The 144,179-nt window shown below is 48.0% G+C and overlaps 1 protein-coding gene across 5 annotated transcripts; it reads left to right on the forward strand.

Annotated features, from left to right (window-relative positions):
• The first annotated feature begins 46,524 nt into the window (after positions 1-46,524).
• LOC125551410 (1-phosphatidylinositol-3-phosphate 5-kinase FAB1B-like) lies at positions 46,525-84,074 on the forward strand. Of its 5 annotated transcripts, XM_048714638.1 has the most exons (13): positions 46,525-46,964; positions 47,059-47,145; positions 52,683-53,345; positions 53,618-54,358; positions 54,587-54,740; positions 54,821-55,165; positions 55,542-56,510; positions 56,611-56,942; positions 57,070-57,193; positions 57,355-57,510; positions 75,654-77,138; positions 77,766-78,026; positions 83,413-84,074. In XM_048714638.1, the coding sequence occupies exons 3-13, from the start codon at positions 52,738-52,740 to the stop codon at positions 83,755-83,757; spliced, it is 5,520 nt and encodes a 1,839-aa protein (XP_048570595.1). In that variant the 5' UTR covers positions 46,525-46,964; positions 47,059-47,145; positions 52,683-52,737; the 3' UTR covers positions 83,758-84,074. The 5 variants fall into 5 exon arrangements, with proteins under 5 accessions (XP_048570595.1, XP_048570593.1, XP_048570594.1 ...); XM_048714636.1 differs by lacking the exon at positions 47,059-47,145; XM_048714637.1 differs by lacking the exon at positions 47,059-47,145 and having other exon boundaries at positions 52,686-53,345.
• The last annotated feature ends 60,105 nt before the right edge of the window (positions 84,075-144,179 follow it).

Here is a 144,179-nt window from a genome sequence, read left to right on the forward strand (position 1 = left end):
AGGGGGTGCAGTTGTGAGAATCGGCTTTAGCAGTTAGTTCGGCACTTCTTCATCATCATGGCGCCCAAGAAGAAGACGACGGTGGCGGTTGGCCAGTCGGAAGCCGGACAGCCCGTCCCGACGCGGGCGAGCAGTGGACCGGTCGCAGAAAGGACCCGGGGCGCTGCTCGCGAACACCAACACCATCCCAGCAGCCGGAGTTTGGGAGGCGGCGATGTTTGTGCGCCTGGTAACAGGCCACACGTCGCCAAATCCAAAGGCGGAGCCAAGCCTGTAACGCCCTCGATGCGGCTATAGCTCCCATGTGTCGAGGCACGACTTAGAGACATAACCGCATTGAAAGCAATGTCGCAAGTCAGGCAATCATTACAACATCCCATGTAATACATAATAAAAGGGGGAGATAACATAGTTGGCTTACACTCGCCACGTCACATCAGAGTACATAAATAACATCCATCAAGCAAACACTCATGGCCCGACTATGGCGCCAAAATGGAAAAGGACCCAACATGCGACAAGGCCCTGAATCGAACCCCAACTAGGCACCACTACTGATCATCGAGAAAGGAAACATAATAACGCTGAGAGTCCTCGTCGAACTCCCACTTGAGCTCGTACTCGTCACCTGGAGCGGAATCACCTGGACCTGCATCTGGAATTATAGTATTTGTGAGCCACAAGGACTCAGCAATCTCGCACCCACGCGATCAAGACTATTTAAGCTTATAGGACAGGATAAGGCAAGTATATGTGGAGCTGCAGCAAGCGACTAGCATATATGGTGGCTAACTTATTCGCAAAGGAGAGCGAGAAGAGGAGGCAAAGCGCGAGCGAGAAACTAGAAGGAACAACCTGCGCAAGCATTACTCCAACACCGTGTCCACTTCCCGGACTCCGCCGAAAAGAGGCCATCACGGTAACACACTCAGTTGATGCATTTTAATTAATTAAGGTTTACGTTGTCTACAACCGGATATTAACAAATTCCCATCTGCCCATAACCGCGGGCACGGCTTTCGAAAGTTCAATCCCTGCAGGGGAGTCCCAACTTAGCCCATGACAAGCTCTCACGGTCAACGAAGGAATAGACCTCCACCCGAGACACACCGATCAGACTCGGTAACCCGGTACAACAAGACAATTCGACAGGTTAAAACAAGTACAGCAACACCGCCCGAATGTGCCGACAAATCCTGATAGGAGCTGCACATATCTCTTTCTCAGCGCACACTCAGATGAGCAAGACGACGGGTAGGCCAGCCCAGAGTTGCCCCTGGTAGCCCCGGACATCGCTCGGTTGGACCAACACTCAGAGGAGTACTGGCCCGGGGGGGTTAAAAATAAGATGACCCTTGAGTTTGCAGAACCCAAGGGAAAGAAAAGGCTAGGTGGAAAATGGTAAAACCAAGGTTGGGCATTGCTGGACAGGCTTTAATCAAGGCGAAATATCAAGGGGTTCCCATTATAACCCAACCGCGTAAGGAACGCAAAATCCGGGAACATAACACCGATATGACGGAAACTAGGGCGGCAAGAGTGGAACAAAACACTAGGCGAGAGGCCGAGCCTTCCACTCTTTACCAAGTATATAGATGCTTTAAGATAACATGGCAATATAATGATATCCCCAACAAGTAAATGAATGGTGTTCCAACAAGGAACGGCCTCCAAACTTCACCTGCAACTAACAACGCTATAAAAGGGGCTGAGCAAAGCGGTAACATAGCCAATCAACGGTTTGCTAGGACAAGGTGGGTTAGAGGTTGACATGGCAATTAGGAGGCTGACAAGCAAAAGGTAGGCATCGTAGCATTGGCATAGCAAGAGCGAGCAAACTAGCATAGCAAAGATAGTAGTGATTTCGAGGGTATGATCATCTTGCCTGCACAGTTGTCAGAGTTGACTGGATCCTCACAAGCAAACTCAACGGGCTCCTCGGTAGCAAACTCGTCTCCCGGCTCTACCCAAACAAGACAAACAATCAATAAGGACACAATCAACCACGTGCAAGGCCAAGCAATATGATGAAAAGATGATATGCTATGCGGGATGCGATACGGGATGCAAAATGCAAGATATGACAGGAAATGCATGAACCTGGCCTCAACTTGGAATTCCAAGGGTGACACTGGATAGAGGGGATGAAATCGCTTGAAAACAATATAAAGATCATTGGAATCGGAGTTACGGTTTGGAAATGGCAAGCGTTTTAAGATATGACACCGGTCTGCGATATACAGCAAGTAGGCTCCTAAATGCAACGAAATGAACATGCTACAGCCATCAAACATAAAAACAAAATACATGGCAGTGATGTACACAAGATGCTTAACAAAACACTAGCACTGAGACATAGGCAAATTCATCCATTAAGAGGTTCAAACAAGCATGGCAAAAATGAATATGCAAAACAGATTCCAGACTTAGTGAAATTAACACTAGCCTGAAATTTCAGATCACGAAGCCCTCTTCGGAGCAGCAAAACAACATGATAAATGACCTGAACATGACAAGTAAGAATATGGCATGGAGATACTCAAGAAGCTTAACAAAACACCCAAAGTGACGTGGGGCCAAAAGGGTTCACAAAATACTCTACCGAGCTCACGAACATAGCTCGAACACAATCAGTTTTCAGACTTAGTGAAAACTGAGACATGCAGAAATTTAACTCACGAAGGCATGTAAACGAGCTCGATGCACTCACCATGGTGCAAGTCATAGCAAGGAAAGCATATAACCAGCAAGAAGGCACAATATGCTAGCTACACATGGCAAGAACAAAGGCATAGCATGCATGGAACACTAACGGTAGCATCGGCAAAATCGCAAACAAGTTGACGATCTGCCCAGATTAACAACGAAGCAAAAGTTGAGCTCGATTGAGTCAACCTAGAGCACTCCATATATGCAAACAAAGACATGGATGGATAGAGCATAACATAAATATCAAAACTCCCTTATTGGTCATCCTCAAAAGAGGCACGGATCACTAGGAAACAAGCTGAACATATGGTATCATGAACTAAAATGTCCCAGACTTGGTGAAAACAACTAAGTCTCTGAAAACAGATTTCCCGGGTGCCTCTCTTTGCGAGCTTGCACAAGTCACCACACTCATCCTAAAAATGCATGGGTTGCACCTCTGGAAATAAGACAAAATGCTTAACAAAACACATGAAGGACTCACAGGCATAGCGTGCACACAATAATCATGACAAAAATGACAAAAGTCTAAGATGAACTAGCAGATCTGACAATTAACTCACGAAGCCTCCTTCTAACAGCATTTTGGGCATCAAGATGAACTCAAATGAAAATGATGCAATGGAATGAAATGATGTACTCATCGAGGCGAATATTTTGATATATTATATGCCCAAATCGGAACTACGGATGCAAAGCTACGGGGCCTCGAACAGGGCATCATGGACTGAAAAAGTTTAGGGACTTAGTGAAAAAAAACTACCCAGATCTAGGGTTTGACCGGCGGGCACGCGAACCGAGGCGAGGAGATCCGAGCTCGCCGGAGCCTTGCCGGACTTGACGCGGCACGCCGGCCGGAGGAGGAGGAGACGGCCGGGGCGGTGAGGGGCGCGGCCGGCCGGCGGGGGAGGCGGCGCGGGCGAGTGCGGCGGTGGCCGTGGCGGGCTCGCCCGCCGGAGTTGGAGCGGGGCGGCGGTGAGGCGCGTCGGCGGCGGGCGGCGATGGCAGCGTCGGCGCCGGAGTTGAGCGAGGCGGCGGCGGAAGGAGGCGCGGGGCACCAGGCGGCGGGGCGAGGCGGCTGGGCCGCGGGGGCTTCCCGCGGGCCTGGCGGGCCGGTCGGCGGCGATGTGGGCGCGAGGCGGCGGCGGCGAATGGGCGCGTGCCACGTGGCGGCGGCGGGTGCAGCGGACACGTCCGTCGGTGGACGAAATGTCCGGCGGCGCGCGGGATCCGATCTTTTTTTTTAGAGCTAGGGTTCGAGGGGGAAGACGAGATCCGAAAATGGAGGGGGTATATATAGGCATAAGTAGGGCTAGGAGAGTCCAAATGAGGTGCGGTTTTCGCCCACGCGATCGTGATCGAACGCTCTAGGACATGGAGCAGAGTTTGGTGGGTTTTGGGCCAAATTTGGGTGTTGGGCTGCAACACACATGAGGCCTTTTCGGTCCCTCGGTTAACCGTTGGAGTATCAAACGAAGTCCAAAAGTCCAAATGATACGAAACTTGACAGGCGGTCTACCGGTAGTAAACCAAGGCCGCATGGAAAGTCTCGGTCCAATCCGGAAATGTTTAATCCCCACACACGAAAGAAAGCTAGAAATGACCACCGGAGGAGAACGAAGCGCCGGAATGCAAAACGGACAACGGAGAAAATGCTCAAATGCATGAGATGAACATGTATGCAAATGCAATGCACGAGATGACATGATATGCGATGCACGAAAAACGAAAACAACACACGGAGACGAAGACCCGAACCCGAGAAATAAATATAAGTTAACGCCGGAAACGGCAAGAGTTGGATACAAATATGGAAAGTATATCTGGGGCGTTACAAGACTCCACCACTATGAAAAGATCTCGTCCCGAGATCTAGGACTGAAAGAACTCCAGGTACTCAGAACGGAGGTGATCCTCGCGTTCCCAGGTAGCTTCACGGTCGGAATGGTGAGACCACTTGACTTTGACAAATTTGATTGACTTGTTGCGAGTCTTGCGTTCAGTCTCTTCAAGAATAGCAACTGGGTGCTCACGATAGGAGAGATCTTCTTGGAGCTCAATGTCCTCGAAGTTGATGGTGCGTTCAGGCGTCTTGAAGCACTTTCGGAGTTGAGAGACGTGGAACACATCATGAACATTTGCAAAGTTTGAAGGAAGCTCAAGTTGATAGGCGAGGTCGCCTCTCTTGCTGACAATCTTGAAAGGTCCCACGTATCTAGGGGCAAGCTTCCCTTTGATACCGAAGCGACGAGTACCTTTCATGGGAGAGACGCGGAGGTAAACATGATCTCCGATCTCGAAAGCCAAATCACGGTGCTTACTATCATAGTAGCTCTTCTGGCGGGATTGGGCTGCTTTGAGGTTATCACGAATGACTTTGCACATTTCTTCTGCTTCTGTGATTAAGTCATTACCCAGCAGCTGACGTTCACCGGTTTCAGACCAGTTGAGAGGGGTACGGCACTTCCTGCCATACAGAATTTCAAATGGGGCCTTGCCCGAACTTGCTTGAAAACTGTTGTTGTATGAGAATTCAGCATAAGGAAGGCAGTCCTCCCACTTCATGCCGAAAGAAATTACGCAAGCCCTGAGCATATCTTCAAGAATCTGGTTGACACGCTCGACTTGACCGCTTGTTTGAGGATGGAAAGCAGTGCTGAAGCGGATGTTTGTGCCCATGGCCTTCTGAAAAGAATCCCAAAACTTGGAGGTAAAGATGCTTCCACGGTCTGAAGATATCACTTGAGGAATACCGTGCAGAGAGACAATGCGAGAGGTATAGAGTTCCGCCAATTGAGCTGCAGTGATTGACTCTTTGATAGGCAGAAAGTGAGCCACTTTGGTGAGCTTGTCGATGACAACGAATATAGCATCATTGCCACGCTTGGACTTTGGAAACCCAGTCACGAAGTCCATTTCAATGTGGTCAAACTTCCATTCTGGAATGGCAAGAGGTTGTAGGAGACCAGCTGGCCTTTGGTGTTCTGCCTTCACTCTTCTGCAGACATCACATTCATTCACGAATTGAGCGATCTCGCGCTTCATTCGAGTCCACCAATAAGCTTGCTTGAGGTCCTGATACATCTTCGTACTACCAGGGTGGATGGAGAGAAGAGAATTGTGAGCCTCGTTCATGATCACCTTACGAAGTTCACCTTTGGGCACAACAATTCGATCCTCGAAGAAGAGAGTGTCCTTGTCATCAAGTCGGTAACACTTGTACTTGGACTGACTCTTGTGAATCCCAATCTTCACCTTTTTCACCATAGCATCAAGAAGTTGGGCTTGGCGAATCTGGTCTTCCAAGGTAGGAGAAACTTGGAGGTTGGCGAGGAAACCTTGAGGAACAACTTGAAGATTCAGCTTGCGGAAAGCTTCACAAAGCTCGGGTTGATAAGGCTTGAGAATCAGACTGTTGCAATAGGCCTTTCTGCTCAAAGCGTCAGCAATCACATTGGCCTTGCCTGGAGTATACTCAATGCTCGGATTATACTCTTGAATCATTTCGACCCATCGAGTTTGCCTTAGGTTGAGATTAGGCTGAGTGAAGATGTACTTGAGACTCTTGTGATCAGTGAAAATGTCCACTTTTCTTCCCAATAGAAGATGTCTCCAAGTCAACAGAGCATGCACAACTGCCGCCAACTCGAGATCATGAGTGGGGTAGTTCTTCTCATTAGGCTTCAACTGGCGAGATGTATAAGCGACAACTTTCTTCTCTTGCATCAATACTGCGCCAAGACCTTGGAGAGAGGCATCACAAAAGACCTCGTACGGCTTGGATTCATCAGGCGGAGTCAGAACTGGAGCAGTGATCAATTTCTCTTTCAAAGTGTTGAAAGCAATATCACACTCCGGAGACCAAACATACTTGACATGCTTCTGAAGAAGATTTGAGAGAGGCTTCGTGATCTTGGAAAAGTTTTCAACGAATCTTCGGCAATAGCTTGCGAGACCGAGAAAACTGCGGAGTTGCTTCACGTTCTGAGGAGGTTCCCAATTCACAATTGCGGAAACCTTCTCGGGATTCACGGAAATGCCCTTGGCAGAGATGATATGGCCAAGATAAAGAACCTCATCGAGCCAAAATTCGCACTTGGAGAACTTGGCGTAGAACTGATGTTCCCTGAGCTTATCGAGAACCAAACGCAAGTGCTTGGCATGATCTTCCTTGTTCTTGGAGAAAACCAGAATGTCATCGAGATAGACCAAAACAAAGTCATTGGTGTAGGCGTTGAAGATGAAATTCATCATGCGAGAGAACGTCGGAGGAGCGTTGGCGAGGCCAAAAGACATGACAGTGTATTCATATGAACCAAAGCTTGTTCTGAATGCTGTCTTGGGAATATCTTCTTCACGAATGCGAATCTGGTGATAACCCATACGGAGATCAAGCTTGGAGAATACTTGAGCACCTTTGAGTTGTTCGAACAGCTCATTGATGTTGGGAAGTGGGTATTTGTTCTTGATGGTCTTCTTGTTCACTGGACGGTAATCAACACAAAGTCGGTCCGTTCCATCCTTCTTCTTCACAAAAAGAACACCACAACCCCACGGAGAGGTACTAGGCCGGATGAGACCCAATCTTTCTTACTCATCGAGTTGCTTCTTCAACTCCTTCAACTCTTCAGGGCCGAGCTTGTAGGGACGTTTGCACACAGGTTCCGTACCGGGCTCAAGTTCAATAACAAATTCAACTGGCCGGTGCTGAGGCATTCCTGGGAGCTCTTCTGGAAAGACGTCTTGATATTCGCAAACGACTGGAATTTGCGAGATGGTATCCAATTCACCCTTCTCATTGAGAGAAAACAGACGAATGGTATTATCCCGAGCGGCAAAGATAATTGCATCCTCAGACGAATGAGTCAATAGAATCTGCCTGGCTGCACAATCAAGATGTGCCTTGTGCTTAGAAAGCCAATCCATCCCGAGAATAAGATCAATATCCGAGTTACCAAGCACCATAGGATAAGAAAGAAACTTGTAGTCACCCAATGTGATAGAAACATCCGGAGCCATCATTTTGGTGTTCATGAACAAACCCGGAGAAGAAACCGCTATCGGCTTAGGCAAATCAATAGTATGAACATCATGCATGGATGCAAAAGGCTTCGACAAAAATGATAAAGATGCACCAGTATCAAAAGAACTCTTGCGGGAATGTCATTAACAGGAAGGTTACCCATGATCACATCTGGTGATTCCTCTGCCTGAGCTGCATTCAGCAAGTTGACCTTGGCGGACTTGGGGTTATGCTTGACCACAGCTGTACTTGCCGACCTGACAGGAGGAGGAGGAGGAAGACGCCTCTGGTTGAAACACTTGTTGGCATAGTGACCCTTCTGTTGGCACTTGTTGCACCTGACCTCTGAAAGCGGACGGTGATACGGAGCACTCGATCTTGGAGCTTGAGACGAAGTCTTGTTCTGAAAGCCTGGGTTGGGTGGGTGGGAAGAACCACTGCCACCTTTGCTCTTCTGCTGATACGGCTGACGGAACGGAGGAGGAGGAAGCCAGAACTTCTGCTCTTGGCCACTTGAGTAGAGGAAGAAGGAGTAACATCTCTGACTCGCTTCCTGGAAGCATCACACCTCAACTGAGCAGCCTCTTGCTTCAGTGCCATGTTGTAGAACTCATCGTACCTCAAGGGCTCGAAGAGGACAAGAGCGAGCTGAATATCTTCTCTGAGACCACCCCTGAACTGATATATCATGCTCTTCTCATCAGGCACGTCTTGCTTGGCAAAGCGGGCAAGTTTCTGGAACAATTTGTTGTAGTCATAGACAGACAAAGAGCCTTACTTCAGATTGCGGAATTCCTCACGCTTGCTTTCAACCATGCTCTGCGGAATGTGATGAGCTCGGAAATCTCGACGTAAATCATCCCAAGTGATAACACGTCCACCTCTGGAATCCTTGTACTGCTGGAACCATTCTGCAGCTTGATCTTTGAGTTGGAAGGAAGCAAACTTCACAAAGTCCTCAGGCCTGACGTTGCTGCACTAGAAATGCTTACACAGATCCACAAGCCAATCGTCAGCATCGGTTGCCTCAACACAATTACTGAAAGTCTTTGGCCCATTAGCAAGGAACTGGTTGAGTGTAGCAAAGTGACTCTGATTGCTGCCTTGATTCCCTTGACTGCCTTGATTGCGCTCTTGGATAATTTGCATGATCAGCTGAGTGTTTGCATTGGTTGCGGCCATCACAGCTTGCCATGCCTCTGGAGGAGGTGGAGGCGGTGGCGGATCTTGATTCTGGTTCTGACTGGTGCTCTTAGCGGGAGCCATCCTGAAGAGGTTGACCACCGTTAGCACATAGACAGATAACTGAAGCTGAAACCATGGAATGAAAATTTCAACATAAAGTCTTCACATCCGAACAAAATGAACGAATGCATTTCTCTTGAAGTGGTCACATATTCCTAAATTGCGAAGCCACGAAGAATCAGGTAGAAGGGGGTACAACAACGAGGGATGGAATCAACATATGACGTCGAAGCAAAACGAATGCCACAACTCGAAATAAAACCAAGGGTTGGCTTGCGGAATAAGCCGGAACAAATACATGATAGAAATTTCGTCCGAAGTTTTCGTGGTGGGACCTACACGGGCTCGATCGTACAGCACCATCATGTACAAGGCAGTGCACATGACATACGAAGCGTCCCCGAGTCAGCATAGCCAAGGACTCTTTAAGACACAACGAGACCACTGTAAAATCGACCGTGAATAGGCGAACCACTAGACGTCGAACCCCAATTTCATATCATACATCTGTCGGAAAGATATCCTAAGGCTACTTGAATTCCCACCTATGAAATTCCCGAAATTTTCCCGGTTATGCAATCAGGTGTTGGGGATACAGGGGAGCATAATATCTCACTCAAGCTAGCAAATCCTACATCCAGCTGTATCCATCCTTCAACACATAACCAAGAAACCTTCGGAACCCATCTATCTCAACCTGCGAAAAGCATCCGTTATACAAGTTATGGCGATACTCCTGAACTCCCGCCCCAGTACTGGGTGGCGTCGACGTTATCTCACCAACGAACTGCATAAAAGAGATTTTCGATGTCGCGCACATATCTCAAGTATACCGGAATTGCAACGATAAAATTGTGATGACAACACCTCGGAGCTCAACTCCCCGGGACACTGCCACAACCCCTAAAGACAGGAGGCACCAAGAACAATGTTCTCGTCACAAAACCATTGGAACAAAACAAAGATACTCGCGTGATCCTAAAAAAAATTTAGTGAAATTTGAGAAGAGAAGAGTCAAAACTCTACGTCAGGATGCCTTACCAGAGCGATGAGGAGACTGGGAAGTAAAAAGAATTCCTAAACTCTACGATATATGATTCCTAAATGACTCAAAACATTTTTTTCTAGACACAACTCGGCTGCTAAGACGATCAAGCAATGGGGCTCCTAAGGTCAGGGAAGGCTCTGATTACCAACTTGTAACGCCCTCGATGCGGCTATAGCTCCCACGTGTCGAGGCACGACTTAGAGACATAACCGCATTGAAAGCAATGTCGCAAGTCAGGCAATCATTACAACATCCCATGTAATACATAATAAAAGGGGGAGATAACATAGTTGGCTTACACTCGCCACGTCACATCAGAGTACATAAATAACATCCATCAAGCAAACACTCATGGCCCGACTACGGCGCCAAAATGGAAAAGGACCCAACATGCGACAAGGCCCTGAATCGAACCCCAACTAGGCACCACTACTGATCATCGGGAAAGGAAACATAATAACGCTGAGAGTCCTCGTCGAACTCCCACTTGAGCTCGTACTCATCACCTGGAGCGGAATCACCTGGACCTGCATCTGGAATTATAGTATTTGTGAGCCACAAGGACTCAGCAATCTCGCACCCACGCGATCAAGACTATTTAAGCTTATAGGACAGGATAAGGCAAGTATATGTGGAGCTGCAGCAAGCGACTAGCATATATGGTGGCTAACTTATTCGCAAAGGAGAGCGAGAAGAGGAGGCAAAGCGCGAGCGAGAAACTAGAAGGAACAACCTGCGCAAGCATTACTCCAACACCGTGTCCACTTCCCGGACTCCGCCGAAAAGAGGCCATCACGGTAACACACTCAGTTGATGCATTTTAATTAATTAAGGTTTACGTTGTCTACAACCGGATATTAACAAATTCCCATCTGCCCATAACCGCGGGCCACGGCTTTCGAAAGTTCAATCCCTGCAGGGGAGTCCCAACTTAGCCCATGACAAGCTCTCACGGTCAACGAAGGAATAGACCTCCACCCGAGACACACCGATCAGACTCGGTAACCCGGTACAACAAGACAGTTCGACAGGTTAAAACAAGACCAGCAACACCGCCCGAATGTGCCAACAAATCCCGATAGGAGCTGCACATATCTCTTTCTCAGGGCACACTCAGATGAGCAAGACGACGGGTAGGCCAGCCCAGAGTTGCCCCTGGTAGCCCCGGACATCGCTCGGTTGGACCAACACTCAGAGGAGCACTGGCCCGGGGGGGTTAAAATAAGATGACCCTTGAGTCTGCAGAACCCAAGGGAAAGAAAAGGCTAGGTGGAAAATGGTAAAACCAAGGTTGGGCATTGCTGGAAAGCTTTAATCAAGGCGAAATATCAAGGGGTTCCCATTATAACCCAACCGCGTAAGGAACGCAAAATCCGGGAACATAACACCGATATGACGGAAACTAGGGCGGCAAGAGTGGAACAAAACACTAGGCGAGAGGCCGAGCCTTCCACTCTTTACCAAGTATATAGATGCATTAAGATAACATGGCAATATAATGATATCCCAACAAGTAAATAATGTGTTCCAACAAGGAACGGCCTCCAAACTTCACCTGCAACTAGCAACGCTATAAGAGGGGCTGAGCAAAGCGGTAACATAGCCAATCAACGGTTTGCTAGGACAAGGTGGGTTAGAGGTTGACATGGCAATTAGGGAGGCTGACAAGCAAAAGGTAGGCATCGTAGCATTGGCATAGCAAGAGCGAGCAAACTAGCATAGCAAAGATAGTAGTGATTTCGAGGGTATGATCATCTTGCCTGCACAGTTGTCAGAGTTGACTGGATCCTCACAAGCAAACTCAACGGGCTCCTCGGTAGCGAACTCGTCTCCCGGCTCTACCCAAAAGACAAACAAGCAACAAGGATACAATCAACCACGTGCAAGACCAAGCAATATGATGAAAAGATGATATGCTATGCGGGATGCGATGCGGGATGCAAAATGCAAGATATGACAGGAAATGCATGAACCTGGCCTCAACTTGGAATTCCAAGGGTGCCACTGGATAGAGGGGATGAAATCGCTTGAAAACGATATAAAGATCATTGGAATCGGAGTTACGGTTTGGAAATGGCAAGCGTTTTAAGATATGACACCGGTCTGCGATTTACAGCAAGTAGGCTCTAAATGCAACGAAATGAACATGCTACAGACCAAACATGAAAAACAAAATACATGGCAGTGATGTACACAAGATGCTTAACAAAACACTAGCACTGAGCCATAGGCAAATTCATCCATTAAGAGGTTCAAACAAGCATGGCAAAAATGAATATGCAAAACAGATTCCAGACTTAGTGAAATTAACACTAGCCTGAAATTTCAGATCACGAAGCCCTCTTCGGAGCAGCAAAACAACATGATAAATGACCTGAACATGACAAGTAAGAAATTGGCATGGAGCTACTCAACAAGCTTAACAAAACACCCAAAGTGACCTGGGGCCAAAAGGGTTCACAAAATACTCTACCGAGCTCACGAACATAGCTCGAACACAATCAGTTTTCAGACTTAGTGAAAACTGAGACATGCAGAAATTTAACTCACGAAGGCATGTAAACGAGCTCGATGCACTCACCATGGTGCAAGTCATAGCAAGGAAAGCATATAACCAGCAAGAAGGCACAATATGCTAGCTACACATGGCAAGAACAAAGGCATAGCATGCATGGAACACTAACGGTAGCATCGGCAAAATCGCAAACAAGTTGACGATCTGCCCAGATTAACAACGAAGCAAAAGTTGAGCTCGATTGAGTCAACCTAGAGCACTCCACATATGCAAACAAAGACATGGATGGATAGAGCATAACATAAATATCAAAACTCCCTTATTGGTCATCCTCAAAAGAGGCACGGATCACTAGGAAACAAGCTGAACATATGGTATCATGAACTAAAATGTCCCAGACTTGGTGAAAACAACTAAGTCTCTGAAAACAGATTTCCCGGGTGCCTCTCTTTGCGAGCTTGCACAAGTCACCACACTCATCCTAAAAATGCATGGGTTGCACCTCTGGAAAGAAGACAAAATTCTTAACAAAACACATGAAGGACTCACAGGCATAGCGTGCACACAATAATCATGACAAAAATGACAAAAGTCTAAGATGAACTAGCAGATCTGACAATTAACTCACGAAGCCTCCTTCTAACAGCATTTTGGGCATCAAGATGAACTCAAATGAAAATGATGCAATGGAATGAAATGATGTACTCATCGAGGCGAAGATTTTTTTTTAGAGCTAGGGTTCGAGGGGGAAGACGAGATCCGAAAATGGAGGGGGTATATATAGGCATAAGTAGGGCTAGGAGAGTCCAAATGAGGTGCGGTTTTCGCCCACGCGATCGTGATCGAACGCTCTAGGACATGGAGCAGAGTTTGGTGGGTTTTGGGCCAAATTTGGGGGGTGTTGGGCTGCAACACACATGAGGCCTTTTCGGTCCCTCGGTTAACCGTTGGAGTATCAAACGAAGTCCAAATGATACGAAACTTGACAGGCGGTCTACCGGTAGTAAACCAAGGCCGCATGGAAAGTCTCGGTCCAATCCGGAAATGTTTAATCGCCACACACGAAAGAAAGCTAGAAATGACCACCGGAGGAGAACGAAGTGCCGGAATGCAAAACGGACAACGGAGAAAATGCTCAAATGCATGAGATGAACATGTATGCAAATGCAATGCACGAGATGACATGATATGCGATGCACGAAAAACGAAAACAACACACGGAGACGAAGACCCGAACTCGAGAAATAAATATAAGTTAACGCCGGAAATGGCAAGAGTTGGATACAAATATGGAAAGTATATCTGGGGCGTTACAAAGCCCTTCACGGGTGGAGCGGGGCCTTCCAGGGTCATCGCCACCCCGCCCGAAGGCGACGCAAGGGCCTCCAAGACTCCCGCGCCGGCGCCAACAGCGCGCTCCTCCCAGGCAGCGCGCGACGAACGGCGTAATCACACCGAAGATCCCGGGCGTCGCCGCGGGAAGAGCCCCGAGCGCCACTCCCGGGACGTAGAAGACCTGCCCACTCGCCGAGGCGCTGGTGAAAATGGCATGCGAACGCGGGGTCGTGATAGAGCTCCTTCTGACATGGTCAGAAGTCGAAGCGCGTCACGATCCGTGCGGGTTTCGCTGCCACCGACGCCAGTAGAGGCCCTGGCGCGCGCAGTTGCTCCTCGACTTTCCTCCCACTACGGGGAAACTCAACGAATGGAGAGACACTATCCGAAGCCTTGTTGCGGTGGCCAACAAAGACGAACCAAGTCTGGTGGGGCCCTCGGGTCGACGCTCTGATGGAGTCCCGCGGACCAGTGGCGGAAAAGCCGGCGGCGCCGCGACCATGGTGCATTCACCTCTTCCCCATCCAGTACCGCGGACGCCGGCTCGTCGCAACGTCGCGGGAGACGGCATCTCCATAGCATCGTCTGACCCGCAGACCCACTGTGACCAGCGCCAAGTTCTTCGGGAACGAGCCCATGAAGACGCTCGAACCACTATCAGACAGGCGAGCAGGGCTTGCTGTGAACCACCCGGCCCCGGAGAGCCCTGGAGGCCTACCTTACGAGGTAGGCTATCCGGCTTTTACCCGTGAGCTGCGGCAGTTCCAGTGGCCCACTCACCGCACTTTCAAACCTGACGTTGGCGAAAAGTACAATGGCAAGACTCACCCGTCTGAGTTCCTCAGCATCTACACCATCGCGATGCAAGCCGCCGGAGCCCGCGATGATAAGGTGCTTGCGAATTACTTTCCATTGGCTCTTAAACCCAACGCCATGTCGTGGTTGATGCACTTGCCGGTAGACTCTATTTCCTCCTGGTCGGATTTGTGCCATGAGTTTGTGGGCGCCTTTACTGGAGGTCACCAAGCCCATGGCCAAGCAAGCGACCTGCACGTCATTCCCCAGAAGGGAGGCGAGAGTCTGCGCAAGTATATACAGAGGTTCAGCCAGGTACAGTACAATATCCCTGATGTTCACCCCGCCGCCATCATCAGCGCGTTCCATCAGAACGTGTGTAACCGCAAGATGCGCGAAGAACTGGCAATGAACAAGGTGAAAGATGTGGCAGAACTCTATGTTCTTGCTGACGGATGTGCACGAGCTGAAGAGGGAAGGAAGTACCCCGGAGAAGATGCCAGCATGGAAACCGACTCCTCAGATGAGGATACTGCCGCCCCGGCGAAGAAAGGCCGGCGCCGCAACAGGAAGCGCAAAGGTAAAGTTGTGCTTGCCGTCGAGGGATCTGACGACGCCGGCTCCGCCAAGAAAACCAAGGTAGATGACCCCAGCAAGGAAATTGTCGGATGTGTCGCCTGCCGGGCCTTGGCGGCTGCAGAGAAGCCAGGAAACTCCAACAAGCAATACTGCAAGATCCATCGCACCAAAGGCCATGATCTCTAGAACTGCCGACGGGTTGAGCTCCTTGCTGAGAAGCAGAGGGCTGAATATGAGAGGCGGGACAAGGAGAAAGGCCAGGACGGTGCTGAGGGGTTCGGCAAGAAGCGTGACGACCAGGCGGGCCGTCGCGGCAAAGATAAACAGCAGGAGAGGCCTGCCCGGGGCTGTGACAAAAAGCCAGAAGACGATGATCATGAAGAGGACGATGAGTCTGGTGACCAAGAATTTCAGAAAGCTACAAAGGCCACGTGCGTCGATGGCGGCGCCTCGCTGCATACCTCTCACCGCTAGCTTAAACAGTGGGCGCATGAGATTATAGCGGCGGAACCGTCGTTTGATGCCCAAAGGCCGCTGAAGTGGTCCAGCACACCTATCATTTTTGACACTGAGGATCACCCTGATCGCACTACTGCAGTCGGGTGCTTTCCCTTGTTGGTTTCACCAACAATACGCAACCTGAAGGTGACAAAGATGCTAGTCGATGGCGGGGCCGGTCTGAACTTAATCTCGCCTGCCGTGATCGAGAAATTGCAGATTCCTGATGAAGACCTCGAAGAGACGGGCACGTTTCAGGGGGGTCAACCCGGGAAGAAGTCAACCAAAGGGAAAGGTCACGTTGCCCGTGACTTTTGGGAGTGATCTGAACTACAGGACAGAAAGGATTGTGTTCGACGTTGCCAACATCCCCTTGCCTTACAACGGGATCCTTGGCCACCCAGCGCTGTCCAAGTTCATGGCGGTGTCACATTACGCCTACAACACCCTGAAGATGCCGGGGCCTGTGACGATCATCACCGTCCCATCAGACAAGAAGGATGCGCTAATTTGCGCTGACCAACTCTACCAACAAGCAGTTGCAGCAGCCGCCACTGCTAAGGCGCTTGCTCCTGCCGCTGGAGCCCCGGGAAGGCAAAAGAAGAAGACCGGTGAGACCTCAGGCACCCACTCCGGCAAGCGCACCTCTTCGGAGTGTAGCGCTCCCGTCGAGGACGTGCCCGAGAGCTCCGCCGACAGAAACAAGAAGTCCAGGGCCACACCGCCAGGAACCAGGAAGGTTTCTGTCAAGGAGGGCGGCACGGGAGGAGCTTTTACCATAAGCTCCACCCTTGACGACAAATAGGAAGACGCGCTCGTCACCTTCCTGCGAGCGAATGTCGATGTGTTTGCATGGCAAGCATCCGACATCCCCGGCGTTCCCAGGGATGTGATTGAGCACCACCTTGTTGTCTGTCCTCATGCGTGGCCCGTCAAGCAGAAGGTCAGAAAGCAAGCTTTGGAACGACAAGAGTTCATCACAGAGGAGATCCGGAAACTGGAAGCAGCGGGTTTGGTAAGAGGAGTGCTCCATCCAACGTGGTTGGCCAATCCGGTGGTAGTGCGCAAGGCAAATGGGAAGTGGAGGCTGTGTATTGATTACACAGATATTAATAAGGCTTGTCCCAAAGACCCCTTCCCGTTGCCGCGCATCGACCAGATTGTTGACTCCACAGCTGGGTGTGATCTGTTGTCATTCCTCGATGCCTACTCCGGCTACCACCAGATCTTCATGACAAGGGAAGATGAAGAGAAAACGGCATTCATCACCCCATGTGGTACGTATTGCTTTATACGGATGCCTTTCGGGTTGAAGAGTGCTGGTTCAACGTTTGCAAGGGCGGTCCAGATTGGTTTTGAACCCCAGCTCCATAGAAATATGGAAGCTTATATGGATGATATAGTGGTCAAAACCAAGAACAGGGCGCCGGGGCTGGCGTACTGCTTGTCGCGCCCACCGGATAGCACCTCAAGTACGTGATCCAGATGCACTTCCCCAGGGAGGTGTCAACAAACAATACAGCTGAGTACGAAGGGCTGCTTGCCGGTCTTAGGATCGCGGCATACCTCGGAATCAAGAAACTCGTCGTCAGAGGCGACTCGCAACTTGTCATCAAGCAAGTCAACAAGGATTATCAGAGCCCGTTGATGAAGGCCTACGTCAATGAAGTGAGAAAGCTGGAAGAGCGTTTTGACGGTATACAGGCAGAATACATTCCCCAAGCGGAGAATGATATCGCCGATTACCTGTCAAAACGCGCTGCCCTCAAGCTACCTATGGAACCAGGTACCTTTGTGCTTCGGCTAACTCAGCCATCCGTTGATCCATCAACAGAGCAGAACAAGAGGAGAAAATCAGGGCCCGGCAAGTACTTTCCCGCCGAGCTCCCCGTAGCCGCCGGCAAGGATGTTGCCGGAGACACTGAGCCCGCCACGGGATGGCTAGCTCCGACAGAGCATCAAGCTCTTGCCATGGAGACAGCCGCTCCGATAGCGGAGGAAATGCCTTTAGTCCTTGCCGTCGAGCCCCAGGCTCCAGCGTGGGCACAGCATACTGTCCGATTCCTCCAAACAGGGGAACTTCCTGAGGAGCAGGAAGAAGTGGAAAAAGTAGCCCGTCGCTCTACTATGTACCAGTTCGTCGATGACGTCCTGTACAGAAAGTGTATCCCTCGAGAGGAAGGACTGGGGCTGTTGGCGGAGATACATGGAGGAATATGTGGATCCTACATCGGGTCAAGGGCCCTTGCCGGCAAAGCGTTTCGGCAAGGCTTCTTCTGGCCCACCGCCCTCCAGGATGCGACGACACTAGTCACCAGGTGTGAAGCATGTCAGTTCCATTCAAAGAAGCTTCATCAGCCAGCTCAAGCCCTTCAAACCATTCCTCTCTCCTGGCCTTTCTCGGTCTGGGGGCTCGACATACTGGGCCCTTTCCCCCGCACTGTCGGGGGCTTTGAGTACTTGTACATTGCAATCGACAAGTTCACAAAGTGGCCAGAAGTGGAAGCAGTGAGGAAGGTCACAGCACAGTCGGCCGTCAAGTTCTTCAAAGGACTGGTGTGCCGTTTTGGTGTACCCAATAGGGTTATCACCGACAACGGCACGCAGTTCACAAGCCACACCTTCATGCAATATATTCAAGACCTCGACAGCAAGGTCTGTTTCGCTTCCGTTGCTCACCCACGAAGCAATGGTCAAGCTGAGAGGGCAAATGCTGAAGTACTGCGAGGCCTGAGGACAAAGACCTTTGACAGACTGCACAAGAGTGGAAGGCGCTGGATTGATGAATTGCCGGCGGTTCTTTGGTCAATCAGAACGACACCAAATCGAGCCACCGGCCAGACACCCTTTGCCCTGGCATACGGGGCAGAAGCAGTTCTCCCCATGGAACTCATATATGGGTCACCTTGAGTACTCGCTTATGACGAGCTTGAGCAAGAGCAATTGCGGCAACATGACGCAACGCTCCTTGAGGAAGATCGTCTTCGAGCAGCTGTGAGAGCAGCGCGCTACCAGCAAGCCTTGCGCCGCTACCATAGCCGCAAGGTTCATGCCCGAAGCTTTGAGGAAGGCAACCTTGTTCTTCGGTGCGTTCAATCGGCCAAGAATTCCAACAAGTTGACGCCAAAGTGGGAAGGCCCTTATTGGGTAATCCGAGTCACCAGGCCCGGCGCAGTCCGCCTGGAGACCGAAGATGCCGTTCCGGTGAGTAACTCCTGGAACATTGAGCATCTTCGCAAGTTTTACCCGTGAGGCACGGCTTGCCGGGCCCCCCGGCAAGCCACCTTTTGTACGAGCCTTGCCGATGACGCATGTAACCCTTTGTACAAAGCCAGGCACAGACCCTGAGCATAAGTAAATGAAGCGCTGGCGCCCTAAGTTATAGCATGCATGCTAGGTCGAGTCTCGTCCTTGGTTAGGGTTGATAGTGCTTAGCGGCGACTAACCCCTAGCTTAGAGGTCGAGTGTGCGTCTCTTTGTCTTTCTTTTGTCTTCTTTGGTTCACAGGACACACAGATATCCGTGCCGAACCACTTGGGGAGAAAAAAAAGAGGAACAGACCAACATCTAGCCCCCGGCAAGCCAGTATTGTCGGGGGCTGCAAGAGCAAAGATTCACCCACGGCGAACCAGGGTTGCCGGGGACTGCAGCTTCAGATAAGTTCTTCATCCCTTATCATGCATTCCGTTATGGACTGAGGTATGTGAAACCTCATTTTCCCCTAAGCTACTGTGCTCCCATAACTCTAGGCCCTAGGGCTCGTTCCTGGGGCCAAGTTTGGTCGTAGTCGCGGCAGCGAAAGGATGAAACAAGGAGCCTGAACCCGCCTCATCCCTGCCTCCGCCAAAGGCGTGAGGAAGGTCGAGCGAAGTGGGGAGACGGCAAGGCCTGTTGCCGGGCAAGGAAATGTTTATCTTGAAGATATCAAGGATTTATTCCTTGTCGTGGGTTCCACCCGCAAACAAATGACCCGGCAAGCATCCCTTTTTCATTAAAAAAACATTCCACTCAGGTACAGTCCATAGGGAATGAAAAACATGAATGATGGGATTACAAGTTTTAAATTCAACAAAGGCCCAAAGGCTTACAAACTAAAAAGAGATAAGGTGCCCGTAATCCCTTTCTTGTCCCTCTCCTCAGGAGGCAGGTCAAGGAGGCAAAAGGGACAAAAGGAGCGCCTAGGCGAGCTACGGGTGGCAGAAGACACCAAGAGAACATCTTGGTGGCCGTCCAAAGGCTGGATGGTGATGGCGGCGCCGAAAGCAGAGCTCGAAGACGAGGCGGCAGGACGTCAGCACGCATCGAAGGCGTCGGTACCCGCGTACTCCGACTTGACGGCCTTGCCGCCCGCCCTCTTCCTCTTCCGCAGCCTCCCAACGCCAGCCGCCCAAGGAGACGACCCCGAGAAGTTCAAGGAGCCGGCGACACGGATGATGGGGTCGCTGGTGCCGCACGGAGCGGCACCCGACACCTAGTCAGACCCGTCATCCTGCTGCCTACTACCCTCGTCGTCGCTGCCGCTGTCCTCCTCGTCACTCCCGCCCGAGGAGGAGTCTTCACTATCAGAAGATCTCTCCACGCAGCACCTTGCACGGGTCCCAAAGCACCCGAAGACCTTGACGGAGAGAAGGCCACCCTCCATCAGCTTAAAATGGAGAGTGAGCCCCTCCGTCAAGCGGTGGATATGAGCAAACGTCTTCCATCCTTGATGAAGATACATCACGTGAGGGGCGGGGAAGTCGACGCGGACCCGCGTGCCACTGATCCCGCAGCCCCTCATGTGCAACCGCAATGATTCTGGCGAATCCAGCTCCATCTCCCGCACAAATAGAGTCGGGAGACGAAGGCGACAGCGCGGCGGCCGGCGTAGCCTGATGAAGAACTCACAAGGGTCATCCCCAACATGGCCCTCCATTGGAGGAGGAGCTGCTGGCGGAGGCGAGGCCAGCGCGCCGCCCCGTCCTCCCCTTCCCCGAGCGCCCCGGCCTCGCCCACGGCCTCGCCCCCTCCCCCTTCCCCTTGCGGCTGGCTCTGCCACCGCAGGCGCAGGAGAAGGAGGGACGCGTTGTCGAGCGGCGACCCTCGCCGCCACTGTTGAAGGACCGGGATTCCCTCTCTCCATGACAGATGGAAGGGAGGAGCAGAAGCTGAAGGAAGAAGAAGATGAAAGAATGCGGGACACCATCCCCCCCCCTCCCGCTCTTTATAAAGGATCGGGGTTGGGGCTCGGCCACCCCGCTCGGCCAATCAAGATAGGAAGGCGCAGGGAGCCAGGACCGACCCGCCGCCCCAACCAGCGACGGCCCAGTTTCCCGCCCCCACCGTTTGCCACCCCAGGCGCATGGGAGACACATGGCGGACGTGCAGAACCGAGGGGACGGGTGAGACGACCACTCCCCACCCCGTGATCGTGGGGAGTGGACGCCTTGAAGACCGCGCCTCAGCCCCATTCAGTAAATGGGACGTGCCTCCACGCCTCCCTCCGTTTATGCGGAAGGCGCGAACCGCCCCTTTACTACGATGTGACGCATGCCTACGGGAACCAACACCATGCATGCCGCCCACATCACACGCGCCTCCCCACGCCGCGCCACGCGCGGGAATCGTGGGAAGCACAGCGCGCGAAGAATCTTACCGCGGTAAAAACCGCCCCGCCTGCCCGCGCACCGTTTTTGGGCCTAGCACAACAACGCGTTGCGCTTATGTGTGGCCCAGGCCCGGGGGCTCCTGTCGGTGTACAAAAAGAGGGGTACACTTTTTGTACCCCTATAACTGTGCACGGGCAGTCTGAGCCACGGATACCACCACACCAAGCAAGGCAAGGGAGGTGAGCCAGGGTAAGACCGAAGCTCAAGAGAACTAGAACGACGCCAAGGCCAAGACCATGAAGAGCAAAGGGGACGAAGCGGACTCCCCCGCCAAGATCCTTGCCGGGAGACAGTTCTAGCAGCCCCGGCAAGACCCTTGCCGCGGCGACTCGTCCCGCGCCTACGGAGCAAATCACCCTTGAGTCCACTGCCCCCAAAGGGCAAGGATTCGGGAGACATCCCCGTGGCAGCATGCAGATCTTTGTGAAGACATCCAAGATCAGATACGCGCTAAGGAGATGACAACCCTTGGCAGGATCCCAGCCGAGGAAGACCACAAGGCCCCCGGCAAGCGCCTTGCCGGGGATGACAGCAGGCGCCTCGGCAAGACCCTTGCCGGGGCCCCGGCAAGGCCCTTGCCAAGGACATCCGCAGGACCACCACCAGGCCCGCGCCGACTAAACCTCCACCGCCGTTCACATGCAGCTGCCGACCCAAACAGCTGGGCAGGCACCTACGTGGCGGCATGCAGATCTTCGTGAAGACCCACCATTCCGCCACCTCAGCTCCCTGCCTACCTGCATGGCATCTCAGGCATCGCTGGCCAGGGTGCGTGTCGCCACAAGAAGGAGCAGTGACGGACGAGACAGATCTCTCCCCCGTCCCCGATAAAGCAAGGACACCTAAGCAAGACGCATTAAATGCGCCTTGTCATGTAATGCGAGGGATAACCTCGCATCACTGTATCCTTTCCGCCTCCTGTGTGCCACTGTGGCAACCTCTTTTTCTATAAATGGAGGCCCGAGGCGACCAGAGGAGGGATTCGGCTTTTTGGAGCTCTTCACGCCCCCATAGCTAGCTCAAGAACACAGATATACAATCCACCAAAGCAGGGGTAGGGTTTTACGCATCCTCGCGGCCCGAACCTGGATAAACGAACCATGTGCTATCTGTTTGATCCGCTCTTCTCACGACCCCGCGCCCCGCTAACCACAGTAGGGATTCTTGTGATCCCATATGTGTCGTTCCCACCGACACCTAGTTGCCCAGGGGGCGCCGGACATCGCTCAGGTTGGACCAACACTTAGAGAAGCACTGGCCCGGGGGTTAAAATAAAGATGACCCTCGGGCTCCGGAAACCCAAGGGAAAAAAGGCTAGGTGAGGCAAATGTAAAACCAAGGTTGGGCCTTGCTGGAGGAGTTTTATTCAAAGCGAACTGTCAAGGGGGTCCCATTCCCCCAACCGCGTAAGGAACGCAAAATCAAGGAACATAACACCGGTATGACGGAAACTAGGGCGGCAAGAGTGGAACAAAACACCAGGCAGAAGACCGAGCCTTCCACCCTTTACCAAGTATATAGATGCATTAAAGTAAATAAGATATATTGTGATATCCCAACAAAACCATGTTCCAACATGGAACAAACTTCATCTTCACCTGCAACTAGCAACGCTATAAGAGGGGCTGAGCAAAAGCGGTAACATAGCCAAACAACGGTTTGCTAGGAAAGGTGGGTTAAAGGCTTGACATGGCAATATGGAGGCATGATATAGCAAGTGGTAGGTATCGCGGCATAGCAAATAGAGCGAGCAACTAGCAAAGCAAAGATAGAAGTGATTTCGAAGGTATGGTCATCTTGCATGAGATCTCGCAAGGAAGAAGAACGAGTCCATGAAGAAGACAAGCGGACAAAGTCGAACGAATCCTCACAAACGCGACGTTATCGAAACCAACCCGAAGAAGCAACACCGGAAAGAAGCACACAACATAGTAATCAACCATCACATAAGCATGGCATGATGCACAACCAAGTATGATGCATGTCCGGTTTAATGAGGCATGGCATGGCAAAGTGCACAAACAACACTATAAATTAAGTGGAGCTCAATATGCAACTCCGTTGCATATTGACGAAACACCACGTGACTTATTTAGTTCTCTCTTGTTTTATGTACTCAACAATATTAAATGTTGATTAACATGGCAAGGGGTGAAGCACAACAAAACTACCTATCTAGGCAAGTTTAAATGAGGCTGGAAACAACAAGCAACAAGTCCGGAAAATCCTCATGTGCATATTTAAGGATTTGGTACTGTTCTGCCCTAAACCATATTTTAGAGTAGTTAAACATGCAAATTAAAGCCACCATGTTAAACTAGGCATTTTTCTAGCCCATTTACATATAAAATTTGTTAAGTTTGGAGCTACGGTTATTTAGTTATGAATTTAATCATTTTAGCATGGCAATAGGCAAAATAAAGCAAACAACAAGTTTAAACATTTTTAACATGCATGAAAGTTGCATATTAATAATCTAGACACAATTTTAGACATTTTTCATATATAAAACATTTTAATCCGATGCACCATTTGTGAGTTATATTATGCATGAACTAGGAGGACTTTTCTGAAAAACTGCACACTCTAGAAAAATATCTAAAATCGTCCCGAGGAAAAGAAATGCTAAATGGGGCGGATCTTTCTAGCCCAACAGTGGGAGGGGGCGCAGCGGTGAGGCTCACCATGGGCCTGGCCCAGCTCAGTGGAAGGACGTGAGCAGCTGGGCCTTGGGAGGCACCGGCCCACGATGGCGCTGGAGTGGGCGCTCGAGGTCAACGGTTCGAGGAGCTCGCTGGAGCGAGGTCATGGCAGGGACGCCGGCGGCGGTCCACGATGAGGCAGCGGCGTAGGCGAGCAGGGGAGGCCAGGGGCCGACGAGGATGGATGGATCCGAGGGCGGGGTTTCCAGATACGGCGACAGTTCATGGCAAGGAGGCCGGCAACGACCTCGACGGCGGTGGAATGGGCGACTCCGGCGACGGGGATCTCTCCTGCGCGAGAGAGAGCGAGGTCTGAGAGAGGCGGCGAAAAAAAACGAAGGAGGAGGAGGAAGACGGGGTCGGCGAGGGAGGACCTGAGGACGGCGTTCTCGGCGGTCTTGGTCGCCGGCGGCGGACGGCGGGGCGTGAGGGAGATGAGATCGGGGCTCTCCCGATCTGAAACGAAGGTGGTGGCGTGCAGGTTCGGGGACGGATTCGTCCAGGCCCAGATTTGGCCCAGCGGCGGGCTCCGCGGGCCGCGGTGAAGTGGGGCGCGGGGAGGCGACATGGCGGCTTGCCACTGGCCACAGGTGGCGCTGGGTGGCAGCGCAGCCAATGGCTACGCGCCAAGTGGCAGGGACAAGGTGGAGGGCGCTGGGAAACAAGGAGGATGGCAACGGCGGCTGGTTAGGATGGCACGGGAAACAAACGAGGAGATGGATGACCAGATTTGTAAGGGGGAGGTGGTTTAAATAGGCATGTTTAGGGTTAGGGGAATTTAGGGGCTTCCGGAGTCCTCCAATCGTGATCCGACGGCTCCGGTCGGAGGGGAGGGGTTAGATGGGCTGCAGGTGGGCTGTGGATAGACCATGGGCTGAGAAGAGAGAGAAGCAGAGCGGTCCGGCGACTGTTCCGGAGACCGAAACGTCCGACGTTAAGACCATCTATACTGCCGTTATAGTTATCCGTTGGGGCATCAAACAGACTCCAAATGCGATGAAACTTGACAGGCAGTCTATCTACACTATAATAAGACCACACGCCAACTTTCATCCCATTCCGAGAATATTTTCCGGACACTTATAAAATAATATTTCGGAGGTGTCGCGGGCGCGTGCAAGTGTGTCTGGGCTCAGAACGGACAACGAAAAGAACGAGGAGACTGGGACGGATGCAAGTTTTGAAAACATGATGATGCAATGCACATGATGACATGCTAATATGCAACACGCAAGCAAATGACAAGGCAACAACAACGAAATAACTGGAAGACACCTGGCGCGTCGGTCTCGGGGCATCACATGAGTAGTGTTGTAAAGGTGGGATGATTTTTAAAGTGTACTGAAGTTGTGTGCAATTTATTAGACAACATAATTATCTACCTGCAATAATCCACGTGCTTCGCAACGGGAGAAACAAACTCACGCGCACCCATAGCGAGTCATTTGTGTTGTCACTTGTAACATCCCAAATATTCAATTTGGAATGTTATACATTAGATCATCATGCATATCATATTTTATTTTGCATTTTGGTTGATCCTAGAAATTCTACGCAAACTCAATGACCGACGGAGAGAGTTGGGGATTTCATTATTTTCATATTTGGGTTTTCTCAAATTTTGAGAATAGGATCATTTGATTTTATTTATTTTATCATCAATTATTTCTATTACAAAAATATGAGAGAGGGAATAAATGACTTTCTCAAAATAAAGAAATATTGAGGATTTAATAATAAAATCAAATAAGATTTTATTTCGGAGTTTTTTTGGTGTTTTATTTGAATTTAGGAAAAATGTGTGTTATTCAAAATTGCATTTAGGTCCCAAATAAATGTTCACCTTGTGCGGGTTGATTTTAGAAGCCCGTGAAAATTTATTTCGGAATTTTTGGAGTCCGTTTAGTATTTCTTTTTATTTTTCTTCCGAGCGGAATAATTTTTAAAAAAACGAACCGACCTGGGGGCCATGTCCGACCCGGACTCCCGGCCCACTAGGCTTTATAAGCCGGGGGGAGGCCCAGCCGAAGCCAGCCACCCGCGCCCCAACCCTAGCGCCGCCCGCCGCCCAGCGCCGCCACCACCGCGCCGCGCCGCCGCCCCAGCGTCGGCGCCGCCGCCCCGCCGCCGCTGCCGCACATCGCCCGAGGTTCGCCACCGCCTCGTTTTCCATGCCGTCATAAAAAAATCGGTGTTCGTCGTTTTTTTCTTTTTCTCGGATTAAATCCGTGATTTTTCTGATCGCGATTTCTGATCCGATTTTCGTTTTAGTATAACTTTTCGCTCGTTTATCGGAATCAGGCGATTCAAGCGCCTAGAGTTTCGTCTCGAAACCCTCTATCCGTTTAACCAACTTAAACAAGATTTTTCTACTGTAAAATTTGCCCTAGGTCCAGATTACTAGAACGAAGTTGTTTTCTTTCGTCGTTTGACTTTCGTTGCTTCGTTTGATTTGATTCTTTTTGCCAACCGGAGTTCTTAAGTTGAACCTTCTGGTTAGATCTCTTATTTGAGTTTTACCTGTGCATTAGATGACTACTTATTGTATGCTTGTTTGTTTGTTTGCGATAGAATACCCGGAGTGCGCCGCCTGTTACTTCGAATCGTTAGGTTTCACGGATCATCAGCAAGGCAAGTAACACTTTGATCATACCTTTTCTACTACCCAGTTTTATTGCATTAGATCAATCCTCACACATTGCATGATTAGGATTTAATTAAATTGTGGGATGGGAAGTAGATGAGGTAGTACCTATTACCTGTTATTATCAAACCTTTGGGAGTTACTTCTACGTTTGCTTATTATGCCATTCTATGCTAGTAGACGTGGATTGGGTGAGTGATATCCATGACAGATGTCAGATTGTTAATTAATGGTTTATTTAAGGTGGCAACTTAAATACACGTCTGGGTGGATTGAGGCACCTGGGTATTCCAGGACTTGCCTGTTTTCTTTTGGACCGCCACCCAGGCTCAAAGGGATCATAAGACTATTCATACTAGAAACTTCCGTGTGCAGCCACAAGCTATTATGGGCTCTAGCATAGTTGACTAAGTCGTGCGAACTCTTACAGTGGTAGACTAGCATATGTAGGGGATGTAGGTGGTATGGTCTACCCGATCGTAAGGTGCTAGCGCTTCTGAAAGACTATGCCTCGGTCATCCGTCTTCTCAAACACCATGTAGTGCGAGAAACCAAACGGAGGCGGTCGAGTCTTGTGGGGAAAAGTGCGCAAACCTCTGCAGAGTGTAATAAACTAATCATGGTTAGCCGTGTCCCCGGTTATGGACATCTTGAGTATCTAGTACTTGGATTATCATGTGGATCTCAACATGTTACTCTAAATTAATTTTGTTGGGTTATGTTTAATGATGATGCTTAATTGGGATTGAGAATGCCGTCAACCATTCTCAATATTTAACAACCACCATGATAGTTAAATAAATTTATTCCTTTGAAGTAGGGAAAAATTGGCTTTACGCAAAACTGTAACCATAGAGCTTTCCACCAGCCAAATATGCATATATTATAGCTGTTACATTCCATTACTCTCTATGTGTTACCTTGCCAGCATATTCCATGTGCTGACCCGTTTCGGGCTGCAACGTTAATGTTGCAGACTTTTCAGACGACGATCAAGGAGTTTTTAGGTCGTGGTTCTATACTCAGTGATGCCTTTGGAGTGATGGACTCACCTATCTTCCAAGCCTTCCGCTGTTATAGTTATTAGATGGCCTTAAGCCATATTTATTGTAATAAGTTCTCTTTTGAGACACTCGATGTAATAAGTGTGTGATTGATACTCTGCTATAAATCCTCCGAGTACTGTGTGGTGTCAGCATTACTGATCCAGGGATGACACCGGAGCACAGAGATCAGACTGTTTGAGGTCTGCTTGCTACAGAGATGATATCAGAGCACACGCTGACTGTAGGACACGACCACTAAGCTAAAGACCTAGATCACTATTCACTCTCTCCTCTTCTGACCTCTCATCTTTTCTACTCTTTAGGATGGCGGATGCAAGGAACAAGTTCACACAACCGGATGAAGATACACCCTTTGGACGACACTTGAAGGAAGTCACTAGATACCTGAACATAGGGTACCAAGCTTCACGGGAACCTACAACGCCACTTTACCTGAAGAAGAGCGCTGGATGATTCAAGTTCAAGTTCCAGGAAGGACGTTCATGCCAGTCACTGAGCCCATAGAATTTTCTTTTGATGCACCAACTTGGAGTCTAGGAAAGAGCATGGCAGCTCACATCGCCATGGGACGCATTGGAGAAGTCTACCGCAAGGATCTCAAGGATACTATCTACCAGATTTGTGGGCGCCGAGATGAGCACTGGGAGATGATCAACACCCGGAAGGATAGATCAATTGCAGCTTTTATCCAGGAGTTAAACCAGCACATTCGACAACAGGAGAACCAGATGTGTGCCGACATGATAGATCTGAAGAAGTCTAAGACTAGAATCAAGGAACTGGAGGAAGAACTCAAGGCTACACGTGAAGATTATGAAGAGGAAATTGAAGTATTGGTGGATAAGAATGCCGACCTAACTATGAAGCTAGCAGTATTTATGGGAGGCCCTACGCCAGTAGATGAAGACGCAGAACCCCAGGAGATTAGCCCGGAAGACTACATCATCATCGACGGCACCGACTCGGAACCAGATAGTAGCGATGATGACTATGTTGATGAAGCTGGAGCAGATATCATGGAGTCTGCAACCGAAGAATATTTCTAGTAGACCACCTCATCAGTAGTAGTAGTCCACCATGTAAATACAGTAGTCCGAGCACTTTTGCGATAGTTAGATCGATTGTATGCCCTTGTTTGATTGATTGAAGTGAATTGTTTGCTTTTGCCTCATGTGCATATGGGTAGTGTTTTCTCTTTAGACCCACTCTATTCTTATATCTCATCTTTTCTAAACCCTCAGATGCCTCCGAGATGTGACCCTGGATTTGCCTTTCCACCGGAGCTCACCCAGTTGATCCAGCAGCAGAACACATTGATGCAGTTACTAGTCCAGAATCAGAATCAGGGGAACAACAACAACAACCCACCACCACCACCTATTGACCACTTAGCCCGTTTTCTTAGGCTGAATCCGCCGGTGTTTTCCAGTAGCACCGAGCCGATAGTAGCAGATGATTGGCTCCGCAGGACAGCTAGGGAGTTGACCACAGCAGGATGCACAGATGCGGAGAAGGTGAAGTTTGCCGCACATCAGCTAGAAGGACCCGCAGCATCATGGTGGGAGAATTTCACAGCCACTTTCCCTGTCGACACTATCACATGGGACCAGTTTCAGCAGGCTTTTCGTACTGCACATGTTTTAGCAGGAGCTATGGCCATGAAGAAGCGTGAGTTTCGCAACTTGCGCCAAGGAGGAAGGACAGTTGGCCAGTATGTGGAGGAATTTAGTAAGCTAGCACGTTATGCCCCAGATGACGTCGCTACGGATGCAGCAAAGCAGGAGAAGTTTCTGGAAGGACTGAATGATGAGTTGAGCATGCAGTTGATGGTAGAAACCTTCAACAACTACCAGGAGTTGGTAGATCATGCTCTTATGATTGAAGGGAAGCAGCAGCAAATTGAGAATCGCAAGAGGAAGTATGGACAAGGAAAGTACAATTCAGGAGCTCAGCAGAAGCCACGTTTTACCCCTAGACCGGGAGGACATTTTCAGCATACCCATGGAGGAGGTAGCTCGCACAATCACAATGGCACCAAGAATGGTAATGGCAACGGAGGAAGCAACGGCCAGAACCGCACCAACCCCTCAACCCCAGCCAAGAAGGACTTGAGCCAAGTCACTTGTTTTTAAGTGTTCGAAGACCGGACATTATGCCAATGAATGTCCTGAATTACAAAATGGAAATAGCAATGGAAGTTCTGGGAAGAAGCCGAACCCTTTTAACAGGGGACAAGTGAACCACGTTAGCGTGGAGGAGGTTGAAGCTCAGCCCGATGCAGTAATAGGTAAGTTTTTGGTTAAGTCATTTACTGCACTCGTTCTTTTTGATACTGGTGCATCGCATTCATACATCTCAAGGGGATTTGTGGATAAGTATAACCTACCAACCCAAGCCCTTAGGTCACCCATGTTAGTAACCTCGCCCGGAGCAGAGTATGTGGCTAGTCTATGGTGTGATCGGTTACCATTAAGGATTGGTAACTACGTTTTTCCCTCAGACCTAATAGTATTGGAATCTCAAGGATTGGATGTGATATTAGGCATGGATTGGTTATCAAAGTACGAAGGGAATATTGAATGTGCTAGTAAGTCAATTTTGCTTACCACCCCAGAAGGGAGAAGGAGCAAGTATGTATCCCGGCATGTGCCAAAGAGGACTCAAGTAAATTGCTTAACATGAGTTGTGCAGGAGGAAGTACCAGTGGTAAGGGATTTCCCTGATGTATTTCCAGAGGAGTTGCCAGGCATGCCACCGGATAGAGATATTGAGTTTTTGATTGAGCTATTGCCAGGCACAGGGCCAATATCAAAGAGACCATATAGGATGCCAGCAAAGGATTTGGTGGAAATTAAGAAGCAGATTAAGGAGTTACTGGATAAGGGATATATTCGCCCAAGTTCTTCGCCTTGGGGATCGCCAGTACTTCTAGTGGAGAAGAAGGATGGATCGTTAAGGATGGTTGTTGATTATCGAGGATTGAATGAAGTAACGATCAAGAACAAGTACCCACTACCAATGATCAACGATCTGTTTGATCGATTGCAAGGAGCTAAGGTATTTTCCAAGATCGATTTGCGACTAGGATACCACCAGTTGAAGATTCGAGAACAGGATATTCCGAAGACAGCTTTTACCACCAGGTATGGGCTGTATGAGTATACCGTTATGTCATTTGGTCTGACTAACGCACCTGCCTATTTTATGAACATGATGAACAAAGTGTTTATGGAGTTTTTGGATAAGTTCATCGTAGTGTTCATTGATGATATCCTGGTTTATTCAAAGAATGAAGAGGAGCATAAGGAACATTTGCGTTTGGTACTTGGAAAGCTCAGAGAACATCAATTATATGCCAAGTTTAGCAAATGTGAGTTTTGGTTGAAGGAAGTAGGATTCCTCGGACATGTTATATCTGGAGAAGGTATAGCAGTTGATCCCACTAAAGTTGAAACCGTGACCAAGTGGGAAGCCCCAACAACAGTTGGAGAGATCCGGAGTTTTCTTGGACTCGCAGGATACTACCGGAGATCTATTGAGAATTTCTCAAAGATTGCGAAGCCTATGACTGAGTTGTTGAAGAAGAATACCAAGTTCATATGGACAGAGGAATGTGAGGCTAGTTTCCAGGAGTTGAAGAAATGTTTGGTTACCTCACCAGTGTTGATTTTGCCAGACCAGACCAAGGATTATGAGGTGTATTGCGACGCTTCACGTCGAGGACTTGGAGCAGTGCTTATGCAGGAAGGGAGAGTTGTTTCATATGCCTCAAGACAACTGAAGCCTCATGAGTTGAATTATGCCACGCATGATTTGGAGTTAGCAGTCGTAGTGCATGCATTGAAGACATGGAGACATTTTCTCATTGGAAATCATTGTGAGGTGTACACGGATCATAAGAGTTTGAAGTACATTTTCACACAGAAGGAGTTGAATCTCAGACAAAGGAGATGGTTAGAGCTTATCAAGGATTATGATATGAAATTGCATTATCACCCCAGAAATGCTAATGTAGTAGCTGACGCATTAAGCCGTAAGAGCCATGTCAATACGTTAATAATGGGAGAAATACCCGAGGCGTTAGCAGAAAATCTTCGTGAACTATGTTTGGAAATAGTTCCGAGAGGCTATGTAGCAGCATTGGAGATTCAGTCAACTTTGATGGATAAAATCAGGGAAGCTCAGAAAGCTGACAAAGAGATTGCCGCTATAAAGGAGAAACTGAGCAAAGAAAAAGCTAAAGGATTTCGTGAGGATGAGCACGACACCCTATGGTTTGAAGACCGCGTTTACGTGCCCAATGACTCGGAGATCAGGAAGTTGATATTGCAAGAGGCACACGACTCACCGTATTCAATTCACCCAGGAAATACCAAGATGTATCTAGATTTGAAGGATATTTTCTGGTGGACCGGAATGAAGAAGGATATTGTGGAGTATGTAGCAGTTTGTGATGTATGTCAGAGAGTAAAGGCAGAGCATCAGAAGCCAGCAGGATTGTTACAACCATTGCCGATACCCGAATGGAAGTGGGATAAGCTAGGCATGGATTTTATCACGGGATTACCTAGGACTCGTTCAGGCTATGACTCGATTTGGGTTGTAGTTGATCGATTGGCGAAAGTAGCTCATTTCATCCCAGTAAAGACCACTTATACCAGTGCTAAGTTGGTAAAGATATACATGACCAGGATCGTATGTCTGCATGGAGTTCCGAGGAGTATCGTATCGGACAGAGGAACCCAGTTTACCTCAAAGTTCTGGAAGCAGTTGCACGAAACTTTGGGTACCAGGCTAGAATTCAGTACATCTTTTCATCCACAGACAGATGGACAGACCGAGAGAGTCAATCAGATTTTGGAGGATATGCTGAGAGCTTGTGCGCTAGATTACGGATCTAGTTGGGACGATAATTTGCCATATGCAGAGTTCTCTTACAACAACAGTTACCAAACCAGTTTGAAGATGGCCCCTTTCGAAGCTTTGTACGGAAGGAGGTGCAGGACACCGTTGTCATGGGACGAAGTTGGAGACCGCCAGTTGTTTGGACCTGACTTGATTAAAGAGTCTGAACAGAAGGTGAAGTTGATTCGCGATAGGCTCAAGGTAGCCCAGTCCAGACAGAAGAGTTATGTGGATTCTAAACGCAAGGAGACAGTTTACAAAGTTGGATATAGAGCTTATCTTCGAGTATCACCACTTCGGGGAACAAAGCGTTTTGGAGTTAAAGGGAAGTTAGCACCACGATTTGTAGGACCATATCGAGTTTTGGAACGTATGGGAGAAGTGGCCTACAAGTTGGAATTGCCCGAAGGATTGTCAGGAGTTCATGATGTATTCCACGTTTCTCAGTTAAAGAAATGTCACGCGGAGATGGCTGACATATCGTTGAGAGACACAGTGCCATTGGAGACTATTCAGTTAGATAACGATTTGACCTACGAGGAGAAACCAGTTAGGATTCTCGAGTTTGCCAGTCGAGTCACTCGCAGCAAGGTTATCAAGTTTTGCAACGTTCAGTGGAGCCACCACACAGAGGATGAAGCCACCTGGGAACGAGAGGAAGATTTGCTCAAAGACCACCCTCACCTATTTTCTAGCCAACCCGAATCTCGAGGGCGAGATTCATCTTAAGGGGGGTAGGTTTGTAACATCCCAAATTTTCAATTTGGAATGTTATACATTAGATCATCATGCATATCATATTTTATTTTGCATTTTGGTTGATCCTAGAAATTCTACGCAACTCAATGACCCACGGAGAGAGTTGGGGAATTTGTTATTTTCATATTTGAGTTTTCTCAAATTTTGAGAATAGGATCATTTGATTTTATTTATTTTATCATCAATTATTTCTATTACAAAAATATGAGAGAGGGAATAAAATGACTTTCCTAAAATAAAGAAATATTGAGGATTTAATAATAAAATCAAATAAGATTTTATTTCGGACTTTTTTTGGTGTTTTATTTGAATTTAGGAAAAATGTGCGTTTTTCAAAGTTGCATTTAGGTCCCAAATAAATGTTCACCTTGTGCAGCTTGATTTTAGAAGCCCGTGAAAATTTATTTCAGAATTTTTGGAGTCCGTTTAGTATTTCTTTTTATTTTTCTTCCGAGCGGAATAATTTTAAAAAAAACGAACCGACCTAGGGGCCGTGTCCGACCCGGACTCCCGGCCCACTAGGCTTTATAAGCCGGGGGGAGGCCCAGCCGAAGCCAGCCACCCGCGCCCCAACCCTAGCGCTGCCCGCCGCCCAGCGCCGCCGCCGCCACCGCCACCGCCGGACGCCGCCGCCGCCGCACGTCGCCCGAGATTCGCCGCCGCCTCGTTTTCCGTGCCGTCGTAAAAAAATTGGCGTTCGTCGTTTTTTCTTTTTCTCGAATTAAATCCGCAATTTTTCTGATCGCGATTTCTGATCCGATTTTCGTTTTAGTATAACTTTTCGCTCGTTTATCGGAATCAGGTGATTCAAGCGCCTAGAGTTTCGTCTCGAAACTCTCTATCCGTTTAACCAACTTAAACAAGATTTTTCTACTGTAAAATTTTCCCTAGGTCCAGATTACTAGAACGAAGTTGTTTTCTTTCGCCGTTTGACTTTCGTTGCTTCGTTTGATTTGATTCTTTTTGCCAACCGGAGTTCTTAAGTTGAACCTTCTGGTTAGATCTCTTATTTGAGTTTTACCTGTGCATTAGATGAGTACTTATTGTATGCTTGTTTGTTTGTTTGCGATAGAATACCCGGAGTGCGCCGCCTGTTACTTCGAATCGTTAGATTTCGCGGATCATCAGCAAGGCAAGTAACACTTTGATCATACCTTTTCTACTACCCAGTTTTACTGCATTAGATCAATCCTCACACATTGCATGATTAGGATCTAATTAAATTGTGGGATGGGAAGTAGATGAGGTAGTACCTATTACCTGTTATTATCAAACCTTTGGGAGTTACTTCTACGTTTGCTTATTATGCCATGCTATGCTAGTAGACGTGGATTGGGTGAGTGATATCCATGACAGATGTGAGATTGTTAATTAATGGTTTATCTAAGGTGGCAACTTAAATACACGTCTGGGTGGATTGAGGCACCTGGGTATTCCAGGACTTGCCTGTTTTCTTTTGGACCGCCACCCAGGCTCAAAGGGATCATGAGACTATTCATACTAGAAACTTCCGTGTGCAGCCACAAGCTATTATGGGCTCTAGCATAGTTGACTAAGTCGTGCGAACTCTTACAGTGGTAGACTAGCAGATGTAGGGGATGTAGGTGGTACGGTCTACCCGATCGTAAGGTGCTAGCGCTTCTGAAAGACTATGTCTCGGTCATTCGTCTTCTCAAACACCATGTAGTGCGAGAAACCAAACGGAGGCGGTCGAGTCTTGTGGGGAAAAGTGCGCAAACCTCTGCAGAGTGTAAGAAACTAATCATGGTTAGTCGTGTCCCCGGTTATGGACATCTTGAGTATCTAGTACTTGGATTATCATGTGGATCTCAACATGTTACTCTAAATTAATTTTGTTGGGTTATGTTTAATGATGATGCTTAATTGGGATTGAGAATGCTGTCAACCATTCTCAATGTTTAACAACCACCATGATAGTTAAATAAATTTATTGATAGTTAAATAATTTATTCCTTTGAAGTAGGGAAAAATTGGCTTTACGCAAAACTGTAACCATAGAGCTTTCCACCAGCCAAATATGCATATAGTATAGCTGTTACATTCCATTACTCTCTATGTGTTACCTTGCCAGCATATTCCATGTGCTGACCCGTTTCGGGCTGCAACGTTAATGTTGCAGACTTTTCAGACGACGATCAAGGAGTTATTTAGGTCGTGGTTCTATACTCAGTGATGCCGTTGGAGTGATGGACTCACCTATCTTCCAAGCCTTCCGCTGTATAGTTATTAGATGGCCTTAAGCCATACTTATTGTAATAAGTTCTCTTTTGAGACACTCGATGTAATAAGTGTGTGATTGCTACTCTGCTATAAATCCTCCGAGTACTGTGTGGTGTCAGCATTACTGATCCAGGGATGACACCGGAGCACAGAGATCAGACTGTTTGAGGTCTGGTCGCTACATCACTTCTCTTCGTCACCATCTTCCACTTGCAAATAAATTCATAACTGGGAAGTGACTGGATCACCTATAATAGTAGAAAGTAGAGTAGCATATACCTATTTTCATCTCTCACGCACATCACATGAGATTCAACAAAAACAACATCATCAGAAGATTCAAAAGTAACATGGTCATTTTTGACAATCTCCTCCATGAGTCTGTTTTTTGATGTATTAGTGTGATCTCATATATTCCTAGGTAGAGGCACAATGAATTTTTTATGCACGCACAACCAATGATATATTTAATCGGTCCACAATGGAATTTATTTTGTGTTGTTAATTCCTTAATAGTGAATTTTTTATTTCTTATTTTAGTTCCCAGCGAATTTTATTTTCTCTTTAATTCCTTCCGTTCATGCTTCATATAATTAGCAAAATCTATTCTTTCCTTCCAAAATTTATTTCTATTTTAATTCCTTTGTTCATGTCTGGTATATAATAGGGAAATTTATTTATTCATTCTTTAATTCTTTCCATTAATTCCTCCCCTTCCTGCCTTATCATAAAGGATGGATTTTTCATCTTTTATTATTTCCTTTAATTCCTTCACTTTCGGCCTCATAATAAGGATGAAATTCATTCATTTTTCTTTTCTTTCCTTCTATGCTCATAACAGCAGAAGTTACTCCTTCATTAATTCGTTTCCTTAATTGAACTTCTTAAAAAAATTGTTTAACTCGTATAAAACATATCTTCCTCATATTTGTTGAACAACATAATAGGCAGGTGGATTGGTTAGTGCGGGCAGACTATTTCCTCGTGAGCTGGGTTCGATTCCCATGTGAAGCACTTTATTTTTTGCATGTTGGCGGGGCGCGTACGAAGAAAAAAATGACGTACAAAAAAGGGGTAACGCACAAAACAATTGATTGGACCAAAAAAAGGTGGAGAAACAATCCTCCCTTTAATATTAGGTAGAGATAGAGATAAAAGAAGAAAATATTAGATTTCAATTTCCGTTAAGGAAGGGCATGGAACACTTTCCAAGAAATAAAATTAAGTTACCATATGAATCTATTATGAGGACTACTTACGGATTTAATACCAAAGATGACAATACCTAGATCTATGCAATATGCCTAGCTAGGGGCGTTAAACAATAACGCTTGTTGGGAGGTAACCCAATTTTATTTTGTGTTTTTGTTTTTGCTTCTGTTCTTGAATAAATACACAATATTACTTCTGTAGTAATTGTGTTTTAGTGTTTTAGTTATTGTTTGTGCCAAGTAAGACCTTTGGGATGGTCCATGGTGACAGTTGATTTGATTTTGCTGAAAAACAGAAACTTCTACGACCAGTAACATAATTGATCTGAGCTGCTGGAACGTGATAAATTCTTGAATTTTGTACACAAGACTGATATACAAATTTCCTAGATTGTCCTAATGTTTCAGAATTTTTGGAGTTACAGAAGTATACAAAGTTTCTAGATTACTACAGATTCTATTTTTTATGTGTTGTTTGCTTATTTTGATGAATCTATGGGTAGTACGGGGGGTATGAACCATGGATAGATATAACACCAATATAAATTTAGAATGAGTTCACAACAGTACCTAAAGTGGTGATTTATTTTATTATACTAACGGATCTCACGAGTTTTGTGTTGTGAAGTTTTCAAGTTTTGGGTAAAGATTTGATGGACTATGGAATAAGGAGTGGCAAGAGCCTAAGCTTGGGGATGACCAAGGCACCCCAAGGTAATATTCAAGGATAACCAAGCATCTAATTAAGCTTGGGGAGGCCCTGGATGGCATCCCCTCTTTCATCTTCAATCCATTAGTAAATTTACTTGAGGCTATATTTTTATTCACCACATGATATGTGTTTTGCTTGGAGTGTCTTGTATTATATGAGTCTTTGCTTTTTAGTTTTCCACAATCATCCTTGCTGTACTCACCTTTTGAGAGGTACACACATTAATTGTGAATTTATTAGAATATTCTATGCACTTTACTTATATCTTTTGAGCTAGGCAGTTGCTCAAGTACTTCACTTATATCTTTTTATATCACGGCGGTGGTTTTATTTTGTAGAAATTGATGAAATCTCATGCTTCACTTATATTATTTTGAGAGTATTAAAACAGTATGAAAATTTGCTTAGGTTATGAATTTGGTCCTAATATGATGGGCATCCAGGAGGGATATAATAAAAACTTTCATAAAGAGCATTGAATATATGAGAAGTTTGATTCCTTGCATTTTTTTTGAGATATAAAGATGGTGATACTAGAGTCATGCTAGAGAGTAATTGTGGATTGGTAGAAATACTTGTGTTAAAGTTTGTGATTCCCGAAGCATGCACGTATGGTCTATCGTTATGCGATGAAGTTAGAGCATGATTTATTATTGATTATCATCCTTTGTGTGGAGGTCGGGAGCGCGCGATGGTTAACTCCTACCAACCTCTCCCTCAGGCTAGCAATGGATGGTTAACTCCTAACAACCTCTCCCCTAAGAGCATGTGTATTAGTACTTTGTTTCGTTGGCTAATAAACTTTTGCAATAAGTATGTGAGTTCTTTATGACTAATGTTGTGTCCATGGATTATACGAACTCTCCCCCTTCCACCATTGCTATGTTGGAAATATGCCCTAGAGGCAATAATAAATTGGTTATTATTATATTTCCTTGTTCATGATAATCGTTTATTATCCATGCTAGAATTGTATTGATAGGAAACCCAGATACATGTGTGGATACATAGACAACACCATGTCCCTAGTAAGCCTCTAGTTGACTAGCTCGTTGATCAATAGATGGTTACGGTTTCCTGACCATGGACATTGGATGTCGTTGATAACGGGATCACATCATTAGGAGAATGATGTGATGGACAATACCCAATCCTAAGCCTAGCACAAGATCATGTAGTTCGTATGCTAAAGCTTTTCTAGTGTCAAGTATCATTTCCTTAGACCATGAGATTGTGCAACTCCCGGATATCGTAGGAGTGCTTTGGGTGTGCCAAACGTCACAACGTAACTGGGTGGCTATAAAGGTACACTACAGGTATCTCCGAAAGTGTCTGTTGGGTTGGCACGAATCGAGACTGGGATTTGTCACTCCGTGTAAACGGAGAGGTATCTCTAGGCCCACTCGGTAGGACATCATCATAATGTGCACAATGTGATCAAGGAGTTGATCACGGGATGATGTGTTACGGAACGAGTAAAGAGACTTGCCGGTGAGAAGATTAAACAAGGTATCGGGATACCGACGATCGAATCTCGGGCAAGTATCGTATCGCTAGACAAAGGGAATTGTATACGAGATTGATTAAGTCCTTGACATCATGGTTCATCCGATGAGATCATCGTGGAGCATGTGGGAGCCAACATGGGTATCCAGATCCCGCTGTTGGTTATTGACCGGAGAACGTCTCGGTCATGTCTACATGTTTCCCGAACCCGTAGGGTCTACACACTTAAGGTTCGATGACGCTAGGGTTATAGGGAAAGTATGTACGCGGTTACCGAATGTTGTTAGGAGTCCCGGATGAGATCCCGGACGTCACGAGGAGTTCTGGAATGGTCCGGAGGTAAAGATTTATATATGGGAAGTCCTGTTTTGGTCGCCGGAAAAGTTTCGGGTTTATCGATAATGTACCGGGACCATCGGGAGGGTCCCGGTGGTCCACCAAGTGGGGCCACCAGCCCCGAAGGGCTGCATGGGCCAAGTGTGGGAGGGGACCAGCCCCTGGTGGGCTGGTGCGCCCCGCGCAAGGGAGAGTGGAAGGGGGCAAACCCTAGGCTCAGATGGGCCTAAGGCCCACCTAGTGGTGCGCCCCCCTGTCTCCTCCCTTGGCCGCCTCCCAGATGGGATCTGGGGGCTGCCGCCACCCCTAGGGAGGGAACCCTAGGTGGGGGCGCAGCCCCTCCCCTTCCCCTATATATACTTGATGTTTTGGGCTGCCAGAGACACGGATTCTTCCCCTGTTGGCGCAGCCCTACCCCTCTCCCTTCTCGTCTCTTGCGGTGCTTGGCGAAGCCCTGCTGGAGTACCACGCTCCTCCACCACCACCACGCCGTCGTGCTGCTGCTGGATGGAGTCTTCCCCAACCTCTCCTTCTCCCCTTGCTGGATCAAGGCGTAGGAGACGTCACCGGGCTGTACGTGTGTTGAACACGGAGGTGCCGTCCGTTCGGCACTAGGATCATCGGTGATTTGGATCACGGCGAGTACGACTCCATCAACCCCGTTCACTTGAACGCTTCCGCTTAGCGATCTACAAGGGTATGTAGATGCACTCTCCTTCCCTCGTTGCTAGATTACTCCATAGATTGATCTTGGTGATGCGTAGAAAATTTTGAATTTCTGCTACGTTCCCCAACATGCTAGCCTCTCTAGTACCACGCAACTTTTGCCGGTGCATTAAACCCACCATATACCCTTCTCAAAACAGCCACCATACCTACCTATTATGGCATTTTCATAGCCATTCCGAGATATATTGCCATGCAACTTCCACCATTATGTTTTATTATGACACACACCATCATTGTCATATTGCTTTGCATGATCGTAAGATAGCTAGCATAATGTTTTCATGGCTTGTTTGTTTTTTATATCTTTGCTACGCTAGATCATTGCACTTCTTGGTACACCGCCGAGGCATTCATATAGAGTCATATCTTTGTTCTAGTATCAATTTATAATTCTTGAGTTGTAAGTAAATAGAAGTGTGATGATCATCATTATTAGAGCATTGTCCCATGTGAGGAAGGGATGATGGAAGCTATGATTCCCTCACAAGTTGGGATTAGTCTCTGGACTTAAAATAAATAAAAAGAGGCCAAAGAGCCCAACAAAAAAGAGAGGCCAAAGAGCCCGAAAGAAAATAAAAAAATGAGAGAAAAAGAGAGAAGGGATAACGTTACTATCCTTTTCCACACTTGTGCTTAAAAATAGCACCATGTTCTTCATGATAGAGAGTCTCCTATGTTATCACTTTCATATACTAGTGAGAAATTTTCATTATAGAACTTGGCTTGTATATTCCAATGATGGGCTTCCTCAAATTGCCCTAGGTCTTCGTGAGCAGGCAAGTTGGATGCACACCACTTAGTTTTCTTTTGAACTTTCATACACTTATAACTCTAATGCATCCGTTGCATGGCAATCCCTACTCACTTGCATCGATATCAACTGATGGGCATCTCCATAGCCCATTAATTTGCCTAGTTGATGTGAGACTTTCTCTTTTTTGTCTTCTCCTCACACCCTCCACCATATTTTGTTCCACCTATAGTGCTATATCCATGGCTCACGCTCATGTATTGCGTGAGAGTTGAAAAAGTTTGAGAACACCAAAAGTATGAAACGATTGCTTAGCTAACACCGGGGTTGTGCATGATAAATACTTTGTGTGATGAAGATAGAGCATGACAAGACTTTATGATTTTGTAGGGATAACTTTCTTTAGCCATGATATTTTGAGAAGACATGATTGCTTTATTAGTATGCTTCAAGTATTATTGTTTTTATGTCAATATTAAACTTTTGTTTTGAATCTTACGGATCTGAATATTCATGCCACAATAAGAGGAATTGCATTGATAAATATTTTAGGTAGCATTCCACATCAAAAAATATATATATGTTTTTATCATTTACCTACTCGAGGACGAGCAGGAATTAAGCTTGGGGATGCTTGATACGTCTCCAACGTATCTATAATTTTTGATTGTTCCATACTATTATATTATCTATTTTGGATGTTTTATATGCATTAATATGCTGTTTTATATTATTTTTGGGTCTAACTTATTAACCTAGTGCCCAGTGCCAGTTGCTGTTTTTTTCTCGTTTTTGGCTTTTAGAGAAAATCAATATCAAACGAAATCCAAATGGAATAAAACTCTACGATGATTTTTCTTGAACCAGAAGAAACCTAGGAAGCTTTGGGAGGAGGCCAAAAGACCTATGAGTAGGCCACATGACCTAGGGGCACACTCCGAGGGGGGCACGCCCCGTGGCTTGTGGGCCCCTCGGAGACCTTCCAACCTTAACTCCACCACTATAAATTCTCAAATATTCCCCTTTAAGGAAATATGCCCTAGAGGCAATAATAGAGTTGTTATTTATATTTCCTTATATCTTGATAAATGTTTATTATTCATGCTAGAATTGTATTAACCGGAAACTTGATACATGTGTGAATACATAGACAAAACAGAGTGTCCCTGGTATGCCTCTACTTGACGAGCTCGTCGATCAAAGATGGTTAACTTTTCTGACCATAGACATGTGTTGTCATTTGATGAACGGGATCACATCATTAGGAGAATGATGTGATGGACAAGACCCATCCGTTAGCTTAGCATAATGATCGATAAGTTTTATTGTTATTGCTTTCTTCATGACTTATACATATTCTTTTGACTATGAGATTATGCAACTCCCGAATACCGGAGGAACACCTTGTGTGCTATCAAACGTCACAATATAACTGGGTGATTATAAAGACGCTCTAAAAGTGCCTTCGAAGGTGTTTGGTGGGTTGGCATAGATCGAGAGTATGTTTTGTCACTCTGAGTATCGGAGAGGTATCTCTGGGCCCTCTCGGTAATGCACATCATGATAAGCCTTGCAAGCAATGTGACTAATGAGTTAGTTGCGGGATGATGCATGTTGGGTTACGTAGTAATTTCAAAAAAAATTCCTACGCACACGCAAGATCATGGTGATGCATAGCAACGAGAGGGGAGAGTGTGATCTACGTACCCTTGTAGACCGAAGCGGAAGCGTTGACGCAACGTAGAGGAAGTAGTTGTACGTCTTCCCGATCCGACCGATCCAAGCACCGTTACTCCGGCACCTCCGAGTTCTTGGAACACGTTCAGCTCGATGACGATCCCCGGGCTCCGATCCAGCAAAGCGTCGGGGAGAAGTTCCGTCAGCACGACGGCGTGGTGACGATCTTGATGTTCTACCGTCGCAGGGCTTCGCCTAAGCACCGCTACAATATGACCGATGTGGAATATGGTGGAGGGGGGCACCGCACACGGCTAAGGAACGATCACGAAGATCAACTTGTGTGTTTCTGGGGTGCCCCTACCTCCGTATATAAAGGACTAAAGGGGGGTGCGGCCGGCCTAGGAGAGGCGCGCCAGGAGAGTCCTACTCCCTCTGGGAGTAGGATTCCCCCCCCAATCCTAGTTGGAATAGGATTCGCGGAGGGGGGAAAAGAGAGAGAGGGGCCGGCCCCCTCTCCTTGTCCTATTCGGACCAAGGGAGGGGAGGGGCGCGCGGCCCATGTTGGGCTGCCTCTTCTCTTTTCCACTAAGGCCCACTATGGCCCATATAGCTCCCGGGGGGTTCCGGTAACCTCCCGGTACTCCGGTAAAATCCCGATTTCACCCGGAACACTTACGATATCCAAACATAGGCTTCCAATATATCAATCTTTATGTCTCGACCATTTCGAGACTCCTCGTCATGTCCGTGATCACATCCATGACTCCGAACAAACTTCGGTACATCAAAATGCATAAACTCATAATATAACTGTCATCGTAACCTTAAGCGTGCGGACCCTACGGGTTCGAGAACAATGTAGACATGACCGAGACATGTCTCCGGTCAATAACCAATAGCGGGACCTGGATGCCCATATTGGCTCCTACATATTCTACGAAGATCTTTATCGGTCAGACCGCATAATAACATACGTTGTTCCCTTTGTCATCGGTATGTTACTTGCCCGAGATTCGATCATCAGTATTCCAATACCTAGTTCAATCTCGTTACCAGCAAGTCTCTTTACTCGTTCTGTAATACATCATCCCGCAACTAACTCATTAGTTGCAATGCTTGCAAGGCTTAAGTGATGTGCATTACCGAGAGGGCCCAGAGATACCTCTCCGACAATCGGAGTGACAAATCCTAATCTCGAAATACGCCAACCCAACAAGTACCTTTGGAGACACCTGTAGAGCACCTTTATAATCACCCAGTTACGTTATGACGTTTGGTAGCACACAAAGTGTTCCTCCGGTAAACGGGAGTTGCATAATCTCATAGTCATAGGAACATGTATAAGTCATGAAGAAAGCAATAGCAACATACTAAACGATCGGGTGCTAAGCTAATGGAATGGGTCATGTCAATCAGATCATTCACCTAATGATGTGATCCCGTTAATCAAATAACAACTCTTTGTCCATGGTTAGGAAACATAACCATCTTTGATTAACGAGCTAGTCAAGTAGAGGCATACTAGTGACACTCTGTTTGTCTATGTATTCACACATGTATTATGTTTCCGGTTAATACAATTCTAGCATGAATAATAAACATTTATCATGAAATAAGGAAATAAATAATAACTTTATTATTGCCTCTAGGGCATATTTCCTTCAATGCATTACAGAACGGGTAAAGAGACTTGCCGGTAATGAGATTGAACTAGGTATGAAGATACCGAGGATCGAATCTCGGGCAAGTAACATACCGATGACAAAGGGAATAACGTATGTTGTCATAACGGTTTGACCGATAAAGATCTTCGTAGAATATGTAGGAACCAATACGAGCATCCAGGTTTTGTTGTTGGTTATTGACCGGAGATGTGTCTCGGTCATGTCTACATAGTTCTCGAACCCGTAGGGTCCGCACGCTTAACGTTCGATGACGATTTGCATTATGAGTTATGTGTTTTGGTGACCGGAGATTGTCCGGAGTCCCGGATGAGATCACGGACATGACGAGGAGTCTCAAAATGGTCGAGAGGTAAAGATTGATATATTGGACGATGGTATTAGGACACCGGAATGGTTTCGGAATGTTTCAGGTGTTTTTCGGAGTACCAGGAGGTTACCGGAACCCCCGGGGGAAGTAATGGGCCTACATGGGCCATAAGGGAGAGAGAGGGGAGCCCACAGGGGTGGCGCACCCCCCATGGGCTGTCCGAATTGGACAAGGGGAGGGGGCGTGGCCTCCCTTTTCCTCCCCCTCTCCCTCTCCTTCCCTTTCCCCCCTACGAAAGGAAGGAAGGGGGGGACTAAGACTAGGAGTCCTAGTCAGTTTCCCACCCCCATGGGGCGCCCCATGTGGCCGGCTTCCTCCCTCTCCTCCTTTATATACGGGGGCAGAGGGGCACCCCAAAGCACAATAGTTGTTTCTTAGCCGTGTGCGGTGCCTCCCTCCACAGTTTACTCCTCCGGTCATATTGTCGTAGTGCTTAGGCGAAGCCCTGCGCGGATCACATCACCATCACCGTCATCACGCCGTCGTGCTGACGAAACTCTCCCTCGACGCTTTGCTGGATCAAGAGTTCGAGGGGCGTCATCGAGCTGAACGTGTGCTGAACTCGGAGGTGCCGTATATTCGGTACTTGATCGGTTGGATCGCGAAGACGTTCGACTACATCAACGGCGTTAACCTAACACTTCCGCTTTCGGTCTATGAGGGTATGTGGACACACTCTCCCCCTCGTTTCTATGCATCTCCTAGATAGATCTTGGGCGATCGTAGGATTTTTTTTGAAATTGCATGCTACGTTCCCCAACACCCCTTACATCAAAGGGCACACCAAAAAATACTTTTCTGCCGCCACAAGCTTCTGTTCTCGTGCGATCCTGTCTTGGAGCCTTTTCCGGCACTCCGTCGGAGGGGGATTCGATCACGGAGGGCCTCTACACCAACCTTGCCGCCCTTCCGATGATGCGTGAGTAGTTTACCACGGACCTAAGAGTCCATAGCTAGTAGCTAGATGGCTAGCATCAACATTATTAATACTTACTAGCAAGATGCCCATGCGTTGCACGGAACATCAAGGTGCATTTATATGAGTAGTTTATCTTGTGAGAGAAAAGGATGAACAAGGAAAGACCTTATTTGCAAATATAGAGAGAGGTGTGGGTATCTTTTTGCAAAATTGCCATAGTTTCCTTTCTATCCGTCAGATATAAATCGGACGGCCTATATTGCAGGATGGCAGGCACACCATCATCACCAACTCTGTTTTTTACAAGAGTAGAGATTCACCATTTTCGAATACTCGTTCAAATTATTTTAATACTTATCCAACATTTTCTTCAAATACTCGTTCAACATTTTAATACTTATTCAACATTTTTCAAATTGTTTTTCAACAATTTTTAAATACTTGTTCAACATTTTTAAATACTCATTCAACATTTTCAAATACTTATTAAATATTTTTAATACTTATTCAACATTTTCCAAATAGTTGTTCAACATTTCTTAAATACTGTTCAACATTTTTCAATACTTATTCAACATTTTTTAAATATTTGTTCAACAATTATTTCAAATGTCTTTTGAAGAGTTTTTTAATATATATATATATAATATTTGAAGTATAAATAAAAGTACAAAAATAAATCAAAAAACGAGAACAGAAAACCGAAAAAAAAACAGGCCGTGGCTCCCGCGCGGCTGGGCCGGCCCGTCTGGGCTCCGCCAGAAGCGAGAAATAGGGGTGCCCGGGAAGGAAAGCCAGCGCTACAGATTCGCAACTCGCAAGGAGCCCCACATGCCCCACCTTCGCCCCACCTCCCCCCTCTCTCTCTCACGCCCCACATGCGAAAAACAAAACCACAAAATTGAAGAAATATTACAGAAAATATAGAAATAGAAATTAACTCTCTCCCCACCTTCTCTCTCTCTTCCCGTTCGTCTCTCTTCCTCTCCTCCGCGGATTCAACCAAAAGATCGATCTTCTGGCCCCATCCCGATCGGATTCTGGCACCGCCCTTTACACGGCACCGCAGCTAAACGGGTTCCCGTTTGCATCGCGCGGTGCGCCGTCTCGTGCCGTGTGGCCCCGGCGTCGCCGGCGCCAATGCCCGGCGCGAGCAGCGCTGCCGCCTCGGCCCCGCTGCCTCAACGCAACATGGGCGCGGGTCGCGACATATTGTGGTGATATCGTACTTTGTTTTCTCGTAGGCGGCACCTGATTGATCTTGGTTCTCTTGGAGGCCCTTCTGCGGATTCCGATGCAATTTTTGCCACGGCCCTGGTGGTGCTAGTTCTGATCAGTTTTGTAGTCTTGATGAGGTATAGCCCCCCCGGCAGTATTATTGATTCAGTATCTCACTTGCATAATTTTTTGGGTTAAATTAAGGCTGAACTTGTGGTTGCTCTAAAATAGGCAAAAGCCGGTGGGGAAACAGGATTAGGCTAATGTACCGCAATGCCAAACACAGCCTAAGTGCAGCGAGGCATGATGCCCTAGATTGTTAGTGCCATATCTGAACAAATTAGATTAAATACTGTATACTGAAACCTGTGGATTCTTTCTAGGTGCTTATACTGTTGTGCTCTGTATGTATTATTGATTCCTTGTATGCCCGTGGACTAGCGCATGTATGTTTAGACAACTTAGTAATGAATTATAAAACTGGAGGTAAAATACCATGTTAACCATACGATAACTTACAGCAGTTTTAGTTTGTCATGCTCCTGCTATTTTGTCCATTGTGAAAAAAATCTTTTTGCATTACAAATGCAATCATTTTTTGGTGGTGGGTGTCCGTACTATATTGTGGACAAGGCACACATTATAATTTAGTTTTAATAGAACATTTCTGTTAGAGCATCTACAGCCGGACTCCCCCAACCCCTTCTTTACGCCCGGGCGGACGGCCCGGTCACTGATTGGTCCAAAAACCCCATACCTGCCCCATATGGCTGGGCTGACCAGCACTCCTCATATCCAGCCCATATCTGGGGCGGATATGGGGAGGCCCGAGTGCGGCCGGGCGCGTTCGATTCGTCGGACTGACTGCAGGGACCCATGCGGAAACACCCCAAAACCCATCGGTCCGACGGGCATCTCCTTCGATTTTCGATGAGGGCGGTGAGGACACATTTATGGCGCCGCGTGGCGCGGCCCCAGCGCGCCGCCCGATGGCTCAAGTCCGGCTATTTAAGCCGGACAGCGACCCCCAACCCTAGCCGCATCCCATTTCCCTCCCCTCCGTGTCGCCACACACCCATCCGCTCGCAGCTCGCCATCCGTAGCTTTGGCCCGACAGTGGATAACCACCTACGCTTTGCTCATTCTAGAGCGCCTTCGTAGATACAAGCACGACGCGCTGCTCGGTTTGCAGCCGGCCTGCCTTTGGACTCTCTGAAGCATGAGGAGGAGGAGGAGGAGGAGGAGGAGGAGCAGGCGTTGGCGTTGGATGCGATGATGGAGGAGGAAGAGGCAGAGCTGGCGCTTTCGGTTGCCCAAGCCGGATTCGGCATGACCAAGCGAGTTTGAGGTCATCCTAGACTCCATCCGCTCGGAGGCGGAGGTGGAGGCAAACCGCCGCTACATACGCGACCAATGGGCGGAGGTGGACGCAATCTTCGTGGACATGGAGTCTGACAAGGAGCCAGAGCCGTCGCGGGAGGCGGCGATCCGCTAGGTGGCAGGTTCGTTCGGCACTGCTGGCATGGACGTCGTGTACATCTCCGACGATGAGTGGGCTAGGCTTATCTTTGTAGCATGTATTTACGTAGCTTTTGTGTGTTGCTTGATGTAGTATGCATTTGAGGAGTGAAGTTTGAGGTATGTGGTTGCAATGGACCAAAAATGAGTGCTGACCGGTCATTGTCCGCGGACGCGCCCGGGCGCATCCGTGGACGTTTGGGGGGCGGATTTTGCTAGGTTTGGCTGTAAATGCTCTTAGATAGTTCTCCCTGCAAGATCTTTCTTAGGGCAAGCCTGGATTCATTTTATTAATTTAATAGAAAATAGGCTTAGATAAAGTGTCTAGAATAAGTGTTGGCGCTACACTGAAGCAGCACAAAGGTTGTGGAGGAGTAACTCCACCATGCTGCTACAATGTGTACAACACAAGTGCTGAAGGAACAGCTTCAACGTGCTGTGTTAGATATCGCTCTAGAGATGAATGTAGGCCAATAGGGCAGCAAAAGTTCAATCCAGAACTCCTAGGGCACAAGATCTACTCCAAGATCTTAGATAAGAACAACCAGTTCTATTATAGGTAGTGGGTGCATAGTCTGGGTACAAAGTAGAGGTGAGGACCTCTATTTATAGGGCTTTGGGAAGCCTTCACATACTTCTACTTATAGCTAGAATACTCTAGAAAACATTATTTAAGTTCCACCATTCTACTCATAGCTACTCACAACTAGAAGACTCTAGAAGACAGTAGGCAGGGTAGAAAAGGAAAGAAATACTACACTGGAGTGGAAGCATCTAGAACTCTAGAAGTAGCCAAACAGATTTGGCATGTGTTTTTCATCTTTTTCTCTCATCTATTGTTCCTCATCATTCTCCCCTGGTTGTTTGGAACTCGCCCTCGAGTTATCGTCATAGAGCATTTCTCTTACCTCAGAAATGGTCTTCGGAGTTGGCCATTCTCGGATTGCTTCAACCTTAGAATCATCAACACGAATACCGTCACATGTTATGACGAATCCTAGGAAAAGAAGTTGTGTTTGCAGGAAAACACATTTCTTCAAGTTGACGTAGAGCTCATTTTCCCTTAGTACTTCTAGCACCTTCCGAATGTGATCAAAGTGTTCATCCTCATCCTTGCTGTAGATCAAGATGTCATCGAAATAGACCACAACAAAGTGGGACAAGAAGGGTCGAAGGACTTGATTCATTAAGCACATAAAGGTACTTGGTGCATTTGAGAGTCCAAATGGCATGACTAGCCATTCAAACAACCCTTCCTTTGTCTTGAAGGCGGTTTTCCATTCCTGGGTCTGATACGGATTTGATGATATCCGCTTCTTAAATCTAGCTTTGTGAACACTCTTGCTCCACTAAGCTGATCCAACATATCATCCAGACGGGGAATCGGGAATCTATACCTTGCGGTGATCTTGTTAATGGCTCTACCGTCCGTACACATGCACCAAGATCCATCTTTCTTTGGCGCGAGTAGGGCTGGTACAGCACATGGGCTAATACTTTCTCGAATGTGCCCCTTTTGCAGCAATTCCTCCACTTTCTCCTTCAGTATATCATGCTCCTTTGGGCTCATTCGATAGTCTGGAAGATTAGGAAGACTTGCTCCCGGAATTAAGTCAATTCTATGTTGAATTCCTCTCATCGGTGGCAAGCCTTGTGGCTCTCCAAGTATGTTCTAAAATTCTGCCAATAAACCACGTACCTTTGCTGGAATTTCAACAGTCGGGTGCTCTTCTCGTTGTACAACAAGTGCAACACACAAATCTGCCTCCTTCAAGCCTTCCATAAACTCATGAGAGGTATGGGAGATAGTTAACATAGTTTTCCCTTCCTCCTTAGAGGTATTACCTTCGGTTTTGTTTGGTAAGATAATGATCTTTCTCTTGTTCCAAGTGAAAGAGTTAAGAGTTTTCCTTGCCCTTGTGTGTAGTATCCACATCAAGTTGCCAAGGTCTCCCAAGAAGAACATGGCTAGCGTCCATATCAACTACGTCACACAACACATTTGAGCGATAATGCTTGCCCAAGGAAAGTGGAAGGTTGCATTGTTTGGTGATCCTCATATTCAATCCTTTCTTGATCCACCCAATAGTGTAGGGGTTTGGATGATCATGAGTATCAAGCTTTAAATGGCTCACCAACTTCTGGGAGATAAAATTCTCGCAGCTGCAACTATCAATCACTAACTTGCATACCTTGCCATTCACTGTGCATTTGCTCTCAAATATTTTCTTCCGTTGTGTGTCGTCAGGTTGTGGTGTGGAACATAGGAGACGCTGAATCACACATACCACCTCTTCACCTTCTTGACAAACCTCTTGTCCCTCTACATCTTCATATTCGTATTCTTCCTCATCGCCTTCACCATCATGGGTAGTTGTGTTAACAAATTTCCTTAGTGGGCAACTGCTGGATATGTGTCCCTCTTCGCCACATTTAAAACATTTCGGGCCTTCATTGGACTTACCCTTGCCTCTAGTTTGCTTCTGGATGGGTCGTTTTGCCTTTGGTGGAGCGGTCTTTTCTTCCACTCTATTAGGCCGACTCCTAGACAAGCCTTTGGTATGAGGATATGGAGGATATGGAGCCTTAGTTGCCTTTATTGTCCTCACAAACCTCTCGGCCCTTAAGGCTAGAGCTTGTGCTTGATCAACGGACCAGATTTGTTGCAGCATCAATTGATCTTGAATAGCATCATTGAGACCATTGATGTACCTTGCAACTTGTTGATCTTCAGTTTCAGCAAGGTTGCACCTCACTTGTAGCCTTAGAAACCCCTCCGTATAATCTGAAACAGTCCTATTTCCTTGAGCACAATTTTGAAATTGGATAAATAGGATCTGGTCATAATCAGCGGGCAAAAATCTCCCTTTCAAGAGACTTTTCATTTGCCGCCAAGTTCTCACACAAGGTTCTCCTCTCAGCCTGCGCTATTCTTGAACGCGACGACCAGGCACCGGCTCCTCCTTTCAGCTTGTATGCGACCAAAGGGACTCTACGATCTTCCGAAACCTCCATGACCTCAAAGAAAGTCTCCACTTCATATAACCAATCTAGGCACCCTTCAATATCAACATTTCCATTAAAAGTTGGGATCTCAGCTTTCACCATGTATGTATCCCTTGCATATGTAGGGCTGGGTACTCTCCGATATGCATAGTGATCAGCTTCTTCAAGGGCTTCATCATATTCTTCACCTTCAGAGGTTTCAACATAAATTGGCCTTCTTGAAGCACGTTGAACAACACGTTGTTGTGGCGGTCTTGCTCCAAGATTACCTCTCCTTCTTCTTTGATGAACATCTTCTTCTTTAGATGAATCTCCTTCATTGGTAGCAGGGGGAACACCCTTTCTTATCATCTCAACCAGCTGGTCAAATCTCCGATTAAGATCTTCACGCAGCTCTTTGATTTGTTGTTCTGCAGCACCCATCCTCTTCTCCAATTGCTCCATTGCTTGCTGCAGCTTGCTCTCGAAGAGGACAGCAAGAACTAGTATGGGTCAACGAGGCTCTAATGCCATCTGAAGCAGCACAAAGGTTGTGGAGGAGCAACTCCACCTTGCTGCTACAATGTGTACAGCACAAGTGTTGAAGGAACAGCTTCAACGTGCTGTGTTAGATATCGCTCTAGAGATGAATATAGGCCGATAGGGCAGCAAGAGTTCAATCCAGAACTCCTAGGGCACAAGATCTACTCCAAGATCTTAGATGAGAACAACCAGTTCTATTATAGGTAGTGGGTGCATAGTCTGTGTACAAAGTAGAGGTGAGGACCTCTATTTATAGGGCTTTGGGAAGTCTTCACATACTTCTACTTATAGCTAGAATACTCTAGAAAACATTATTTAAGTTCCACCATTCTACTCATAGCTACTCACAACTAGAAGACTCTAGAAGACAGTAGGTAGGGTAGAAAAGAAAAGAAAAGAAATACTACACTGGAGTGGAAGCATCTAGAACTCTAGAAGTAGCCAAACAGATTTGGCATGTGTTTTTTTCCTTTATCTCTCATCTATTGTTCCTCATCATACACTGCGTCTGGACTCCCACAATAAATAGACATTACAGCCAGACTTAACCAATACATGAATGAACTCACTCTCTACAGGATTGGATGTGTCGTTGCAGCATTATCTACATGTTATACAAAACATGACTTTTTGACGACCAATTTCTATTGCACTTTATATGCACTACCTAACAAAAATTATAATATTTTCAATTTTTTTACCACCAAGTTCAAATAGTTTGATTGCATGCGTTCTTGAGCAAAACTCTTTTCATTGTCAGGGATTATGTCATATTGAGTGCATTTCTGATTACATTTATTATTTTGCAGCAGATGAGGATGCAACTATGAGGATTTCTTCAAGGTGGTACCATTGCAGCCACCCATGGAGGCCTCGGATAAAACTTTTGCTGATGTAGTTAAGCTTTTGACATCATGGCTGCCTCGACGGTCGAAACCAGACAATGTCTCGAGGGACTTCTGGATGCCTGATCACAGTTGCCGAGTGTGTTATGACTGTGATGCACAATTCACCATATTCAACCGCAGGCACCATTGTCGTCGTTGTGGGCGCATATTCTGTGGTAAGTGCACAGGGAATTCCGTCCCAGTTCCAAGCGGCCCTGATAAAAGCGATGATGAGGGGGACAGGATTCGCGTCTGCAACTTTTGCTTTAAGCAATGGGAGCAAGAGCAAATTGCTGCTGTCAAACAGATACTGCCGGTGCTCAGTCCTTCCCTGTCTGAGGCGAGCCTGTTCAGTACAAAGTCATCTATCACCATTAATAGTGTTAGCACACCAGCTGCATCTTACTCTACTGGAAATTATCAGCATGTGGCTCGTGCTCCCAACATTGGCCCCCCCCCTCCCAAATTTTCCCAAGACAAAGTTTCCCTCAGTATGCAAGATAGCCATGTGCCTGAGATAAGTATGTCCACTATTTCAAACAGAGATGACTCTACCTTGATGCAGTTTGGCTATTACACAAACAGGTATTCTGAATAAGATCTCGTATCTTATAACATTACCCAGTTAAATTGTAGTGTAGTATTGTTTGTTTTCCTTAAATACCCTGCTATATCATATTATGCACTATGTTTTTCTTAATTACCATGAGTGTAGCTTCAGAAAAGGAATACAATTAGTTTACTTAAGATTTAAAGATGAAACTGTATTGATTTTCTTGTGTGGTACTTGACTAATTAACAAGTTATGTTGCTTGAAAAACTCCTGCCTCATCATGTGATGTCACATTCTTCTTCAGGAGTGACGACGAAGATGAAGAGTTTGGTGCTTACTTCTCTGACAGGCAGGTGCAACGTGAACAGCATAATAACCAATACTTCCGCTCAGTTGAGTTTGATGAGTTCAATGCATCGTACAATACAACAATATCAAAGACCATTGAAGTAAATGTACTTCCAAAAGAGTTATCAGCTTGTGCTGTTGACCATGGATTCCCTGGTACATTGCCAGTCACCAAAGTGGAGGATGAACAAGAACTTGATAATAGTTCAGACTGCGGGGCTGCATCGTCCATTTATGCTCTGGAAACTGCTGATACAAATTCAGTGGATTTTGAGAAGAATGATTATTTTTGGATTCCTCCAGAACCAGAAGATAAAGAAGATGAGCTAGAAACTGATTTGTTTGATGACGACGATGACGATGATGAGCCTGTATCTGATGGTGGACGGTGTTACCTTCAATCATCAAGTAGCTTCGGTAGTGGAGAATTTCGAAGTAGAGACCGCTCAACTGAAGAACACAAGAAAGTAATGAAGAATGTTGTTGACGGACATTTCAGGGCTTTGATTTCTCAGTTGTTGCAGGTGGAGAATATCACACTAGAGGAAGGTGATGACATGGGTTGGTTGGAGATTGTTACTTCGGTATCATGGGAAGCTGCAAACTTCCTCAGACCAGACACTAGCCAAGGTGGTGGCATGGATCCTGGTGGATATGTCAAAGTTAAGTGTTTAGCAAGTGGACACCGCAGTGAAAGGTGAGATATCTCTTGTTTATACATTAGACTGAACTAGCTACAATTGAGATCCTGGTTGACACTTCATGAAGCTCTATCTGTAAATATTTCCCCCCTTATGGGGTCTACATTCAATAAATGGTGATCCTGTTCATCCCGTCAATTAGCATTGGACAGTGTTGACTTTGATGCTACATCGAGACATAACAGTTTGAATATTATCTGAAACATGTCTCCATTTTCTTTCAGCACTGTTGTGAAAGGAGTAGTCTGTAAGAAGAATGTCGCACATAGGCGCATGACTTCCAGAATAGAAAAACCTCGCCTTCTTCTACTTGCTGGAGCTCTTGAGTATCATCGAGTTACGAATCAGCTGTCAAGTATTGACACATTGCTCCAGCAGGTTCATGAATCTTTTCATGCTTCTTGTTATGCAATCTTAAGCTTGCATTGGCCTTACATGTATTTTTCTATGATATACAGGAAACAGATCACCTTAAAATGGCGGTCGCGAAGATTGTAGCTCAAAAACCTAACCTACTTTTGGTCGAGAATACTGTTTCTCGCTATGCTCAAGATTTGCTTCTAGAAAAGAACATATCACTAGTTTTAAATATTAAGCAATCCCTCTTGCAGCGTATAGCTCGTTGCACAGGTGCTCAGATAGTTCCTTCCATTGATCTCTTGCCGTCTCAGAAACTTGGTTATTGTGAGTTGTTTCATGTAGACAAACATATTGAACATTCCGTGACTTCGGGTAATAAGACTAAGAAAATGCTGAAGAACATGATGTTTTTTGAAGGATGCGCAAAGCCATTAGGTTGCACTGTAAGTGATATAACTACTTCCTGTTATTTTTTCTTGGACACTTGAGCTCCAAAAGTGCATTTACTATTTTATTTACAGAAAGAGACATAGTGCTACTTAGGATTAGGGTGATCATAAGTCGTAACAATAACTTGTTTGCTTATCACCATTGCTTGTGTATTGCAAACCAAGTAGTGTCACAACATTAACATTTTTTTCTCTAAAAAAGATCATCCTATTTGAGATGGTGGCTTTCAGAGCATTTTATTTTTATTTTTCAGCAAGATACATAAAATATCTGTACATTTTTTTTCCTGTCATCCTCCAGTTTGTCTGCATGAAACATTGAAAGATAATATCTTCCTGAAAATATCATTTTACCCTATGTGACCTGCAGGTTCTGTTGAAAGGTGGTAGCATGGATGAGCTAAAGAAAATTAAGCATGTGGTCCAGTATGGCATATTTGCAGCATATCACTTGGCCTTAGAAACATCTTTCCTTGCAGATGAAGGTGCCACTCTGCCAGATCCCTTGAGGTCTCCACTGACTGTAACCTTACCACATAAGCGATCTACTGTAGACAACTCTATTTCAACGGTGCCAGGTTTCACAATTAATATTTCCAACAGCCAACAGGCAACTGATAGTTTTGAGCACCTGGACACAGACATTGTTTTATCAACTGACCCAGGTGGAGCAGCTGTGGTTGAACCACCAGTAGACAGTGATTGCCTTACTTCTCAAAAGGCCAACTCTCATTCTTTTGGACCATTGTGTACCAGTGGTTGTAGCTTTAACAGCAGTAATGGTGATAAATTAGAGAAGGTGACTGCAACTGCAGATTCTGTATCCATGTCTTCAATCACTACGCATGATGTACCCACGGATCCTTCACATATATATTCTACTGTAGAAAAAAAGTGTGTGTATTCTGGTGATTACCATGCTGATTATTCAACCAGTTCAGATGGTAAGGCAGTGAGAGCAGATTCAATCAACACAAACCATCATCAGAGCACGTCTGCAGTCAGCACAAATATTAGTAATTATTCTAATCTCAAGGAGCCATTAGAGGGTTCAAATGCTTTGCCTAATGTGAGAATCGTCAATGCTAATAATTTGTTGGTAGTGCAACCAATGTCTAGTCCTGCAATGCAAAATCAAGAAACCAGTCAAGGACATGATGTCACATCAAATAAGACGGAAATTGTGCCTTCTGACCATCAGAGCATCTTAGTCTCTTTGTCCATACGTTGTGTATGGAAAAGATCTATTTGTGAGCGTTCCCAGTTGTTACGCATCAAGTATTATGGTAACTTTGACAAGCCTCTAGGAAGGTTTTTGCGTGACTACCTGTTTGATAAGGTTTTCTCCCTTTCCTTTTCATTTCCTGTATGTGTAATTTCATTAACTTATTCGTTTCTAATCTTCACATGTCTCACAGTAGTTACAATGATTTATACAGGGCTATCAGTGCCGATCCTGTGATAAGCCACCTGAAGCTCATGTCCATTGCTACACTCATCGCCAGGGGAGTCTAACAATATCAGTTAGAAAACTTGCAGATGTTGTTTTGCCAGGAGAACGGGATGGAAAAATTTGGATGTGGCACAGGTGTCTAAAGTGCCCCTGGAGTGATGGATTTCCACCAGCTACTCATAGGATTGTCATGTCTGATGCTGCTTGGGGTTTGTCACTTGGTAAATTTTTGGAGCTTAGCTTCTCAAATCATGCAGCTGCAAGTAGGGTAGCCAGTTGTGGCCATTCTCTCCATAGGGACTGCCTTCGGTTCTATGGGTAAGCTGTGTTCAGATGATTGCCTTTCCAAACTGGATTAATCTCAGTTTACTTCCATAGTGAGTAGACACCATAAATTATAACAGATTGGATATCTTGGTTTCTGATAATCTGCTTCTCTATATAGGTTCGGAAAAATGGTGGCTTGCTTCCGATATGCACCTATTAATGTTCATTCAGTCCATGTACCACCTCATAAACTTTATTTTACTCACCAGCCTTTGGACTGGATACAGAAAGAAGTAAACGAGGTGTGTACCGTATAGCAATAGTAGGCTTGGTTTGCATAAAAAATGCGTCTGTTTCTGCCTTCGTCAAACATGTTAAAGTTATTTCTTCATTTTTAATAGTTTGCTATCATAGAACTGTTTGGTTTTCAGCTCAATGGCTAACATTTGATCAAATTTGACAGGTTATTGACCGGGCAAAGGTTCTGTTTGATGAAGTATCACGTACTTTACACCTGATCTCCGAGAAAAAGGCTCACTGCAGTTCTCTCAATGTGGAATGTACCAATTACATTGCTGAACTTGAAAGCATGTTTCGGAAGGAAAAGTTAGAATTTGAGGTGCGCTGCCTTTTTTTTTTTTAACTCAGGTGGGCTGCTTTTTGATACCACATTCTTGTAACATATCCATTAAAATAGAGCTTAATTGTAATTTCAACACATGGAAAAGTCACACCACTATAGACAGCTCCAACGGCATGGACAGATGGCTTGAACTATACCACACTAGTAAGCTTGCACATGCGACGCACGTCTCACTTGTTATCAAATAATTATCAAAATACGATTTGATATTTACATAGTTTTTCATCCATATACATGATATATCTCCAATAATAATGTTTCTCATGTGGAGGCAAAATAAATGACATGGACAAATGACGAAGGTGCAAATAAGATGAAAGATCAACCCATTTATACGTAACATACGGAGCTACTACCTAGGGATCACTTATTAGCATTCTTTTGTAGTCATGTTATAAGTTCGCTTAGTTTTTCACGTAGCTTGATGAATGTATTGTAAGTCCCGATGGAAATACAAATATCCAAATCGAAACTTCAGAGTCAAATTAGGGTGGACAGACATCCAAGTCCCCACTTTGCATGTTCAAATTAAGTCCAAATAAAATAATGTTAAGAAACATAACACATGTCTACCCAAAAAGGAAATGACTAAATATAATAGATATATCTGGTAGTATGGTAATATTTGATATGCCACATTGTTTCTTTATTTCTCAATGATTATCATAAAGAAAAATCAATAAAAAAGACATCAAACTAAAATTATACTTATAATAGACTCAGGGATCATCACTATCTTTTAGCAGTTCACGCCCCTGGTGGTCAAACAATTAATCTGAATATGGCAACTTACTACAAAGTAGGCGTACAAACATGCAAATCTTCATTGGCAAGAAAACAATATTTTTCAAATGGTCAAAACCTCCTGAACAACAAGATATTAATCGCATGCCATCATCTTACTGAACCCGTCATACAAAGCATTGACTAAGGACGAATGATTTAGAAGCTGATCTGTTGATCAGTATACTTTGGCAATGGTTGTACTGAATATTAATTCCAAACAAAAATCTGAAAAAGGCACAATAATTCAGGTTACCCACAGAACTCCATGTATCCATCACATATTTTTCATGTGATCATGAACTTACCTAAAACAAAACAATCAAGAGGAAGACTGTCATCCAATAATCCATGAGAACATCGCAACGAAATTCCTACTGGTAAGGCATTTCTAGTATTCTTCTTGAGCAACTTCTCCTTTTCCCTGTCCCTTCTCCCCTTCTTTGCTTCCCGTGTCTCCCTCTCCTCTTTCCTCAAACGCTCCTCTTCAGTTTCCTGAAAATCAAGAACTGGAACTCCTATTTCAACGCACTTCAGAAAGTGGCAAAGCTCAGCATACCCATTGCCTAGTATCAAAGTTAAACTGCTTTAGATATAAAGGTTGTAGACTTCGCTCCATACGGAATAAGGAACATCAATCAAATATTCAGTACTAAATGTAATTCTACTACCACAAATTATATATTGTAAAATTTGACGTACTCCTCATCATAGGTGCAATGTCACAGGCAAGGTTATGAGATCGTTTTTGTAGTTAGAAACTTATGCTTCAAATATTTTTGAGGTCAGTAAGCAAAAGGTTGTCTGTCGCAATGTCCTGATTTCTCTCGGGCCAATCAAAATCTTCAACAGTGCACCCTGATCCACCTTCCAGTAATGCAACTATGAGAAAAAAGAAGAGATGTTAGCTAATAATGACACGCACACATGAACACGGCCGCATAATTAGCAAGTTGCAACCTACAATCATATACTCTTCTCACTTAGTCCACTTGTACCTATACTCCATAGAGACTGGCAAGTACCAGCTACAACATCAATGGAAGGGAACCATGCAAGTGAAAGAATATATAGGATGATAATAGCTGTTATCACCGAATTGAACATGTATCACTAAATATAGGATGCTATAGCTGCAGCATTGGTTCTGTTGGATTCCATTCAGCCATGTGTTTCCAGAATCGGCGGAACCTGCACCACATCGTGCCCATCCAAATATAATCATTAAAAATATATTTCAGAATAGGATCAAATAATCCTACTTCTATGGAAATAATGCATTCTAATCTTTGGCAACATAGCTCTGTATTCAATCTGAGGCTTTCTGAGTGGAGGGTAGTTGTATGCGAGGATAATCAACTTCCCTGAACAAACATACAAAATAGACTATTTGAACAGAGGCTGATGTAGAAGATAACCACTACTATTAATTTGTAACATAGCTCACAGTATTCAATCTGAGGCTTCCATCTCATGTTTTAACTACAACAATCTTTAAAGTTAATGAAGAAAAACATAAACTCCCAATCTGCAAACTATCCCACAAAATTTCCGTGTACAACCACCTGACATCATAGGTAGGCCTCCAACCTGACATCATAGGCTGGCCTGCAAATATCTTCAACTGCACATGCATCACAGGTAGGCCTCCTTGTCGACTACAGCATAGAACAACGGAAAAGTTAAGATTACAACGGAAGATATTTATAAACAGTAATAACATGAACATAGATCGTCGAAAGCAAAGGGGAAGAACTGAGAGACAGGGGGGGGAGAAGAGGCTTACCACCAAGTTTCGTCTCCGGTGGTGTACCAGACCATGCCTCAACGGGAGTTTTCTTATTAAGTGGAATAGATTGTGACCTGTTGATGAGGTACCAGGCGGTGGAGGCGGCTTCAGCCCAAAAACGTTTGCCCATGCGAGCATTGGACAACATGCAGCGAGCCCTGGAGATGACGGTTCTGTTCATGCGCTCAGCCACACCATTCAGTTGAGTGTACAGGACGGTGTGGTGCCTGACGATGCCAAGTTTCTGCAATAACTGTTAAAAGCTTTTGAACAGAATTCCATACCATTGTCAGTACGAAGTATTTTTACCTTCCTCTCAGTTTGCCTTTCTACCATAACTTTCCAATCCATAAAGGCATCAAACACATCATATTTATTTTTCAGAAAATAAGGCCACACTTTTCGTGAGCGAGGGTTTACGGGAAGGTCCCCACAAATCAGCATGTATGCAATCTAATATACCTTCTGTTGTATGAACAACAACATTGAACTATACCCTCTTGTGCTCAACGTTTACGAGTCGAAGAGTCGACGAGTCGTTCCAAGGTTGAGACTCATGGACTAGTCTAGACTAGTGCGAGACTAGTCGACATGGTACAGTAGCACTGAACTTACAGTACATAACTAATAATACCTAGTAGTAGTATGTAGTATTACACTATATAAGTATACAAGTACAGGATACAATACAAATGAATGCATGGGAAGTGGATGAAGAACCTGAGGCTGTGCCAATTGCAATATCCAATGGCCAGGGCCTCTGCTTCTCCACAAACCAGCAACAATAGTCTACAAAAGATAAAACCAATCAAATATGCACTATCAAACAACAGTCCAGCACAACAGCACTAGCATGAAAAACAAGTTCAGAACTCCATAATCCATAGGAGAACACCTTAGTGTGACAACTTGACAAGACCAACATAAGGTTCAACAAGTAGTCCAACGTCAAAGTCTGAATTACAAAAGAAAGGTTCAACAACACCACAAGCAACAAGTCCAGTCCAGCAAAAGAAATCTTGTAGCCTTAGCCCTCAAATCAATCTAGATCTATATCCAGCTGAAAATTAGGGTCTATATCATTCGCTCGTGTAGGGCCATCATTGTCTTCACCATTGGCCTCCATGTCACTATCAATATCTTCAGCTTCCAATTCAGCCCGCAAGTCTTCATCATGGACAACCACACTTGTCCTTCGAGTGTAAAAGATATTAGAGCCAGCGGGAGAACTAGACTCACTGAAATCACCACGAGCCCTCCTTGGAAGATGGCGTCCACTTAGACCATCGGTCGCGCCAACGGCCTCATCAACATGGGACCAAAGTAGTGGATTGTCATCGTCCATAGCGTCATTTTGATGAACCAATTCAGCAGTAACATCAACCCATTCATTATTCCATTGAAATTCTTCTAGGATAAGTGCATTAGCCCTCTTTCCTTTGGAACCTTGCTCGCGTAACTTTTCAAACCTAGTTGTCATTTGCCGGTTGTATGAGACATATGCTAGCTTGTTCAATCTCTTATACTCCAAACGGTTTCTTCCTTTGGTATGGATCTGCAAGCAAATCCTTTTGTGAGAAGCTACTATAGCCTGCAATTATCTATCAAACCATCCAATTGCTAGATACTTACATGAGAAAATGCACTCCAATTGCGCTCACAGCCAGACGATGAACAACATAGACTAATGATCCGATTTGCAAAAGATTGGAGGTCATAAGCAAGGCCACCATATGCATTCCACCAAAGTACTACAAAAATCAGCAAGTAGGAGTTGAAACAAGCAAGTAGAAGTTGAAACATAGAGTCAAGAAGATAAGCTACAAGCTGCATTCTCATAGATACTTACGAGGGCTCTTTTTCTCGCGGTCTTTAATTGCCATTTGCTTGGTGAAACATTCACCCTCCGTGAGCTCATAATCATCAGCCAATTTACTTATCTTGGATTGTAGTTCATCATCCGGCACCATCTTCCATAGCACATCATTGAACATTGAACGCATCCGTGCAGCTTGTCTTCTGTTAGTCTCCTTCATTTTAAAGAACTTGCTGGGGTTCAAAAACATTGCAGCCCCATGTAGCTTTTGCTCCATCTGGTGATCCCACCTCTTGTCAACAATTGCTAGCACTTGACTTTGTAGGCTTGGCCTTTGTGACAATGCATCCTTTATGTGTGTCTTCGCAACATCCATGGCTGCCCAAATTTCGGGCATTGCTGGATTGTCATCACCATCAGCAATCCTCAAAGCAACAAGAATGGGTTGTGAAGCTCTCATGCAGTTCTCCACCGATTGCCAAAATGTCACAGAGAGCACGGTATTTTCAGCCATCTTCCCTGGTGGGGTGAGCTTCAACTTGTTTGCATGCCATTCTGTGCTAACAAATAGTGCTTTCAAATGATGGCGTTGTTTCCACATGCTGGCCAATGTGAGGAAGGAGGTTGCAAAACGAGTTGCTCCAGGCCTTACAAGATCTCTCTTGCCATTCAAGGTTCTCATTTGATCAAGAATCCTACCATGGGCATAAATAAATCTGGTTGTTTTCTTTGCTTTAACAATGCAATCACGGAACTCTCTTATCTTCCCAATGTCCTCTAGCATAAGATCCAAACAGTGAGCAGCACAAGGTGTCCAATACAAAGATGGATACTTATCCATTAGAAGTCTCCCGGCTGCCTTGTAGTTGGAGCCATTGTCGCTAACGACCTGGATTACCAATTCAGGCCCAATTGCCTCAATCTGTTCACCCAATAATTTTGCTACCAATTCAGCAGTAACAGACTCAGAAGAAACATTGGCTGTCCCTAAGAAGAATGTACCTGCAGGACTATTGGCGAGAAAATCGATCAAGTGTCGCCCACTCATGTCCATCCAACCGTCGGACATGAGAGTGCAACCATACTCCTTCCATGCCTTTTGACGCTTGGCCTTCAAAGTGTCAGTCTTGAGCTTTGCCTTCTCAAGTAATGGTACCCTCACATCATGGTAAGAAGGTGTGATATAATCTGATCCATACTGCCTTACAGACTCCAATAGGATCTCCCAACTTCTCGAATTGATAATATTGAGTGGAAGGCAATTCTCATAGAGAAAGTCAGCTACATGACCATCTACTTCATCTTTTTGTTCTTTTGTCTTTGTTCCATAGTCCTTGATTTTTAACTGCTTGCTTCCTGCTCTATGCCTCTCAGCAACCACCTCCTCTGGTGTCTTCCTAACCTCATCTGCAATTGACTTGCTTGTCCTCTTTGACGCCACCGGCGCCGTCACAATAAAAGAAGCCTTCCTTTTCGTGGAGGCTGCGGTGCTGTTCGATGCCCTTGAACTTGCTTCTACCTACTCCTCTCCTCCATCTCCATCAGTTGCTTCAACTTCATCCCCATCAAGTTGCATGGCTTTGAACTTGGTTGAGTTGGTCTTCATGTACAAATGCATCTCTTTCCTGATCTCATCGGTTGCTTTTAGACACATTTTCACCTTTGTGTAACCCCCACCAAGGTGCTTCTTTGTCCTTAGCACTCCAGAAGTGATGTTTTTGCCACACAGAACATACTGGAGTGTCAATTTGTCCTGCAGATCAGGCCAAAAGGCATATTTCCATGCTGGGTCCTTGCTCCTACGTGGCTTCCTTGCAGGATCCTTCGATGGATCGTAATGCTCATCGGCTTGAGCTGCAGCTGCTGCTGAACACACTACTTGACATATCTCCGGTGTTGTAGACATTGTACCTCAGACCTCAGGACCTGGAAATTGAAACACAGTCAGTCTAGCAGCACCAGCAACCAGCAGGAAGCAGGGCAGCACCAGCAAGCAGCAGCAAGCAGAGCAGCACCAACAGCAAGCAGAGCAGCACGAGCAGTCCTCCAGCAGCGAGGCAGAGCAACACCAGCAGCAAGCCAAGAAGAAAGAGGAGGAGAAAGGAGGCACTGAGGCTCACCTGCCTGAAGAGGAGAAGAGCACGAGGGGCCGTCGACGCGAGACGAAGGAGCAGGAGAAGAGCACGAGGGGCCGGCGACGGTGGAGCTTCAGATCCGCGACGTGGGGCTGGCGACGGTGGAGCTTTGGATCCGCGACGTGGAGCCGGCGACGGTAGAGCTTCAGATCCACGGCGGCGCGCGTCCAGGGGCCGGCGGCACGAGGAGGGCTCGACGGGCGCGTCCAGCAGCCGGCGGCGTGAGGAGGGTGAGGAGAGGAAAGAAAGGATTAGGTCTCGTCTCACACGGGATGAGCCATCGTATTTATACTCCCCCAGTTTTTTGAGTCGTTCGACTCGAACATGTTGACTAGTCCAGACTAGTCGTCGACTAGTCGATGACTGGCTCGACTCGTATTTGTAGTCTACACGAGAAACCGAGTCGACAGCCACTTTGCGACTCATAGACTAGTCGAGCGACTAGTCTAGACTAGTCGTTCGACTCGTAATCGTTGTTGTGCTTACCAAAAATGCAGTGCTCACAAAACTCCAACTCACTTATGTTGCACCCATCCAGAAGTTCTCTCCTGGTTAATTCTGCCATGCCAAGTTTACTCATATGCCCAAGGCGCAAATGCCAAATATTTTTTGACAAATATCTCCTTCTTTATTCATTGATCAAAATAGTGGCATCGCTTACAAGAAAGGGAATAACCGCACTAGGGGCAGTATCCATCCAACAACTAGGAGGAGAAAACTTAGCTAACCTAGCCAATTCGTGAGCTACTTGATTGCTCTCTCTATTACAATGTTCATAAATGACTTGATTGAAATCTAATGACATGAAATAACAATCATCGAATATAGCACTAGCAACTGAAGAGGAATTGCCCTCTTTTAAAGCTTCAACCACCTCTACACTGTCGGAGTTGTTTTCGATCTTGCTACATCCAGCAGAACGGGCTAGATTCATTCCAAATCTTACCGCAATAGATTCTGCTGTAAATGAATCAAGGTATATGTCTATTTTTTCATTTGCAGCAGCAATGAACATGCCGTTGTGATCACGAAGGACTGCTCCCACCGATCCTTCAAGTGTATCCATATCAAATCTAGCGTCCACATTCAGTCTAGCATATCCGAACCTTGGTCTACTCCACCCGCCTACCTTCTGTTTAGCTTTGGGTGTACATGAGATAATGTAGTTCGCCGCTAGTCCTCTCACAGCCACACTGATTTGTGCTGCTGTTTGGGTGGCCTCTCCATGAGTTAATTTCCGCCGTTCATACCACAGGTACCATGCTGCAGTGGCTACTGTTTCTCTCAATTTAGGTAGGCCCAGGATATGAACTTCATGATCCTTTAAACACAACAGGTGTTCAAGTATCACTTCTCCAGCCCGATCCACTCCGATGGCCTTTTTGATGATATCATCCGTGCCTAGCATTTCACACATCCATAGCTAGCTTGCATTGAAACAACAAATGTTTGATGTTGTCCGGCCCTAAGTCGCACGCAGGGCAACTTGGATTAATTTTTATATGCTTATTAGCATGGATTGATCTAAAGGGAATCGCACTATGAATCGCATATGCCAAATATTAATTTTACTGGATTTATCAGAAGTAACAGCAGCAACAGCAGTACCAGTAATTGTGCTTCCTCTAAGAATATATAACATAGCAGAATTCATGTTACCTATCATATGAACGAGGGAACCTTTTGTTACCTTCAGAACTACACTTGAACCGGAGTGCTTGTACCCTTTGACGTCAAGAGTACTCTGCGAGATGAGTTTTCTGGCCATGCCTGGTATGTGTCTCACATCTGTCAATGTGCGTATCATGCCGTCATGCATCCTGATCTGAACAGAACCAATGCCCACAATCTCATGTGGGTTGTCATCTCCCATACGCACAACATCTCCACTCTGCACAAACTCATAAGTACTGAACCAATCTTTTTTTTCTCAAACATGCACGAGTGTGCATATTATATATTAAAGAAAGGCAAGAGAATGCCTCCACCAAGTTTTAAACAAGTACCTTACACTTACTCCTCACTACTCGTCCACCTATGTAAACTATGGAAGAAGGGGTCTACATTCCCTTTAAACTTCCCAGCTACCGACCAAGTCATTCCTTCGGTCCGAACTCTACCTAGAAGCACCTCCATCGACGGTGATGCTCCGTCGAACACAAAGCGTTTCGATGTTTCCACAGCTCCCATAGTGTAAGAATAAAGATGGTATGTAGATCCTTTTGCCGTAGGTTATTGGGCCCTTGCTTATCCCGGAGCCATGTGTGCAGGGAGTCTTGTGCCGTCGGTGTCCACTTCGGCTTTCCTAGAGCCGCACATACCACCGCCCATGTTGATCTAGCAAACACACAAGTAGTACGTGGTTAATCGTTTCCTCCTCCTGGTCGCATAGGGGGCATGCATCCTGATGCGGTAGCCCTCTCCTCGCAAGTCTATCCGAGGTCCAGCACCGGTCCCGTAGAGCAAGCTAGGTGAACTTGCAAGTGGAAGGTGCTTTGGATGTCCAAGTCAGGTCCGCCATTGGCTCCATCGTATGGCCCCAAAACTTTGCCGCGTACGCCGACCTCACCGAGTATTTTCCATTAGTCTCCCAGGCCCAAGAGATCTTATCTGGCACATCCACCTCTGGCTCCCACGTGCTTACTCTTAGCCATAACGAGAAGAATTCCGTCAGTGCCTCCTCCCCCATCTTCGGGCCAACATCCAAAGCCCAGGATCCATTCTCCATTGCCGGGGCAACAAGCCTTGTCGATCTGGTGCGCGGCGGTACCATGCCATAAATATTCGGCGCAAGGTCTTGCACCCTCATGTCATCTATCCAACGGTCCTCCCAGAAGAGCGTGGTAAGCCCACAATGCACCTCGCTCATAGTCGCTGCCTGGAACAATAGTTCCGCTTCCGGCGGAACCCTAATCTTGAACTCGCTCCATGGTCTGCTCGAAACACTTTGAAGCCAAAGCCATCTAGTCTCCATGGCCACATTGAGCCATCTGAGGTTTGGCAGCCTCAATCCACCGGCCCATTTTGGTGTACATACCGAATCCCAAGCGACTGCGCAGTTACCACTGTTCGCAGTGGCCCTCCTACACCAGAGGAACCCTGTACACACCTTGTTCATTGCTGCAATAGTCTTCACCGGGAGGTCCAATGCCATCATTGCATGGATGGGCATGGCGCATAGCACAAACTGTAGCAAAGTAAACCGTCCACTCTTTGGCATAAGGGCCGCCTTCCACTTAGGTAGGCAGTTTGCCATCTGATCAACCAAGTACTGCAACTGTGCCGGTGTTTGCTTTCTCAAAGCCAGAGGTAATCCCAAGTACTTGATTGGGAAGGATCCTCGTGGACAACCCAACTCCTGACTTGCCATATTGATTTCCTGATCATTGCATCTTATTGGGAGGGCAGCTGATTTTCTCATATTTATCCGCAATCCCGACGCCTCCCCAAACATGGCGAAAATACGCTTGCTAACCTCAAGCTCCACCGGTGTAGGTTTGAGGAACACCACCACGTCATCCGCAAAGATGGACAAACGTTGCCTCAATCCTCTCCGGGCCAGGGGTTCCAGAATACCTCTACTCGTGGCCCGATCAAACAGCCTCTACAGGGGCTCCATTGTAAGAATAAAGAGCATTGGCGAAATCGGGTCACCTTGCCGCAACCCCTTGCAGTTGTATATGGTGTCCCCGGGGTCCCCATTCACCATAATCTTGGTGGTGGATGTTGCAAGTATTCCACATATCCATGATCTCCAACTTGGGCCGAAGCCAAGTTGTTACATCACCTCAACCAAGAAGGGCCATTGTACAGCGTCGAATGCCTTTGAAATATCGAGCTTGAGTAGCACCGTAGGCATTCGTAGGGCATTTAGTCTTCGAGCCATGCTTTGGGCCAACATGAAGTTATCGTACAGAGATCTACCCTTCACGAAAGCACTTTGGTGATTCCCCACAAGTTTCGAAAGTTGTGTCACCAACCTACAGGCGAGCACCTTCTCAAATATCTTTATTGCCCCATGGATGAGGTTAATCGGCCTAAAGTCAGCCACCTCCAAGGCACCGTCCTTCTTGGGCAAAAGAGTAACAAGGGATTTGTAGCCAAACCTCGGACATCCCCATTGTAAAAGCAGTTCATGGCCTTCATAAAGTCTCCCTTAATGATGTTCCAGCAAGTTGCATAGAACCGGCTCGTGAACCCATCCGGCCCCGGTGCTTTGTCCGGGGGGCATATCCTTGATTACTTTTTCCACCTCCTTAGAAGAAAATGGCTCTTCCAGCTGCGATAGATCCAGATGCGGCAAGTCTAGATCCTGGAGGTTAAGGGTGTAGTTCCTTGATTCCGTAGTGCCAAAAGCCGTGCCATAGTAGGCATCCACCGCTGACGCCACCTCCTCTTGCCCGGTGTAAATGGTCCCATTATACATCACCGATCGGAGTAGATTCTTTCTTTGCCGATGGCTTGCTTGCTGATGAAACAGCCTTGGTACTTCCATCCCCCTCCCGCAGCTGCAGCATTCGAGACTGTTGCCTCGCGATGGTTCTCTCGAGCGAATACAGCCCAAGTAGCTTTTTCTTCAAACGACTCCTCAAATCCCTCTCCGCATCCGATAGTGCTTCAGTGTCCATAGCAACATCCAGCTGTTTTATCACTTCCATGGCAATTGCAATTTGGAGTTCGACATTCCCAATCCAGCGAGCACTCCACCTCTGAAGACTAACCGCCGTGGCCCGCAACTTGTTATGAAGCGTGAGGTAATCATTCGACGCCACCGGCGTCGATTCCCAAGCCAACTGCACCGTGTCCATGAATCCCTCCGCTTTGGTCCAAAAAGCTTCAAACTTGAATCTTTTCCGCATGCTAATCTCAGTGTTCATCTCCAACATGAGCGGGCAGTGGTCAGAGATCGCCGTCCCTAGAGCGGAGAAGACAGGATGGGAATGCTTCATCCCACTCATTTGAGACAAAAACGTGATGATTCTTTCCAATGTAGCATTTTGCCTCTCGTTGGACCATGTATAGCGCCTCCCATTGAGATATAGCTCCTTGAGCTCCAACACATTTAACTTAGCTCTAAATCTCCCCAACATCCTCCGGTTAATCAACGCATTGCTCTTGTCCTCCTGCCGAGCCAAGAGGTTGAAGTCACCAGCAACCAACCAAGGCCTTGCGTGCAGGTCCCGGATATCCACCAAGTCCTGCATGAACTCTATCTTGTCTGCTTCATCTTGTGGGCCGTAAACATAAGTAAGCCACCAAACCTGCTCATCCTCTGGGCACTTAACAAGTGCGGTCAGCGTGTGATTAGTGTAATGCGGGCTAGATAGGTGGGTAACAGACTCGTCCCAAGCTACCAAAATCCCACCACGAGTACCCGCAGCCGGCAAGTAGAAGAAACTTTCATATGTATTTGCGAGACATTGCCGAATGATGTTCATCGATACATCTTGTAGCTTAGTTTCTTGAAGACAGATGATGGCCGGATTAGCCGCCACCACGACCTGTAACAGCGCATTCCTCCTCGCTCGAGCATTGAGACCACGGACGTTCCACACTAGCACTTTCAACGGTTGCATACTCATTGAGACGGTCTACACAACCACCAAGCTGCCCAAGCAGCTAGACCACACACGGTCCGTCCACCAGTGGCACCGGAGGCGACTCCCAACCGAACAGGGCCAGCACCGCTGTGATGTGCGCATCCGAGAGGGGGCGGGAGAACAAGTTCACGTACATCCGTAGCGCATCATTCGAAATTGCCTCACCCTCATGTGCTAAACATAGCTTTCTAATAAGCACTTGCTGTTGCTTGGATGCAGCATGCTTGGCGATCCTTGCGCTACGCCTTGGCGTGTATTCCAGCCTTGGTTTCTTTCTTGCCTGCCTGCTCGGGTTAGCAATAGCACGAGCAGCGGGTCTCGGCAGGACCGGGGAAAGCGGCCTGCGCAAATCGGCACAAAAAACTCCCACTTCCATGTGAAACTCGCCCGCGTCCCTAGCCTGCATGGGTGTGGACGTGCATGGCCTTGGATCTCTCGCCCGGTCCGCCCCATCGATACCTTGTGGGGCCACCAGCACCCCATGCAGAGGCGTGCATGGCCTGGGATCCGGCGCCCGGTCAGCCACCTCCACAAGTGGGGCCAGAACCGCACCCTGCAGAGGCGTGCCAGCCCTTGGAGTTGGTGGTGGGCTGCAGTCCCCACCAGATAGACTGACTTGGAAAGTATCCCAGGCCTCCACTTGCGCGTTCCCCACGGTCTCACCGCAGGACAGCGACAACAGTTCCGAATCTGCGCCAATCCCAGTGCCGGCCGAATCCACCTCGGGCAGGTCCAACAGATGGATATGCATGGAGCCAATTTGGACTGAATCACCCCGCCACTGATCCCTGCATGGCACCAGCTCCAAAGCACTGGGCCCATCCAGCCGCAAAGCAACCGGTCCTAAATCTTCCAATTGTCGCCATCAGACCAGTTGCACCGATGGAGGGGAACCAACAGTCACCTCAGCAGCATCATGGGCCCGCATACTGGAACCGCTGGCGCCACCCAGCCAATCACCGCCGCGTAGCTGATCCACAGGGCCCGCAGGGGATCCGTTGACGTTGGCCACGCAGCTGTTGCTGACCACGCGACTCCCCCGCGCGTGCCTAGTTTGAACATGCGCGCGCGTGCCCGCCGGCAGCGCCACCGCGGTCGAAGATTCCGCCGTGCTCGCCGAGCCTCCACCAGTGCCATCCGCGCGGTGACCGTGGCCTCCCCGACTCCTCCTACCAGCAGGTCCAGGGCCATGGTCATCGTCCCCCGAAGACGGGGATGGGGGAGGCGACGGGGGTGGCGCCGCCCCACCGTCGTCCAGCTCGCCGTCCGCCAGCACGGTGATGTCGATAGGATACCAGAGAGCCGTAGAGCACCGCGAAGCAGCAGTTCGCCGTCCCTCTGCCTCCGACCAGAGTGTTCGCCTGGGCTTGTCGATGAAGAGAATGCGCCGCCTTGGAATCCGGCTTGGTATGTCCATGCGTAGCCAAACCCTGAAGTCCGCCCTGCTCGCCGTGTCCTCCTCCACCCGACGACATACCCCAGGCACCGTAGGATCGTGCTCGCCGCCCGCTGGCTCCAAGCATGGGTAGGCACACCCCGCAGCGAGATTGGGACCAGGAATGGTAGGGACGCCGCCGTTGCTTGGGCTTGCCGAAGCCATGGCCGCAGGGAAAGCTCAAACCAGGACGCGCTCGCACGCCCGGCGCGCACCATGCGCTCACGGAGAGCCCCGTCGTGGTAGAGCACCAGAAAGTCCTCAGGGAAGAAGCGACGGACAGACATCTCCGCCAGCCAGACGCCAAACGCCGCGTGCAGCGCGTGCGCCGCCGAGTCGACATCCACCACCGGCCTAGTACCAATGACGGTGACCAGCACAGCCCGTGCCAGTTCCGCCTCGAGCAACCTTGTGTCCTTAGCCGCCTCCAAGAAGCACGCCCCCACCAGCTCATCGCCGCAAGGACCCGCCCGAGGGACCAGGCCCTCCGGCGAAGCGAATGGCGCCGAGAAGACCGGGCCTGCTGCGCCCCCCACTGACAGCGGCCGCGCCGCGGCGGCTCCTGCACCACTTGACTCCACAAACGCACGGGCAAGGCCGGCAACTGCACGGGCAAGCCAGCGGCCACCCCGGACCGAAGAGCAGGCGGCGGGCGGAGTGGAGGGCGGCGAGTGGGGTGGCCGCCGGCGCCAGAGTGGCGACCGGCGCGGCGCGCTAAGGGAGAGGGGTTTGCTAGTTCAAATAAATGTTTTCGTTGAACCAATCTTTGTTACAACATATATGAAACGAACAGGCAGAATCAAGTATCCATTCATCATGACATGGAAAACATCCAGCAAAAACAACTAAAGCATCATCTGTATCAGACTTATTACCCGATATAACATTGACCTTACCATCACCATCGGATTTGTTTTTAGGTTTCCACGTACCGTTCCACTTCTCCTTATTTTCCAACTTCCAATAGTCATCAATGAGGTGGCCCTCTTTCTTGCAATACCTGCAGAATTTTTCCTTCCCAGATTCTCTGGACTTCGAGCGACCTCTGCCGTTCTTGCTTTTATCTCTGTTGTTGTAGTATTTTTTCTACTCAGGCCTGCCTCGTACCTGCAAAGCTTCTCCTTGAAGATCGATAAGTGGTTTAGCACCGAACCACCTTCTTGCAACTTGTGTGTGAACGACTTATCTTCATGTGCATCTTACTGGTTAGATCCTTGGACATGCAGACCGACTCCAGTTTCAGCCAGAGAGCTGCTGCAGATTTCTCCTCCAGCACTTCTTGCAAAATATTGTTAGATAGATGAAGATGAATCAAAGATAGAGCCTTACGATCTCTGTGCTTCTCAGTTCTTTTCCACCGAAGCCATCTAGCGCCTCATCCAGATCGGGATGCGCTAGCACAACCCGCATCTTCACTTGCCACAAGGAAAACCTCGTGTCGTAGTCCAGCAGCAGAAGATCGAACTTCATCGATGCCATGTCGTCGAAACCCTAGACAGAAACAAGGCTCTGATACCACTTGTTAGAGATACGACAGGCAACACGACGAAGAATGAAAAACAAGCAGGAGACACAAGATTTAATGTGGAAAACCCCTCCAACATGAAGGAGAAAACACCATGGGCGCCAGCCAACAAATCTTCACTATATCAGGGGAGGTTACAAACGCCAGGGATTTACAAACAACTAATCCCGTGCGGCGGCTTACAAAGGATACATATATATCACACAGGTGACCTAGGCCGCTTCGGCTCAAGCCTACTAGCGACGGGCCTCGCTCCGCTCGCTCGTTATAAGTTAGCCTTTCTCTTTATACTTGAATTTGGATCACAACATAACACCTCTGGTGGCAGCTTCCTCCTCAGATCTGCAGCAACTTCCTCCTCTTTGGCAATAGCTCCTCCCCCTCCTCTCTAGCTCCAACTCCTCCCCCCTCCTCTGGTGCAACCCTCTTCCACCAGACCAGCAGCATAAGGTATGGCTCCTGCCCTCTGCATTCTCTTTGGGGAGAAGAGCAAGTGCAAAGAGGGTGGAATGGATGGATGTTATGTGGGCTTTACAACCAGCAACATATGGTATATATGTCTCACTAAATGGTTCTCTAATCTACCGCCCATTAGGTTTAGATCAGTCTAAAGCGCCGCCTCGCTTTACGCTTAAGCGGTGAGCCCCGCCCCCAACCAGCGCCTCGCTTCGCTTTACTGCTTTAAAAACATTGGCGGGCCCAACTTCTGAGGGACAGACTAAAGCGTGCTTCACCTCCGCCCACACGAGGTGCAGGCCAACCTACACCTCTGAAATTGTTAACAGTAGCTTAATTTGTGCAGCGTTCGTCAAACACCCAAGAAACAAAACACCAAGGCCCAAGAAAACAACATGAAAATAGATTGAAGCACACGTACAATTGAGGCTGCAGCGGAATTTGCCACAGATGCACGGGACCTTTGACGCAGAATAGATCGATCAAAGGACCTGAAAATTACAAAATACACAAGACCTTATTATTGATAATTGTTGCAATTACACATCATGCCTCTAAAGTATTTGCAATTATGGCATTCTCAGTAATCTGAATGTGTAGGAAAACTCTGAATTTTGTACCGTAGGAAGTTGTGCTGACTCAGACCAGCAGCATGTATTTGTACAAATTTCAAGAAAAATGACACTTCTCAAGTACTAAAAAGTGAAACTCTGAATTACATGCCATAGGATAATTGTGCTCACTCAGGGTTGCGGCTTTTGTATGCGTACAACTTTTAAGAAAGGTAGCGCTTCAGCAAGTATGAAAAGATGATCTGCAAATGCCAACTGGAAGCATCAGGACCAAACAAGTTCTGACAATTAATTTCTCTGGTTTCCTAGGGCGGGCACTTGTCCTCCACGGTTTATCAGGTAACCACAGTCGAAACTAAATGGAGGTGGAACAGAAAACAAAATCTGCTGGAACATTCACTCGTCTCTTGCAGAACGACAAGGCCGGAGAAGAATACCTTCAGATGACTTGTGCGGATCTTGAACCTTCAGATGAGGCCGACGACGGAAGGGAGGAGGCCTTTTCCCATTTGTGATAAATACCGGAACATGATTTACTGGAAAGGATATGCATGTTGTCGGCGCACCAGTTGGTGAGGGATTTATCGTAGAAAGAGCTCCCCGGGCGTCTCGTGGGAGGTGAGGGCCGTCGGCGGCGTGAGTGGGTAGGTGTGGAGCGGACGTGCACTTGCGGCGGCCGGGCGTGGAGGCGCATGAGGCGGCGGCCGAGCGCGGCATGGCTCTGGCAGAGGAGCAGCGGCGGCCCAGCGTGGAGGTGCGCTGGCGAAGGAGCAAGGGCTGTTGGGTGCGGAGGCGCACTGCTGAGGAGAGGGTGCGGACGGGCGCCGCGCTGGATGAGGAGCAGGGGCGCCCGGGCGCGTGGGAGATCTAGCGGGCAGAGGAGGGATTGAGTGGTTGGCGTGGGATCCAGCGTTTAGAAAATTTTAGTGGGATAACCGTACGCTAACCACGCGTGGTTGATGCTAAACATCAGGACGAGTTTGATTGTTAGATCCGTTGATTACAAGGACGAGGTTAGAACTGAGAAAATCTAGCATCTGTCGATGCACAACTCATCAAAATATAACTGTGACCATTAAAGCCCCAACTCATTTTGCCTTGTAGAGAATAAGACCCAACTCATTTGTTTTCAACTTTCATGTGCATAGATGCAAATATGAATCTTTTGGGTAATGGTATATTTATGACTAGTAAGTTTGTGCATATTGTTGAAGTATGTTTGGATTGCACAACCATCTCCATCAGTTTGGACTTTTGCTTCTACTGGTTGGTGCAAGGAACTTAATATGGTATCAGAGCCAAGAAATCTTGGGTCTACAAATATGAATCAGATGCAAATATGAATCTTTTTGTAATTTGAATATTAAGGTGCCCAGATATTAATATGAATCTTTCAGAGCCAAGTATATGAAACTTTCAATGTGGATTTACTCACGTGAGTGTGAGTGCTTCTGTAATTTGATTTAAAAACATTACTCACCCTCTTTCTGTCCATGTTTAAGTCTTATCCATATTAAGTTTCATATACCAAAAGTAAGAACTGATGGAGAAGGTTAGGTAAATCCACATATACTTAAAACACTCATACTCACGTGTGTCTCGATAAGGCCTGCATGTGAACAGAAAGAGAGCAAACGATTTTTATTTGAATTGTGAAAGCCGAGACTTGAACCCAAGACCTCTTGGCTTTGATATCATATTAATAACTTTTGTGCACCAACCAGTTGAACCAAAGGACCGAACTGATGGAGAAGGTTGGGCAATCCTCATATACTTCAACACATATTAAGTAGGGGACAGATCTAGTGTTAACAAACACAAAGACAAAGGTGTTACCATGTCAGCCTTCTTTGTTTGAACATGAAATCAACTAGAAATTTCCAGAACATTTGTGTAAGTGGTCATTGAAATGATTTGAGCACCATAAAAGATTCCATTCCTTTCCTCTAGTCCTGGATGTATGTACTTTTAAGAGGTCAGTTGATTGATTTCTAATTCTACTAATTAGGGATGTCTGAATAAAGTTTTGAAAAAGGAAGTGCTGAAATGTCAACCAGACATTCTCGAGATTAATAGGCTGAGGAGACAGTTACTTTTCCATTCATACTTGTGGGATCAAAGGCTGTTATTTGCTGCAAGATCAGATAGGAATCGCCATGAACTATCTAACACCAGGCAAGGCGATAAGGAGACAATCCATTCCGTGGATGGTGCTGCTGATCCAAATGTCACAGAACAGCCTCAAAGAGAAAATAGTGGCAGTGTGGCTGCTAATAAAGATGTTAAATATGCTGAAAACCTCCAGGTAAGCATTTGTGGACAGAGTTGCAGCGGAGTTGATCCAAGTAATAGTTATTGTAATCTTGACCAGCGGATACCGACAAGTGAGTCGGATTTCCTCCAAAGAAATATCCAAACACCTTTGTACAGCAGTGTCAGTGTGAATGGGGATTCAGTTCCTTTTGAGCCTGATCTTGTTGCTCGACGAACCCTTTCAGAAGGGCAGTTTCCCAGTTTATTGGATGTGTCAAATGCACTGGACGCAAAATGGACTGGTGAGAATGATCCTGTCACTAGCAAGGTAACATTGCCAGATTCTACGGCATCGTCAGAGGACTCAGAAGAACATATCAGCGATACTACACCTTCGTATGCCTCTGTATTGCTGAATAAGCTAGGGGATAGTGCAGAGGACCATTCCAATTGGATAGGAATGCCTTTTCTACAATTGTACCGTTCTCTTAACAAGAAGTGGAGTCGTTCAAAAAGGTTTGATGCGCTAATTGAATACACACCTGTTTATATTTCTTTCTTAAGGGCAGTGGAGCGACAGATTGGGCCCAAATTTCTCTTTCCTATAGGGATCAATGACACTGTTATTGGAGTATACGATGATGAACCTACTAGCATCATCTCGTATGCACTTGCCTCTCATGAATACCATCTTCAGCTGTCAGATGAGCTGGAAAGAGAGGCACCAGATACTTCACCCCCACTTTGCGATTCAAGAAGTGTATCCTTAACTGAATCAGTGGATGATACTACTTCTGAACTTCTAAGAACTGTTGTGTCAACAGACGACAATATTGTCTCCATTCCAGGAAGCAAGAACCCATCCACTTCGGATCCACTTGTATATGGTAAAGTAACTCACATAAAGGTTAATTTTGGGGATGAAGGTCCTCTAGAACAAGTGAAGTACACAGTAATTTGTTACTATGCGAAACAATTCGATGCATTGAGGAGAATATGCTGTCCATCGGAGCGTGACTTTGTCAGGTCACTAAGTCGTTGCAAGAAATGGGGTGCTCAAGGAGGCAAGAGTAATGTTTTCTTTGCAAAATCACTGGATGACAGGTTCATAATTAAACAGGTTACCAAAACGGAATTGGAGTCTTTCATGAAATTTGCTCCAGATTATTTTAAATATCTGTCCGAGTCAATTTGCACTGGCAGTCCTACTTGCATTGCAAAAATTCTTGGTATTTATCAGGTAGTTTCCATTACTGTTTTCTGCATGAATTCCTTTGCGCCTTTTCCACTGACTGAACAATAAAATTTATTTGCTCTGCCTTTCGGATATAATTTTCTGATGGTCATATTACTGTTTAGGTGACTTCATTTTGTATTTATCAGGTAGTTTCCATTACTGTTTAGGTGTATTCTTGGTATTTATCAGGTAGTTTCCATTACTGTTTAGGTGACTTCATTTTGTTGAGGATCGCTTATATTGGAAAAGCCTATATCTGATTGTTATTTTTCCGGATGGAACTGAATATTCTATTGTTATTAGTAGTCTTTTCCGGAGAACTATTAGTGAGTGAATGTATTGGAAGGTACTAGCCCTCTTTCTATACTGATGTTATTTACGTAGTCACCTGAATTCGGATGGTTAGCCATGTAGAAAATGAACCTCTACATTTTGCATTACATGTAATTTCAGATATAATGCTTTACTAACATTCTGTTCAGAAAGTAGCGGCCAAAGCTATATTTCTCTTTGCAAAGTCACAACCTCATTTTGGGTTTTTGGAGTGGGAAATTTTGATTTGTATGTGTAATCTTCAGAAGTGTTTATTTTTAGATCTCTTACTCAATATTATCCTTTGGGAATGAATAGGTTAAGAGCCTGAAAGGTGGAAAGGAGGTGAGGATGGATGTTCTGGCCATGGAAAATCTTTTATTTGAACGTCGTGTGACAAGATTATATGATTTGAAGGGCTCAACAAGATCAAGATATAACCCTGATTCAAATGGTAGTGATAAAGTACTTCTTGATGAGAACTTGCTTGAAGCGATGCCTACTTCCCCTATTTTTGTCGGGAATAAGGCAAAGCGGCTTCTGGAGAGAGCTGTTTGGAATGATACTGCATTCCTTGCTGTAAGTACAACTTATTTGCATACTTGATTGCCATATATTGTGTTCCTCTGTATAATATAGTATATAATCCAGAGAGCGGCGTTGCAAAGACCGAGCTCCATGGAACTCGTTTTTCAAAAAAATAAAAATCAAAATATATTTAGAAGTTTCAAAAAATGTCAAAATTTCTATAGATAAATATGTATATTCTTCAAGTATGTATAAAATTTCATCAACTAATTTGATTATTTGCATGCTACACAAAAAAGGCAAATACAACAACAACAACAACAACAACAAAGCCTTAGTCCCAAACAAGTTGGGGTAGGCTAGAGGTGAAACCCATAAGTTCTTGCGACCAACTCATGGCTCTGGCACATGGATAGCAAGCTTCCACGCACCTCTGTCCATAGCTAGTTCTTTGGTGATACTCCAATCCTTGAGGTCTCTCTTAACAGACTCCTCCCATGTCAAATTTGGTCTATGTCGGTGGGAAACGACACCTATGGGATCACAAGAATCCCTACTACGGTTGCCGGGGCGCGGGTCGTCAGAAGAGCAGGATTAGCAGTCAGCACGAGGATCGTTTACCCAGGTTCGGGCCGCGAGGATGCGTAAAACCCTAGTCCTGCTTTGGTGGATGTATTCAGTGTTCTTGGGCTTTCGAACTAGCTACGGTGGCTAGTTCAAAAGAGCCGAATCCCCCTCCAGTACGCCATAGGCCTCCTTTTATAGTCGAAAGGGGTTGCCACAGTGGCACACAGGAGGTGGAAAGGCCTACAGTACTGCGAGCCTATCGCCCGTATTACAGGACAAGACGCATTTAATGCATTGCTTAGGTGTCCCTTAGCTTTATCGGGGACGGGAACGAGGCCCGTCCCGTCCATCGCCGCTCCTCCTCGCTTCGACACGCGCCCAGGCTAGCGATGCATGCAGTGCCATGTAGACAGGCAGGCAGCTGAGGTGGCACGGTGGTAGGGCCTTCATGAAGGTCCGCACGCCGCCACGCAGATGCCTGCTGATTTGGCCTGGAAGCTGCATGTTGTCATGTAGGTGTCTGCCCAGCTGGTTGGGCTGGCAGCTGCATACGAACGACGGTGGTAGTCTTGGCTGGTACGGGTCTGGCAATGGCCTTGCTGATGCCCTCGGCAAATGCCTTGCCGGGGGCCCGACAAGGGTCTTGCCGTGGCGTCGCCGTCATCTCCGGCAAGGGTTTTGCTGGGGGCCTTGCTGTCATCCCCGACAAGGGTCTTGCCGGGGGCCTTGTGGACTTCCTCGGCTGGGATCCCGCCGAGGGTCGTCGTCTTCTGGTCCTCATCTAATCCTGAGTGTTTCTCTGTCTTCACAAAGATCTGCATGCCACCCTGGAGGTGTCTCCCGAGCCCTGGCCCAACGTGGTTGATGGTGTTGGAAACCGTGGGCTCAAGGGTGGTGCGCTCCGCTGGCGTTGGGCGAGCTGCCCCGGCAAGGATCTTGTCAGGGTCGATGAGGCTGCCCCGGCAAGAGTCTTGCCGGGGGAACCTGTTTCGCCCCTCTGCTCTTTGTGCTCTCGGCCTTGGCGTTGTCTTGTTTGCCTTGGTGCTTCGGCCTCTCTCCAGCTTCCCTCCTCTGCCCTGCTAAGTGTGGCCGCGGCGCGTGGCTCTGATCGCCTGCGCACAAGTAAAGGGGTCAAAAGGAGAGCCCCTACTTTTGTACACCGACAGGAGCCCCGGGCCTGGGCCATATATAAGCGTGACGCGTTGTTGGGCTAGGCCCAGAACGGTGCGCGGGCAGGTGGGGCGGATTCTACCGTAGTAGCTTCTCATCCGCTGCGCTACCCTGCCACTCTCGGCCGCTTGAGCTGTTGAGCGGACTCGAAACAGAATAAGAGCGTTGCCAATTGCGGAAGGGCCCCTTTGCGTGCAGGCTTTCATACATAGGGCAGGACCTCCGAGGACAATAACCTCATATATAAAAAGGAAATTGCTTAAGGTTTCGTATGACTAAGCTTTCCTGTCGCCGCACCGGCGTCCTTCGCGCTTGCAGGCGGCGTCGTTCCCTTGGCTGTCTTCTCCAGAAGCCATGGCCATGAGGAACTGTTAAGCCGGCCGCTAGACCAGGTTCTCACACCTGCGCCCCCTACCTAGCGCGCCAAAGATGTCGGTGAAAAACGACACCTATGGGATCACAAGAATCCCTACTACGGTTGCCGGGACGCGGGTCGTGAGAAGAGCGGGATTAGCAGTCAGCACGAGGATCGTTTACGCAGGTTCGGGCCGCGAGGATGCGTAAAACCCTAGTCCTGCTTTGGTGGATGTATTCAGTGTTCTTGGGCTTTCGAACTAGCTACGGTGGCTGTGTAGTTCAAAAGAGCCGAATCCCCCTCCAGTACGCCATAGGCCTCCTTTTATAGTCGAAAGGGGCTGCCACAGTGGCACACAGGAGGTGGAAAGGCCTACAGTACTGCGAGCCTATCACCCGGCTTTCGAACTAGCTACGGTGGCTGTGTAGTTCAAAAGAGCCGAATCCCCCTCCAGTACACCATAGGCCTCCTTTTATAGTCGAAAGGGGTTGCCACAGTGGCACACAGGAGGTGGAAAGGCCTACAGTACTGCGAGCCTATCGCCCGTATTACAGGACAAGACGCATTTAATGCATTGCTTAGGTGTCCCTTAGCTTTATCGGGGACGGGAACGAGGCCCGTCCCGTCCATCGCCGCTCCTCCTCGCTTCGACACGCGCCCAGGCTAGCGATGCATGCAGTGCCATGTAGACAGGCAGGCAGCTGAGGTGGCACGGTGGTAGGGCCTTCATGAAGGTCCGCACGCCGCCACGCAGATGCCTGCTGATTTGGCCTGGAAGCTGCATGTTGTCATGTAGGTGTCTGCCCAGCTGGTTGGGCTGGCAGCTGCATACGAACGACGGTGGTAGTCTTGGCTGGTACGGGTCTGGCAATGGCCTTGCTGATGCCCTCGGCAAATGCCTTGCCGGGGGCCCGACAAGGGTCTTGCCGTGGCGTCGCCGTCATCCCCGGCAAGGGTCTTGCCGGGGGCCTTGCTGTCATCCCCGGCAAGGGTCTTGCCGGGGGCCTTGTGAACTTCCTCGGCTGGGATCCCGCCGAGGGTCGCCGTCTTCTGGTCCTCATCTGATCCTGAGTGTTTCTCTGTCTTCACAAAGATCTGCATGCCACCCTGGAGGTGCCTCCCGAGCCCTGGCCCAACGGTGGGCTCAAAAGTGGTGCGCTCCGCTGGTGTTGGGCGAGCTGCCCCGGCAAGGGTCTAGTCGGGGCCGCTGAGGCTGCCCCGGCAAGAGTCTTGCCGGGGGAATCTGTTTCGTCCCTCTGCTCTTTGTGCTCTCGGCCTTGGCGTTGTCTTGTTTGCCTTGGTGCTTCGGCTTCTCTCCGGCTTCCCTCCTCTGCCCTGCTAAGTGTGGCCGCGACGCGTGGCTCTGACCGCCCGGCACAAGTAAAGGGGTCAAAAGGAGAGCCCCTACTTTTGTACACCGACAGTCTATCCCGACCTCTCTTGACATCTCCGAATGCTTTAGCCATCCGCTATACACTGGAGCTTCTGGAGGCTTGCGCTGCATATGCCCAAACCATCTCAGACGATGTTGGACAAGCTTCTCTTCAATTGGTGCTGCCCCAACTCTATCTCGTATATCATCATTCTAGACTCGACCCTTCCTCGTGTGGCCACACATCCATCTCAACATACACATCTCCGCCACACCTAACTGTTGAACATGTCGCCTTTTAGTTGGCCAACTTTCGGCGCCATACAACATTGCAGGTCGAACCGCCATCCTGTAGAACTTGCCTTTTAGCTTTTGTGGCACTCTCGTCACAGAGAATGCCAGAAGCTTGGCGCCACTTCATCCATCCGGCTTTGATTTGATGGTTCACATCTTCATCAATACCTCCACCCTCCTGCAGCATTGACCCCAAATATCGAAAGGTGTTCTTCTGAGGCACCACTGCCCATCAAGGCGAACCTCCTCCTCACACTTAGTAGTACTGAAACAGCACATCATGTACTCGTTTTTTTACACAAAAAAGACAAATATTTGACCCAAATACAACAAAGAAAAAACCTATTTTGACCTGTGTATTTGTCTTTTTTGTGTAGATCACATATGACTGTGTATGTTTATGAAATTTTATACGTGTATACTACAACTATATGTGTACATGTATACTTTTTTTCAGAATTTATTAGGGAATATAGAAAAAGTATTTTCTCTGAAAAAAAATAAAGGGCTCTATGGAACCCGGCCTTTGCTTGCACTTTTTGACATAGTCCATCCTTATTTGTTATATCAGCAGTTAGCTACGATCACTTTTCTACCACCGTGGGAAATCACACACAATAAAAGTGTGCCTCTTTATCATTCTCAATATACATTGAATTATTCCAAGATACCACAATATAAGGTTTATGAAAAAAATTCATCGGAAGCCTTAGATTATGCAAGATACCATTTTTACATACAAAAACAGTATATGTGCAAATAAAATGAAACATATTGACTCAAATGAATTTTTTCATAAAATCCATTTTGGGGTTTCTAGCAATTATCTATACCAATATAAAAAGACCCAAAGAGGCAGATCCAATTAATCTCGGCCATCAAATCATGTCAATCCAACGACCTAGACTGCTTCAATGTCGAGCGCTCAACACGTTTAGCATGCAGTTAATTTCATGCCAAATATAATGCTAATCATATAATAACACGCAAATAATATCCTACCTAATATCCGCATGCACTTAATATATTTCCAAATTAACGTGCATTGCACGTGCACATTGACTAGTTAGATAAGTATATGAAAAATAATAAAGAGTTATATAATCAGTTCATCTCTGTGGTATATGAGGAGCAGGTGTACATCATCATTTTCCTATTGCATCTGATGGTTTGCATGGTCAGACTTTGATCATCAATCTGAATGAAAATATGTTTCTTCAAATGAAACTGAGTATAAATTACTCCCTCCGTTCCACAATGTAAGACGTTTTTGCAAGCTAGTCAGCGTCTTATATTATGGGACCGACGGAGTATGAAACTACATTTCATGAAAGATCCAGTAATAGAAATGCGTGTTGTAGATATTGGTACGTTTAAGACGACAAATGTATTATTACTCATTTAGTCATTCTCAATATTGGTAACTCAATCCCGCTAGAAATATTTGTTTCTCAACAAGTAATGCCTTCTGAAATGCGGAAAAGTTATTAACATATAGTCAAAAGATGAATATTATAACAAATAAAAAAGTTGATCTGATATAATGTTTGCTTACAGGTAGTGCCTTGTCTAGGAAGTATCTAGTCTGGTAGAATTCTGAATGAGTTAATATGTCATGCTTTTAGTTGCACAATAAGCAAGTGCAATTTCTGACACAAACATTGGTAACTTTGTTGCAGTCTATTGACGTAATGGATTACTCTTTACTTGTCGGTGTTGATGAGAAGAAGCACGAGCTTGTTATGGGAATCATTGATTTTATGAGGCAATATACGTGGGACAAACATCTAGAGACATGGGTGAAAGCTTCAGGAATATTAGGTGGACCAAAGAATGTATCACCAACTGTAATTTCACCAAAGCAGTACAAAAAGCGTTTCAGGAAAGCTATGTCAGCCTACTTTCTTGTTGTCCCAGATCAATGGTCGCCTGCAGCAATTATCCCTAGCAAGCAAGTGTCTGACAGCGCCCAGGATAGCGATCAGTTCGTCTCCACGGGATCATCATCCATGCTGGACTGTTGAGATGCAGGGAACTGTCGTGGAATAACTACTACTTTTCTTTTGATGACGTATATATATATATATATATATATATATATATATATATATATATATTTTGATTCGTTGCAATTTTGCTCATCCTTTTTTACTGGCCGTATTTTTCCGGTGCCTTCATTCTTTTCTTCTTTGGAAGATCAAGATGTACAAAATCAAGCTGAAGTTATAGATAGAAACTTAACAAGTGCATAGTGTGTATAAACATTAGTTTAGTGCCTTGAGGTATCATGCCCTGTAGAAAGAATCGAATCATTTTTGTTACCATTGTAGACAATATTTTACTTGTTATTTTCTACCCTCTGCCCGAATTACTTGGATGTATCTAGACAAATCCAAGACAAGTAATTTGGGATGGAGGTAATACCCCCCTGTAAAGAAATATAAGAGCATTTAGGTCATTACTTTAGGATCTAAACACCCTTATATTTCTTTAGAGGGAGTACATTTAAAAACATGTTATTGTACCCCTTTCTTGTCTAGGTAGTAATTTACACAAAACAGAAGTGGCCCCGTCGTCCGTGCCGATTCGTGCCGGTCCTGGCAACTTCTGCAGTGACTAGCGCTCTCTGTCGGCGACTCTTGCTGTTCAACCTCGTCTCAGATCCACCAATCTTATCTTAAATCTTGCTTTTTTCCCTTCGATTCATCCAGCCTGCTCTCAGATCCAGCTCTCTTGCAACATCTCGTGAGCCAAAAGCCTTGGGGGAGACAATCATCTTAGCTGCGGGAGGTTTCAAGCCTGAGAGAGGAACCAATCTTTGAGGTACCGGCGGCAACTGGGGTTGTGTAGCTGTAACACCCCAAGAGTGATGGGTCCCATTTTGTAATATATCCAATCTTGGTCATGATCTAGTTCCATGTGGGTTCTATCATTTATGGCTTCATCATCTTTGGCTACATTTTTTTTAAATAATACACTATTTTTAGTAAATTTGAGAAATATTACGCCGCCGGTAAGCCAAGTAGGACTCAGTCGGCCACCGGTAAGCTGATTAGTGGCTGCTCGGCCAGGTGCGCATGCAGTCGGCCAGCGGTAAGCCGATTAGTGGCAGGTGCGCATACAGTCGGCTGATAAGTGGCTATATGCCTCGATGGATGGACGGATGGGTGCAAGTGGTATTTTAATCGCTTCTTCTTCCTTGTACCAGGATGGGTGGCGAGCTCTGCAGCGACGACGGCAACGGCTGCCAGGAGGTGGCGGCGTCGGCCGTCAGGTGGACGAGGGCGAGGCGGCCGCTGCGGCTGTGGAGGAGGTTGTCGGGGAAGAACGCAGTGCATGCCGGGGCTGTTCCGGATGGCACAACATAGGCGTGGGGTGATGCTGCTGGTGTTCCTGGCGCCGGCACGGCGGGCGGCCTCGCTGCTGGTGGAGCCGGTGCGGCGGACCGTGTGCGCGGCCGAGTGCCCCGCCATCGTGTTCTCTTCACAGTGGGGGCTTCCCGTGCTGTCCCACTCCGCCAGCCGGACCGCCAGGCTGCGGGCTTTCTACCTGTTGAGTATGTGTCTTGTAATGCACATGCACATGTATTGAAGTTGTGGTCTATCTAATCTTGTATAGCTAAGGTAAGGGCTTTCCCTTATAATATATATATATATGTGTACGAGCATTTCATCAACACAACGATTATTGTATTGTAAATCATCTCTCTACATGGTATCAATTTTTAGGTTTTAATCCTCGCCTTCCGTTGCTGCCGCCGCCGCGCGACTCCTCCCGCGTTGCCGCCGCCGTGACCCAGCGCCGCCGCCGCCGCCGCGACTCCTGTGCCGCCGCCACCCGCTCGCCGTCGCCGCCGCGCGACTCCACCCGTGCCGCCGCCGCCGCTAACCCACCGTCGCGCGACTCCTCCGTGCCGCCGTCGCCGCTACCCCGTCGCCGCGCGCCTCCTCCGCGCCGCCGCCGCCGCGCCGTCGCTACCCCGCCGCCGCGCGACTTCTCCGCGCCACCGCCGATGGCGTTCACCGGCCTGTCCGCCGCCGCCTCTGCCGTCCCGCCACCAGCGCCCTCCGGTGCGGCCCTGGCGCCATACGGCGCAGTCGTCGCCTACGACGCATCCGGCGTCACCCACATGCAGCCGTCTCCGCCAATGGCCGACGGCCCTGCTCCGCCCGCCCCGACGATGGCCTGTCCGGGCTGGTGTTACCCGTCGACCGGCACCGGCTACGGCACGCTCCTTGTGCCGCCGCCGGCCCAGGGCGCCGGCTGGGCCCCGCACTACCCGCAGGCTCTCCCCGCGGGCCACCGGGGGTTTATCGGCGCGCCTTACCAGTCGACCGGCACCGGCTACGGCACCCTCCTTGTGCCGCCGCCCCTCTGTGGTTATGGCCCGCCCGCTTCGGCGCCGCCCTATGGGGGCCTCTCACCGCCGCCGGTACCTGCGCCATGGGACCCCGCCCTCCTCGTCGCCCAGCACTCCGCGCCGTCGCCGAGTAGCTCTATCGGCGGAGGCGACTGGTACATGGACTCAGGTGCTACCGCGCACATGACAGCTCATCCCGGTAACCTAACCTCCTCCACTCCCGTTCACACACCCACTCGTATCACCGTCGGTAACGGCTCCTCCTTACCTATTACTCATATCGGTAGCGCTAGTTTTCCCTCCACTTCCACACCCATCAATATGTCTAATGTTCTTGTTTCACCAGACTTAGTCACGAACCTAGTTTCTGTTCGTCGTCTTACTCGTGAGAACCCACTCACTGTTGAATTTGACGGCGTTGGCTTTTCTGTGAAAGACGCCCGTACCCGGATGGTTCTTCACCGTTGTGACAGTCCCGATGAGCTCTACCCCGTGCACGCCGGCGCCTCCACCTCCACACCTGTCGCCTTTGCCGCCGGCATCGACCTTTGGCACGCTCGCTTGGGTCACCCCAACCACACCGTGTTACGTCAAATTCTTAGGAGTTTCTCTTTCTCATGTAATAAGCTCGACGAGCACTCTTGTGAGGCATGTCGCTTAGGCAAGCATGTTCGTCTTCCCTTTAGTGCGTCCTCCTCAGTTTCCACTTTTCCGTTTCAATTACTTCATAGTGATGTTTGGACATCTCCCGTTGCGAGTAACACGGGCTATCTCTACTACTTAGTGATTGATAGAGGCTAAGGTGTCCTGATGTTTCGATGAGATGGTGACTATCGTTTTCTGTGGAAGTCGACCTTGACGATCCGACTACGAACGTGCGAGACGTCGCGCCTTAGCAATCGCTAAACCAACTTCTGAGGGTTATTGACCAAGCCGGAGCACGATCAACCTGACCACGAGGGTCTGTTTCCTGCGAACAAACGAAGAACAAGCAAGAAACTGAGATTGCAACCGGGATATTGCGAATATAAGATGAAAGCTTTATTAATCAAGGTGGGGTTCTGTGACGTCTTGGTCTGGTCGTTGGACACAAACGAAGTACGCGAAGTTGTAGCTATGGTGAACTTTTAATCTAAACAAAACCCAAAGTCTAAACGATGCCCTAAGGGCTGTATATATGGAGGAAGAGGGGGGAATTTCGTGGCCCTTGAGGGTGGGGTCCGAAACCAACCCTAACTCTTGTTTCCCCACACATACGGACTCTAAAAATAGCCTATACTTAAGTATTTCGAAATTACATGGGCCTGGCCCATTAATAAGGTGACGCAGCACCTAGAATAGCCTATGGACGAATATTATGAAGTGGCATCTTGTATATTTCGTCCAAGGCTTCATGCACTCCTTATGGCGGCTTCAAAGTCCTGAAATCATCACTTGTAACTCCGTTCTTGATCCCCTTGCGCATGCCATCAACTCCATGCGTGTTCTTGCTCCAATGTTCATCCTTCTCCAAGCTAGGCCCTTCATTTGTAAGCAAAACAAATGTATCCAATTTAGGCAGCATCATAATCTCATGAACATTAGAATCATTACCAAGAAACGAAAGTACCTGGTAATTTAATTGGCGTGCGCGAGCTCTAGTAATTGGCCCAGTATATGTAACAGTAGGGGCTGTGGGTGTAACAATGGTATTGATGTCCTCATCAGTGATTTTAGATGATTATTCTCATTATGTGTGGACTTTTCCTCTTCGTCGTAAATCCGATGCTTTAGCCACACTCACCGCCTTTTATTCCTATGTCACCACCCAGTTCGTTCGCCCCATACTTGCACTCCAAACTGATAACGGAAAAGAGTTTGACAACATTGGTCTTCGCACACTTCTCGCCTCTCACGGCACCATCTTCCGTCTGACTTGCCCCTACACTTCACAGCAGAACGGCCGCGCTGAGCGCATTCTCCGCACTCTTAATGACTACGTTCGCACGTTACTCTTTACTCAAACTTTCCCGCTCGGTTTTGGCCCGATGCCCTCGCCACCGCCACCCTCTTAGTTAACATTCGTCCGTGTCATCCTCGATGGAACTACGCTCCTCACCACCTTCTCTTCGGTACACCACCGTCCTATGATGGTCTCCGCATCTTTGGGTGTCTCTGTTATCCCAACACCGCGTCCACCACGCCACACAAGCTCGCACTCCGATGCATCCCATGCATCTTCCTTGGCTACCCTCCCAACACCAAAGGTTACCGGTGCTATGATCCTGTCACTCATCATGTGTACACCTCGAGGCACGTGTATTTTGTCGAGACGGTGTTCCCTTTTTTTCAGGTCCCTCCGGCTGCGGATTCTTCGGCGCCGGCCCCCGCGCCCCCTAACTGGAGCGATGCACGGCGGCACCCCTCGGCGGCCCACCCGGCCCGGCACCTTCTGCCGCCACCTCCCAGGTTCTCGACTCCCTCTTACGAGGTCGAGTCGGTGGGCACACCGCCCGCCACCCCGTCTGGCACCGCCACCCCTACGACGGGCTCGACCTCGACCTCGCCTGTCGCTCCCGCCGCCACGGGATCGGCCGCCGCGGCCCCCGCTGCCGCCGCCGCTGCGGCCTTCGCCGTCGCCGCGGCCTCTGCTGCCGCCGCCGCCGCGGCCCCCGCCACCGCACCGGGTGCCCCCACCACCGCGGCCCCCACCGCCGCACCGGGTGTCACCGCCGCCGTGCCCCTTCCGCCACGACACCCGCCGGCCCTGCTGCCCCGTCACTTGGCGTGACTACCCGTGCCTGAGCAGGAGTGCTTCGGCCCAGTACGCGCTACTCCACCGACGAGTATGTGTGCGCCGCCTCGACGTCGACGCCATCACCCGTCCCCACCTCCGCTTGTGCTGCCCTTCGGGATCCCCACTGGCTAGCTGCGATGCAGGAGGAGTTCGATGCCTTACAGCGCAACCGCACGTGGCAACTTGTTCCGCGACCCCCTTGTGCCAACATCATCTCTGGCAAGTGGGTGTTTCGCCACAAGACTCGCCCAGACGGTTCTCTCGAGCACTACAAGGCTCGATGGGTGGTTCGTGGTTTTTGGCAGCGCGCGGGCGTGGACTTCACCGACACTTTCGCCCCGGTTGTGAAACCGGGCACGATCCGCGCCGTCCTTCAGCTAGCCGTCTCGCGCGCCTGGCCTGTGCATCAGTTGGACGTTTCCAACGCCTTCTTGCATGGTCATCTCGCCGAGCAGGTGTTCTGTGAGTAGCCTACTGGTTTCGTCGACACCGAGCACCCCGACTTCGTCTGCTTGCTCTCCCGCTCTCTGTACGAGTTAAAGCAGGCACCTCGGGCTTGGTACCAGCGTATCACCGCCTTCCTGCAGTCTCTGGGATTTCGGTCCACTCGCTCCGATGCCTCACTTTTTGTGTATCATCAGGGAGCTGCCACTGCATATCTGCTGGTCTACATCGACGATATCATCCTCATGGCATCCACCCCCGATCTCCTTCAGCGGCTGACTGCTCGTCTTCGTGATGAGTTCGACCTCAAGGACTTGGGGCCCCTGCACTACTTTCTCGGCATCGAGGTGATCCGCCGGGCTGACGGTTTCTTTCTGCATCAGCAGAAGTACGCCCACGAGCTCCTTGAGCATGCCGGTATGCTTAACTGCAAGCCGGCGCCCACTCCCGTCGACACGAAGGCGAAGGTCTCTGCTCTGGAGGGGTCTCTCGCGTCCGATGGAGCATTTTATCGCTCTATTGTCGGTGCTTTACAGTACTTGACGCTGACTCGCCCCGACCTGCAGTACGCTGTTCAGCAGGTGTGCCTCCATATGCACGCCCCGCGTGACTCTCACTGGACTCTGGTGAAGCGTATTCTCCGTTACATACGCGGCACCATGTCCTTGGGACTCACCCTGACGGCCTCCGCCTCCACCGACCTCGTGGCCTACTCGGATGCTGACTGGGCTGGCTGCCCCGACAAGCGACGCTCTACGTCAGGCTACTGCGTCTACCTTGGGCCCTTGTTGATCTCTTGGTCCTCGAAGCGGCAGCCCACGGTCTCCCGCTCCAGCGCCGAGGCAGAGTATTGCGCCGTGGCCAACGCCGTGGCCGAGTGCTCTTGGATACGTCAGCTGCTCCAAGAGTTGCTTTGTGATGTTCACAAGGCCACTCTTGTCTACTGCGATAACGTCAGCGCGGTCTACCTCTCCGCCAACCCGGTGCACCATCGACGGACGAAGCATATTGAGCTCGACATTCACTTCATGCGCGAGCAGGTTGCCCTTGGCCGTGTTCGAGTTCTCCACGTGCCGACGTCGCACTAGTTTGCTGATGTGATGACTAAGGGATTGCCTACTCCCGTCTTCGAGGAGTTTCGGTCTAGTCTCTATGTCTCCGGCGACGCTTCGACTGCGCGGGGGGGGGGGGGGTGTTGAGTATGTGTTTTGTATTGCACGTGTACCTCCTAGTCTTGTATAGTTGAGGTAGAGGTCTTCCCTTGTAATATATATACATGCACCAGCACCCCATCAATACAACGATTATTGTATTGCAAATCATCTCTCTACACTACCTCGAGAGGAGCCTCTCTGCCGGCTCCCCCTGCTGATCGTCTCAACAACTACACACAATCGACAGCGCGCGGCTGGCCATCGTGCATGAGCTAGCAAATCATCTTCCCAATACTGTAATCATGTGTTGCATGTAAGCCTCGAGCTAGCAAAGCATGTTCACGATGCTGTAATCATGCGTTGCATGTAAGGATTAAAATACAAAGCAGTAGCATCCCACTTGCACCCATCCGTCCATCCATCGAGGCATATAGCCACTTAGGGCATGTACAATGGATAGCCTTAAGATGATGCCTCACATGCCATGTAGGATTGGATATGACGTAAAGTAGGTTCGGATAGGGAAGCGGGATCCTCTCCAGAAGGCGGGTGCTTGAATGCCATGTAGGATCGGATATGACGTAAAGTAGGTTCGGATAGGGAAGCGGGATCCTCTTCAGAAGGCGGGTGCTTGAAGAGAAAAAGTGTGGTCCGGTGACAAAAACTAAAAAGGTTGGAGTGAAAAGTAGATATGCATGTGTATTAGAGTCTTTATTTTCTATTTCTTAATGAGGCCCATTAGTGATAGCTTGCATTGGAGAGAAAAAATTAATATAAATGCCTCAAATTACTTTTTATCATGGGGCATATGTATCTGTATGCCACCATTGTACATGCCCTTATCGGCCCTAATGGGCTTACCGCTGTCCGACTGCATGCCCACCTGGCCAAATGCATGTGCACCTGGCCGACCAGCCACTAATCGGCTTACCGATGGCTAACTGGGCCCACTCGGTTTACCAATGGCCGACTGGGCTCTACCCGGTTTACCGGTGGCCGACAGAAGCCAATCGGTTTCCCCCAGACTGATGCCATATTATTTTTGAAATAAATCTAAGCACCGTAATATTTTTCAAATTTATTAAGAAAAGTGTATTATTTAAAAAAAATTAGCTCATCTTCGTGTGTTTGCATTGTTCCTTCTATTTGATGCATGAGGATTATTGTGTGTGGCATTATCATAATTGTTGTGCATATATCATTTCTCTATGTTGGATGCCATGATCACTTTGTTGTGCCATTGCCATATTCACGCTACATGCGTCATGGTCATTTTGCTTGCGTTTTCATTATTGTTGTTGTTGTGCATCTTGTGTTGTCTTGTCATCTTGGGTGATCCCTTTTTCCCCATCTCAAATTGTTTTCATCTTGCTCATTCCACCTTACACCATTGTCCATCAAAAACCATCTCCATCCTCCTTCACTTCAGTTTTAGCCATTTATTCTTTTCCTGTTAACAAACAGTAGGCCATGCCAAAACCCTCTCCAATTTTTAGCTCATTTGGAATAGTTTTGGTTGGACTAAAAATTCACTCAAGTTTGAATTTAATTCAAACTTGTTTAAATTTTCTGTCTCTAAATTTCCCATAGTAGTTGTTTCAAATTTTCCATCTTCCAAGGGTTCCAGATATATTTTTCTCTCGGCCTAACTCTTCCCAAAACTCTCTGCACATTTTGACTTCGCATTCCGTTCTTTTTAAATGGAAGGAGGAGAAAAGCCGGGAGGGGGGGATCAACCGCGACCCACTAGCACTAGCCCACCTAGGCCTTTTCTTTTCCTAGACCAGCCGAGCCGAATGGCCACCTGCTCCCTGTTCACGTCGTTGTCCTTCTATAGGGAGTTAATTACACGATAGTACCACATTTGGGGCGGTGGTGGCGAATTGGTACCACTTTTGGTAATTTTTACGTGTCAGTACCATGTTTGGGTCGAACCGTTGCAAATCGGATTAAACTTCGTATTTCTACGTATTGACGCTGGAACTGACCGCCCAGGCCCGCGCGCCAGCTACCACGCTGGCAAAACGGCACCCGCCCGCTCGCTCGGTACGTGCGGTCCGGCTCAAAACGGACCGGCCCGTGCTCTGTCTCTCCCTCTCCTTTCCTCTCTTCCTCTGTTCGTCGACGAACCCTAGCTCCCCCACATGTCTCTACGGCGATGGCGGCGGCGATCCCGGGCGATGGTGGCGGCAGTGGCAGTGGCGGTGGCAGCAACGACGATGGCGGCGACGCAAACATTCCCCTTTTCGACAGCGGTGCAGCAGGAGGAATCGAGGGGAGAACTCCAATCGAGGGCGGCGACGACTACTCGAGCTCTGAGTATTCCAGTGACGACGATGAGTTCGTGGAGCCCGCACTGTCCATGGAGCAGCGGGTATGGCTGGCGCAGCAATGGGTGGCGAACCCTAGCAATAGCCACGAGCTGACCCACGGGCTCGGCGGCGTCCTGTAAGTTTCTGTCTTTTTTTCTTCTCATTTTTTATACTTAGGGTTATAGTGTACTGATTAGCCAAATTGCATGTGAATTGTAGTTTATATGAAGACATATGGAATGTTAGGATCCATTTTGACAACAATGATCTGCTAGAGAGGAAGTTAAGCTGTTCAAATGTGATATATCTGAATATGGTTGCATTGATGGAAACACAAGGCTTTAGTATTGATGATTCACTGCTGTTTTACATGGAGACCCCAGGAGAGCAGGGTTTGGAATTGGTTGATAGTAATGTTAAACTACAGTTGATCAAGAGGCAGAATGAGGAGTGTTTGGTGCTTAATTTGCTATTTAGGGCTTGTCCACCAGTCGTCAGTGTAGCACAGAAGGGTTTTGTAGAGAAGCAAAAATTTAGATCCAATTGTTTATTCTGAGCCTGTGGTTTATCATCTGGCTGATCCTCCTGTTTATGCTGTTGACCAGCAAGGGTGTTGATTATGAAGGTCAGAGTAGCTGCTCTCTTGCAGCTGTAGGCCCTGCTATTTTAACACAAGAGAGCAGGAGTGTTCTAAATCCAAAGTTAAAAGAAGTTGTGGAAGAAGAACAAGATGGATATGATGGCAGTTATGCATCTTCATCTGAAGGGCAATATGACAGTGACACTAACCCTTATTATATGGGGGATTTAAGGCCTAACTATAATGAGGAAATGAATGATGCTGAAGACATGGAGATGGAAGAGGGAAACAGACAAAGAGAGGAATAAGTACAAGAAGAACATGAGGAAGAAACAGAGGATGAAGAATCAGAAGAAGAAACAGAGGAGGAAGAACAAGTTGTAACACCCTCGATGCGACTATAGCTCCCACGTGTCGAGGCACGACTTAGAGACATAATCGCATTGAAGGCATATGTCGCAAGTTAGGCAATCTTCACAACATCCCATGTAATATGAATAATAAAGGGGAGAACATAGTTGGCTTACACTCGCCACGTCACATCAAAGTACATAAATAACATCCATCATACAAACACTCATGGCCCGACTATGGCGCCAAAATAGAAGAAAACCCAACATGCGACACGGTCCCAATCACCCCCAACTGGGCACCACTACTGATCATCGGGAAAGGAAACATAATAATGCTGAGAGTCCTCGTAGAACTCTCACTTGAGCTCGTACTCGTCACCTGGAGCGGAATCACCTGGACCTGCATCTGGAGTTATAGGAATCTGTGAGCCACAGGGACTCAGCAATCTCGCATCCTCGCGATCAAGACTATTTAAGCCCATAGGAAGGGTAAGGCAAATATATGTGGAGCTGCAGCAAGCGACTAGCATATATGGTGGCTACCTTATACGCAACAGAGAGCGAGAAGAGGAGGCAAAGCGCGAGCGAGAATCTAGAGGAACAACCTGCGCAAACATAACTCCAACACCGTGTCCACTTCCCGGACTCCGCCAAGAAGAGGCCATCACGGTAACTCACTCAGTTGATTCATTTTAGTTAATTAAGGTTCAAGTTATCTACAACCGGACATTAACAAATTCCCATCTGCCCATAACCGCGGGCACGGCTTTCGAAAGTTCAATCCCTGCAGGGGAGTGCCAACTTAGCCCATGACAAGTTCTCACGGTCAACGAAGGAATAGACCTCCTCCCAAGACGATCCGATCAGACTCGGTATCTCGGTATTTCAAGACACTTCGACAGGTTAAAACAAGACCAGCAACACCGCCCGAATGTGCCGACAAATCCCGATAGGAGCTGCACATATCTCGTTCTCAGGGCACACTCAGATGAGACTAGCTACGAGTAAAACCAACACTCAAGTTTCCCCGAGGTGGCCCCGCAGGCAGCTCAGTTCGGACCAACACTCAGAGGGAGCACTGGCCCGGGGGGGGGTTAAAATAAGATGACCCTTGGGCTCCGGTAACCCAAGGGAAAAAGAGGCTAGGTGGCGAATGGTACAACCAATGTTGGGCATTGCTGGAAAAGCTTTAATCAAGGCGAACTATCAAGGGGTTCCCATTATAACCCAACCGCGTAAGGAACGCAAAATCCGGGAACATAACACCGATATGACGGAAACTAGGGCGGCAAGAGTGGAACAAAACACTAGGCGAGAGGCCGAGCCTTCCACCCTTCACCAAGTATATAGATGCATTAAGATAACATGGCAATATAATGATATCCCAACAAGTAAATAAATGATGTTCCAACAAGGAACGGCCTCCAATCTTCACCTGCAACTAGCAACGCTATAAGAGGGGCTGAGCAAAGCGGTAACATAGCCAATCAATGGTTTGCTAGGACATGGTGGGTTAGAGTTTCAACATGGCAATTGGGAGGCTGACAAGCAAAAGGTAGGCATCGTAGCATTGGCATAGCAAGAGCGAGCAAACTAGCATAGCAAAGATAGTAGTGATTTCGAGGGTATGATCATCTTGCCTGCACAGTTGTCAGAGTTGACTGGATCCTCACAAGAAAACTCAACGGGCTCCTCGGTAGAGAACTCGTCTTCCGGCTCTACCCAAACAAGACAAACAAGCAACAAGGATACAATCAACCACGTGCAAACTCGATCAACACGATGCAAGGACGATATGCTATGCGGGATGCGATGCGGGATGCAAAATGCAAGATATGACAGGAAATGCATGAACCTGGCCCTCTTAGGAGCACTGGCCCGGGGGGGGGGGGGTAAAATAAGATGACCCTTGAGTCTGCAGAACCCAAGGGAAAGAAAGGGCTAGGTGGAAAATAGTAAAACCAAGGTTGGGCATTGCTGGAAAAGCTTTAATCAAGGCGAAATATCAAGGGGTTCCCATTATAACCCAACCGCGTAAGGAACGCAAAATCCGGGAACATAACACCGATATGACAGAAACTAGGGTGGCAAGAGTGGAACAAAACACTAGGCGAGAGGCCGAGCCTTCCACCCTCTACCAAGTATATAGGTGCATTAAGATAACATAGCAATATAATGATATCCCAACAAGTAAATAAATGTTCCAACAAGGAACGGCCTCCAATCTTCACCTGCAACTAGCAACGCTATAAGAGGGGCTGAGCAAAGCGGTAACATAGCCAATCAACGGTTTGCTAGGACAAGGTGGGTTAGAGGTTTGACATGGCAATTGGGAGGCTGACAAGCAAAAGGTAGGCATCGTAGCATTGGCATAGCAAAGAGCGAGCAAACTAGCATAGCAAAGATAGTAGTGATTTCGAGGGTGTGATCATCTTGCCTGCACAGTTGTCAGAGTTGACTGGATCCTCACAAGCAAACTCAACGGGCTCCTCGGTAGCGAACTCATCTCCCGGCTCTACCCAAACAAGACAAACAAGCAACAAGGATACAATCAACCACGTGCAAGGATCAAACGACATGATGCAATGATGATATGCTATGCGGGATGCGATGCGGGATGCAAAATGCAAGATATGACAGGAAATGCATGAAGCTGGCCTCAACTTGGAATTCCAAGGGTGCCACTGGAAAGATGAGATGAAATCGCTTGAAAACGATATAAATATCATCGGAATCGGAGTTACGGTTTGGAAATGGCAAGCAATTCAAAATTGACACCGGTCTGCGATTTACAGCAAGTAGGCATCTAAATGCAATGAGATGAACATGCTACATCCACCAAACATGACAACAAAATACATGGAAGGGATGCACACAAGATGATTAACAAAAGACTAGCACTGAGCTACGGCCAATTCATCCATTATGAGGTCCAAACAAGTATGTCAAAAACGCAAATGCAAAACAGATTTCAGACTTAGTGAAATTAACACTTGTCTGAAATTTCAGATCACGAAGCCCTCTTCGGAGCAGCAAAACAACATGAAACATGACCTGATTAAGACAAGTAAGAACATGGCATCGAGCTACTCAACAAGCTTAACAAAAGACCCAAAGTGACCTGGGGCCAAAAGGGTTCAAAAAAATATACTAACGGGCACACGAACTTAGCTAAAACACAATCAGTTTTCAGACTTAGTGAAAACTGAGACATGCTGAAACATAACTCACGAAGGCACGTAAACGAGCTCGATGCACTCACCATGGTGCAAGTCATGGCACGTAAACATAACTCACGAAGGCACGTAAACGAGCTCGATGCACTCACCATGGTGCAAGTCATGGCAAGGCAAGCATACATCCATAAAGAAGGCACAAAATTCTAGCTAGACATGGCAAGAACAATGGCATATCATGCACGGATCAACTACAATAACATCGGCAAAATCGCAAACGAGTTGACGATCTGCCCAGATTCACAATGAAGCAAAAGTAGAGCTCGATTGACTCAAGCTAGGGTGCTCCATAATTACAAACAAAGACATGGATGGATAGAGCATAACATGATTAACAAAACTCCTTTACTGATCATCCTCAAAAGAGGCACGGATCACTAGGAAACAAGCTGAACATATGGCATTATGAACTAAATAATCCCAGACTTAGTGAAAACTACTAAGTCCCTGAAAACAGATTTACCGGGTGCCTCACTTTGCAAGCTTGCATAAGTCACCACATGCATCCTAAAAATGCATGGGTTGCACCTCTGGAAAGAAGACAAAATTCTTAACAAAACATTTGAAGGACTCACAGGCATAGCATGCACACAATAATCGTGGCAAAAATGACAAAAGTCTAAGATGAACTAGCAGATCTGACAATTAACTCACGAAGCCTCCTTCTAACAGCATTTTGGGCATCAAGATGAGCTCAAATGAAAATGATGCAATGGAATGAAATGATGTACTCGTCGAGACGAACATTTTGATATGCTATATGTCCAAATCGGCGCTACGGATGCAAAGTTACGGCAGGTCAAAGTAGGCATAAAAATTAGGGTTTCGAGAGAGAAAGTCAACCGATCTAGATCTCAGATCCAGATTTGCACGGGAACCGAGGCCGCCGGAGTTACTGTAGCTGCCGGACTTGGAGCTCGCCGGAAATGGACTTGCCGCGGGGGGAGGCTGGAGAGGAACTTGGGGGCGCCGGATCCGGGGAGGAGGCGGCGACCGGTGTGGAGTGGAGCGGCGGCGGCGCGGTGGCGTCCGGAGGTGGCGGCGCGAGGCGAGGCCAGCGACGGCGGGGCTCGCCGGCGAGGTGGCATGCGGCGGTGCGGCTCCACGGCGTCGGGGAAGACGGGCGAGAGGCGGCGGCTGGGACTGGCCCGGAGAGGCGCGGGAGCGGGCCCGCCTCGGGCCTGGGCGGGCCGGCGGGAGCGGCTGGCGGGGAAGTGGTCCGCCCGCCACGTGGCGGCGTCTGGTAGGCTGAGGCGGCGGCGGCGATTTCGTACGGCCGGGTCGGACACGTCCGGCCGGCGCGAGGGAATTTTAGGGTTTCGTGGGGGAGGAGAGATCCGAAATGGAGGGGACTATTTATAGGCATAAGTGGAGCTAGGAGAGTCCAAATGAGGTGTGGTTTTCGGCCACGCGATCGTGATCGAACGCTCTAGATGATGGAGCTGAGTTTGGTGGGTTTTGGGCCAAATTTGAGGGGTGTTGGGCTGCAACACACACGAGGCCTTTTTGGTCCCTCGGTTAACCGTTGGAGTATCAAACGAAGTCCAAATGATACGAAACTTGACAGGCGGTCTACCGGTAGTAAACCAAGGCCGCTTGGCAAGTCTCGGTCCAATCCGGAAATGTTTAATCCCCACACACGAAAGAAAGCTAGAAATGGCCACCGGAGGAGAACGAAGCGCCGGAATGCAAAACGGACAACGGGGAAAATGCTCGAATGCATGAGATGAACACGTATGCAAATGCAATGCACATGATGACATGATATGAGATGCATGACAAAGACAACAACACACGGAGACAAAGACCCGAACCCGAGAAATAAATATAACTTAACGCCGGAAACGGCAAGAGTTGGAGTACAAATTGGGAAAGTTACATCCGGGGTGTTACACAAGTGCATTATGAGGGTGACACAGAGGTAGAGGAATTATTTGATTTGGAAGATGATGACCCTATTGTTCCAGAAGAGGAAGAAAAAATATCTGTGCCAACAAAGAAGAAGCAGAAGCTGCAAGTAAGGAGGGGACCAACAACAAGGTCACATTCCAGTGTTTTAGAAGAAGTGCAACCTGATTGGAAACCATCATCAGATGAAGAAGATAATAGTTTACTGAAGGACAATGAAGATGATGGGTTTCAGCCACTAGCATTTGTGCTACCTCAAAGAAGGAAGAGCAGGGCAAAGAAGAGGCCACCTAGAGTGTGGTACAATGAGGATTTGGAGCAACCACACCAACAACTATAACTGCATATGTGTTTCATAGATCAACATCAATTCAGAGATGCTTTGTTGAGCTTGCACATCACTCAGTGCAGAGACTTCAAGTATCACAGGAACTCAGATCAGAGGATCATTGTGCATTGCAAGAATTCACAATGCAAGTTCTGCATTGTGGCAGCTGTTATAAAAGGGGAAAACACTTTTGCAATTAAGAAGACGAGATTACAACACACTTGCCCCAGTTCTACTGAAACAACCAGGGTAAGTGCCAAGTGGCTTGCAAAGCAATATGAGCCACTTTTTAGATCTTATGTCACTACTAGCATACATACACTTATTGATGCCTGCATGGAAAAGTATGGTGTGGATGTGCCCAAGGCTATGGCATATAGGGCAAAAAACCTAGCTGTTGAGGCCGTGTTGGGAGATCATAAGAAGCAATACCCAAGGCTGAGAGACTATGCTCAGACTGTCATGGATACAAACCATGTGGGTAGAGTTGTAGTCACCACTGTAACTCCAATAACCACTGAAAAAATCCCACATCCAGGACCCAGATTCCATGCCATGTTTTACTGCATCAATGGAACAAGGGAGGGATTTCTACAGGGGTGTAGACCATTCATTGGTTAGTTTATTTTAGCTTGTACACTACTTTGATGTTGTTAGTTTCAATAGCTTGCACATATAAATGCATTTAACATGTTATGTTTACTTCATGTTTTAGGTATTGAAGGATGTTTTATCAAGCTGACCACTGGTGCACAAATCCTTGCTGCCACTGGTAGAGATGGCAATAACAACATATACCCGCTGGCATTTGGCATTGTTGGACAAGAGGACAAAGCAAACTGGTGCTGGTTTCTACACCAACTGAAAATTTGTCTTGGAGGAGAAGTTGGAAAGTATGGTACATATACTATAATGTCTGACAGACAGAAGGTATGTCTATCCACCTTGCATTGCCTGCTAAATATGTGTTTACATGTGTATTAGATAGTAGCTTAGCTATTTAAATTGTGTGCACCAGGGGCTACTGTATGCAGTGGATAGAGTTTTTCCTAACATTCATCAAAGATTCTGCTTAAGACACATATATGCAAACTTCCAAAATGCTGGCTTTAGGGGGGAAGACCTTAAGAAGTGCATGGGTAATGCCATTTATGCATATAATGAACACATATTTAATAAAGCAATGGATGATCTCAAAGCTGAGAGTGAGGAAGCTTGGCAGTGGCTTAGTGCAATACCCAAGAAGACCTGGGCTACGCATGAATTTGATACAAATAGCAAGACTGACTTGGTTGTCAACAATTTGTCTGAGGTGTTTAACAAGTACATCCTATATCATAGGAAAAAACCAATAAGAACTATGTGTGATGGCATAAATGATAAGCAGATGGTTAGGAGGCACAGGAATAGAGAGAGTGGAAAGGAAGCTAGATGGGAGATCACACCACATTACAGTGAGAAGTTGGAGATTGAAAAGGAAAGGGTTAGGTACTGCAAACCCATTCAAGCAGGTGTTAACTTGTGGCAAGTAACAAGTGGGGAGCAAACACATGCTGTTAATTTGGAACTTGAAACCTGTGGTTGCAGAAAGTGGGACCTTAGTGGCATCCCATGTAACCATGCCATTTCAGCAATTAACAAGGCAAAAAGGTTTCCAGAGGACTATGTAAGCAAATTTTCAAGAAACCATAATACTTGGCAGCATATGAACCAATGATATATCCTGTCCCTGGTGAGCATGACTGGACAAAGACCCCAGGTCCAGACATAGAACCACCAGCATTTAAAGTCAAGAAAGGAAGAAAGAAAGAGAAGAGGATAAAGGGAAAATTTGAAGTTCCAAAGCCAAAGTCCACCTCAAGAATGGGGACAATAACTTGTAGCAATTGTGGATTACAAGGGCATAAATACACAAGCCGCCTTAAACAGTTGAAACCTGAGTTGGCCTTAAGTAAGAACAAACATGTGGTAAGCCCCTTTGAACTAGTTCTTCACTTTGATGTTTATGTAAATTACCTTTGTCCCTTGTACATTTCTTACTTGTAGTATTATTAGTGTGTTTCCTTTGAATTGTTTGCCAAGCCTGCTGCAAGGAATTCACAAGGAAGAGGTGTTGCCCCTACAGCTCCTGCAGCAACACCTAGAGCTCCTGCACCAACAACTAGAGCTCCTGCAGCAACACCTAGAGCTGCTTCAGCAACACCTAGAGCTCCTGCACAAATAACTAGAGCTCCTACACCAACAACTAGAGCTCCTGCACAAACACCAAGAGCTGGAAGAACTGGAAGTGCTGCTGGTAGAGGTGGTGGAAGTGGTGCTGGTAGAGGTGCTGGAAGGACTGGTGGTGGAAGAGGATCTGGAAGAGCATCTTCTAGTGCTCAATCTTCTGCTGGGAGAGGTGCTCATTCTTCAAGGCCTTTCTCTGCCCCAAGGCAGTATGGTGCCTCAACTTCTAGTGCTCCTCCACCAACTGATGGCACACACACTGGATGGATGGCCTGGTTCAATGGTAGTAGAGGTGGAAGAAGGTGATGCAAACTTCTGCTGATGCTACAATGGGCATCTACTACAATGTGGAATGTTATCTTTTGGTTTGATGTCACTCCAGTAACTTCTGCTGATGCTTTATTTTGGTTTGATGCCACTGCAGCAACTTGTGCTGATGATACGTTGTGCTTTATTTTGCTTTGATGGCACAACAACTTGTAGTCATGCTACAATGTGTATTATTTAGAGTTTGATGCTAGTACAATGTGTTTTCTTTTGGGTTTCATGCCACTAAAGCAACTTGTGCTGATGCCAGTGGATATCTTGATGGTTCTGGTTCTGTTGGGGATAACTTGATGGTTCATGGATTGATGCCACTTGGGTGGATAACTTGATGGTTTATGTTCATATTTTAATGGCATTGTTTTGCTATCTGGTCATGTCGATGAACCAACCTAAACCTAAGCATTAGTGTTTATGGTGGTTAGGGGTCAACGGAACCACTAAAACCTAAGCATTAGTGTCTATGGTGGCTAGGGGTCGACGGAGCCACCTAAACCTAAGAATTAGGGTTTACGGTGCATCGGGGTCGAGGGAGCCACCTAAACCTAAGCATTAGAGTTTACGGTGCATCGGGGTTGACAGAGCCACCTAAACCTAAGCATTAGGGTTTACGGTGCATCGGGGTCGACGGAGCCACCTAAACCTAAGCATTAGGGTTTACGGTGCCTCGGGGTCGACGGAGCCACCTAAACCTAAGCATTAGGGTTTACGGTGCATCGGGGTCGACGGAGCCACCTAAACCTAAGCATTAGGGTTTACAATGCATCGAGGTCGACGGAGCCACCTAAACCTAAGCATTAGGGTTTACGGTGCATCGGGGTCGACGGAGCCACCTAAACCTAAGCATTAGGGTTTACAATGCATCGAGGTCGACGGAGCCACCTAAACCTAAGAATTAGGGTTTACGGTGCCTCGGGGTCGACAGAGCCACCTAAACCTAAGCATTAGGGTTTACGATGCATCGGGGTCGACGGAGCCATCTAAACCTAAGCATTAGGGTTTACGGTGCATTGGGGTCGACGGAGCCACCTAAACCTAAGCATTAGGGTTTACGGTGGCTCGGGGTTGAAAGTGCTAGTGATCGACTAGAGGGGGGGGGGGTGAATAGGCGATTTTTATGAAAGTCTTCAAAACATGTAAGTTTCGAAGACAAACGATAGAAATAAACCTATTACCATGCAGCGGAAGGTAGACTACACTAGGCAAACCATAGTCAAGTATTCAATGAAGTGAAAGCACAATGACTAATAGCAGCTAGGCAGTAAGGATCAGGTAGGAAGATATTGTGAAGCCAATCAGAACAAGTAATCACTCAGTGAAGCCAAATGGTGTTGCAATCGTATAATGACTTCACAAGGACCAACAGTAAGTAAAGGGAAGGGAAGGACGAAACCAGTGACTCGTTGAAGACAATGATTTGTTGGACCAGTTCCAGTTGCTATGACAAGTGTACGTCTGGTTAGGGAGGCTGAGATTCAACTCAGAAGACCTCGTCTTCACCTTATTCCCCTTGAGCTAAGGACACCCAGTCCTCGCCCAATCACTCTGGTAAGTCTTCAAGGTAGACTTCCAAACCTTCACAGACTTCGTTCACCGGCGATCCACAATGACTCTTGGATGCTCAGAACGCGACGCCTAACCGGCTGGAGGATTCACAGTCCTCAAGTGTAATAAGTCTTCAGATCACACAGACAAGAAGACTTAAGTGATGCCTAACACTCTTTGGCTCTGGGTGTTTAGGGCTTTATCCTCGCAAGGAATTCTCTCTCAAAGGCTTCGAGGTGGGTTGCTCTCAAACGACAAAAGCCATACTCTAACTCTGAGCAGCCAACCGTTTATGGTTGTAGGGGGTGGGCTATTTATAGCCACTAGGCAACCCGACCTGATTTGTCCGAAATGACCCTGGGTCACTAAGGAACTGACACGTGTTCCAACAGTCAGATTTCAAACACACACGGCAACTTTACTTGGGCTACAAGCAAAGCTGACTTATCCAACTCTGGACAAGATTTGCTCTGATAGTCTTCACTCGAAGATATAGGATTTTGGTTAAGCATCATTTCAGTCATTCTGACTGGTTCTCTTGGACCCCACTTAACAGTACGGTGGTTCCTATGACTCAAAAAAGAAAAACACAGAACGACAAAACTGCTAAGTCTTCACGCAATGTCTTCTCTTGTCATAGTCTTCAATGTGAATGTCTTCACATACCACCTTTGACTTCAATGTCTTCATACATTTTTAGGGGTCATCTCTGGTAGGAAAACCGAATCAATGAGGGACTTCTACCTGTGTTGTCCTGCAATTCTCACAAACACATTAGTCCCTCAACTAGGTTTGTCGTCAATACTCCAAAACCAACTAGGGGTGGCACTAGATGCACTTACAGGGGTCGACGGGGCCACCTAAACCTAAGCATTAGGGTTTACGGTGCATCGGGGTCGACGGAGCCACCTAAACCTAAGCATTAGGGTTTACGGTGCATCGGGGTCGCTGGAGCCACCTAAACCTAAGCATTAGGTTTACGGTGCATCGGGGTTGACGGAGCCACCTAAACCTAAGCATTAGGGTTTATGGTGCCTCAGGGTGCCTTGGGGTCGACGGAGCCACCTAAACCTAAGCATTAGGGTTTATGGTGCCTCGGGGTCGACGGAGTCACCTAAACCTAACCTTTAGAGTTTACGGTGGCTAGGGGTCGACGGAACCACTAAAACCTAAGGATTAGTGTTTATGCTGGCTAGGGGTCGACGGAACCACTAAAACCTAAGGATTAGTGTTTATGCTGGCTAGGGGTCGACGAAACCACTAAAACCTAAGCATTAGGGTTTATGATGGCTATGGGTCGACGGAACCACTAAAACCTAAGCATTAGTGTTTATGGTGGCTAGGGGTCGATGGAGCCACCTTTTGCTAAGCATTAGGGTTTACGGTGCCTCGGGGTCGACATAACCATCAAATAGTCTGCCAATGCTAACATAATCATCTAATATAAAACCTAGTGCATGAGAAATCATAATCTGAAGTCTAGCAAACATAACACAGAATATCTAATCCATCTTCCAATGCATGATATATCACCTTTTCAAGTCTAGCAAACATAACACACAATAGTAACTGGAGTTCAACATATTATAGGGTACACAACCATTGTTCACAATACATAGTGGAGTTTTGATGCATAGTTCATCCTTTTCTCACAAAAGGATGAAAAGCATATTTACGACATACATACACAGCCATAGTTCATCTTAGAGAAGTTCACATTTAGTAGAGCCATACACTACACAACCAACATGCCAAAAAGGCCAGCATTTCCCACTAGTCTCATATTCATTTTCATCACTTCTCTAAGATGGCATGGATCCCCTTGATCTTCTCCTTTAGCTTCTCCTCTTCCTTCATCATCTCAGCAAACTGAAGCTCTAGCTGCCCCATCTCTTCACCATGCTTTTCCTTTCCCTTAATTAAATCAGCAACCTGAAACTTCAACTCTAGCTTATCTTGGGTGAGCTTCTCCTCAGACTTTGTGAGCTATGCATTCTTCAACTCCAAGTTCATCTTAGCTTCACTAAGCAATTGCTTCTCTGTAATATGCTTCAACTTCAGGTTCTGGATGACTGTAGCTTGAGCTCTTGTCAGGTTCAGTAGCACTTCATAATTCTGCTTAAGCTTCTCAGACTCTGCATCTTTCTTTGCCATATGTGCCTTCATATCAGCCACTAGTTCACTTCTGCATTCATGCTGATATGTAATGGCAGACTGCAGATGTCTGAAATCCACCACCCACTCCTCCTGGAAGCTCATAAGCTCATGCACATCTTGGACTAGCTTGTCATAGTTGGCCTCCAACTTGTTCTTCTCTTCTGTTAGATGGTGGATAGTGAAAAAACTTTCAAGATTATCATTCACCCTAGCAATCTTGCTATCTTCAACCATTGCCCACAGCTTCAACAATGCATTTTGCATTGTTGGGGGCCACTATTGATCAACCCATTCAACAAACCCACAATTCTGCCCTTCCTGCAAAAAGAGCGAAAAGATAAAAAATAAACAAGTTAGTTCATACCATATGTAAATAACTAGTGCAAAGCAATAGCACTGTTTTTCCTTTCTACATTGGTAATAATAGCACCACTAAGCTACACTAGTAATTGAGGTGTACATACCCACTAAATAACAACATGACAAATTACAGCACCACTCAACTACACATTTGAACTAGATTTTGCTAATCAACTACAAAACAAGAGCAATCTCAAACTACAAACTTGGTGAACTACCAAACCATATGGAGTACATACTATCCATTCAACTCAATATTTGTAGCATTTAGATACATAACAGCAGGTGCATCCCAACATAAAAGTAATAGTTCACTCAATATTTAGTTCCAAACAGGAGCAAAAGTGTAACAACAACATAATTAATAGTGCACTATCATTCAACTACATAAAAATGCCACAACAACAACATAAAACCTATTGAAGTCACATGATAGCAAGAAGAATGCCACTGTCAAACCAACAATAATATGACACTATCAACCTAAATATAATATCCCACTATCAGCCTACAATTCATACCGGCTCTGCACATCCTAAGAACCTTCTCCCCGTGTCTGTTCCTTCAAATGCGACAAGCCTCTCAGATGCCTTGCCGTGCTTGTCACATGGTGACATCGTTTCCAGCTCAAGCCCCTGGTAATCTGGATCTTCAACGCTGAAAGGGACCTACCAAAGCTCATACAAACAAAATGCCCAAATCAAAACCCAGCGAAATCAACCAAATAAAAAAGCCCCAAATTTGAAACCCTAACCCTAAACCTAGCTCAAGGAAAATCACCGGGTTAAGCCCGTCCATGGATGAGGTCGAGTGCATGTATGACAAGCTGGATGTGTCGTCACTGCTTTCGTCTTTGAAAACCATGGCGGGCAGTGGCGGTCCGGTCCAGCAACGCTGTGGGCGGTGACGAGGGGGGCGACAGAGGAGCGAGGAGGGAGGCACGAGCAAGGAGGAAGATAGTGGAGCACGGGCCGGTCCGGTTTGAGCCGGACCGCACGTATTGAGCGAGCGGGCGGGTGCCGTTTCCCCAGCGTGGCAGCTGACGCGCGGGCCCGGGCGTTCAGTTCCAGCGTCAATATGTAGAAATACGAAGTTTAGTCCGATTTGCAACGGTTCGACCCAAACGTGGTACTGGCATGTAAAAATTACCAAAAGTGGTACCAATTCGCCACCATCGCCCCAAATGTGGTACTATCGTGTAATTAACTCGCCCTCCGCCGCTCTCACGCAAACGAGCTGACCACCGCCATCCACGCTGACCAGGGGCACCGCCTGTCAAACCACACACCGCCACGCCTCTACGGGGCCCCTCTCATCTTGATTGCCAGCGGTCGGAGCTCGTTCGCGACTCACCGACCGTGCAACGACCAGACCGCCTACCAACCTCACCGGGCTCACCCACCGGAGTAGTGGCCACCGCCGCTGTGGTTATATACAGAGGTCGCGGAACCGCCTCACCCTCCCTATTAAAAGGCCACCCGGGGCATGATTCCAACACCATCAGCACCTCGCCCCCTCTGAGCTCTATCGAATAGAAGAACGACCGGAAGCGGTCGTCTTCCTCACCTCCGACTGAGGCGACCGCCGCCGCCGTTTGGTCGATTCCTACACTACTAGAGCCACCCCTCTCCACTTTCTCCACCAATATCACACTAATGATCTCAAGAAACAATCCCACCTTTCAATTTAGCTCGGGAATGATCAGGGGCAAAGTTCCCCTTCCACCTCCGCCGGAGTTCTAGGGAGGACCTCGCCGCTGGCAACTCCGTCCACTCCAGTGACCAAGGAGGGAACCCACAGGACTGCCTCAGCCTCCTGAGCTCGTGGACGGCCCCAGTTTCCCGAACGGCGCCACCGTTCGCTGGTGAGCCTCGCCGGAGTGGCACCACAGTTCGGCCAGAGGAGAAGACGTGCACGAACCGCGGTCAAACCTAACCAGTGGGCCAGGTGGGGGCCACTGTCAGCGAACAAAGCCGCGCCGACGTGTCTGTAAGTGGAGATGGGCTCCTTTGAGGCCGCCTTCGCGCTGGGAAAGCGTTATCCAGAGAATACACCTTCGACGTTGGCCGCCTTCCGTGCGGCCAAAGCGACTGGGCCTGCCCGAGAGGTTCCAGGCAACTATACTGCGCCCAAGGCGTGTTTCTGCTCAACCCATCAGAGTAATTTTTTTTTCTATTTTTATTTGCCTGAAGATTTCAAATAATTCTAGAGCAATAATTTCACATCCAAATTTGATGATTCAAATTTCTTCATACTCCTAAATTCATGCTCTACTAATCCAGTTGCGGTGAACATTTTTCTCATGGCTTGTGTCTGCCGAGTCTAATAAATAGATCATTTCTTTCAGCTTAGGAATTCCCTAGGAAACCATATGACCTCCAAATTATTCGATTCTTTTTTCAACATTCATCATTTTTCATCTATTTTATTTTAGTATTTATTTAAAAAAGGTAATAGATGGTGTGTTGATGATGAACTCCTTGCTCTTGTGCTTCAAATGATAGTCTCCCCAACACTCAACTCTCTCTCATAGATTTGGATTTGGTGGAAAGATGATTTGAGTGGAAAGCAACCTGGGGAAGGATAGAGAACAATATTCTTATGGTTGGAATGGAATATCTTGGTCTCAACACATGAGTAGGTGGTTCTTTCTCAGAAAATGTATGTTGGAAGTGTAGGCACGTTCTGATGGCTCTCTCCACGAATGAAGAGTGGGTGGAGTGGTATTTATAGCCCCCCACAAAATCTAACCATTACACACAATTTACCAAACTCAGTTGGACCGAATCAGAAAAGTCGGTCAGACCGATTTAGTTCAAAATTTGAACGTTAGGATTTTCAGTGGGACCGACATGTCAACTCGGTGGAACCGATTTCATTAGGGTTAGGGCATAACAATCTCAGTGAGACCGATTACACAAACTCAGCGGGACCGATTTTGGTAATAGGCAAACAAAGAGTTGGTTAGGCAAACTAGGTGGGACCGAATCGCTCATTTTGGTGAGACCGAAACGTTACGAAAGGGAAACTAAGAGTTTGCATTGCAAACCCGGTGGGACCGATCGCTCATCTCAGTTGGACCGAAAGGTTATGAAGGGAAATAGGGAGTCTGCAATCCCATCTCGGTGAGACTGAGATCCCTATCAGTGAGACCGAAGTGACTAGGGTTTCTGGTAGTGGCTATGTCAAATGAACTCGGTGGCAGCGGATAGATCAAATCGGTAGGGCCGAGTTTGACTTTTGGTTTGGGATATATGTGGATATGAGAAAGTGGTTGAGGGCTTTTGGAGCATATCACTAAGCATTTTGAGCAAGAAAGCCATTGAGCGACACCTCATCCCGTTTTAATAGTATTGGCTTTTCCTATGGACTCAGTGTGATCTCGGATCACTAAAATGAAAATGTAGAGTCTTGATCTTGAGCCAATATGAGTCCTTAGCATTTTGAGGGGTCCACATTCCTAATCCATGCCATGCCAATCATTGAAGTTTCTGAAATGATCATCTTGAAATAGCATTAGTTCAATGAGCTATATGTTGTTAGGAATTATGAAAACCACCCAGGGATAGTGGCACTTTCAATCTCCCCCTTTTTTTAATTGATGACAACATATAGATCAAAGCTTGGACAAATGATAATAAGATTAAAATACATCTTCGCTTGAGAAGTATGTGATAAGCAAGAGCTCCCCCTAAATTTGTGCATTATTTAAGATTTGCTTTTGAATGCAAATGCACAATCGATTAGGAGCATGGGTCAGTCTTCCATGTCACATACATCTTGGTGGAGCGCTCAAAATGATAGGAATTAAAACATGCACTCATCACTAAGCAAAGTGAATGATCATATAGGGATATATAAAAGATAATATCATCCATGCAAACATTAAAGTAGAATATGATCAAACACATGATCATACAAGTATCTCACACACAGACATAAAGTATCAAGCGATCACACACAAAAGTATCAACCAAATAGCAAGAAAGACAAAGAAGCAAATCACTCTCTCTCGAAACCTATGATCTATACACTTCTCCCCCTTTGGCAACAAGTTACCAAAAAGTTTGAAAATGCATAGTGCTATGCGTCTCTCTAGGCTTGATCTTCGGGAGGTGGTGTAGAGGGAATTCCAAGGACGAAGGCATTAGTTGATATTGTTGGAGCTGGTGGAGTGGCAACTGGAGGTGGCACTAGAGCTGTTGCTGCTGGTGCTGAAGTAGTCGCTCTAGTGTCAGGCACTGGCACTGCAGCAGATCTCTGACCTCTGGGCACTCTCTGAAAAGCATCTATAGTAGCCTGCCCTTTCCTTTCCTGTGCTTCCTCCTGGAGCTGCTCAACAACTGACTGTATCTCTGTTACTTTAAGATCAAGATCATAAAATTTGTTCTCTATGATCCTCTCCAAGCTCTCCAGATTCTTGTTCAGGGTGGCCAAGACTTTCTCAATCCTGAAAGTTGCTTGAATTAGATATGCAAGCTGATCCTGTTTTGACTTCAGAAAAACTTGAGATGCCTCCTCAACACTTGGCATCTTTGTAGCCTTCTCAGCCTTTGCCTTTTCTCTCTCCAACAGCCTCTTCAGTTGGCTTAGATGTTTCAGCAGTTGAGACCCTAGCCTTTAAGGTTGGCACCCTCTTGGCAGGGGCCTTCTTATGCAATCCAGGCTTCGTTGTAGCAATAGTACCATATTCCTTCTTCAGCACTTTCTTTTTGGAGCTAACTTCTTCCTCTGTAGCCACATAGTCCTCATCCTTAGAATCTAATGGTTTCTTCTTCCTTGATCTAGTGGTTGCCTTGGGCAAATTGCTTGGAGTGCTCCTGCTGCCATCATCATAGCTGCTTGAGGGACTAGTGCCCTCACTCATGTGCACTTGCTCTTCTGATTTGTTCTGGCTATCTGTCTAGTCAGACATACTCGCAAGCAAACTGATAGCAAACCCCGTGAATAGATATATAGATGAGGTAGAGTGGATGAGCATCACAAAGTGTAGAGTTTTTGGAAAACAGATGAGTCAAAAACTTAGTTTTAGTTCTCCACAGAAATCATTTCGGAGCTACCTATTTGTTAAACTTGGTGACAATGAAGCAACTTTTGGAGTCTAAACTAGTGAACTCGGTCAGAACGAGTCACAGTTCGGTGGCCCCGAGATTGCTAGGGTTTCACAGAGAGTCGAACTCGGTCGCACCGATTTGCAACTTTCGATCAGACCGAAAAGTGCAAGTGCAATGGCCTAAGCCAAATCGGTGAGACCGATTTATACAACTCGGTCGATCCGAGATGAGTTTGGCGGAAACCTAACCCTAATTTTCGAATCAAACCTAATCTAAGGAATGTTTTCTCTGGATAGATTGATTTCATACGTGGCAGAGAACATGGCATTGTATTGTGCTAAGAATCGAAGTAAGGAATTAGCACAAAAGATCGAACTCATACCCTAGTTCGGCGGTGTGTTTTCTACGGCTGCAACGGAGGGGTTGAATCCCGTTGATGGTGATGGAAACCAGTGGCGGGAGGTCACTGGCGACGAGGATACGATCCAGAGACCCAAGACGGCAGAGCAGGACACGCGTCTCTTCTCGGCGGGGTCCGGGAAGTGAACACGACTTTGGAGTTATGTTTGAATGTAAGTAGTTTCATGATCACTTCTTCATAACTTCTAGTTCACGACCGTGCTTTGCTTCTCTTCTCACTCTCATTTGTGTATGTTGCCACCATATATGCTTAGTGCTGCAGCTCCACCTCACTACCCTTCCCTACCCATAAGCTTAAATAGTCTTGATCGCGAGGGTGTGAGATTGCTGAGTCCCTGTGACTCACAGATTACTTCCAAAACCAGATGCAGGTGCCGATGATGCCAGTGCAGGTGACGCAACCCAGCTCAGATGGGAGCTCGATGAAGATCTTGTTCGTTGTGTCATTTCGTTCCCAGTTGATTAGTAGTGGAGCCCAGTCGGGGCGATCGGGGATTTATTTTGATTCCGTAGTCGGACCTTGATTGTATTCTGGATGATGTAATGCTATATTTATGTATTGTGTGAAGTGGCGGTTGTAAGCCAACTCTTTATCCCTTTCTTATTCAGTCAATGGGATGTGTAAAGATTACCCCTCCTGCGACATGCCTACTATGCGGGTATGCCTCTAAGTCGTGCTCCGACACCTGGGAGATATAGACGCATCGTGGGTGTTACAAGTTGGTAATCAGAGCCTTCCCCGACTTAGGAGCCCCCTGCTTGATCGAATCGCTGACGTTGTTGAGTCTAGAAAAATGTTTTGAGTCTTATAGGATTATATATATCGGAGAGTAGGATTCTTTTTACTCCTCAGTCCCTTCGTCGCTCTGGTGAGGCCTCCTGACGTAGAGTTTGACTCTTCTCTCCTCAAATTTCACAATTTTTTTAGGATCACATGGGTATCTTGGAATTGTTCCGATGGTTTTGTGACGAGAACATTGTTCTTGGTGCCTCTTGACATTTAGGGGTTGTGGCAGTGTCCCGGGGAGTTGAGCTCCGAGGTGTTGTCGTCATAATTTTATCGTTGCAGTTCTGGAATACCTGAGTTTTGCCGACATCGAAAATCACTTTTATGCAGTTGTTGGTGAGGTAACCTCGACGCCACCCAGTACTGGGGCGGGAGTTCGGGAGTATTGCCATAACTCGCATAACGGATGCTTTTTGAAGGTTGAGGTAAATGATTTCCGAGGGTTTCTTGGTTATGTGTTGAAGGATGGATACAGCTGGATGTAGGATTTGCTAGTTTTGGGTGAGATATCATGCTTCCCCTGTATCCCCAACACCTGATTACATAACCAGAAAGTTTCAGGAGTTTATAAGTGGGAATTCAAGTAGTTCCTAGAATATCTTTCTAATAGACACATGATACGATATGGTATCTATCATATGTTTGTTTCCAGCTTATTCTGCAAGCCAATCCTTTGTTTTGTTTTTCAGTTGTGGTATTCGAGTTGCTTCAATGTCAAATGTGTTTCCATACTTTTCCTAAGCGGTATTCTCATGTGAATACTAATCCTTCATGATAATCGAGATTGTCATGTCAATCCTTTTCAACCGGCGTGTTTTCTCTTCAAGTGGATCCGAAAATTTTCAACATCTGCAAGATCAACTCTAAGTTCTCTCAACGGTGTTCGTTCCATCTGCCCAAGTTGTCTTTGTTTTCCCGCCCACCCACCCTTTTTTTTCTTTAAGGACTCAGATTTCTGAATCAAGTATCCATCTTATGGATGTGAAGTCTCTCCATTCTTTTCCGTCAATGTTCCTACCCAGTGATTCTCATGAAGATCCTAACGGAGCCTCAAGTTCATCATTATTCGTTCTCTTTCTTCTTCGGTGGATTCAATTCGAGCTTTGTCGAGCATATCCTCTCCTCGTTTCAAATGCTTTCTCATGCCGGTGCACCTGTTAATCTTTCACTGCTCGCTATTCATTTGTTCTGGAGTGCTGAAGATATCTCAGAAGATTCGTGTTTTCATTCCTAATCCGTTCAAGATATCTCGAGGTTGTTATCCCATTCAAGCTATTTAACTCAACCGGTGCAATCTCCTTTTCAAGCAATCTCTTCAACGGTGTTTCTTTTGAGTGGGCCCTAACTCACAGGTCTTTTCCCAAGATCTTACCTGACTCTTCTATTCTTTCCGGAGTTATTCTCAAATTCATTTCAAAGTTTGACGTAAGAATGAATTATCATCAGTCATATGTCATTCTCCAAGATCTTTCAAATTCTTTTCGTCGCTATTTCAACCTTTCCATTCTTCATCCCAGAGTATCTCAACAACTCATGTTAGTGTTTCGCATCGTCATTATCAACATTTGAAGACCGAAGAAGTGTTTCCTCTAAATCTTTGTCCGTTCTCTCGAAGATTTGTGGTTCTAGCTTTATGCCATCCTATCATCATTGTTTTTCGATTGTGAGAATTCTTTTCACCCATTCGAGGTAATTCAGGAGTCCTTTCAGTTTGATTCTCCGGAGGCCATCATTTCGGGTTTATTCATTCCAGCTTTCAGCTCTCGTTATCCAAATCTTACCAGTGCATCATTCAAGTATATTCTAATCAGTTCATGATCTCTTCATTATCTTGTATCAAATCCCCTCAAGTATTTTTATTCGTTTTCTAATTCTTCCCGGTGAATTGTGTCTTTGGCACTTTCTTTTTCAATTCTTACGGTGGTTCGTTCAAGATTTCTTTTCCTTACCGTGGTTTCAGTCCTACCGGTGGTCAGTAGAAGACCTTCCCAAGTTTATGCTATATCTCTCTTAATCCTTTTCAATGAGAATAATTAGTATGCCAAATCCGTTTGCTCGTCATCAATTTAATTGGTGAAGGATACGCATATCGTAATTCTTATTCTTCTTTCATCCAAGTGATCAATTCCTTCATTCGAAGTTTGTTCATGATGAATAAATTCTTTATTTCATTTGTTCATCTTTCTTTTCCGGAGTTCCAAGTCTTCCTCATTATCTCGTCACGAATCCCCATCTAAATCATCGCAAGGCTTCACCTTGTGTTTTCAACTTATCTTTCTTTTCGTTATCCTTTTTATTACCGGAGTTCTTCATGGAGACTCTACATGGTGGTTCATCAAGGATTCTTTTCATTCTTAAATTGTTCTTCAATATTTCTCTCAGAATTTTGATCTGCTAAGCTATACTCTTTAATCAACATGGTGCCCAACACATGTTTTGTTTTGAGGAGTTCAAGAATTCTTAATCTTGCATTTTGAAGTGCAATTCTTTCATATCTCATCTTTTGAGGTGATGTTATGTCATTGTTGATAATTTCCCTTCGTGTTTCATGCTTCACAAGTTTTCAAGAGTGACATATCTAAATCCATCATTTTCTCTTCGCTCAAGACATCTTTTCAACCAATCATTCTCTTCATTGGAGTTATCTTGGGTTATATTTCACCTAAAGCTTTCCCTAAGGATTGTTGCTATTTATGGTGCTTATAAATGATCCAAGTTCTTCATTTATCCTCCCGGTGAAATAGTTTCTCGTCTCCTTGTTCATATCAATTCAAATCCATCGTTTCCGTTAGTGGCAGAATTTCGCCTCAAGATTTTGAGATGTTTTCTATAAGCCCACATCAAGCTTACCCTTTTCGTTGTTGGTTTTCCAACAACTCCGTTATAACTTTCTTGGAAGGGTGCTCTCTCAAGATCTTGTTTCCCTCTGTTCATTCCATTCCTTTCTTTCATTTCTTCCAGAGGCATTGTGATGTTTATCTCTTCACCCGTCACCTCGTTGTGTCAAGATCATGTTCTTTCCTTTGCTTATCCATTTAACCGGAGTGATGTGCCCTTTGCTCAAGTTCTTTTCGCCTTATGAAGTCTTGCATCTCTTTTCAACTGGAGTGCTGTCCAAATTGGTTCTTCCTTGTTCATCTTTTCTAACGGAGATTGTCAACTTCGTTCATCTCCATTCTATTCTTTCTTGAAATGGTTTAACCTTTTCAAGGTTCTTTGGTTTCACTCGTTTGTCAAAGAAGCAACTTAGTTTTACCTCTTATCTTCGTCTTCTTTTTCCCTCCGGTGCCATCCTAGATCTCGGGACGAGATCCTCTCGTAGTGGTGAAGTGTTGTAACGCCCCGGATACAACTTTCCATATTCGTACTCCTACTCTTGCCTTTTCCGGAGATGCGATACGATATTTCTTTCGTGGTTGGGTTTTTTCTTCGTTTTGCATTTTGTTCATGTCATGCATTTCGTATCATGTCATCATGCGCATTACATTTGCATACGTGTTTGTCTCATGCATCTGAGCATTTTCCCCGTTGTCCGTTTTGCAATCCGGCACTCCTACGTCCTCCGACGTCCTCCTTTGTCTCTTTTCGTGAGCGGGTGTTAAACTTTCTCGGAATGGACCGATATTTGCCAAGTGGCCTTGGTACACCACTGGTAGACCGCCTGTCAAGTTTCGTGCCATTTGGAGTTCGTTTGATACTCCAACGGTTAACCGGGGAACCGCAAAGGCCTCGTGTGTGTTGCAGCCCAACACCCCTCCAAAGTGGCCCAATAACCCATCCAAACCCCCTCCATCCTCTCGGTCGTTCGATCATGATCGCGTGGCCGAAAACCGCACTCCATTTGGACTCTCCTAGCTCCCTCTACCTATAAATACACCCCCCCTTCGAAATTCGCAGTCCAAACCCTAGATCCCACCTTCCCCGCGCCACCGGATGCGTCCACACCGCGCCGGACGTGTCCACCGCAGCCTTCACCTCACCCCGGCCAATCGCAAGCCACCACGTCATCACCGCCGCCTCCTCAACCAACCACACGCCGCCACGTGTGGCCCGCCGGCTCCTCCCACCACCGCGGCCAGCGGGGCCCGGAGCGGGCCCGCCGAGCCCATCCAGCGCCGCCCCGCGCCCGCACGTCCTCCGCCACTGCATGCCTCGCTCCTCCCGCCGACCGCCGCCACCGGACCTCGCCGGCGTTGAAGCGCCGCCGCCCGCCTCTAGCTCTGTCGCCCGGATCCGCCGCCCCTGCACCGTCCGTCGCCGCCCGCGTCAACGCGCGCCCGCGCCGCCTCCTCCGCGCGCTCACCGACCCCGCGCCGCTCGCCGCCGTCTCCCTGCTCCGCCGCACGTCGGCAACCGCCCGCGCCGCCCCATCTCCGCCAGATCCCGCCGGCGCCCTCGCCCCGTCGCCGGCGAGCGCCGCCCGCCGCCGTTCGTCGCCTCCTGCCTCCCCGATCTAGGCGGGATCGGGAGGAGGATGACCTCCAAGTGGGCCCTGTCCCGCATCCGGCCCGTCAGGCCCAGCCTGCCTCTCTCTGCGTAATGGACCGAAGCCCATGGTGAGTTTTGCATCTTTCTAGTGCCCTGTGCATCGTGCTCTTGTTTTTTTCTTCTGGGAACTGCTAAGTCCCTAAGTCTGTGACATTTTGTGCCCCTGTTAATTGCATCATAACTCTGTGCCCGTAGCTCCGTTTTGGCGTACAATATATCAAAATGTTAATCATGTTGTGCTCTTCATTTTGTTACATTGTGACATGCTTGCTTGACTCCATCTTGATGCCCAAATAGTTGATGCAAGAGTGCTATAAAATGTTGCTCTATTTTTATCAGTTTATGAGCATTTGTCATTTTTGCTACATTTATTGTGTGCTTCATATGAGCATGAGCTCTACATGTGTTTTGGGCTATGCCATGCCATCTTTACAGGGGTGTATGCCATGTATTTTTGTGATCAATGTGGTGACTAGCACAAGCATGCAAAGTAGTTCTCGTAATATTGTTGATTTCAGAGACTTAGAATTTTACTAAGTCATTTCCCTGCTGTTATTTTTATGCCATGTATTCATGTTGCTACAGTGAGATGCATGCTTCTTTTGAGTATGTTCGGTAAGGATGATTTTGACATATGGTTATGCTCTATCCATCCATGTCCCTGTTTGCCTTTATGGATTGACCTATCACGTTTAAATCTTGCTCTACTTTTACTATAAAATGTTCCTGGTAGATTGTTTACATGTTAATCAATTTTGCCAAGGTTGTTGTAGTTGATCCATGCATGCTATGAGATTGTTCTTGCCATGGTTAGCTTCTTGAACATGCATTCTTGCTGATTCTATGCTTATCTTGTCATGCAATGCCTTGTGGTGAGTGAATCGAGCTCGCAAAGAGGCCTTTGTAATTCTGTTTTTGCCATGTCCAGTTTTCTGCAGAGTCTAAATCTGTTAACGAAACTTGCTATGTTTACATGGGTGCCATCATATCTTATGATCCTTTTTGGCTTATGGTCAGTAAGGGAATTTTGTTATATGCTCTGAGTAGATTCATGCCATGCCTTGTATTGCCATGATATGTTCCTGTAGCATGTTGTTTGCTTGATCTAAACATGTCTTCCTGATGTTAATTCCTGGCATGTTGTTATTTTCACTAAGTCTGTGATGCTGATATCTTTTGCACTTTTGCCATGCTTGTTTGAACCCGCTCTTCTGTGATTTAGCCGTAGCTCAGTGTTCATCTTTTGTCAAGCATCTTGAGTAGATCACTGCCATGTGCTTTGTTGCTATGTTAGAGTGCAGTAGCTTACTTTCTTGTTGCATTCTAGATGACATCGTGCTGTCAATCGCAGAATTGTGCCATTCTTGTTTTGCTTGCCATTTGCAAACCGTGCATCCGATTCCGGTGATCTTTATATCGATTTCGACCAAATTCAATTCATCTTTCCAGTGGCACACTTGGTTTGCCAAGTTGAGGCCTGATTCAATCTTTTCCTTTCGGAGCATGCATACGCATTGCATATCACACCCCGCATGTCATGACATGTTTTGCATCATGTTGCTTGCACATTGCACCATGATTGATTGTTGGTCCTTTGCTTGTGTTCTTGCTTTGGGTAGAACTGGGAGACGATTACGTGATCTAGAAACCCGTTGAGTACGCTTACGAGGATCAAGCTTTCGTCAACTCGGAGAACTTGCAGGCAAGATGACCATACCCTCGAAATCACTTCTATCTTTGCTGCTAGTTGCTCGCTCTATTGCTATGCTGCGATACCTACCACTTGCTATATCATGCCTCCCATATTGCCATGTCAAGCCTCTGACCCACCTTGTCCTAGCAAACCGTTGTTTGGCTATGTTACCCCTTTGCTCATCCCCTCTTATAGCGTTGTTACTTACAGGTGAAGATGGAGTTTGTTCCTTGTTGGAACATGATTATTGTTGGGATATCATTATTATATCTTGTTTACTTTAATGCATCTATATACTTGGTAAAGGGTGGAAGGCTCGGCCTTATGCCTGGTGTTTTGTTCCACTCTTGCCGCCCTAGTTTCTGTCATACCGGTGTTATGTTCCTTGATTTTGCGTTCCTTACGCGGTTGGGTTATAATGGCAACCCCTTGACAGTTCGCCTTGAATAAAACTCCTCCAGCAAGGCCCAACCTTGGTTTTACCATTTGCCACCTAAGCCTTTTTCCCTTGGGTTCTGCAGACTCAAGGGTCATCTTTATTTAAACCCCGGGCCAGTGCTCCTCTGAGTGTTGGTCCAAACTAGAGCACCATGCAGGGCCGTCCCTTGGAAACTTGGGTTACGTTAGCTCCAGTATGCTTATCTTATCCGGTGTGCCATGAGAACGAGATATGTGCAGCACCTATCGGGATTTGTTGGCACAGCGGGTGGTCTTGCTGGTCTTGTTTTACCATTGTCGAAATGTCTTGTAACCGGGATTCCGAGTCTGATCAGGTCTTCCTGGGAGAAGAAACATCCTTCGTTGACCGTGAGAGCTTGTGATGGGCTAAGTTGGGACACCCCTGCAGGGTTTTGAACTTTCGAAAGCCGTGCCCGCGGTTATGGGCAGATGGGAATTTGTTAATATCCAGTTGTAGAAAACCTGACACTTAACCTAATTTAAAATGAATCAACCGCGTGTGTAGGCGTGATGGTCTCTTCTTGGCGGGGTCCGGGAAGTGAACACGACTTTGGAGTTATGTTTGAATGTAAGTAGTTTCAGGATCACTTCTATTTCATGACCGTGCTTTGCTTCTCTTCTCGCTCTCATTTGCGTATGTTAGCCACCATATATGCTTAATGCTGCAGCTCCACCTCACTACCCTTTTTTACCCATAAGCTTAAATAGTCTTGATCGCGAGGGTGTGAGATTGCTGAGTCCCCGTGACTCACAGATTACTTCCAAAACCAGATGCAGGTGCCGATGATGCCAGTGCAGGTGACGCAACCCAGCTCAGATGGGAGCTCGATGAGGATCTTGTTTGTTGTGTTGTTTCGTTCCCAGTTGATCAGTAGTGGAGCCCAGTCGAGGCGATCAGGGATCTATTGCATTTGGGGTTGTCTTTATTTTGATTTCGTAGTCGGACCTTGATTGTATTCTGGATGATGTAATGCTATATTTATGTATTGTGTGAAGTTGCGATTGTAAGCCAACTCTTTATCCCTTTCTTATTCAGTACATGGGATGCGTAAAGATTACCCCTCCTGCGACATGCCTACTATGCGGTTATGCCTCTAAGTCGTGCTCCGACACGTGGGAGATATAGCCGCATCGTGGGTGTTACACGTCCATGGATCGTGATCGTCACCACCATGGTACTTGGCCAAGTCCTTGACATTGAAGATGTCGCTTATGTTGTACTTGTCGCGTGGGATGTCAATCTTGTAAGCGTTGTCATTATAGCATGCTAGAAGCTTGAAGGGTCCATCGACACATGGTATAATCTTGGATTTGCATTCTTTGGGGAAGCGGTCCTTGCGAAGATGAAGCCATACGAGATCGCCCAGTTGGAACACCATTGGTGTCTTGTTGATGGTGAGCTTGGTGGTGATCTGATGTACTTGGTGCTTGATTCTTGCCCTTGTAACTTCATGCATCTTCTTGAGAAAGCTTGCCCTTGCACTTGCATCCATGTTTGCGTGTCCTTGGAGCGAAAGAGGTAGAATGTCCAATGGGGACAATGGATTGAAGGCGTAGACAACCTCGAAGGGGGACTTGTTGGTAGTAGAGTGTCGAGCTCGATTGTAGCGTACTCGGCGATGGGTAGGCACTCCTCCCAGTCCTTGATGTTCTTCTTTGTCAACATGCGTAGGAGAGTAGATAGTGTCCGGTTGGTGACTTCTGTTTGGCCATCGGTTTGTGGATGATAGGCCATGGAGAATAGTAGCTTCATGCCGAGCTTGGCGTATATGGTCTTCCAAAATTAGCTTAGGAACTTGACATCCCGGTCCGACACAATGGTCGTTGGTACTCCATGCAACATCCAGATTTCTGTACAAAATATATTTACAACATGTGAAGCATCGTCTATCATATTGCATGGGATGAAATGTGCCATTTTTGAGAATCGGTCCACGAAAACAAATATGGAATCCTTTCCATTTTGGGTCCTAGGCAAACCAAGCACGAAATCCATACTAATATCTTCCCATGGTTGGCATGGAATTGGAAGTGGCATATGTAAACCATGAGATTGAGATTGTGACTTATCTTTGCGGCATGTAGAACATTTGTTGGTCAATCGTGCCACATCGCGGAACATCTTTGGCCAAAAGTACTTGAAGGAGAGTGTGGCAAAGGTCTTGTCACGCCCAAAATGTCCCATAAGTCCTCCACCGTGAGCCTCTTGCAAAAGTAACAAACGAAGCGAAGACTCGGGTATACAAATCTTGTTAGCACGCATAAGGTAGCCATTTTTGAGATAATAGTTCTCCCAACAAGTGTTAGCAAGACATTTGGCATAAGGAATTGCAAATGTAGAATCATTTGCATAAAGATCTTTAACATGCTCAAAGCCAATGACGTTCAACTCAAGTTGAGTAACTAACATGCATATGCGAGAAAGAGCATCCGCCACTACATTTTCTTTACCCTTAATGTACTTGTTCACATAAGGAAAAAATTCAATAAATTCAGTCCATTTAGCATGCCGTTTATTCAACTTGGTTTGACCTTTAAGGAACTTTAGTGTCTCATGATCGGTATGTATGACAAATTCATGTGGGCGAAGATAATGCTCCCAAACATGCAATACTCGGACTAAAGCATACAATTCGTTGCATATATGGGATAGTTAAGTTGAGCACTGGAAAGTTTTTCACTAAAGTGTGCAATGGTTCGCTTTTCTTGCATTAAAACTCCACCAATTCCATGACCACTAGCATCACAATGAACTTCAAAAGTTTTGGTGAAATTGGGTAATGCAAGAATTGGGGCATGCGTAAGCAAAGATTTGAGCTCATCAAATGCGGTAGATTGAGATGGTCCCCAAACGAAGGGTGCGTTCTTCTTCCTTAAATCATCCAATGGTGTGGCAATAGTGCTAAAGACTTTCACAAAGCAACGATAAAAAATAGCTAGACCAAGGAAACTATGCACTTGTTGCAAATTAGTGGGTTGGGGCCAAGTTTTAATTGATTCAATTTTAGACTCGTCAACATGAACACCCTTGGAAGATACGACAAAACCCAAGAAAACAATCTTGTGAATGCCAAAAGTGCATTTGTCCATATTGGCATAAAGAAGTTCTTTTCTAAGAGTTTGCAAAATGGCCCTAAGATGATTCACATGCTCTTTGAGGGATTTGCTGAACACAAGAATGTTGTCAAAGTAGACCAAAACAAACACACCAATGTAAGGGCAAAGCACATAATGCATAACACACATGAAAGTACCGGGTGCTTCTGATAAACCCATAGGCATAACTAAAAACTCATACAAACCAACCTTTGTTTTGAAAGCGGTTTTCCGTTCATCTCCTTCTTGTATGCGTATTTGATAGTAACCACTTTTAAGTTCAAAAGCTCATCTGGCATATCTTCAAGGCGCGGAATGGGATGCCTATATCGAACGGTGATAGCATTGCTGGGTCTACAATCGGAACACATGCGAAAGCTACCGTGTCTTTTTGGCACCAGAATGACCGGTACGGCACAAGGAATCAAACTTTCAAGCACATGTCCATGGTCTATGGGATGTTGGACTTGCCTTTGTATTTCTTTGGTCTCTTCGAGGTTGACGCGGTATGGTGCCTTGTTAGGAAGAGGTGTGACGGGGATGAGGTTGGTCTAATGTTCGATGCCACATAGAGGAGGAAGAGCAGGAGGTAGCTCATCGGGAAAGACATCCGTGAATTCCTGCAACAAATCAGACAACACTAGAGGGAGAGGATTAGGCGTGTTAGTCCTTGCCACCTCATCTTTGCATATTAGGACATAGTGGATGACACTCGATGAGTTCTCACACACTTCTCTCATCTCTCTTTTTGTGGCTAGGAGGACTAAGTTTTTCACTCTTGGCGAAGAGTCACTCAATTTGGGCTTGTGGCGCTCACTCTCCTTGTGGTGGTTCACTCTCTAACTAGTCTCTTCACGATGGGTGGATGCTTGCTTGTCGGCGATCACTTGTCTTGGTGACATACGTCATAGCACATACTCCGTTCCCTTCATCTTGATGCTATAGTGGTTTGTTCTCCGATTGTGGATGACGCCACGGTCGAATTGCCAAGATCTTCCTAAGAGAAGATGGCACATGGTCATAGGGACGACGTCACATTCAATGGTGTCCTTGTAGGTGCCGATCTTGAAAGAAACGTGCACGGTGTCCTCCACTTGGATAGTGCCGGAGTCGCGAAGCCACTGGACCTTGTAGGGGCGGGGATGCTTCTTCTTGACCAATTGTAGCTTGGAATATAGCTCATCACATGCCAAGTTGTGGCAACTTCCTCCATCGATGATGACTTTCACAGAGTGCCCGTTGATGTCGGCCTTGTGTGGAAGATGTGACACCTTTGGTCTTCATCTTGTTGGTGTTGAAGTTTCAACACCTTGGAGACCACGAGAGCGGGACTTGAATCATTGTCACAATAGACTTGAGCATCTTCTTCTTCATTCACTTGACAGTGCATGGTGACTAGCTCGACAACTTTCATCTCATCTTCACTCATGGAGTCATACGTGCCATCATCATTGGCGATCATGGTTTGCTTGTTGATGCATTGGAAAGACTTGTGTCCACGACGACCACATGTGAAGCACTTGATAGAACTTGTCTTGACGTGGTCGTCCAGTGGTACCGATGAAGAATAAGTCCTATTCTTGTAGTTGCTTGCCGGAGGATGAGTCGAGGAAGGCGTCGTTTGCTTGGAACTTGACTTTTCGCAGGTACTTGGTGATGCTCTAGTCGAGGTAGGAGGTGCCGAAGTGGTAGTAGAGGTAGCTTGAGTGTATGAACCGTAAGTCTTGGATGAGTACTTGGCATATTTGAAGTATTCTTGTACTTGTCGCTTTGCCTTGGTGGCTTGATGACCTAGCTCGAGAAGGTTGGAGTAGGGTTGGAAATCGTCGATTTTCCTTATTGGGTGGTTGAGATCGTTCAAGAAGCGTGCCATTGTTTGCTCATCATCTTCTTTGACATCAGCTCGTATCATGGCGATCTCCATTTCTTGATAGTATTCTTCCACCATCTTCGAGCCTTGTTTGAGAAGTTGCAACTTCTTGAAGAGATCTCGGGTGTAGTATGTAGGCACGAAGCGAGCGCGCATGACGTCCTTCATTTGTGTCCAAGTCGTGATGGGTGGCCCGTCCTTCTCACGGCGTCGCTCCATCACTTGCTCCCACCAAATGAGTACGTAGTCTTGAAACTCGAGGGATACCATGGCGATCTACTTTTCCTCATTGTAGTTGTGAAGACGAAATATCTTGTCTACTTTCAATGCCCATGAGAGGTACTCCTCAGGATCGTTGCTTCTGGAGAACTTTGGCATGCTGAACTTGAGCTTGTCGTAGGGGAGTTCTTCATCATAGTGACGATGTTGATGGCGCACTTGGCGTGGAGGAGTGTCTTCAAGAACGTGATCTGCTTGGTGTCACTCTTGATGTGGAGGCGGAGCTTCGTCGTGGTTGCGCTCTTGGTGTAGAGGAGGTCTAGGCATATGTGCTCGGTTTCGCCTTTCTTGTTGTTCTTCACGTCGAGCGGCTTCTTCTTGTCGTGCTTGACGAAGTGCTTCCTCTTGCTCATGGACTTGATGGTTGCATTAGGCAACGGCTTGAGTGGACTCTCGGAGTGCATCTTGAGCCACTTGAGCTTGGGATTCATGGCATTGTTGCTCTTGCCGAATTGCACCGCCATCTTGAGATGCTTCACGTGGACGATGTGGTGGTAGTTGTTCTTGATCCATGACTTCTCATTCTTGGCGCCGTGCTTTCTCACGTGCTCAAACTCAGTCTTGTAGGCCATTGCCATGGAACGGATTTTCTTGTGCTTGGCGGTCTTGAGTGTTGTCGCGTCGAGGAGGACTCACATCGGAAGAGAATATGACGATGAGTGACGACTAGAGTGGCGCCATCCTGGTGATGAGGTTGAGGAGGACGCACAGCTCACAATCATGTTGCAGAATTTGTCCATTTGTTTGGAGAGCCTGGCGTCCAATCCCGTTATCATGCTTCAGATTGTTGTATGTCGGTGGTGAGTTGCTTCATGCGATCACCAAAGCTTCACTCTCTTGATGTAGGGCTTGTTGGGCGATGAGGAAGTGGTTCTTGGTGATGTAGACGCATTCATCATCGTGATCCTCGAAGAGAGGGTTCACCAAAGAAGAAGGCCTATCCATCATTTAGAAGTGGTGGATGTAACAAGCACGATTCCACGTGATGCTACAATAGTAGAATTAGTACCAGGTATTGTTTCTCGCACCTGCAAGTAAAAGGCTTATGGAGGATCTTGGTTAGGAAGTGGCACAAATAATTCAAGAAAATGTTAATCAAGATGTTGAAAAAGTTGAAGAGATGCACAAATCGCAAGTAAGACAAATAGATCAAACCTAAGGATATTACTAGGAAGAACACACACGCGGAAGATAGATGGGACCCGCACAATGAAGGGGTGAGCTCTAAGAGGTATAACCACGGGAATGCTCTTCTTGTACGGATACTAGAGAGATGCTAGCTCGATTGATCTAATGGGCTAGATATGCTACTGCACCAACCTAATAGATAAACGGGTCGTCTACTATCCCGAGTATGCTTATGTATTTATGAACCAAGATGATGAACTAGGTAAAGTGGCTCAATGTTATTGCTTAAAAGCTCTTGCTTCACTTTTCTTTTTCTTAAAAGCTTTTTCTCATTTTTGACTATGCAACAATGCTTGATATGCGAGCCACAATGCGAGGTAACAAGTAGTATATGCACGGGAGAGATCTAACACTAAATGTGCACTATAAGCATGGCCCGAGAATTCTCAACTTCCTAGTCTCGATGGGTAATGATTTAGGGTGGAAACCCAAAGGCCGATCTTTCACAATTTGGAGGGGATCCCACGAAGAAAATGAAGAACACGAGGGGAAACACAAGGGAAATCACGAGGGAAAACACTCAAATCAACGAGAACGATCACACATGTGCTAGATCCATGAACACAAAGAGATACACGATCCAAATTCAACAAAGGACGATAGAAACGATAACTAGTTCATCTTTGTGAGGATGTCTTGAATCCGCGAGGGATCTTCCCATGAGAGGTCTTGAATCCAAGCGTGGGTCTTCTCCATAGAGGCTGCGGTCTGTCAATCGAGAAGAACCACAAGGATGAGCAAAGATCTATCTCTAAAATGAGCTAAACTTATGCTAACCCTAGAATGGAGGAGGGGATGACTATATATAGTGGTAGCCACGAAGGGGTAAGTGAGGGGCGAAAGGGTACATGGGCTTCGGCTCGAGTGTCTGTGCAGGCAGGGCTGGGAGTTTCGGGGACGACCAGAAGGTCCGAGTGCCGGAGGTTCCGGGCGAGGCCCGTGCTATCTAGAGAGTTGGCACGCTCTTGGACAACTTCGGTGCAGCAGGGTCGGAAGTTCCGGGATGGCCGGAAGTTCCGTGCAAGAGGCCGGAGGTTTCGGGCTTTCTAGAAGCTTGTCCATGCTTCTTCTTCCTTCTCTTCCAAACTTCCCCCGCAGATGGTGTAGTCTTTCCTTGGTGCTTGCACATCTCCTCGACATTCATGAAGCTCCAACAATATCTATGCATGCATGATGGAGGGTCAAGTAGTATACCATCCTCGAAGGGGTCAAGTGAGCATGTGTAAAGGAGAGGATTCACCTTTATATATGTGAAGTAGATGTCGCACGTGTCACTTGCTGAATGAACTCTTGACATGGTGATGTCCATAGGATGCTCCGCATCATCCCCCCCCCCTTGGAAAAGATCCGGCCTCGGATCGAAAACCAAATCACCATGGGAAAGAGATGGTGATGTACGGTAGAACCCTAGATGCCCGATCTTTCACGATTGGAGGGGATCCCGTGAAGAACAAAAAGAACACGAGGGGGGAAACACGAGGGAATGAGAGGAAACACTCAAATCAATGGAAAATAATCACACATGTGCTAGATCCTAGAACATAACAAGTGATCCAATGATTCAAACACAACAAAGGAAAATACAAGAGGCGGTAGTCTGCTCCGTGAGGAGGTCTTGAGGGTCTTCCCATTAGAGGCCTTGAATCCAAGATGGATCTTCTCCGCAGAGGCCGCGGTCTCTCTCGGTGGAGTAGATCCGGATGGATGAGCAAAGATCTATCTCAAGTATGAGCTAAACCAATGCTAACCCTAAACCGTAGGTAGAATAAGATTATTTCTAGTGTAGGGGGCAAAAGGGTACATGGGCCTCGGCCCTAGTCATTGCACTCAGGCAGGGCCAGAAGTTCCGGGCGTCGGAGGTTCGGGGCCAAGGTTCGGCCTAACCCGAGAGTTGGCATGGTAGTAGCTGGGTTGGTATTCGGGGGTCGGAAGGTCCTGGATAGATGGAGGTTCCGGGGGCTAGAAGGTCTGGGCCACGTTCCGGGCTGGTTCCGGGCTAACCCGAGAGTTGGCACGCCCGGGCTCGTCTTGGTCATCGGAGGCCGGAAGTTCCGGGGCGGCTGGAGGTTCCGGGCTTTGGCCAGAAGTTCTAGGCTGAACAAAGAGTTGATGCTTGTTCCTTCTTCCTCAGCTCTTAGCTCCATGGATTGTGCGTTGTAGCTGATTAAACATAGTGTTTCTAACTTAGGCAGCAACCATGTCTCACTCGAATGTAAGGGAAGTTCAAGTAGGAGATATGTCACCTCCGACCGAATAGCATGTGCTCGAGTTCTTGTCATGGGTGCACTTGGAGCTTGGGTAATTGAGGTAGTGTCCATGGGGATGACCGTGGGATGCTCCACATCATCTCCCCGCCTTTGGGAAGGATCTGACCTCGGATCAAAAGCCTCATCACCATGGTAGGGAGAGAGATCTTTGACGCCGAAGATGTCGCTAACAGAGTACTTGTCACGTGGGATGTTGATCTTGTAGGCGTTGTTGTTATAGCATTCAACCACCTTGAAGGGTACATTGGCTCTCGGTAGAATCTTGGACTTGTGTTCGTTGGGGAAGCGGTCCTTGCGAAGGTGTAGCCACACAAGATCTCCAATGTTGAATATCATGGGTTGCTTGTTGATGTTGAGCTTAGTCGCAAGTCGTTGTACTTGGCGCTCGATGGTGTGCCTTGTATCTTCATGCATTTTTGAGGTAGCACACTTGTGCATTTGCGTCCATGTTGATGCGCTCTTGTAGTGGAAGGGGTAGAATGTCCAATGGGGACAACGGGTTGAAGCCGTAGACGACCTCGAAGGGTGACTTGCCAGTAGTAGAGTGTCATGCTCTATTGTAGGCGTACTCGGCGATGGGTAAACACTCTTCCCTCTCCTTGATGTTCTTCTTGATCAACACGCGTAGAAGGGTAGATAGCTTCCGGTTCGTGACCTCTGTTTGGACGTCGGTTTGAGGATGGTATGCCGAAGAGAACAAAAGCTTGATTCCGACCTTGGTGCATAATGTCTTCCAAAAGTAGCTTAGAAACTTGACGTCGTGGTCCGAGAAAATCGTCTAAGGTACTCCGTGTAAGCGTAAGATTTCCCTACAAACAAGATTTGCAACATGGGAAGCATCGTCTATCTTGTTGCATGGGATGAAATGAGCTATCTTAGAGAATTGGTCCACAACAACAAACACGGAATCTTTGCCGTTTCTACTTCTAGGTAAACCAAGCACAAAGTCCATACTAATATCTTCCCATGGTTGATATGGAACATGAAGTGGCATATATAGATCATGGGATTGAGCTTTAGACTTAGCTTTGTGACATGTACAACATTGTTGGTGAAGTGTGAGACGTCGTGGAACATCTTGGGCTAGAAGTAGTTCTTTGATAGCGTAGCAAAGGTCTTGTCGCGTCCAAAGTGTCCCATAATTCCTCCTCCATGAGATTTTTGCAAAAGTAACAAACGAAGAGAAGACTCGGGAATACATAGTTTGTTATCTTTCATGAGCTAATAATCTTTGATGTAATAGTTTTACCAATATGTATGCGTCAAAAATTTGTTTTAAGGAATCGTAAAATTAGGATCATGAGCATACAAGTCCTTTAAGTGCTCAAAGCCAATGACATTCAATTCAAGTTTGGTAACGAGCATGCATATGCGGGAAAGAGCATCCGCCACAACATTTTATTTGCCTTTGATGTATTTAATGACATAAGGAAATGACTGAATGAACTCACTCCACTTAGCATGACGCTTGTTCAACTTAGTTTGAACCTTAAGGTACTTAAGTGTTTCATGGTCGGTAGGAATGACAAATTCATGAGGGCGAAGAAAATGTTCCCACTCATGAAAAACTTGCACTAAAGCATACAACTCTTTTTCATAGATGAGATAATTGAGTTGGGCTCTGGAAAGTTGCTCACTAAAGTAAGTAATTGGGCGCTTCTCTTGCATTAACACACTACTATGCCATTACCGCTAGGATCGCAATGAACTTCAAAAGGTTTGTCAAAGTTGGGTAATGCAAGCACGGGACCATGTGTAAGTAAATTCTGAAGCTCATTGAATGCGGTATCCTAGGATGGTCCCCGAATAAATGGTGCATTCTTCTTACTCAAGGCATGCAAAGGATATGCAATGGTGCTAAAATCCTTAACGAATCTACGTTAGAAACCGGCTAAACCAAGAAAACTACGCACTTGTTGCAAGTTGGTTGGTTGATGTCGGATTTCGGGTTCCGGCAGACCCTTAAGGTTCGAACTCTGGGGTGCGCACGGAGATCTTTCCCCTACCGACTCGCGCTTCTATGGCTCGCAAGAAATCTAGGCTGGAAGGAAGAACACTCAAGGGACACGAGGTTTATACTGGTTCGGGCCACCGATGTGGTGTAATACCCTACTCCAGTGTGTGGTGTGGTGGATTGCCTCAGGGGCTGATGATGAACAATACAGGGGAAGAACGGCCTCGCGAGAGGTGTTCTTGAGCTGGTGCGGTGTGTTCTACTCGGTCCGGATCTCCCTCTCTCTTTCTCTTCTCTCCTTTTCCTCCTCTCTTTTTCTGGTGGTTAGTCCTATTTATAGAGGCCCTGGACCTCTTCCCAAATAATAAGCGGGAAGGGCGCCAACAATTGACCATTTTGAAGGGGAACATCTAGTACAAGTTATCCTGACCAAAGGTGGTCTTCGGCTGCCAAAAGCACTGGTGATGATGCCGTCTTGGGCTCCATGGTGACCTCCGTCCCGCCGCTCTGCCTGTCTTGGTCTCGTTGCACCGGAATGGTAACCTTTGCCCGATGCCTTGGCCTGCGCTTGCTCCCTTTGCACCGAAGGGGAAATAAGGACACTGCGCAGGCCGGCGCCCGCCTAATCTCGATCATCATGGCTTGCGTCATGGGCTCCTCGCGAGGCACCCCTGCCTTGATATCTCCGCCTCCTCGCGAGCCTGCCTGATGAGGCTGCTCCTGAAGAAGCCTCATGTCGTCCGCCCCGCAAGGCTTGGCCCCTTGCGAGGGTCTTGAGCTTGAGCTGATGAAGCTGGGCCACACTAGGCCCCCACTCAAGCCACGCCACGGGCCGCAGGCAGGCAAGTCTAGGGACCCCCGTTCCCAGAACGCCGATAATAGCCCCCGGGCCGAAGGCGCGCCCGAGCTTGGCTTAGCAGAGAAGCGAAGGGGCAAGCATGAAGCGCCGCGGGCCCCAATAGCCTGCGGCCTTAGGAGCCAAGTGGCAATTGATTGGACGTGGGCGTCTACGCTTCCCCACGATGCCTTGGCAACTGTCCATCTGACAAAGAGGTGCCCGGGCCAGGATTACTTGCTTTGTTCTCGTTCGCCTTGCCCCAGATCCCCTTTCTGGCTCTTCTCCTTCCTGCTCCCGAAATCCACCAGATCTGTCTCAATCCTTTCCATCCGGCACACCATGGCGCCTCGCAAGTCCCCAACCGAGGCCTGGTACTCGCCGGCTCTGGATCCCCCGAACTTGTTGGAGAAGAACCTCGCCCTCACGTGCCTGATGACGGTCGCGCAGGGCAGCAAGGGGGCGACTGTGCTCAAGGCCGGCTCCGACCAGCCTGAGGGCAAGGGGAGCACCTTCTATCCGTTCTTTGTGAGTGCCATCATCGCCGGTCTGGTGCCTCCTTTCTCCGATTTCTTCTTTGCTATTCTCCGCCAATACAACTTGCAAGCTCTGCATCTCCATCCCAACTCTGTTCTTCTCTTGGCGATTTTCGCTTACTATTGCGAGGCTCACGTTGGGGTGAAGCCCTCGGTGGCCTTGTTGCGCCACTATTTTTCCCTCCGGGTTTCTCGTGCCCATGTCTTTGCATGCGCGAGCTTTATTGCATATTCCAACTCCAATGCTATCTCGAAGCCTGGGAAGAGAATCAAAGGCTTCCGGAGCAAGTGGGTCATGGTGGACGTCGGGCGCCTCCACCCCCGACTGGTGTTGCCTACGGGACAACCCAAGGCCGTTGACGCGTGGTCCCGTGCGGAGCTTGTCGACCCCCGTGTGAAGGCAGTGCTGAAGAGGATTAACGTGGACCTGAGGCCAGGCAACTTGGGGGCGGCGAAGCTGACCGGGGCTACACTCCCGAGGGAGTTCTTGGAGCACCGGGTGGCTCCACTCCAGGAGCACTCGCTCCCATTGTGGAGGCTTGGGGAAGCGGATGCCGCCCTGTGCCTAAGCTCTGAGGCCCTGACCGACGAGGATCTGGTCGTGGCCCTCCACTCCTTGGTTGGGGGAGACGTGGCGAGCCCGGTGGGCGCCCCCATCCCCCTGTTCCTTCATGACGACTGGGAGCAGGTGGTGAACACCATGCCCACCTTCAATGGTGAGAGGCTGGTGCCTGCGGAAGCTCCCGAGGATCTGGCGGCGCTGGCGATGGTGGACGTGTCCTCCGACAGCTCCAACGGGAGTGAGAGGGAAGAATAGGCGGAGGAGGAAGAGTCTGACTCTGAGGCGACTGGAGAGGAGTCGGGGGAGTCCTTCCCTCGACGCAGGTCCCGGGCCCTCCGCTCCATGCCAGACGACGACGAGGCTGGCGCCAGGCGAGGAGGGAAGGACTCTCCCTTGGTCACAAGGAAGGGCAGGTCAGGGCCGGTTCTCCCAGGGTCTGCTCTGGTCCCCGGTCGGTCTGAGGCCAGCTCCAGCCCTCCTGACATGCCTTCTGCTTCCGGGCCTCCCAAGGCTGACCCCAGCCGCAGGCTCTCGGGCTTCAAGTTTGGCCGGAAGCTGCTTGAGTCCGTGAACGACGACCAGTAAGTGCTCGATTCGTGCTTCGCTTGGTTTCTGCCGCCAAGGCTTGACGTCTGCACTCTTTTGCCAGGTCGGCACCTGCAGTGAAAAGGTTGAGAGGGGCTTCTGCGGCCCTGCTTGGGGCGAGTCCATCTGCCGGGGTGGCCCCTTCATCTGCTGGGGAAGGAGACGGCGAGGCTCGCGCCTCCCCTGCCCGATCGTCTTCGCGAGGCCAACTGGGACACTTCGGCGAGGAGTCAGCCCCCGTGGCCCCGCTGACCCTGGAGGCGGCTGCGCTCGATGCTGTAGCCGGGGTGGCCAAGGCCCAGGGGGTTCCTTCCTGCCAAGCTGTGATCACGCTGCCGTCCTCTCCGCCCGCTCCACTGGTTCCCGTCTCTTCTGATCCCTCTGCCGCCGTCCTGGACTGGGTCGCCAATGAACTAAGCCAGCTGCCGAAGGATCTTCTGAGCGCGGACCCTCGCCTAGTGGCCGGGCGCCTGGAGCTAGCTTCTGGCTGGGCCTGTTCTGCCGCCTCCGTCCGAGAAGCGCTGAGCCAGGCCACGTCGGCCTCCGATGGGGAGAAGCAGGCCGCCAGCCAAGCCAAGGCCGCTCGCGACGCTGCCCTGGGCGACGCTGTAGCTGCCCAGGACCGCTGCAAGGCGCTAGAGGTCGAGCTGCAAGGCCTGTGCGACGAGCTTGCCAAGGGGGTCCGCGGCCGCTAGGAGAAGGAGAAGGAGATGAAGGCTCGGGAGGCTGCCATCAAGGACCGGGGCGCCAAGCTTGATGACCGCTGCGGCCGGTTGGAGACGCTGGCGCGGTCGCTGAAGGCAGAGAGGACCAAGCTAGAGGCCAAGGCGAAGGTGCTGGCTAAGGATCGTGTGGCCTTCGCACAGCTGGAGAAGAAAGTCGCGCCGCGCTGAAGACGCTTTACGAGGGCGGCTGGAGGAGCCGTTGGCTGGTGCAGAGGACGGCCCCGCTGAGCTGCTTCCCTTCCTGGTCCGTGCGCTTGAAGATGTCGCAGACGGCCTCAGCCCCACGGCCGAGGCCAAGGCGCGTGCCCTGTCTTCTGCAGCGCTGGCGCATGTCCTCAGCCACGTCTACCTGCGCGACCCCAACGTCGACTTCGACAGCCTGCTGGAACCCGTGAGCGGCGACCTTGCCGCTGCTACTGCTGAGGCCGTGAAAGGCCGAGCCGAGGCTTTGCTGGGGAGGTTCCGCGCCTTCAGTACCTTGCCCGGGCGCGGTGCCGCCAGCTCCGCGGCCTCAGGAGGCGGAGTCGCCCAGCGTGACTCCACCATAGGCGGCGGCGCCACTAGAGAGTGATCCTTTCGCGGCTTCTGTCCTGTTTTTACTCCTGCAACATGCACCATGCCTCACAGAGGCATTTAAACTTGTGTTTGGCGTCGTGAAACAATCTATGTCTTGTAATATTTGCTTTAAATTCCCTGTAATTTGCATTTTCCCTCCTATTTGCTTGCACTCTACGTCGGCAGGGCCTAACCCCACGCATACCTCAACCGCCGTTAGCCCCGATCGGAAACCAGGACGGGACTAAGGAGTGAGGGGCTACGTGGCAAGTTAGGCTCCTGAGTTGCGATGGTCAGGAGTCCCCCTTGACGCGCGAGCAACAAGTAGGGAAGGAGGAGCAAAGGAGTGGATTGGTCGTTCTGCGTCGGCAGGGCCTGGCCCCGCGCATACCTCAACCGCCATTAGACCCGACCGGAAACCAGGATAGGACTAAGGAGTGAGGGGCTACGTGGCAAGTTAGGCTCCTGAGTCGCGATGCTCAGGAGTCCCCCTTGACATTCAAACGGGTTTTCATACCTTGGCTCCGCTCGGGGAGGGGCGCGCGACGACCAGGTCCGAGGGACCTGGCTGGGTGGCGTGCGCTCGGGCATGGCCCGGGCGTAGCCCCCGTGTCCAGCCCCCTCGCGCGGCACTCCCGAGGGGAGGCATTGCGATGGTGCCAGACACTGAGCTCCGGGCTCCCTGAGGTTGGTACGGCCGTGGGCCGCCCTCAGTTGTTTATCACCAGTGCGGAGCATAGCGCTTCCGTATGTGTACGGGCATAGCCGCTCCTCGGCAGTGTCGTCAACCATCGCGGAGCATGGTGCTTCCACTGGTACGTGGGAGGGGGCTCCCCTCCGGGAGGAGCCCCCGGGGCGTGTACAGCCCCGCCCTGACACATGTCCGGCACGGTAGGGCTAGGAGAGGTGTATCTGGGCACTCGTGAGCCAGCGCGGGACTCACGAGGCCCTACCTCGAGGCGGGTTGCGCCTGGCTCTGGGCCTTTATCAATGGTGTGTTCCTGCAGGGTAGGGCTGGACCAAAAGCTCGTAGCTCGCGAGCTTAATGAGCGTTCGATAGTTCGGCTCGTTAAGCTCGTAGCTCGCTTCTTAATGAACAGAGCCAATCATTGATTTTGGCTCGTTATGTTTAACGAGCTTAACGAGCGAGCTAACGAGTTTCACGAGTAGCTCGTTAAGCTCGTTAGTAACAACACAATACACATTTTCATGTTACATGACAAACTTCTTGTAGCACCCCAGCCTATCTATTTAATCTAATCGACATATGAGGCAACAAACTACTTCATTTCTTTTTGTAGTCACCATATTTCATCTTGAAAGCCATACCTACACATTCATCATGTATATCGTAACACATTATAATCTGTTAACGAGCGCTTGCGAGCGCTCACGAGCTTAACGGGCTTCAAACGAGCCGAGCCGAGCAGGGTTTTCTGCTCGTTAATCTTAACGAGCTTAACAAGCCGAGCCTTAACAAGCGCGAGCTTAACGAGTACGAGCTTAATGAGCCGAGCTGCTCGTTAGTCCACCCCTACTGCAGGGTGGTTAGAATGCAAATGCTCTACGTCCTCAGGTCCCGGCCGTCGAGCGAGCTTAGCCGCCGCTGGTATGACAGGTCGCGATGCCGTGGGTCAAGGCCAGGGGTGAGGGCTGGAGAGCCAGTAGGAGCCCATGAGTTGCGATGCTCAGGCACCCCCCTTTTAACGTGCAAGCACTTTGCATGAGAGCAGAGAAGTCCGCGATAAGTAGTAGATGACCATCATGGGAACCAGATTAAGCGCGGAGGAGCAAATTCATTTCAAGTAGATGCGGGAAAAGCAAACGCCGCTGGGCCAGGCCCGAACAGCTTGGGGATGATGCAGCCCGAGGGGCGCCCCCAACAAGGTAGGTAAAGAGCGTAAGCAAAACGGATACATGCCGCAGGGACGAACCCACGCGGCCCTGTGGGCTCTCCCAGCTAAAAATGGAACTTGAAAGATGTGACCTGATGCCATTGAAGATGAAGTGATGCCGAAGAAGTGGGCGACACGCGGTGAAGACGTCGACCCTCACGAGCCCTCAGGCCCAGGAGCCTCGGGAGGCTCCGGGGGCACGGGTAGGTCTTCGTGGGCCATCTCCACCTCCATCAGGACCGCACAATGCCTGACCTCGTGAGCCTCCAGAATGCTCCTCAGCAGGCGCTGATGAGCGGCGACCGCGTTCGGTAGGCCGAAAGGCATGGGAATGTAGCTGTGAGGTGGACCCTCGCAATGCCCCACGCGCGAAGGCCAGAGGCGCTCCTGAGACGCGGCTCGGTTGAGCCCTAGCACGTCGATGCAGATGCGCAGCCCACCATCCTCGCCTGGATGTGGGGCCACGGCAGGCAAGCGGCGGCTGCCGCGCATGACTCTCGACTCCTGTAGCTCCTGGGTGTTTCCTGCGATGAACTCCTGAGGGTTTGGTCTTCCTTGCCTCGTACCTTCCTGAGGGAAACGTGCCTGGAAGCACCCCTCCAAGTGGTGCCCGAGTGCCTCCCTCGTGACCTTGGCAAAGTTGGTGGTTCTCCAAGAAAGAGCCCCCGAGCCCTGCCCGAGGAGGGCGCCGGGAGCGCTTTCCTATGGGACAGAGGGTGGCGCTCCCTGAACAGGCGCAAATCCTGACGCAACGCCTCTGGAGGCACCTGCCTCCTTATGGCTTGGGCCAGGCGAAGCCTTCTTCTTCTTAAGGGTTGCCTCGGGAAGTCTTCCGCTCCTGTGATCTGGGTCTTCGATTGCTGCGGCTTGGAACGCACGCTCAAGTGAACACACCGTGTCCCTTTCCTCATAGGGTACGGTGATGACTCCACCGCTTCCTGGCATCTTGAGGACATTGTAGCCATGGTGAGTCACTACCATGAACTTGGCTAGGGCTGGGTACCCGAGGATGGCGTTGTATGGCAGGCGAATGTGGGCGACGTCGAAGTCGATGAGCTCGGTGTGGTAGTTGTTGCGCTGCCCAAAGGTGACTGGCAGGCGAACTTGCCCTATCGGAACAGTGGAACCATCAGTGACTCCTGAGAAAGGCTTGGTCGGCTGGAGCTGATCATACAACACTTGGAGATTGTCGAACGTCTCGACGGACAGGACGTTGAGTCCTGCTCCGCCATCAACGAGGGTCCTGGTGACCTGCACATTGCTGATGACTGGGGAGCAAAGCATCGGGAGGACTCCGGCCACCGCCGCGCACTTGAGCTGATCCGCTGAGCTGAATGTGATGGCGCACGCAGACCACCTAAGAGGGCGCGTGGCCTCAAGCTTGGGGATGACTGCATTCACTTCGCAAGCAAACTGCTTGAAGATGCGCTGTGATGCTGGGGCCTGGGCGCCACCCAAGATGCAAGCGATTGCGCGCGGCTCCTGGAAGCCCCCAGCCCCCTCGTCTTGATGTTGGTCTTCGTTCCTTCTTGGTGGTGGCGGTAGAGGAGGGAATCCTGCGTTGCCGTGCGGGCGATCCTCACGAGGCTGATCCCTCCAACCTCCCTCGCGAGGCTGGTCCTGTCAGCGATCCTCGTGAGGTCGGTCACGCCACCCTTGGCGGGGGCCACGGTCTTCCCGTCGTCCTCCACCTCTTCCTCCTCCTCGGCCATAGCCCCTGTCGTTGTGCTCGGGGCGTCGGCCGATACGCCCATCTCGCACGGCCCTGAGCTCTTGGCATTCGTTGGTGTTGTGGGTGCGGAGGTCGTGGTACACGCAGTATCGGCTGCCCTTGGATGACTCAGGCTGATCCCTGCCTCGCTTGGTGTCTGGTTCCGCTGCGAGCACAACATCTCCCTTACGCTTCACGTCCTTGGCCTTGGGCTTTTTCTCTTCTGGGTCGGCAACCGGGAGCTCGAGGAGGGAGAGGCGTCCTTCCTCAGCCCTAGCACACTTGGTCGCCAAGTTGAACAGCTCTAGGGATGTGCACAGGTCTTCATGGATTGCCAGCTCCTCCTTCATCTTGATGTCGCGCATGCCATCGGAGAAGGCTGAGATAATGGCTTCCTCGGTCACCCTAGGGATCTTGAGGCGAGCGTTGTTGAAGCGCTGGATGTATTTCTGCAGGGTTTCCCCTGGCTGTTGCTTGATGCGGCGCAGGTCGGTTATGGCCGGGGGCCGATCGCGAGTGCCCTGGAAGTTGGCGATGAAGCGAGTGCGCATCTCGTCCCAGGAGGAGATCATGCTGGGAGCCAGGTTCAGGAGCCAGGTGCGGGCGCCGTCCTTGAGCGCCATGGGAAACCAGTTCGCCATGAGCTTTTCATCTCTGTTGGCAGCTTCGATGCCCAGCTCGTAGAGCTGTAGGAATTCCGCGGGGTCCGCCATGCCATCATAGCGAGGGGGCAGATTAGGCTTGAACTTGCCTGGCCATGTGACGCCGCGTAGCTCGGGGGTGAAGGTGCGGCAGCCTGCTGTGGCCACCGGCACCCTTTGCTGGTGCTGGGCCTGCTCCTGGTGATTACCACGCGTCGCCGCTTGGAGCAGCGTGGGGGCTCGGCGTGGAGGCGCAGGGACGCGATCTTGGTGCGCCGGTGCTGGGAGCGCGTGAACACCTTCTTGGGGATGAGGGATCTCTTGGCAGCTCCCTTCTTGCCGCGCAGGCGCCAGACGTGGAGGGTCTCGCCCTGGGGCTGCGCGCCTTGGAGCCAGGGCGCCTTCTTGGGGGGAGGTGGCGGAGGCGCCTCCTGATCCTCGCCCCTGCACGGAATGGAGGGCGAGGCAGCGAGAAGGACGACAAAGGAGAGCCCCCTGCGGCGCTGACGAGCTCGGTGATGCGGGCGAGCCAGTCCTCGTAGAGGTCGTCGACGGGGCAGTAGTGCAGGAGCTCTCTTGCCAGAAGCAGCGCGGCGTGCGCGTCCGTGGGGGTGCGACGGGCGTGGGAGGACGAAACGGCTGGAGTCAGTGACGGGGTTGCGGTGCGGCCCTCCCGCCGCACCGAAGGATCCTGGGACAAGGCCTGCTGCTCGTTCCCCGCCGGGCCGGTGGCGGCGTTGGCGGCAAGCGACGGGGAACGACGAGGGCGTCCGCCGACGGGCGCCGTCTGGGCAACGCGGGTGGCGAGAGCAGCCCGGCGCTCGGCGCGAGCCGGACGAGCGTCAGCCATGGAAACAACGGAAGATCACACGCGAACAACGGAAGAAAGCTTCCGGCGCACCCCTACCTGGCACGCCAAATGTCGGATTTCGGGTTCCGGCAGACCCTTAAGGTTCGAACTCTGGGGTGCGCACGGAGATCTTTCCCCTACCGACTCGCGCTTCTATGGCTCGCAAGAAATCTAGGCTGGAAGGAAGAACACTCAAGGGACACGAGGTTTATACTGGTTCGGGCCACCGATGTGGTGTAATACCCTACTCCAGTGTGTGGTGTGGTGGATTGCCTCAGGGGCTGATGATGAACAATACAGGGGAAGAACGACCTCGCGAGAGGTGTTCTTGAGCTGGCGCGGTGTGTTCTACTCGGTCCGGATCTCCCTCTCTCTTTCTCTTCTCTCCTTTTCTCCTTTTCCTCCTCTCCTTTTCTGGTGGTTAGTCCTATTTATAGAGGCTCTGGCCCTCTTCCCAAATAATGAGCGGGAAGGGCGCCAACAATTGACCATTTTGAAGGGGAACATCTAGTACAAGTTATCCTGACCAAAGGTGGTCTTCGGCTGCCAAAAGCACTGGTGATGATGCCGTCTTGGGCTCCATGGTGACCTCCGTCCTGCCGCTCTGCCTGTCTTGGTCTCGTTGCACCGGAATGGTAACCTTTGCCCGATGCCTTGGCCTGCGCTTGCTCCCTTTGCACCGAAGGGGAAACAAGGACACTTCACAGGCCGGCGCCCGCCAGGCGCCCGCCTAATCTCGATCGTCATGGCTTGCGTCATGGGCTCCTCGCGAGGCACCCCTGCCTTGATCTCTCCGCTTCCTCGCGAGCCTGCCTGATGAGGTTGCTCCTGAGGAAGCCTCCTGTCGTCCGCCCCGCAAGGCTTGGCCCCTTGCGAGGGTCTTGAGCTTGAGCTGATGAAGCTGGGCCGCACTGGGCCCCCACTCGAGCCACGCCGCAGGCCGCAGGTAGGCAAGTCTGGGAACCCCCATTCCCAGAACGCCGACAGTTGAGGCCAAGTTTTAATAGCATTGATCTCAGATTCATCTACATGCACACCCTTAGAAGACACAACGAAACCCAAGAAAACGAGCTTATTAACACCAAAAAGGCATTTGTCAATATTAGCACAAAGGCGCTCTTTTCTAAGAGTTTGCAAAACGGTTCTAAGATAGGTGACATGATCTTTGAGAGATTTGCTAAAGACAAGGATATCGTCAAAATAGACCACAACAAATACTCCAATGTAGGGACGAAGAATAAAATGCATGACTCGCATGAAAGTATTGGGTTCTTCAGATAAACCCATTGGCATAACAAGCCGTTCATATAAGCCAAATTTGGTCTTATATGCGGTCTTCCATTCATCACCTTCTTGGATGCGTATTTGATAGTAGCCACTTTTAAGATCAATTTTAGAGAAAATTGTGGCTCCGCTAAGCTCATTTAGCATATCATCAAGGCGTGGAATAGGATATCTATAGCGAACGGTGATAGCATTGATAGAACGACAATCAGAACACATGCGATATGTACCATCTTTCTTGGGAACAAGGATTATCGGGACGGCACAAGGGCTCAAGCTTTCATGTACATGGCCTTTGTTGATGAGTTGTTGTACTTGCCATTTGATCTCCTTGGTTTCCTCGGGGTTGATGCGGTAGGGAGCCTTGTTAGGAAGAGGTGCTCCGAGGATGAGTTTGATGCGGTGTTCAATGCCTCGAAGGGGAGGTAGACCAGGAGGTAGCTCATCAGGGAGTACATCTTGGAATTTCTACAATAGAGAAGATGACTCTGAAGGTAGATTGTAGGAGGTAGCCTTGTTAGTTTTATTGCCTTGTCCTTGCACAAAAGTACATAGTGCATAACACTTGATGGGTTCTCACACACTTCTCTCATCTCACTTTTGGTGGCAAATAGTACTACGTTTTTCTTGTGGCTCATCGTGGAGGCACTCATTTTGGGCTTGTGGCTCTCACTCCCTTTTCAGTGGCTCACTCTCTCACTATTATCTCCATGGTGTGTGGTTGCTTGCTTGTTGGCGATCAGTTGGCCTGGAGATATAGGTCATAGCACGTACTCCTTTCCCTTCATCTTGAAGCTATAGTGATTGGTTCACCCATTGTGAATGACGCCATGGTCAAATTGCCATGATCTTCCAAGTAGGAGGTGGCAAACGGACATCCAAACAACATAACATTCCAACATGTCTTCATATGCTCCTATCTTGAAGGAAATTTGCAGCATGTGCTCCACTTGAATAGTGCTGGAGTTGCTTAACCATTGGACCTTGTAGGGGCAAGGGTGCTTCCTCTTGACCAATTGGAGCTTGGAGCCTAGTTCTTCCCTCGCCAAGTTATGGCAACTTCCTCTGTCGACGATGACCTTCACAGACCTTCCATTGATGCCCGCTTTGGTGTGGAAGATATGACATCTTTGGTCTTCCTCTTGTTGATGTTGAAGAGTCAGGTCCTTGGAGACAACGAGAGCGGGTCTCGAATCTTCGTCACAAAAGACTTCATCATCTTCATTCGTTGACGTGCCGGTGCATGGCCACTTGCTCAAGGGCTTCCATTTCTTCTTCACTCAAGGAGTCATAGGTACCGCCGTTGTTGAGGATCATGGTGCGCTTGTTGGTACATTCGAAGGACTTGTGGCCTCGGCCGCCGCATGTGAAGCATTTGATGGAACTTGTCTTGATGGTCTCATCCGGTGGAGTTGTAGATGATGAAGCTCTCGGCTTCAAGTTGCTTGTAGTAGGAGGGCAACTTGAGGTTGTCGAATTTTTCTTGTAACTTGACTTGTCATTGTTGCTTGGTGAAGCTTTCGTCTTGGAAGAAGGTGTTGAAGTCGTTGAAGCTTGATTGTTGGAGAAGCCATAGGACTTAGAGGAGAACTTGGCATACTTGAAGTCATCTTGCACTTGTCGCTCTGCCTTGGTGGCTTGGTGCACTAGCTCGATGAGGTTGGAGTAAGGTTGGAAGTCGGCAATCTTCTTGATAGGGTGATTGAGTCCATTCAAGAAATGTGCCATAGTTTGTTCATCATCTTCTGTGACATTGCTCGTATCATGGCGATCTCCATTTCTTTGAAGTACTCTTCAACGCTCTTTGTTCCTTGCTGAGTAGTTGTAACTTCTTGAAGAGGTCGCGGTTGTAGTAGGTTGGCACAAAGCGCGCTCTCATCACATCCTTCATTTGTGCCCAAGTTGTGATGGGTGGTGACAATGACATGTACCTAGGGCGGGATTATAGGCCTGACCTAGACACCCTACCCAAGAACATTTCCCTAGAGTCAAAGACATACGAAGTTCTACACAAGATACCGACTGAAATCACCATGAAGTATAATCCAATCGACGGAAGATTCCACTCAGATATCCCAATTCCACTTGACCATATAAACAACACTCGACCATACAAAGGACCACATGGAGCATAGAAGGCCTAGAGTCACCCTGGATGGCAACAGTCAGGCATTCATTCCGTAGTCATAAAGATCATTAATAGAGGGTGTTACCTGTAATGCCCCTGCCTTAACTCACATTGAACGCTGTAACAGAGGGCTGGAGGGGCCTGACGCACTCTATATAAGTCACCCCCTCCTCTGGCACAAGGGTTCGCACCCCGTGTAACTTCAACACACATCCAGTCGACCAGCCTCAGCGGCACCGAGACGTAGGGCTTTTACCTCCTCCGAGAGGGACCTGAACTCGTAAACCTGTGTGTACAATATCACCGTATCTAGGATCCTGCCTCCTCCTACGTACCCCCTACTCTTACTTTCAGACTCATTCCCACGACAATTGGCGCCCACCGTGGGGCAGGCGTCTTAGTGACTTCCGGTGAGGTTGTAGTTTTTTATCCCCATCAACATGGTTTTCGGCGGTGGTTTGTCCCTGGGCCGCGAGTTCCGCCTCGGAGCGCTCGTTTTCGTTGCCGACGACTGCGCCTGGCTTCAAGAAGGCCCCTCGACATCGAGGCCCTTCCCGTCCGCGGGGCGACGCACTTTCGAGCAAGTGTTTGCTGCGTCCTTCTGCGGCAGCCGTTGACCCAGTATCGGTCGGCTCCCGCGGCATCTTAGCTCCCCGCTGTTCGCTGTCTCAAACGACCTGGTCGATCACGGCTCCAGCGAAGGGTGAAGCATGCGGTGGCTCGCCAGTTTACCACCGCTCAAGTTGCGGCAATCGAGCCTGACGAATCTCTCTACGGACCATTCGATCTGTTGACTGGTTCCTCGGACACTCTTTCCGAGTGTGGGAGCAACAACCTGCGGTGGAAGTCCTCATAGTCGACTCCCATTACAGCCCGCCCAGATTCCATCGCGGTGGCGGCGACGGCAGCAGTGGTGGCGGTGGCGACGACCCGTCTCGCGGTCATGATGAATACTATCCCCAAGCCCTCACCACGGAGCGGAGGGAAGAACTACATCGCCTCAACGTCCAGGTGCTCCAAACCCCCATCGTTGGGGAGACCTCCGAGGCACGGGCCTTGGAGGCTGCGTGCTTAGCCACCTTGGCCGAGCATACGCGTATGGAGAACCTCCAGCAGTCACTCGACGAGCGCGCCCGTTAGCAGATTCCTGGATCTAGTCGACGACCATGACAACTGTTTCCGACTGAACCTCAGGAATACCGTACTCCGATCCAAAATGTAGCAGCAACATCATGCATAGTGGAGTCAATTCAACCCTCGCGTTTAGAAGCTGGTAGAGGTTTGCTGCAGATCCGAGCACTGCTCCGGGTAGCGGGGGAACAGAACTCGGTTGTTTCGCAGTCGCGCAACAGAATTCATAGCAGATCTATGGTGGCAGACACAGTTCAATCGGCGCATAGCCCGAGATCGCCTCCGCGGCGTGAAGATCGTGGTTATCACCAAGTTTAGTACCTTGGGCAGGGCCACGGGCAGTTTGATCCTCGCGACGACCACTGTCGAGTGCCTAAACCCCCTCTGAGGGGCTGGTCATACGTGCCCCGATGGTATGACGATAGGCGCCCATATGTTGACGAGCGGAGGATTCCAGTCGACCCAAGAGAGCCTGGGCTCGATGCAAGGTCAGTTCTTGTACAAGGTTTGGTTGACAGAGGCAGAGCACACAGAGAAGGTCAAGACACAGATTGTCCGACTGGCAATAGAGCATTTATTTCGGGGCTCGAGTGTTTTAGTAGGGCCATCAAGCTGCTGAGATCCTGCCCAACTTCAGATTGGCCGCTGGTGTCAGCAAGTTCACCGGTGAGTCGAAGACAGATACTTGGCTAGAAGATTATCGAGTGGCAGTGCAGATTGGTGGAGGCAACGACAACGTGGCCATGAAGCACCGCCCCTGATGCTTGAGGGCTCGGCTAGAGCCTGGTTGAATTAGTTGGCCCCTGGAAATATTTTATGCTGGGAAGATTTAGCCCAAGTGTATGTCAAGACGTTCGAGGGCACTTGCAAGTGACCTGCTGGGCTGACCGAGCTGCAACACTGCATTCAAAAGCCGAATGAAACTTTGAGAGATTTCATCCAGAGGTGGACTACCCTTCATCATGTGGTGGAAAACGTTTCAGAGCACCAGGCAGTGTGTGGCTTCAAAGAGGGTGTCCGGTATAGAGAACTCATCCTGAAGTTTGGTCAATCTAGAGACATGTCTCTAGGACAAATGATGGAAATAGCCACTCAGTATGCAAAGGGCGAAAAAGAAGACCGACTGTGTAATGGTAAGGGGAAACCAGACGACCAAGATGCTGGAGGTGGAAATACCAGTCGGAAGCAAAAATGCAAAGCTGAACCTGCAGGTCCCACCAAGGCTGCAATTTTGAATCAAGGAAAGTTCAAGGGCAAACCTAAGGGGCCGCAGGTGCGCAAAAAGTGAAAAATCAGTCAGGCCAGGACGTCCTGGATTTGCCGTGTCATATTCACACGAAGAAAGATGAGGAGGGTAACTTGATTTTTCCCAAACATACCACTCGACAAT

This window comes from Triticum urartu, chromosome 4, assembly GCF_003073215.2.
Source record: "Triticum urartu cultivar G1812 chromosome 4, Tu2.1, whole genome shotgun sequence".
In the NCBI taxonomy this organism is placed as follows: domain Eukaryota; kingdom Viridiplantae; phylum Streptophyta; class Magnoliopsida; order Poales; family Poaceae; genus Triticum; species Triticum urartu.

Coding starts and splice junctions, on each gene's coding strand:
- LOC125551410 (XM_048714638.1), top strand. CDS start 52,738: ATGGAGGCCTCGGATAAAACTTTTGCTGATGTAGTTAAGCTTTTGACA. Junction 53,346..53,617: donor TTTGGCTATTACACAAACAG/GTATTCTGAATA, acceptor ATTCTTCTTCAG/GAGTGACGACGAAGATGAAG. Junction 54,741..54,820: donor TTGACACATTGCTCCAGCAG/GTTCATGAATCT, acceptor TATGATATACAG/GAAACAGATCACCTTAAAAT.